The sequence below is a fragment of the Pristis pectinata genome, chromosome 6, assembly GCF_009764475.1.
Source record: "Pristis pectinata isolate sPriPec2 chromosome 6, sPriPec2.1.pri, whole genome shotgun sequence".
Lineage (NCBI taxonomy): Eukaryota > Metazoa > Chordata > Chondrichthyes > Rhinopristiformes > Pristidae > Pristis > Pristis pectinata.
Window position 1 is genome coordinate 102,607,255 of NC_067410.1, and position 121,369 is coordinate 102,728,623.

Here is a 121,369-nt window from a genome sequence, read left to right on the forward strand (position 1 = left end):
GATTTAGTTCAAGTCGAAATCAGGATCTTAAGCAAACAAGGAAGGAATGAGGTGGGAGTTGGCTATGATGGATCTAGGAAATTACATTGTTAGTGCAGGAGACAAGCCATAACTAACATTTAAAGAATTAATATATAGTTAGAATTAATATGCAGTTTACAAAAAAACATACATCTCCTTAAAATATAAAAACCTAATTGGAAAAGGTTCAGCTTTGGATAACAATTCTGATATTTGGCATCAGTTTTCACAGAGGATACAAGCAACATTCCAGAAATAGCTGTAAATTGGGAATTGGGAGGAACTCAGGAAAATTACAATCACCGTGGAACTGGTACTGAGCAAGTTGTTGGAGCTCTGGACATTGACAGATTTCTTCCTGGGGTAATTAGTAGTTGGTTTATTATTGTCACATGCACTGAGGTACAGTGAAAAACTTTGTTTTCCATGCCATCCATACAAATAATTTCACCATATCAGTACATCGAGGTCTTAAAAGAAGTTCCTGGTGAGATAGTTAATGCATTGGTTTTAATTTTCCAAAATTCTCTGGTTTCAGGGAAGGTTCCATTAGATTAGAATCAACCAAATCTAACTCCTTATTAAAAAAAGGAGACAGAAAGCAATTAACTACATACCAGTTAGCTTAACTTCTCTCACTTGGAGACTGACAGAAGCAATTATTTAAGACTTTAGTGCAGGCACTAAGAAAAACTTGATTTTGGGAAAAGGAAATCATGTTTGACTAATTTGATGGAATTAGTGGTAGGGGATTCCATGGTAAAGAGAATAGACAGGAGCATCTGTGGCCTCAAACAAGGCTCCCAGTTGGTGTATTGCCTCCCAGGTGCAAGGGTCAGGGATGTCTCAGAGCGACTGCAGGGCATTCTGGAAGGGGTAGGAGAACAGCCAGTTGTTATGGTGCATGTAGGTACCAACGATAAAGGAAAAAGTGGGATGAGGTCCTACAAACCGAATTTAGGGAGCTAGGAGATAGATTAAAAATTAGGGCCTCAAAGGTAATAATCTCAGGATTGCTACTTGTGCCATGTGCCAGTCAGAGTAGGAATAGCAGCAGAGTTAGAATGAATATATGGCTTGAACAGTGGTGCAGGAGGGAGGGTTCTAGATTCCTGGGACATTGGAACTGGTTCGGGGGGAGGTGGGACCAATACAAACTGGATGGTCCACACCTGGGCCGGACTGGGATCAATGTCCTAGGGGAAGTGTTTGCTAGTGCTGTTGGGGAGGGTTTAAACTAATATGGCAGGGGGATGGGGATCCATGCATAAAGACAGAGGGAAGCAAAACAGAGACCAGAGCAAAAGTTATAAAAGAGAAAATTAAGAGTGGAGTACAGAAACGTCAAATGCAAAGGACACAAAGGTTATTTGATTCTAAAAGGACAATGAGTCTAAGAGCACTTTATCTGAATGCCGGTAGTATTCGAAACAGGGTCAGTGAACTTGTGGCACAATTCACTACAAAGGTGTATGATTTAGTGGCCATTACAGAAAAGTGGTTGCAGGATGGAGGCGAGTGGGAATGAAATATCCAAGGGTGTCAGGTAATACGGAAGGATAGGTAATGGAGGTGGGGTAGCTCTCTTAATCAGAATGAGATCAGAGCGATAGTGAGAGGTGATATAAGATCTAGGCAGCAGAATGTTGAGTCCATCTGGGTAGAGATTAGGAATAGTAAAGGAAAAAAAAAACCCACTGGTGGGAGATGTCTCTAGGCCACTGAATAATAACTTTACAACTGCACAGGCAATAAACTAAGAAATATCTGATGCATGTAAGAATGGAACGGCAGTTGTCATGGGGCACTTTAACTTCCATGTAGATTGGGTGAATCAAGTAAATCGAGCCCGTCTTGAGGAGGACTTCACAGAATGCATCCATGATAGTTTTCTTGAACAGCATGTTAGTGAACCTGTAAGGGAAAATGCTATCTTAGATCTAGTCCTGTGCAATGAGACAGGTAAAATTAACGATCTTGTAGTTAGGGATCCTCTTGGAAAAAGTGATCATAGTATGATCGAATTTTTCATACAAATAGAGGGTGCAATAGTCCAGTCTAAAACCAGTGTATTATGCCTAAACAAGGGAGACTATAATGGAGTGAGGGAGGAGTTAGACTGGGAATATAGAAACATAGAAAAACTACAGCACAATTCAGGCCCTTCAACCCACAAAGCTGTGTCGAACACGTCCCTACCCTAGAAGTTACCAGGCTTACCCATAGCCCTCTATTTTATTCAGCTCCATGTACCTATCTAACAGTCTCTTGAAAGACCCTATCGTATCCGCCTCCACCACCGTTTCCGGCAGCCCATTCCACACACTCACCACTCTCTGAGTAAAAAACTTACCCCTGACATCTCCTCTATATCTACTCCCCAGCATCTTAAACCTATGTCCTCTTGTGGCCACCATTTCAGCCCTGGGGAAAAGCCTCTGACTATCTACCCAATCAATACCTCTCATCATCTTATATACTTCTATCAGGTCCCCCTTCATCCTCCGTCTCTCCAAGGCTATATGGTGGGACAGTTGAGGAACAGTGGAAGACTTTCAAAGAGATTTTTTTACAGTGCTCAGCAAAAGTATTCCAGTTAAAAGCAAGGACAGTAAGGGTGAGGAGATCCAACCTTGGATAACTAAGGAAATAAAAGAAAGAATCAAGCTGAAAGCTCATCCATACAAAGTCACCAAGAGTAGTGGGAAACTGGAAGATTGGGAAGTAACAAAGTAACCACTAAGCAAGCAATAAGGAAAGGGAAGATAGATTATGAAAGTAAACTAGCACAAAATATAAAAACAGATAGTAAATTTTTTTATAATTATATAAAATGAAAAAGGGTGGCTAAAGTGAACATAGGTCCCTTGGAAGATGAGAAGGGGGAATTAATATTGGGTAATGTGGAAATGGCCGAGGCCTTGAACGACTATTTTGTGTCGGTCTTCACGGTGGAGGACGCATCTAACATGTCAAAGAGAGATGTTATGGATACGATGGGAGGTGAGGACCTCAATACAATCATTGTCACTAAAGAGGTAGTGATGAGCAAACTCGTGGGCCTAAAGGTGGACAAGTCCCCTGGTCCTGATGGGATGCATCCCAGGGTACTGAAAGAAATGGAGGAAGTTATAGTAGATGCATTTGTGATAATTGTTGGGCTTCATTATAACAGTGCAAGCCACAGACAGATAGGTCAGAGTGGCAGTGGGATGGAGAATTAAAGCAGCAAATAAATCCCTGGGACCTGATGACCTGCAACCCTGCAGGTATTCACATAATACAACAATGTCTGGTCGTTACTGTCAATCTCTGTTAATTAGTTTGCCACAGACTCAGAACTAGCATGAAGAAAACTCTAGGGGTGGAAAGATTTGCAACCCATCGTCACAAAGTCACCTGTTCCTCCCAGCTCATAATTACCATTTCAAGTCTCACGTCACTCACATTCTGTTCCCCAAATGAGAGATTTAAAAAGAATTCTGTCTGATTTGCATTTCTGAGTGTTAAAACAGCTTTGGGCCCTGAAAATTAATGTCACCTGATACCCACAGGGTTGTGGGTGGCAAGGCTGACACTATATACTGCCAAAAGCAAGATATTTACTTTTAAATAAACTTTTGCAACAAGTTGTTGCCTGGTGACATGAAACCCCACAGCCTCATTGAACTGTCTATAAGGGCCTTTAGGGCTGGTGCCAATTCCATAAATCATGCCACTATCAGACAATATTCACTACCATTCTGAAACACAGTGATGTGAATAGCTCATAATTACATCATAAATCATGTGCCAGTCTACATTGGTGGATGGGTCAGTGGCATTAAATTCCTGGGTGTTAATATATTGGATGATCTCTTCTTGGTCCAGCACATAGATGCAATCACAGGGAAGGAGCACCAGTGTATTTACTTTCTTGGAAGGTGGGGGTGGGGGGAGGACGGTTTGGTATATCACCAAACACTCTAACAGATTTCTACAGATGTACTGTTGAAAGTATTCCACATCATGGTCTGGTATGGCAATTCAAATGCACAGGAATGCAAGAAGCTGCAGAGAGTAGTGGACTCAGCCCAATACATCACGGGCACATCCCTCCCCACCATCAGAAATATTGACATGAGGCGCTGCCTCAAGAAGGCAGCATTTATCATCAAAGATCCCCACCACCCGGGCCATGCCATCTTCTCGCAGCTACCATTGGGCAGGAGGTACAGAAGCCTGAAGTCCCACACCACCAGGTTCAAGAACAGCTACTTCTCTTCAACCATTCGGTTCTTGAACCAACCTGCACAACCCTAATTATGACCTCAGTACAACAACACTATGACCACTTTGCACCACTATGTACTCTGTTTTCTTTTGTTCTAATTGTGTTCTTTCTTGTATAGGTTTGTAAAACTTATACATAATTTACGTTTTTCTTGTGAATATTGTGTCTCTGATGCTATGTGCCTGTGATGCTGCTGCAACTAAGTTTTTCACTGAACGTATGCATATATGTACATGTGCATCTGACAATAAACTCGACTTTGACTTTGAATTTCAGGATTGAACAGGGAGCACTGTAAGAGTGGGCCGTATCATCTTTTATAGGGAGATGCAACAGAGAAGCAGACCCTTTGGCCTACTGAGCCCACACCAACCATCAAGTAACCATTTATACGCTATTCCTTCCCTAACCTATTTTATTCTCTCCACATTCCTATCAGCTCCCTCCAGGTTCTATCACTCACCAACGCGCTGGGGGGAATTTATTGTGGCCAATTGGACTACAAACCTGTACACCTTTGGGACGTGAAAGGAAACTGGAGCACCCAGAACTCATAGGGGAATGTGCAAACTCCACACAGACAGCACCAGAAGTCAGGATTGAACCCTGATTGTTTCGAGGCAGCAGTTTTACAAGCTGTGTCACTGTGCTGCCCATGAAAGACTAACAGCAGGGTGACACAAATTGCTCAATAATTTGTAGAGAATTTTAAGTTAGATTGTAGTGAGGTAAATGTTTATCCATGTTAGTTTTCCCTGAACGCGTTACATGGTGACATATGGGCGTTACCCACCACATCCTGTATACAATTCCCACTGACTTCATTGGAACTGAACTTCAGAAGAGGAATACAGTGCAAGTGTTATATCTCACACTGAGCAGAAGCAACCAAGGTAAAATTTCTACTCTATTCCACAAATTGCTCAACTCCCATAACAAACTAATAATGGTAAGTACGGTTTGTGCACCATTATAATCACGTGACTTCCCAACAATTTCTGGGCCAATGTGTCCATCAGTCAAACCGCACAATGTTGTTTTGTGAGGTAATGAGATACATCTGGAACAAGCTGCCTGTGCAGCAGCATTGAGTGAAGCTCTGCAGTGTCGGTTGTGCATCAGAAAGTATGGAGTAGTTCTCTGGACCGAACACTTCCTCATCAAACTGCTCATCACAGATGGAGATGAAGCAAAGAATGGCTTATAGTCCATAATCCAGTATTTCCAATTCCTTGTGGTGACTCTGATGGTAAGAAAGGTTTTTGATTCTTCATCATCCAAGTTTTATTTACTGGTTCCAATGTAGACCCATACCAGTTCAATCACTGTAGCCAAAATGTGTTGTGTAACGCAAGTGCAGGACAGACTTTAGCGCAATTGCAACTTAGCATTAATAGGTTCATTGACTCAAGAAAGAATTTGTATTTAGCAAATTTTTTAAACCAACTGGATGACTCAAAGTGCTTTAGACAATAAATATTTTTGCAGTTGTTATGTAAGAAAACAAAAGCTATTTATTCAAGTTGAACATTGAGAGACATCATTGCCTTTAATTGTGACTTGAGATTTTTTACAAACCTCTTAACACATAATTGGGATCTCAATTTTAGTCTCACTCAAAAGGCAGAACATCCAGCTGTGAAGTGAAGTGTCTGTGCAGAATAAATGCTCAGATTGAGGATGGAAGGAGTGCAACTACTCATTCCACTCCATGGAGTCTCGAACATGGGGAGTTGTCTGGTAGACAAATGGTGTCCTCCACGCATCAAAAAATAGTGTCAGTATCTTTCTCAGTATCTCTCTCAACCACTTTATAAGATACTGGAAAATAGTAATTAAAAAAATAGTAACTAACAAGCATAGTTCACTTATGAAACAGCTACCCAGTTTCTTTCTCCCAAACAGACTACCTTTGCAACTTTCTACATCAAGCTACCCAGCCAGCAGTTAGTCAGATACAATCCTGAAAGAGGTGAGAGCCTTAAAACAACAATTATTGCTCATAACCGATTTGACACATACCTTTTATGTAGTGGTATGATTTATCAATCGAGAATCATTAGGCATTAGAGATTAGGTGTAGATAACCAAATAAATTCATTGAAGCCATTTGGCAGAAGATGAATGGTGAGATGTTTTTCTTTCCCACACAGATATTTGGCTGTAATTCCCAGGTGTAACCTTTCCAATCTAGGCACGAGGGAATAGCTGTCAGAGAAGGAGAGCCCACTTTTCTTTAACTTACTGTGCCTTAACAATGTGTTATGGATTGTGGGTTATGGAAGCCATTGGCTAACTCAAGAATCCCGGTGCTCTGCTTGTTATGCAGTAAGTTAATGGACAATATGACTGCAAACAAAACATGTTCTTAATAGTAATGGGTGGGGGTGGCTAAAGGTGGGATACTACTTGTGTAAAACAATCAGCAGAGATCTGTAAATCAGGCAGCAACATCTGGTGACATGCAAGTCTCTTAATCCCTTGAGTTTGCTGGTCAATTTACACATATTAAAAGTTAGTGTCATAAACAGGTTGGTATTGGTATTGGTTTATTATTGTCACTTGTACCGAGGTACAGTGAAAAATTTGTCTTGCATACTGATTGTACAGGTCAATTCATTACACAGTGCAGTTACATTGAGTTAGTGCAGAGTGCATTGAGGTAGTACAGAGTAAAAACAATAACAGCACAGAGTAAAGATCACAGCTAGAGGAAGTGCAGTGCAGGTAGACAATAAGGTGAAAGGTCACAACAAGGTAGATTGTGAAGTCAAGAGTCCATTTCATCGTATAAGGGAACCTTTCAATAGTCTTATCACAGTGGGGTAGAAGCTGTCCTTGAGCCTGGTGGTACGTGCCCTCAGGTTCCTGTATCTTCTGCCTGATGGGAGAGGAGGGAAAAGAGAATGACCCGGGTGGGTGGGGTCTTTGATTATGCCGGCTGCTTTGCCAAGGCAACGAGAGGTAATGGCAGAGTCCAAGGAGGGGAGGCTGGTTTCCGTGATGCGTTGGGCTGTGTCCACAAATGTCTGCAGTTTCTTGCGGTCCTGGACAGAGCAGTTGCTGTACCAAGCCATGATGCATCCAGATAGGATGCTTTCTGTGGTGCATCGATAAAAGTTGGTGAGTGTCAAAGGGGACATACCGAATTTCTTTAGCCTCCTGAAGAAGTAGAGGTGCTGGTGAGCTTTCTTGGCTGTGGCATCTATGTGATTTGACCAGGACAGGCTATTAGTGATCTTCACTCCCAGGAAGAAGCTCTCAACCCTTTCGACCTCAGCACCATTGATGTAGATAGGTGCATGTACACCGCCCCCTTTCCTGAAGACAATGACCAGCTCTTTTGTTTTGTTGACATTGAGGGAAAAGTTCTTGTCATGACACCATGTCACTAAGCTTTCTATCTCCTTCTTGTACTCTGACTCATCATTGTTTGAGATACGGCCTACTACGGTGATATTATCTGCAAACTTGTAGATGGAGTTAGAGCAGAATCTAGCCACACAATCATGAGTATATAGGGAGTAGAGTAGAAGATTGAGGATGCAGCCTTGTGGGGCACCAGTGTTGAGAATAATTGTGCTTGAGGTATAGCTGCCTATCCTCACTGATTGTGGTCTGTTGGTCAGAAAGTCAAGGATCCAGTTGCAGAGGGAGGTGTTGAGTCCCAGGTCTCAGAGTTTGGTGACGAGTTTGCTTGGAATTATAGTATTGAAGGCAGAGCTGTAGTCAATAAACAATAGTCTAACGTAGGTGTCTTTACTGTCCAGATGCTTCAGAGCTGAGTGTACGGCCAGGGAGATGGCGTCCGTTGTAGACCTGTTTCGGCTACCCTTCCAGCGATTGTTTCACTTGCAGCCAGCAACACACACAAAATGCTGGAGGAACTCAGCAGGTCAGGCAGCATCTATGGAAGGAAATGAACAGTCAATGTTTCGAGTCAAGACCGTCATCAGGATTAGAAAGAAAGAGGGCAGAAACCAGAAATAAATGGTTGGGGGGGGGGGGGGGAGGGCGAGGAGCATAAGCACCGCAAAACCCTTTTATTCTGGCTTCTGCCCTCTTTCTTTCTAATCCTGATGATGGGTCCCGACCCGAAACATCGACTGCTCATTTCCTTCCATAGATGCTGCCTGACCTGCTGAGTTCCTCCAGCATTTTGCGTGTGTTGCTCTGGATTTCCAGCATCTGCAGTCTCTTTTGTGTCTCACTTGCAGCCAGAAATGGCCCAGAGAACAATTGGGCTCTTTCAAAAGGGGTGTATGGCAAGTTTCTGAAAGGAGTTTATTTACAGTTGCAGGCCCATCCGGGTAATGAATGGGTTCTGTTTTTACAGACGTCCATAAGTCAATTTTGTCCATAAATCGGAAAATACACATATGCACAACATCAATATGGTAACCAAACCTCCACAGTATTGTAATGAATGGCATCAAAAATACATAAGACCATTAAGAAAGGACAATGTCTAAAACTGGAGAGAGAGAGGAAATGAGTTCTGCCATTTGTAGGAACAAATGTATGTATTTTTGAATGTAATAATCTTATGTGAGCTTGTTCATACACAGGGGTGTCCATAAGTTGGGTGTTCTTAACCCAGAGATAGCCTGTACTGGGTAAATTACCCAGCAGTGGCTGGGTTGACTCACAGACAACTATGTTTTTTGCGAATCACGTTTGTCACAGGGAGTCAGACAGGAACCAGACCAGATGTTTTAAAGCTCTGGTTGTTTGTCTGTTTCTTCATTTGTTGGCACTGGGAAGCAGCCACCAAAAGTAGATTTAATGAAAGGTTTGAATTTAAAACAGAGACACTGGCTTATTTGGTCTGACACAATAGCAGTACAGTATAATGGTACATTGATGCAGCATCAGAATTAGTGACATTTTGTGTCATACACATGACATAAATGTTATCAGGAATATCTAACTGCAGTCAAAGGCTACATGCTACTTGCTAAATGTGCCTGTAATCTAATTGTGGGAAATATACTGACATCTTTCAAAACTAAACAACGTCAGGACATTGCAGTGGCACAGCAGATAGAGCTGCTTCCTCACACAGCTCCAGGGTTCAATCCTGATCTCTGGTGCAGTCAGTGTGGTTTGTACTTTCTCCCTGTGACTGTTTGAGTTTCCTCTGATTGCTTCAGTTTCCTCCCACATCCCAAAGACAGACTGGTAGGAAGGCCAATCGGCCACTGTAAGGTTAGGAGAAATCCAGGGGAATGGATGGCTGTGTATGAGAGAATAGGTTATAAGTGAGGGAATGGGATTGCTCTGAGTGTGCAGCAACTTGACAACCCAAATCCCTTCTCTCTGTTGCAAGAAAATATGAGGAATAAAGACCTTACTCTCTGTCTCACCTGTACTATTCCAAAACTTATTCAGGTAACACAGATTTCAAATAGATTTTAACAACTTTGCTAGTTAGATCAATAATAATAGCAGACACATGCCCAACAATGGATAGGCTAATGTTCAATAAATAGCAATAACCAAGTCCCATTCACTCATGGTTAGCTAGACATACAGTCACTCCAGTTGTTCCGAGTTCATTGTAAGTCTGCCGGGTCTGATGAACCAGACTGGTATCCTCCTTCATCTGGCCACAGTACAGAGTTAAGCATGTGTTCCCCTCAATAGTGTCCAGGCAGCAAAACCAGGACCCTTGCAGAGAAGGTAGGGAAAGGGGGAGGGAGATTGGCGAAACAAAGAGAAGCTTAACTACTACACAAGGTTACCTGGTCTCACCCTATCGTAGAAATTCCTTTTGTTCTGCCACCCATCCAAAAGATAAGACTGTAAGTGAAAGGAGCAGAATTAGGCCTTTTGGCCCATCTGTCCCCAATCACCCTGCCCCTACCCCCAGCTCCTGTATTTCCCCTGCTACTTAAAACTAACTTGTTTTCTCACTTTCCCAGTTCTGATCCTGGACCTGAAGTGTTATCTCTTCCTCTTTCCACAGAAGTTGCCTGAGCTGCTGAGTGGTTTAAGCATTTTCTGTTTTTATTTCAGATTTCCAGCATCTGTAGCTTTTTATTACTTTCACTCAATGGCAAAGCTTGTTGGACAGCATTTTGAAAACCCATCGTTTCCACCATCTGGAAAGACAAGTAGGATTATCAGCATGAAGGAGTCCCTCTAACTCACAAGTCCCTCTAACTCATCTGCACAGGGTCAAAATCCTAGAACTCCTCACCTAATGTCATTGGGTAGGAACACTTTCACTGCTCAACTTCCAGTTTACCACCACCATCTCAAGAGCAATTAATGAGGGACAATAAATATTGGCCTTGCTAATGACAATCATGTGCTAAGAATCAACAAGGCAGAAATGCAGCTAAAAATTTGTTGTCCAACTTTTCTTTAAATTCAAAGAGTTTCTGCCTTCCTGCATCATAACGTTGTTGTTAGCTGGTTCTACGCTGTCTGGAAGTTCACACTGACTTAACAATTGATGTCAGTGACACCTCAGCTATAGATAGAGTCAAAGGGTCAGAGTCACACAGCACACAAAAAGGACCTTCAGCCCAACTTGTCAATGTGCTCCTGCACAATAAAATGCTCTCTTATTCTCAAATTGTTTTGAACTCATTACCTACTTAATTCGCCATAACCTCTTGAACAAATAGAGGGAAAAAACAGGACCAATACCTCCTTCAATCTCAAATGTTAAATACATGGAATATAAGGAGAAAGAAAATATATTTGCTTTAATAACACATTAAGTCATTGCTACAAGAACACAGGAGACCAAGTTATACTCTGAATTCTTTTAAAACCAAAACATCTGGACCAAGTCACATCAGCACTCAATCTCATTATATTCCAGAACTATTCACATCTGCTTCGGCTAAACATCTGCCTCACCAGATTGTGTGTAGAGCCTTGCTACTTTGCTCTGCCGTTTCCTGGCAGTTAAAGGGTGAAGTATTCCCCAGCATTGAGGCCCTCATTACTCTCAATCGGCCACAATGAGCTGGCCCTGTCGTTTGCATGCCTGGCCACTGACTGCCAAAACAGCCACTCTTTGCCAAGATCTGTCATAGGGGGAGGTTACCAGGTAGACAGCGGCAAAGATTTAAGCAACAGAGGTGCCAAAAACTAGAGGATATAGGTTTATGGTAAGGCAGAAGAGGTTTAGAGCAGATATGAGGCAGAACTTTTTCATCCAGAGGATGGTTGGAATCTGGAATGCTCTGCATGGGTGTTGGAAGTGAGTACACTCACAATCTTAAGAAATATCTAGATGATCATTTAAATCGCAAAGGCACAGAAGGTTAAGGACCAAGTGCCGGTAAGGGAGATTAGTGTGGATGGTAATCAAAGGCCTGCATGAACATGGTGGGATGAAGAGCCTGTTTCTGTGCTGTATGACTCTAAAACCCTATGACTTCATGTACTCAAAACTTCAGTGCAACATCCTCACTGACTCCTGGGGGTCTCTGACCCTCGACTGCTCAAAGAGGAGAAGGAGAATTTGGGAATCCCTGTGTAAGTGATGGAAGGAGCACACACCACCTCACAAACTACCCATCCCTCCTGCCCCATCTGTGGAGGAGTTTGCAGTTTCCATATTGGCCTCATTGGTCACCTCAGAACCCACAAAACTGGAGTGGAAGAAAAATAAGAATGGAAAACTCTTGAAACACTCAGCAGGTAATAGAACACAGAAACAGGCCCTTCGGCCCACCTAGCCCATGTTGACCTGATCTTCTGCCTAGTCCCATCGACCTGCACCCGGGCCATATCTTTCCAAACCCCTCCCATCCATATACCTATCCAAACTTCTCTTAAGTGTTACAATTGAACCCTCATTTACCACTTCCGCTGGCAGCTCGTTCCACACTGGAACCACCCTCAGAAAGAATGAAGAAGTTCCCCCTCAGATTCCCCTTATATATTTCACCTTTCACCCTCTAGTTCTAGTCTCACCCAACCTGAGGGGGAAAAGCCTGATTGCATTCACCCTATTTATATCCCTCATAATTTATCCCTCTATAAGATCTCGCCTCATTCTCCTGCACTCCAGGGCATAAAGTCCTAACCTATTCAACTTTTCCCTATAACTCAGGTCCTCAAGTCCCGGCGACATCCTTGTAAATTTTCTCTGCACTCTTTTAAGCTTATTGATATCTTTCCTGCAGATAGATGACCAGAATTGCACGCAATACTCCAAATTCAGCCTCACCAATGTCTTGTACAATTTCAATATAACATCCCAACTCCTGTACTCAATGCCCTGATTTGTGAAGGCCAAAGTGCCAAAAGCTCTCTTTGTGAACCTATCTACCTGTGACGCCACTTTCAAGGAACCATGGATCTGTATTCCCAGGTCCCTCTGTTCTACTGCACGCTTCAAAGCCCTACCATTCACAGTGTAAGTCTTACCCTAGTTTGTCCTCCCAAAGTGCATCACCTCACACTTGTCTGCATTAAATTCCATCTGCCATTTTTCAGCCCATGGGCAGGCACAGTAGTGTAGTGGTTAGTGTAACGCTTTACAGCGCCAGCAACCTGGGTTCAATTCCGGCTGCTGTCTGTAAGGAATTTGTACGTTCTCCCCGTGTCTGCATGGGTTTCCTCCGGGTGCTCCAGTTTCCTCCCACATTCCAATGACATATGGGTTAGGAAGCTGTGGGCATGCTATGTTGGCGCCGGAAGCGTGGCCACACTTACGGGCTGCCTGCAGAACACTCTACGCAAAAAGATGTATTTCACTGTGTGTTTCGATGTACATGTGACTAGTAAAGATATCTCATCTCATCTCATCAACTTGCGCAGGCAGAAGATGAGATGTTGTTGTTCTTCAAACTAGCACTGGGCCTCGTTATAAGAGTGGAGGCTGCCACAGACAGAAAGGTCAGGGTGGAAGTGGGATGGAGAGGGACAAACAGGTCGGACAGGGTCACTCGTGCAGACTGAACGTAGGTGCTCTGCAAAGCAATCGCCCAATCTGCCTTTGGCTTCTCTGCAGTCTAGAGGAGAAACATAGATCTGGACTCACTACTGTTTTTATCTCTTTCTCAGTTTTGAGAAGAGTCTTTGACCTGAAGCATTCATTCTGTTTTTCTTTACTCACCCAGCTGAGTGTTTCCAGCATTTGCTGTTTTTATTTTAGATTTCCAGCTTCAGTAATTTTTATGACTTTCATTTACTGGAAAGGAAGCAAGCCATCCTCAATCCCAGAGAACTGCTCAAGAATAAGAAGAAGGACTAGTAAAGGTGAACTGAGTGTATTAAAAATCGAGAGATTCACCTTTTGGAAACTTGGAATACAGGTCCTCCCAAGGTTACGAGCACCCAACTTGTAGACAACCATGCATACGGACAAGCATTTGGGAGACCAGAGGGACGGATTTGTTTACTACTGCGAGGCTGCAGAGTGGCAATGGGGCATTTCCGTTCTCTCTCTCTCTCTTCTCACCACCCCCCTTCGCTGAACCACAATAATCGGGGGCTGTGTTGAGCCGAGCAGAGCTGGGGCACTGAGCAGCCTCACTCGCTGAGTCAGTGAGGCTGGCTGGCAACCTCTTCCCGTGGTTGCTTGCTCTACCATCACAGCTGTTTCTGTGACCCTCCCCCACACACTGTTTTTGTTCATTTCTAAGTTATAAACTGTTTGGATTATGAACATTTCTCAGGAAGAGAACCCTGTCATAACCAGGAGACTGTCTGTAATAAGCATCAAGGCAGCCATATATTGCGGCAAATCAGCAATGGGAAAACTCTACGGAAACCTCTGCTTCATCTTAGTGCAATCTTCCTCAAGAGTCACACATCAGCTAATGGTCCATATGTTCAAACAATAAGATTATAGTCATACAGCAGAAAGAACAATAAAGACTTGCTTGTAGATGGCACAGAGGCTGCTCCATAAAACCATGCTGAACAAGAAATATTGTCACGGAAGTATAATTACGATAACACAGGGGATTAAGTTGGACCGTTTGAATTTATTGTTGCTGAACTTGCTCATAACACAGAGATAAGTCAAAAAGTAACATAGAAAATTTAGAAACGCTCAGCAGGTCAGGCAGAATCTGTGGGAAGAGAAACAGAGTTAATATTTCAGGTCAATGACTCTTAATCAGTGTGGTGACAAGTAGAGATTTGGGCAGGACTGGTCAGAGAAAAAGGTTCTGAGGGAGGATATCAAGGGGTTTAGGAAAGGAATCCGACAGCCTACCCTAAAGGACTGGAGGGATGGCTACCAATCCTGAATGAAGGGAGTGTCGAATGTACAAGAAATCAGGTCGGAGAATGCAGGGGCTTACAGATCCAGAGGAGGTGGCAGAGAAACAGAGCAGAGTCATGGAGGGATCTGAACACAAGGATCAGACAAGAGAGGCAATTCTACATTATAACAGAGGATGATATCTTAACTAAGAAGATGGAAAGGATTCTAAATTCAGCGAGTGGCAGGAGTGGAATTTCTTAGGGAAGCAACCTTATGGGGTTGATAGGGAATTAGTGCTTAAGTAAACAATGGAAGGCCAGGTGCCGTCAGTATTGAGTTGCACTTAAAAAGTTGATCGTATTTGGTACAGGCAGGCACGGTAGTGTAGCAGTTAGTGTAACGCTATTACAGCGCCAGCGACCCGGCTTCAATTCTGGCCACTGTCTGTAAAGAGTTTGGACGTTCTCCCCTGCGTCTGCGTGGGTTTCCTCCGGGTGCTCCGGTTTCCTCCCACATTCCAAAGACATACGGGTTAGGAAATTGTGGACGTGCTATGTTGGTGCCGGAAGCGTGGCGATACTTGCGGGCTGGCCCCCAGAACATTCTGTGCAAAAAGATACATTTCACTGTGTTTCGATGTACATGTGAATAGTAAAGATAGCTTACTGAAGTGATGTTTCTCAATGTTCTAACAATGTGATTGTGATGCTCTTAATTCAATGCACTTTTCCCTGTCATGTGGTTTAAGTGCCTTATGCAGCAGCTGTTTACCCTCATGACTTGTTACTGATAGCAGGTCTGCTCCCATGTAATGTGATAAATCTGGTGAAGGATTTCACCAGGACTAATGTGGAAAGAAATGTTACTTTTTCTTGTCATTTTCTTCCTTCTCTCCTCTAACTGGTGCAAATTTCAGCAGAGTGCACACACTGTGGGGTGGGGTGGTGCAATTACACAAATCTATGAAGGTGACAGGACAGGTTTAATAAGCCTGGCAACAGAGCAGATGGGATCAGGGGTGAGTTCAAAGGCAAGGAAGCAATACTAAACCTTCACTTTCTACAGACACAGCTACCAACATGATAGTCCCGCAACCTAGAACTGCCTGCTTCATCTCCTCCCCAAAATCCACAAGAAGGACTGTCCCGGCAGACCTATTGTCTCCGCATGCTCTTACCCCATGGAGCTCGTATCCTCGTACCTGGACACTATATTGTCCCCCAACCCAATCCCTTCCCACCTACGTCTGTGATACATCACACACACTCCAGCTCTTCCATAACTTTAAGTTCTCTGGCACGCACAACCTCATCTTCACCATGGACATCCAGTCCCTATATATCTCCATTCCCCATCATGATGGCCTCACTGCCGTCTGCTTCTTTCTCGACCAGAGAGCGAACCAGTCCCTTTCCACTGACACTCTCCTCCGCCTGGCTGAACTTGTCCTCACCCTAAACAACTTCTCTTTCGATTTCTCTTTCTTTCTACAGACCAAGGGTGTAGCCATGGGCTATTGCCAGTTCACCATGAGTCTATTGGTGGCACTTCATGGAGTAAGACATACCTTGGCTCTGCTCCATCCAACTGTCATGTACCACCCTTTAATAAGACTTTTATAATACTGTTACAAGATTAATTTTGATTTTTAACTGTCGAAATGAATACCAGATCCACAGCTGGAGTTAGTGGTAAGAATAATGGAGACCTTCAACCTACTTTGGAAGCTATTTCTAAACTGGATAAAAAGCTTGATCGAAGATTTACCAATTTGGAAACACTCTTAAAGGACATTGAAGACAGACAAAATACACTCATTCAGGAAAAGGCTAAACAGCAGCATTTCATTGCTGAGCTGGATCAAGCTGGTAAAAAGAGAGATTCCAGACTGAACTCACTTGAAAAAGATTTAATTACACCAAACAGAAGCTGGAACAGCAAAAACAGAGGATTATTGACTTAGAGAGTCGCAGTTGGAGAAGGAATTCAACCCCATTGAATTCTTTTCTAAACTTCTGGTCGATGTATTTAGCTCTGAAGTGTTTTCTGCTCAGCCTATTCTTGATAGTGCTCATCGACCAACATGACCAAATCCTCCACCAGAGCAAAAACCACAGCCAGTAATATTGAGACTTCATTACGTGAGTATGAAAGAACATTTGATTCGAATTGTTCGTCGTCGTGGAATGATTCAATATAAACAGTGGAAGTTTCGTTTGGTTGAAGATTATACCCCAGAAGTTATGAAAGAGAGACTGAGTTACAAACCAGTTATGTCACATCTTTATCAAAGCAATTACCATCCTGCATTATTACTTCCAGCATGGCTGAGAATTACATTACCCGATAAATCTCGTAAATGGTTTAACTCCATCAAGGATGCCGAAGATTTTCTCATGGACTAGTCTTCAATTTTAGAGGGTTAAGAAATGCATTCTTCCTTGATTTAATACTTATTTGGTTTATTAAGTAATAATTAACTTTCAGATTTGACTCTTTCTAATTCTGGAGATACATTTTTCTCTTTTGTTAACATTCTCCTGCTCGCTTCTGGAACATGGACACCTATCATAATGATTCTTTTTATCCTTTTTCTATTATCTCTTTTATTTTAATATTTTTAGTGCTCTGTTTTAATAATAATCAAGAACTTGACAAAGTGATTGATCGTTTTTTTCTTTTTGAAATAATTATAAAACTGTATTTTTTTTGAATGTTGACTGTTATTATCCTTTGCTTTTGTTTAAATTTTTTAACAAGTTTGCTCATAGTTCACTAGATTTGCTTTGGGTTTTTGAATAGCTTGTTTTGACAATAAATGGTTGTTTACATTCTTTGCAATTTTGGAGACTTGCCACCAATATAGTTGGGGGTATTCAAACTAGTAGATAGCTTTCTGGCTGTCTATCGGCCAGTTTTTGAGCTTTTGTGGGTGGGGGGTTGGGGCTGTTTTTAGGTTAGTTTTTTTCCTCTGGACTGATGAACCACAAACATGTCTGAATTCTCATCATATTCGGGTCCTCTTTGAACTCTTTTTCCTCTTCCTGTTAATGAGCCTCCTGTACAGTAAGGTTAACCCTTTACATACCATACGTTTTTAGTCTATTAAAATGGATAAGATGATTAATTTTGTTTCCTGGAATACGAACGGTTTAAATAATCCAATTAAGCGCAACAAGGTCTTTAAAGTTTTTCATAGACTGAATGCTCAGATTATTTTTGTGCAGGAGATTCATATTAGGAGAGAGGAAAATCAACACTTTTTTAGATTTTGGAGGGGCCTGCCTTTTCATTGGCTACGTTGAAAAGTCTCTGTTCCAAGCCTACTCTGGCCCCATTTCTCAACTCTTTCTCCGCTATATCGACGACTGCATTTGTGCCACCTCTTGCACCCTTGTGGAACTCGACAGTTTCATAAATTTCGCCACTATTTTCGCTCGGCTCTCCAATTCACTTTGTCTGTCTCTGATACCTCTCTCTCCTTTCTCAACCTCTCCATCTCAGGAGATTCTTTATCCACTGACATTTTCTACAATCCTACTAATGCCCACACCTACCTCGATTACGGCTCCCTTCACCCCGTCTCTTGCAAGTACGCTACTCCTTTCCCTCAATTCCTCTGCCGTATCTGCTCCCATGATGAGGCTTTCCACTCTGAAACATCTGAGATGTCCAACCTCTTTAATAACTGTGGCCTCCTCCTACTGCGGTCAAGAGAGTTCGCACCCACATCTCTGCCATTTCCCGCACCTCTCCTCTCACCCCCACCCCTCCCAGACTCAAAAGGGACAGGGTGTCCCTTGTCCTCACATTTCATCCCACCAGCCTACGTATCCAACATATCATTCTTCGCCACTTCCGCCACCTCCAATGGGACCCAACCACCAAGCATATCTTCCCCTCCCTACCCCTTTCTGCCTTTCACAGGGAACGCTATTTCTGTGACTCCCTAGTTCACTCCTCCCTCCCCACCCATCCCACTCCCACCCCAGAGACTTTCCACTACCCCGCCATAGGTGCAACACCTGCCCCTACACCTCCTCCATCACCTCCACCCAGGGACCCAAACAGTCCTTTCAAGTGAGACGGAGATTCACCTGCACCTCCCTTAATATCATCTACTGCATTTGGTGCTCCAAGTATGGCTTCCTCTACATTGGCGAGACCAAACACAGACTAGGTGACGGTTTCGTAGAGCACCCGCGTTCCGTCCATAACCGCGATCTGCATCTCCCCGTTGCCAGTCACTTCAACTCCCCCTCCCACACTATCACTGATATGTCAGTCCCCGGCCTCCTCCATTGCCAGGAGAAGTCCTAATGCAAACTGGAGGAACAGTATCTCATTTTCCATCTTGGGACCATACAGCCTACTTTAAGTGAACCAACCTACCCCCCCTCTCCCCCCCCCCCCATCATGCCTCTTCTCTTCTCTTTCCCAGCATCTCAGTCTTTTTTCTTCTCACCTATTTCTTTTTTTCCTCTTCTCCCCTCTCCCCTCGGGGTTCCCGCTTCCATACCTTTGACCCATCCCCTGGTGGATCTGCTCTCCCCTCCTCCCCCGCATTTGCCCATCACTATCTCTTACCTGCATCTACCTATTGCCACCATGTGTCCACCCTGCCTCCCCTCTTTTGTCCACCTATCACTGCTGTTACGAACCAGCAACAAAAGAAACTCACTGAGTCATGATTCAGTGTTAAAAACTACTTTATTAATAACTACTTATGATAATAAGGAAAATAAAAGTAAAAATGTTAGAATGTTAGAAGTAAAAATGTTAAACCTTGAACATTACCCCAAAAACTAAACTCATCGTGTGTGTGTGGCAAAGTCCCAAACTCCAAGTCCAGGAATCTTAAAGTTCCGTTCAGCAAGCCATAAGGTGAAGCATGAGCAAAGGCTTCTTCAACAACCACCATTGTCTGAAGATAAGACATAGATGTAGAGAACATAGGGAGAGTAATTACAAAATCCAAATGTTCCACGATGGAACCCAAACGACACCTCAGTGCTTACTCGGTAGTGATTTCCTCACCCCGAAAAGCATCCGAATCGTGGTCATCCACACAAATACCTGTTTCCCACTACTGGTCAACAACAAAATGAACTCCACCAGATTACTCCCAATTTTCATACGTGGATTGTAGTAACAGACACAGTTATTGTTTCTCATCCATCGATAGAGAAAACTAGCAGGCTGGTGTCTCTCTCCCTTCTCTCTCTCTGACTGACTTCGACTGACCTCTTCAACAACATCATTACGTCCTTTATCTTCTGTTGACGTAAGCATGCCACACACACACACACTACTACTACTACTACTACTACTACTACTACTACTACTACTACTACTACTACTACTACTACTAGCTCTATCTTAAAGGGACATTCACCTCGTCCGTAACACTGCTTCTCCCTATATATTGGGCTTCCCCTTTTCCTATCTTCAGTCCTGAAGAAGGGTCCTGACCAGAAACGTTTACTGTCTGTTTCTCCCCCACAGATGCTGCCTGGCCTGCTGAGTTCCTCCAGCATCTTGTTGTTTTTTTCAACTAAACCTTCAAATATCACAACTTACATCTCACATGGGATGGGATACCACATAGCTTTGGGACAAATGACCAAAAGTTTGGCCAATGAATTGGGTTTCATCTTAAAGGAGGAGTGAAAGGCAGAGATGTTTTAGGAATTCCAGAGCTTGGGACATAGTTAACAAAAGGCAGTGGGAACGCACAGAGAACAGACATGGAAGAATATCAAGATCCCAGAGGGTTACGCATTCAGAGGAAGTTATGGTGATAGAGAAGGGATGAAAAAATGGGGAGTGGGGGAGATTTAGAAACAAGAATTTTTTAAAGTGAGGCACCACTGGATCAGAAACCACTGTTTGGGTCAGGGGCAAATGTGTAATGAATATTTCAGGATGTAGCAGAGGTTCAGGTGAAGTTAGTTTATGTTAACTTATGTTTGTAATGGACTGTGCTGCTGCTGCAAAAATCAAATTTTCATGGCATTTATGCCCTGTGTATGTGTGCCTATGACAATAAACTTGACAATAGACAATAAACATGAACTTGATCAATGGCACAGTGATTTCTTTCCCAGACTTTTTCTCTATTATTTATCCAACACTGAGACATTAAGCAGGGTGAAAATTGGCATGTGTATCTGATATATAAATTACTCACCCATCATCAACAGGCTTGAGTCCAACCAAGAACATATTATGCAAGGGGCAGTGAGCTCAGCAAGAGAGGAGGGCTATGAGAAAACACACCAGACTTTTGAGAGGATTGACTCACAGGATAAAACTGAGAAGGCTATAGAGTAGCCGATGGTGACTGTTGAAATGTAGTAAAATAGATCTTTAACTCTGAGGAGTTAGGAACATGATCCTTATGTTGACGTGAATCTTTATCAGTCAGTAAACCCTTCTCTGGAGAATATACAAAGAAATTCACCTGGTCATGGAGCCACACAGCACAGATACAGGTCCTATGCTCCACAAAGACTGAGCCAACCATAAACTGCCAATCAAACCAAGCCTGGAAGGCAACATGTTTTGTTTTAAGAGGACAGCGTAAAATGTGAGAAAGCACTTTTTATGTCTTTTTTTTGGGGGGGGGGGTGTGGTTTATAACAGAAATGTAGAAATTACAATAGCGTGCCAAGATGTATGGTTTCAGATTATTTAAACCCAATTTAACAACTAATGAAATCAACGTTAGAAGTCTTTCCATCTTTCAAACAACAAAATTGACCACCTTCCATGCGGAAACTGTACTTTTGGAACTTGTGGAAAAGAACTAACAGTTTTAAACTACTCTGGTATATATGCTTCAGTTCAAACACTTTCTCCAATAAATAAAAGTCTGTACTTAAACTGTGCCTTCCATAATTCCAGGACATCGATGAGATGTGTTTAATATTGCAATGTAAGAAAATTTTAGTTTCTGCACAGCAAGATCCACCTATAGCATTAGAGTACTTGTTTCAGTAACATTTGTTGACAGATAACTATCCAAACTTCTTCAAATTGTATCTTTTAGATCCAGCTGAGAGGGCAGACATCTCAGTCTTGGTTTGACATTGTAATCATGTGTCCTGCGTACCACACAGGGGAGTAAGCTAAGTTGGATCAGTAGCAAGGCATTAATTTGCAAAGATGTTTGATGAAATAACTTCAATGGTTGATCAGAAAGCGTAGCCATTTAAAATAAAGATGTTAATTTATTTTGTATTTATTAATTTGTCAGCATCTGAGCATTGGTGGCAAGGATAGATATTCTAATCGCTTTTTGGAAGCAACATTGAGCCACCAACATGTGAGTGGATAGGTGGGCCAATTTAGAGTTTAATTAAGAGTCAACCACATTGGTCGGTCTGGAGCCACATAAAAGCCAGACCAGGTAAGGAAAACAGATTTCTTTCCCTGAAGGATGTTTGTGAACCATTTATATGACAACCCACCAGTTTTTGTGATCATCATTACTGTGAAAAGTTGGTGTTTTATTTTCTAGAGTATGAACTGAATTTAAATTTCATGATGGGATTTGAACTCAGATCTCTGCATTATTCATCCAGGTTTCTAAATTACTAGAATGGTATTTAACCAATGCTTTACCACCAAACCGTACCCTCATAATGTAACTATAGAACATATAGAACACTACAGCACAGTACAGGCCCTTCGGCCCACAATGTTGTGCCAACATTTTATCCTGCCGTCTAACCCTTCCCTCCCACATAGACACCTGAATGATAGAAACATAGGGAGCTCTCTAAGAGTCTCTTAAATGTCCCTAATGTATCTTCCCCCACAACCTCTGCCGGCAGTGCGTTCCATGCACCCACCACTCTCTGCGTAAATAATTTACCCCTGACATCTCCATTATACCTTCCTCCAATCACCTTAAAATTATGTCCCCTTGTGTTAGGCATTGTTGCCCTGGGAAAAAGTCTCTGACTATCCACTCGATCTATGCCTCTTATCATCTTGTACACCTCTATCAAGTCACCTCTCATCCTCCTTCTCTCCAAAGTGAAAAGCACTAGCTCACTCAACCTATCCTCATAAGACATGCTCTCCAATCCAAGCAACATCCTGGTAAATCTCCTCTGTACCATCTCTAAAACTTCCACATCCTTCCTATAATGAGGTGACCAGAACTGAACACAATACTCCAAGTGTGGTCTGACCAGAGTTCTATAGAGCTGCAACATCACCTCGCGGCTCTTGAAGTCAGTACCACGACTAATGAAGGCCAACACTCCGTATGCCTACTTAACAACCCTATCAATCTGCATGGCAACCTTGAGGGATCTATGGACGTGGACACCAAGATCCCTCTGTTCCTCCACACTGCTAAGAGTCCTGCCATTAACCTTGTATTCTGCCTTCAAATTTGATCTCCCGAAGTGTATCACTTCACACTTATCTGGGATGAACTCCATCTGCCGCTTCTCAGCCCAGCTCTGCATTCTATCAATATCCTGTTGTAATCTACAGCAACCTTCTACACTATCCACAACACCACCAACCTTTGTATCATCAGCAAACTTACTAACCCACCTTCCACATCCTCATCCAAGTCATTTATTAGAGTGAATGCTGATACCAGACATACTGTTAAAACAGAAATCAAGATCCACATTTTTTTATGTTCATCCTGTTTTTTGAAAGCACTCTAAACATAACCGAGAAGCAGCGTAAATAGAAGAGCATCAGAATCCCATGCAAATCAACAGATTATATCCATCAGCATGGTAAAAATTATCATCCACATCTTCCATGCGTAATATCCCATTCCATAGGACTGCTAAAGAGAAGGTCCAATGATAGCAAGTAACAGAGTTGATCTAATTTAAAAAGTCATATTAGCTTCCTGTAAACTCAGTAATACAAAAAGTAAAAAAAATAATCTGCTGGATGAACTCAGCAGGCCAAGTAGTATCTGTGAAGGCAAAGGGATAATTGACAGTTTGGGTCAAGACCCTGCATCAGGACCTCCCTTTGCCTCCATAGATGCTTCTTGACCCACTGAGTTCTACCAGCAGCCTGTTTTTTTGCTAAGATCCCAGCATCTGCAGTCTCTTGTGTCTCCAATACAAAAAGCAAGGCCAGAGTAGGCCAGATGGTAGAGGCAAGATGCAAGACTCTTAAGATTGAACACTACTATCACAGTGCACTGTGCAGGTGTGGTTCGTACCAATGATAGGTTTGCTCACAGCTACAAGTCCAGTCTATGCCCACAAATGAAGGTATTTGTCCAGAAAAGTTGCATGTTTAATGGTGAAAGAAATAGCACAAGTACTCTGGTAATGTGAAGGGATATTGTGGAATCCATGATCAGCAAGGCAGGTCCTTGGTTAAAATAAGTGAACCACAAGTTCTAAGATCAAAATAAAAACTGCAGATGCTGGAACTTTGAAATAAAAATAGAAAATGCTGGAAAAACTCAGCAGGTCAGGAGGACCCAAAACATTTCTCTTTTTCCTGACCTGTCGAATTTTTCCAGGATCTTTTATTATGGAATCCCAACCTCATCCATAGCAAGCTTCCAGGAAAGGTTCACACGCTGTTCATTATTGAGAACGCACTTCTTGATGTCACTCAGTGATTGAAATCTTGGCAACCAGCACCATTTCCTCAATCACATCTGTTCCATGCCAAATCATCTCCCCTCGGATCCACCCCGGATGCTAATAGCAGTGTTTATTAAACTGGAGTACTACAAATTAGCAGCAAAGAGGTATAACCATTTCCCATATCTGCTGAGTAATTGTAAATATCATGGAACAGGAGTATCAGGGGAACGCAAGACTAACAATTACCAGGGCATGGAGGCTTCTAATGCATTTGAATGGGACATCTGGCCTAAAATCAACACAGGAAATGGGAACCAATGCGTGGTCGGCAGAACATATTCAGCGACTGACCAATGGAAAACTAATCATATTACTGTAAGGCTCCAGGGAACAATCTATCTTCTAAGTTTAACTACTTTCTGTAACACAACTACAATATGAGCATCCTCCTCCTCAGTTTCCCAAGAGTTTTAGTTGGTGGAAAACATTCTTTGAATTCAGAAAACGTACCCTCAATGTACCCTTCTGGTTGTTTGGGCATCATTGTTGATAAATACACCTTGTCAAAAGGGTTGGCTAAAAAACACTCAGTTAGTTCACTCAAAGGTACTGCTGTAGGTGTTGGAAGTCTCATGTGAAACAAAGGATTGGAACTGGGATGCTGTGCTATGTACTGGGATTGCCCAGAGTGTTGTGGAAATAGATAAGCTTTAAGTGTTATGGCTGGAATGTTTTCACAGGTTTGTTCCAAGAGGGTAATCATTTCAAGGAATACAATATGTAATGCAACTTATCCTTCCATGACCGCAAGAAACTGCAGAGAGTTGTGGACACATCTCAGCACATCACGGAAACCAGCCTACCTTCCATGGATTCTTGCTGCCTCGGTAAAGCAGCCAGCATAATCAAAGACCCCACCCACCCTGGACATTCACTCTTCTCCCTCCTCCCATCGGACAGAAGATACAAAAGCCTGAAAGCATGTACTATCAGGCACAAGGACAGCTTCTATCCTGCTTTTATAAGGCTATTGAATGGTTCCTTAGTACGATAAGATGGACTCTTGATCTTGCAATCTACCTCATTGTGAGCTAGCACCTTACTGTCTACCTGCACTGCACTTTTTCTGTACTGTAACACTTTATTCTGCACTCTGTTATTGTTTTCACCCTGTACTACCTCAATGCACCATTGTAAGGAATTGATCTGCATAGACAGTATGCAAGTCAAGTTTTTCCACTGTACCTCAGTACACGTGACAATAATAAACCAATTTACTAATATAATTTACCAATTTAATAAGGACCACTTTTTAAAAATCCCGGTTAAAGTGATTTCTATTCAATGTTTTCACACCACAACATTTTATGAGAAGTCAGTGCAAGCACAGGGAATTAGAAAATATTTCCATGGTGGCCATTTTGATCACTTAGGGCTGCTGCCTCTCAGCTCCAGTAATGGGGATTCAATCCTGGCCTCAGGTGCTGTCTGTGTGAAGTTTCCACCATCTCTCCATGACTGCATGGGATTCTCCTGGATGCTTCAATTTCCTTTCCCATCCCAAATATGTGCTGGTAGGTTAACTTCTGACTGTTAATTATCCCTAATGTGGGTAGATGGAAGGAGAATCAGTGGGAAGCTGAGTGAAAAAAATCTAATGAATGTGCAATGTTGGTTCAGTTATGTATTCTGCTCAAGTTCTGTAGCCAACAGTGTGAAAATGGTAATGTTAAGTTAGATCACCAGTGTTGATTTCACAGTGTAACCCCTCAGTTTCTACTAATTGAACTGATACTCTCTACTTTCAGCCGATTTTGTTTTATCTATCTCTGTCCCTTTAATCCTTCAGTTTTACAGTAAGGGGAGGAAAATTCTATCCTATCATTTCAGGATAAATTATAGTCTGAACTCCCGAGATAATAGGAGAACATAATCCACTGCATCAGCCAAGACTTTGCCATCCTTCTTAAAATGGATGTATTTAGTGACAATGCTATAACAGTCAGAGGGAGATAACTGGGTGACTACACTGCTGTAAATGCCTGAGAATGATTTTACACTCACAAATTATATATATATATCCTCCACTCATTGATTTTTTCTTTCATTGGGAGCTGTTGCTGAGGTTTCCATTTCCTTTGCCACTTAAACTTTGTTTTCTGTTTGCTATGAACCAAACTTCCAAATCATTGGTTGAAGTTGTGTTATCATTACCTGGAAATATTTAGCAGGTCAGGCAGCATCAGTGGAGAGGGAAACAGAGTTAACATTTTAGATTAGCCATGGAGAAATACAGCACAGAAACAGGCCTTTTGGCCCACCGAATCAGTGCTATCAACCACCCATTTAGAACATAGAACAGCACAGCACAGGAACAGACTCTTCAGCCCACAATGTTGTGCTAAGCTAATTAAACTAGTAATTAAATGCCTAACTAAACTAATCCCTTCCGCCTACACAATGTCCATATCCCTCCATTCTCTGCACATTCACGTGAGCCTTTTAAACGCCTCTATCGTGTTTGCCTCCACTACCACCACTGGAAGCGCATTCAAATACACATTCCCATCCGCTTCCCCCCACCCCCAGATTCTGCTACTTGCCTACAAATTAGGGGCAATATACAGCGGTCAACTAACCTAACAATCTGCTCATCTTTGAGATGTGGGAGGAAACTGGAGCACCTGGAGGGATCCAACACAGACACGGGGGGATCGTGCAAACTCTGCACCGGCATCACCCAAGATCCAGACTGACTGCGAGGCAGAGATTCTGCTAGCTGCGCCACTGTGATTGATGACCTTTCCTACTGCTCCCAACAACATGGCTTAATCTGTTTTCCAACGATAACAGCCCAACTCTGAGTGAGATGAAAAATTATTCACAGCTCTGCGTTGTGCATTAACTCTTATCAGGAATGGCAACAAAGCTGGGTCAGGCTCTTTAAAATGGACAACAAGAGAGATTTTGATCACATTAATGTTCCCTGAACTCAGACCAGTGAGAGTTCTGGTCAAAGATCATCAATCTGAAAAGTTATGAAAATGGAGAATGCCTGAAGCACTCTCGCTTAGTACAACACAGAAGAAAGCCATCTAGCCCCTCAGAGCTATGCTGACTCCTAAGAGAGCAAACTCATCAGTCCCATTCCTTCTTGCCTTATTTACCTGTAGTCCTGAAACTTACTCTCTCACATGCCCATAAATTCCCCTTTGATTCGGCTGCCATTTACCTACACTGAAGGGTAATTTACCATGGCCAACTACACTACCAGCACATCTTTGCGATGTAGAAGGAAACCAGGGTACCCAGGGGAACCCAAGTGATCACAAAGAGAAGGTGAAAGTTCCACACAGAGAGCACGGAACATCAGTATCAAACCTGGAGCGGTGCGTTTGCAGCGTTAACTGCTGTTGTCAGTCAGCAGGTGAAGCAGAATCCATGTAGAAAGAAACAGAGCTGATGTTTTAGGTCATCAGAACAGCTAAAATGAGAAAACAAGTGTGCTAAATTGCAGAGAGGGAGAAAGGAGGACAGAGTTTCTATGATAGGGTACAGAACAAAGCTGTCAAGGTAATAATTACTTTAAAATCTGGCAGTCAGAGACACAAAAGAAAAGTGGAATAGATTGAGACACAAGAGTCTGCAGATGCTGGAATCAGGAGAAGCACGAGATGCCAGAGGAACTCAACGGATCAGGCAGCATCTGCGGAGGGAAATGGACAGTCGACGTTTCAGGCCAAAACCCTCCATCTGAACTGAAAGATAGAAGGGAGATAGCCAGTATAAAAAGGAGAAGTGAAGAGGTGAAGCAAGAGCTGGCAGTTAATAGGTGGATCAGGTGGGGATCGGCGACAGTGAAAGAGATTGAAACTGAGAGGTAAGATAAGATAAGATATCTTTATTAGTCACATGTACATCGAAACACACTGTGAAATGCATCTTTTGCATAGAGTATTCTAGGGGCAGCCTGCAAGTGTCGCCACACTTCTGGCACCAACATAGCATGCCCACAACATCCTAATCCGTACGTCTTTGGAATGCAGGAGGAAACTGGAGCACCCGGAGGAAACCCACGCAGTCATGGGGAGAATGTACAAACTCCTTACAGACAGCAGCCGGAATTGAACCCCGGTCTCTGGCACTGTAATAACGTTACGCTAACTGCTACATTACCATGCCTGCCCATACATCTGTTGAGAGAGAAAAAAGGGTGGTTACCTGAAACTGTTAAGTTCAATTTTAGTTTCTAGGGGCTACAAGGTGCCCAGATGGAAATGAAGTGGTGTTCCTCAAGCTTACATTGGATATCATTGTAGTAATGCAGACAGAGACAAAGAGGGCAGAGTGGGGTATGACAGGGAATTGAAATGACAAATGACTGGAAGGTCAGAGTCACCCTTCCAGTTCGAACAAAGGTGTTCCACATAGCAGGCACCCCATCAATATATGGTTTTCGCAATGTAGAGGAAGCTACATTGCAAGTACGGAATGTTAAGCACAAAACTGGAAGAAGTGCAAGTGAATTACTGCTTCACCTGAGTACCCTGGATGGTAGGAAGGGAAGAGGTAAAAGGGTCAGTGTTTTATCTCCTGTGGTTGCATGGGAAGCATCTGATGTCCTTGTGAGAAAGGGAGCAGTCAGTGGTGATGGAAAAGTGAACCAGGGGGTCATGGAGGGAATGGTCCATTATGGACACTGAACGGGAAGGAGAGGGGAAGATGCGTCTGGTGGTGGAATCCCGATGGAGGTGGCAGAAGTTATGGAGGATGATCTGTTGAACGTGGAGGCTGGTGGGGTGGAAGGTGAGACGAAGGGAGACCTTATATTCTAGCTGGGAGAAGAGGAAGTGAGAGTAGAAGTGTAGGAAATATGAAACATTTTATCAGAGTAGATATGGCAGAGGTGGAGATATTGGGAGAATGGATAAAGTCCCGATAGGAAGCAGCTTGGAAGAGGTGTAGTCAAGATAGCAGTGGGAATCAATAGGGCTTCACTGGATGCTGGTCACTAACTTATCCCATGAGATGGAGACAGAGATGTCAAGGAAGGGAAGAGAAGAGTTAGATATGGACCATGTGAAAGTTCAGGCAAGGAGGAAATTGGCACAAATGGAATGAAATTTTCAAGTTCTGCACAAGTGCAGGAAACAGCACCAATACCCTTCATCAATGTAACAGAAAAAGTGTTGAGGGAGAAAGCCTGAATAGAACCAAAACAAGGATGGTTCCGCATATCCAGCAGAGAGTCAGGTCTGACATTGCCTGGGTCCACAGTTACACCTTTGACTTGGAGGAAGTTAGTGGATTTGAAGGAGAAACTGTTCAATGTAAGAACAAGTTCAGATTCAGATTAGTTTATTGTCATATACACCAGGGTAAAATGGAATTCCTTGCTCATGCGAATCCCACAGAGTAAACAGTGTGCATGGTTATAATGAATACATCAATAAATACAGTGATATGTGCAAAAACAATGGAATGGTGCAAACTATAATAGTGCAAACTAAGGTAGTGCAAAAAGAAATGCTAAAGTGACAATAACGGAAGAGATAGAATTAAGGGTTTGAGAACATGGCAGCACCACCGGGAAGGGGATGTGAAAGAGGTGATTGGTTCAGAAGTCTGGTAGCAGTGGGGAAGAAGCTGTTCTTGAGTCTGGTTGTCCAGCCTTTCAAGCTCCTGTATCTTCAACCAGGAGAAGGAGACTGGTGGTGGAAGGGCACTGGAAGGGTCTCTATCAAGGAAGAAGTGAAGGATCCCCAGATCACCCTGTTTTGAGAAGGAGGTGCAGAAGAATTGGATGTCCATGGTAAAGATGAGCCAGTTGAGACCAGGGAACTAGAAACTGTCAAAGGTGTCATGGATGTAGGGAAGAGACTGGACAAGGGAGGAAGATCAGAATCGAGGAAGGAAGAAGTAAGTTCTGTGAGGCTGAAACTGTCAGTATGCCAGGACAGTCTCTTGGGGAGGAGGTGGAAGTGGGCCATACATAGTTGGGGGACAAGAAATGAATGTTCTCAAGGAAATAAGGTCAGTGGTTGTCTAGGAGACAATGGCCGGATGTGGGTTGGTGGATTCTTGGTCCAATGGGGAGGCTACAAGGAGGAGTTTGAGAGATGACATTCTACTTCTCTAATGTAGAGGTCAGCTCATGAGACCACAACAGCATTGCCCTTGTCAGTAGGTTTCATGATGACGCCAGGGTTGGCCCTTAGTGATTGCATTGCTGCAAGTTCAGAGGTGAGAGGGTTAGAGTGAATCATTTAGTGGTCAATGTCCCAATGTCACATCAGCAGTTAACAATGAATAGACTGGAGGGGTTAAGGGACCAGAAGGAGGGGTCCAGCTGTTCTGGGAATTCTGGAGATGGAAGGAAGTCTTCACAATCTGGGGTAAGGACTCCTGGCCAAAGAAGTGGACACACAGAAAGTCTGAACATCTTATCAGGTTCAGAATGAAGGAGTATGAGGCAAAGGCTTCTGCCCACAGCTGATTGTTTGGGATCAGGAGAGATAGTGAAAACATGGCAAGGGGTGGGACTTGATGGAGAAATGGAGTCAGAGGAAAGAGAAGGGGTGAATGATCCAGAGGAATATTTTTCAAGGATAAAGTAGAAGTCTGGACCAGGACAGCTTTGAGATACAGAGGTAGAGAATGATTGCTATTATATAGAGGTATTCATGTATACAATGCATAGCACTAAGCCTGGATCTCAGGATGTGATGAGACACTCTAGATAGATCTGAAACATCAAATCCATTTCCCTCTTCACAGATGCTGCCTGTCCTCCTGACTATTTCCAGCCTTTACTGCTTTTACTTCAGGCTTCCTGAGATATGTGAAAAACACAATGATGCTGGAGGAACTCAGCAGGCCAGGCAGCATCCATGGAGAAAAGCAGGCGGTCAACGTTTCGGGTCAGGACCCTTCTTCAGGACTGAAGATAGGAAAAAGGAAAGCCCAATATATAGGAGGGCAAAGCAGAGCAGTGATAGGTGGACAAAAGAGGGTAGGCGGGGTGGGCACAAGGTGGTGATAGGTAGATGCAGGTAAGAGATAGTGATAGGCAGGTGTGGGGGAGGAGGGGAGAGCAGATCCACCGGGGGATGGGTCAAAGGTAAGCAGAGAGAGGGGGAAAAATAAGGCTAGGAAAGGGAAGAAGAAAAGAAGCATGGTGGGAGGGGGGTGGGGTGGAGGTGGTGGGGATTACCTAAAGTGGGAGAATTTAATATTCATGCCATTAGGCTCAAGGTTCCAAGACGGGAAATGAGGTGCTGTTCCTCCAGTTTGCGCTTGGAATTTTCTTGGCAGTGGAGGAGGCCGAGGACTGACATGTCAGTGATAGTGTGGGACGGGGAGTTGAAGTGGCTGGCAACGGGGAGATGCAGGTCACGGTTCCTGACATATGTGTTAAAACACAATGACACCCATTTCTCTGGACTGCTGTTTTGAAGTGATAGCTTTACTTTATAATATTATTTCTGCAAAGAAAAAGATAAATCGCTCTATTGATCCTTTAGGATGTACTTTCAGCATTGCAAATCATTAAAGTATAAAGCTCAGATGCTCCAAAGCTCTGGACTCCAATCTAAGCATTTCTTACTGTACTTTTGCTTGTACAAAGCTATTTCTTGTCTGATGAAAGTTAGCAAAAATAATTTATCAGCTAATATCCTGATGGCATCCTGTCATCAGCCCTTGAAATGCTTTAAAAATTAATACACCAAAATGTATCTGCAGGTAGTTAGAACTCAGAGTGGACATGTTCCAGGATTACTCATCGCATTACCAGCAAAATCCCTTCCCCAGCATGACTCAACCAACCAGGAGCCCTTCCAATATTTATTGTATCTTTCAGTAAATGAATTCAAAGAAATTGAAAGCCAATTTAAATGTTCTCCAAGTTGTATGGAATAGTATTCAGATAGGAACATGCATGGGGATTTAAATTTGCTGGCATTTTGAAGGGCACGGATGTGGCATGAATGTAATGGGGTGAGCTGTATGTGCAGGGCTGTAATCGCACATTATACATACTTTTTAGATGATCATTGGAGGAGAGGCAGAAGGGTATCAGATGCTGGCTTTGGTGGGACAGCCTATAGAAGGAGGGCGTGCGTGCACAATGAAACACTGAGCAGACTTGTCTGAGAGCCTACGTGCAATGTCAAAGCATTGAAAGGAATCCAACACCAGCCTCATTCAAAGCTTTGCACATCCATTCCGACATGAAACCTTTACATTCACCTCAACTACTGTTCTCCAGCAAATAGAATGAACTGTAAACTCTTTGAACAGTTAATGTCAGTGACCTGGCTTCTGTGTGGCTAATTAGCTCTTATTCCAGGATGAAATGAGCACAACATTTAAGAGCTCAACTGCAATATAATGTCGCACCTCTTGCGCCCTGACTGCTGAAGGCCAGCATGCCAAACACCTTCTTCACCACCCTGTCTACCTGTGATTCCACTTTCAATGAAATCATGATGTCAATTCGTCTACAACACCAACTCAATTACAGCACTGATGAATTGCAGGTTAACACCCATGCTAGATTGGTCTAGTTTTTTTTGACTTTTCAATCAACATCCAATCTGAAAATAGGTGACCTCTTCAAATCGTATCAGGGAGAGGTTCTTCTTGCTGCAGAAGCTATGTTCAGCTGTGCCAGATTAAGAGTGGGTGTTAGCTGAGATGTTAACCTGCCCTTCAGCAGTGCTGTTAAAAAGTGAAACTAATTTAGTGACCGTAGTGTGCAAATATCAGGTGATATAGAGCAGAATATTGTGGCCTTAATCTGCTCTCAGAGGGGACCCAGGAACTGAGAAGCTGCTGATTATTTAAGAGCACTCCTAATTTGTAAAGCCTTTCAAATCCAAGTTAGTAAAAAAAAATAAACCAATTCAACCACAGGGAGGTTTTAAATTGAAAATAACACTGAGTGTAAAATTTGATTTTAATTCCTAATCATGACGATGAATACAGCTCTCTTTCCATCACTCTGTTCTACAAGCTTTTCACTGTGCAACATATCCTGCATTCACAGAACAGCTAATGAAATAATGGAAGCCTACGGAGAATGTTGTATCGAGTGGTAAACCAAATCCAATAGGTCAGGCTACGTTTCTTTATTATTACCAAAGGTGTGGGTCCAAGTGCCTGTCTAAAGATAGGAACATCAAAATCTAGGTTGGCACTTCCACTCATTACTGAGTTAGTCCTATACGGCAGCAGTAGTCGCTCTGTTGAGACCTTTAACCAAGCCTCCATCTCCCTTCTAAAGTGGGTACATTATTTTGAAGGAGTTTTGTCTCAGTGAGTTTTGTTTCAGTGTTTTGGTCAGAAATTGATAAATTTTTAGATATTAAGGGAAGCAAGGATATGGAATTAGTGCAGGAAAGTGACACTGAAAGATTAGACCTGAAGTTATTGAAGCAGTCTTGATGGACAGAATGGCCTGCTCCTGGTTCTGTTCCTTCTGTCCTTAGGTGTCCATTTGTAAGCCTTTAAGGATGCTTAAAATTAAGTTGTATTTCCCAACTGTTTACTTCCCTCCATGGATGCTGCCTGACCTGCTGAGTTCCTCCAGCACTTTTTGTGTATTGCTCCAGATTCCAGCATCTGCAGAATTTCTTGCGTCTAAGTTGTATATGGCATGTTTTAAAAGCTTGGCTATAATTTTGTTTTAGAAATCAAAATGAAATTTAATTCTGTACACCAATATAAATATCGAGGGTTCAATGTAAAAGTGGGGCTTACTAGTAGCTGCTGGAATATCACTCTGATTAAAAATCCTTATTTTTGCGATACATTCATTTTCACAAGAACCAAAAATAAAGCCAGGAAAGTAACCCACTGAACTTATTGTATCTGGTTCACTCTCTCAAATATAACACAAATAATTTTTGGGGCAGAATATTTGTGAATTATTTTCTAAAGCACTCCAGGGTTATACTGATTGACAGCCAAATTGTTGATATCTAAATGATCTTTAGCAGAAACCTAAATAATTCTTAGCACTTGTGCAATGTCCTGTCTATCTGACATGTGGAAGTCGACCCAAGCTGTAATAAAGCTTTAATTATATGCTCCTTGGTTCTGCTGTTGTTTGCTTTATTACAGCACGGGTCGACTTTCACATTGGCGTAGTCGGCAGGATCTCGCTGGGACACCTGGATACCTTTGGACTGAGTAAGTGGCAGGCGGCATTCGGAAGGTCGAAGGGAGAAATAGAGGCACCTTCAGACCCCTTGTGTCTGACTCCTACATTGACCCTCGGGAGAAATGTGGTCCCTGGTCCAATGTACACCTGGTTCCCTGCCAAGATCCAAAAAGGAGCAGGAAAATGAGCAAAGAAATTCACAGGTAGGAGTGTGTTATTTTTAAGAAATAGTCATATGGTAAAACAAAACAGTGGTTGGAAGTTACAGTGGCAGTCAACATTGGGTCATTGCGTACTGAAAGCAGAATTTAAAGAGGGTAAGAAAGAACTTCGGGTGTTGCTTTTCCAAATTCTAATACTACATATGTTTAATGAAGGGGAAGAGTTCAGTTTGGAAGAAATTAAAACTGCTACCGGAATAGAGGATGAAGAATTAAGAAGAACCTTACAATCATTGGCATGAGGCAAAGCACATGTATTGACCAGGACTCCGAAAAGCAAAGACATAGAAGACTATGATAAGTTCACCTGTAATGATGATTTCAAACATAAGTTGTTCAGGATCAAGATTAACCAGATCCAGATGAAAGAAACGGTTGAAGAGCAGGCCAGTACTACTGAGAGATGGTTCCAAAATAGGCAGTATCAGATAGATGCTACTATTGTTCGAATCATGAAAATGAGAAAGACTTTGAGCCATAGTCTTCTTGTATCTGAAGTATATAACCAGCTGAAATTTCCGATCATTAACCTCTACATTTCCAGTTACCTTTTACAGACACATGGTTTGCCTGTCATATGGCAATAAGGCTTTAGGAATCATTCAAAGTCCTTTTGCTTCACTGATGTCATTTACAGACAGGACTCATCTGTCTCCAGACATACACGATGTGATTAACTCTTAACTGTTCTCTGAAGTGTCCTGACAAACTATGCAGCTGTTTTCCAACAGCACTATGGGAGTACCTTCACCACATAGACAGTTCAAAAAGGTGGCTCAGCACAACCCTCTGAAGGGAAGTTAGATGATGGGCTTTAAATACTGTCCTTGTTCAAGTTCATGTCATGAACATACATACACAGAGTATAAATTCCATGAAAATCAGCTTTTTGCAGCAGCTGCACAGTAGATTCAGAGTCTATATTATTCTGCTATAATCCAATCATTAGGTCTTTAACATCAAGCCAAACACCATCTGAGAAATAATTGAAAAATATTTTGCAGCTGGACTTTTGCATAAGAAATCTGACTGATAGTATAAAAATTGTTTTAATTCAGTAAGGAGGAAGAGAATTTTACTAAAAACAGTAAATACTAGAAACATTCAGCAAGTTAGTCAGCTTCAGTGGAAAGAGAAAATGTGTTAATATTATAGGCCATAAACCATTCAACAAACCTGTGAAAGAGAGAAAACAAGTTGGTTTTATGTTGCAGAGCGGGTAGGAGAGGAATGTGCAGGATAAAGGGAATAACTCTGATAGTGGGGCCATGGCTGCCATGGTGATGGAGGTGGTACAGGAGCCTGAAGACCCACACTCAATGATTCAGGAGCAGCTTCTTCCCCTCTTGCCATCAGATTTCTGAACAGTCCGTGAACCCATGAACACTACCTCGTTATTGCTCTTTTGCACTATTTATTTATTTTGTAATTTATAGCTTTTTTAATGTCTTTGCTCTGTACTGCTGCCACAAAACAACAAATTTCATGTCATATAGGACAATCATAATAAATCTGATTCTGATTCTGAGAGACACAGACAGAGACAGAGAGAGATCCTCCCCTACCTTAAATGCATCTGCAAGTGTTCAGAGTGAAATACTGAGCCAGAATTTGCTGGGAATGGCAAACAGTTCACTATCAAATTGTTAATTTCTCTCGATGTACGTGCCACTGGATTCCCACAATAACTTGTGAATCCTGAACTTCTGGCTGTTCTTTGCCAGAGCTTCATCACTGCACTTGTGGGATCCATCAGGAAATGTGAACTTGTGGCAACTTTCCAGAAATGCCTCAAGGCTATTAGTTAATTTATATATTGTAATTAATTGGTTGTTTTAAGTGTTTTGTTATTAAAAATTAATAACAATTTAACAAATATATATCATTAATTTTTATTAGTTTTTAAATACTCCTGATTGGCATGATTATTCAGAAACATTCTGCATTTTTAGTAAATTTGACAGCCAGCTAAGTTGGGAATCATAGCTTAGTGCCTCGAAGTATTTTTCAGCTGCTTTGAAGCCTGAACATATATGGTGGTATTTTGTTGCACTTGGTCTTACTGTCACGATCTGGTTTGTCATTTAGGATCAGGAAGACTTTGAAGAATCTTGTTGGCTAGCCTCTCTCTTATTGGAGATGGTCAGTACTTGGCGTTTGTGAGTGAATGTTACTTGGTACCTACCAGACCTTGTCTGAATGTTGTCCATGCAAGCATGTCTGTTTTATTGCCTGAAGAATTGTAAATAGAGTTGAATATTTCATGCTCTAAAAATGATCCTTCGAAGTATCTTCCTGCTCCTTTCCCCCAAATGTAAATAAAACAAATTCCAAAAGCTTAGAATCAAATCCCATTTTGTACGTCCTTGACTGGTTAACATGGTTGGAATCCTAGTCTCATTAACCACCAAGTATGCAGCCATATCTTTTATAGATATGCATGCATATTTGGTAGTTATTGGAACTTGGATACCAACCACATTGAGACAGCTTTGAATTTACGATAATTGAATGTTTGTTTTGTGACCTTTTTCTTGGTAGTTTTCCTGCTGCCTTTTGAACTTGTCTCAACAGAAAAGAGTGAAGTCTGTTCTCTTGCCACATTAAATACTCTGGCATTTGATTTGAGATCCTCTCCATCCTTCTACTTTACCATTCCTATATTCCTACTGACCTCTTCGTTTCTGACCAGGTAGCTGCTCTTCATATACAAGCCCTCTCTGTCATGCAACAACAGGATCAGGACCAGGGGTGGTTATGCAGGATTGATAGGTGAATGCATATGTTAAAGGGAGGTTTTAAAAGGCAGCACCTCGAACAAGTCAGTTGCAAGAAAAATAAGATTGTAATAGTAGGTGATTTTAATTTTCCACATATTTACTGGGACTCGCATACTGTAAAGGGATTGAATGGGATGGTGTTTGTCAAATGTGTTCAGGAAAGTTTAATCAATATGTGAAGGTCCCAACTAGAGAGAGAGTGATATTGGATCTGGATCTCCTCTTTGGGAACGAGACAGGGCAGGTGAGAGAAGTGTGTGTAGAGAAAGACTTTGGACCTAGTGATCATAATTCCATTAGTTTCAAGGTAGTTATGGAGAAGGATAGGACTGGTCCTTGGGTTGAGGTTCTAAATTGGAGTAAGGCCAATTTTGATGGCATCAGAAAGGGTTTGGCAGGCGTGGATTGAGATGGGTTGTTTCCTGGCAAAGAGATGCTTGGTAAGCAGGAGGCTTTCAAAAATGAAACATTGAGAGTACAGAATCTGTATGTTCCTGTTAGAATAAAAGGCAAGGCTAACAGATTTAGGGAACCTTAGTTATTGAGGGACATTGAGGCCCTGATAAAGAAAAAGAAGGTGGCACATATCAAGTATAGGCAGTTAGGATAAAATGAGGCGCTTGAGGAGTATAAGAAATGCAAGAGAACATTTAAGAGAGAAATCAGGAGGGCAAAAACAGGTCATGAGGTTGCTCTAGCAGACAGGGTGAAAGAGAATCCCAAGGGTTTCTATAACTATATTAAGAGCTAAAGAGTAGCCAGGGACAAAATTCGTCCTCTTGAAGATCAATGTGGTCATCTATGCATCGAGACAAAAGAGATGAGGGAGATCTTAAATGAATTTTTTGCATCCGTATTTACCCTGGAGACAGACACAGAGACTATCGAACTGAGGCAAAAGAGTAGAGAGGACATAGGCCATATTCAGATTACTGAAGATAAGGTGCTGTCTGTCTTGAGGCAAATGAAGGTGGATAGATCCCCAGTACTTGACAAGATGTCCCCTCAGACATTGTGGGTGGCTAGTGCAGAAATTGCAGGGGCCCTAGCAGAGATATTTAAAATGTCCTTAGCCACGGGTGAGGTGCCAGAGGACTGGAAGATAGCTAATGTTTTTCCGTTGTTCAAGAAAGGCTGTAAGAATAAGCCGGGAAATTATAGGCGGGTGAGCCTAACATGGGTAAATTATTGGAAGGTATTCTAAGGGACAGGATATATAAGTATTTGGATAAACAGGACCTGATTAGGGATAGTCAACATGGCCTCGTGCATGGTAAGTCATGTCTAACCAATCTTATGGAGATTTTCGGAGGTTACCAAGAAGGTCAATGGGGGAAAGGCAGTGGATGTTGTCTGCATGGACTTTAGCAAGGCCTTTGAAAAAGTCCCACACGGGAGGCTGGTCCAGAAGGTTAATTCGCTTGGCATTCAGTATGAAGTAGCCAATCAGATTCAATGTTGGCTTAGCGGGAGAGGCCAGAGAGTGGTAGAAGATGGTTGTCTTTCTAACTGGAGGCCTGTGACTAGTGGTGTGCCACAGGGATCGATGCTGGGCCTGTTGTTGTTTATCATCTATATTAATGATTAAATGATAACATGGTAAACTGGATCAGCAAATTTGTGGATGACACCAAGACTGGAGGCATAGTGAACAGTGAGGAAGGCTATCAAAGCTTGTAGCATAGTCTTGACCAGCTAGCAAAATAGCAGATAAAATTTAATGCAGACAAGTGTGAGGTGTTGCTCTTTGGGAGGACAAACCAGTATAAGACTGACATAGTGAATGGTAGGGCACTGACGTGTGCTGTAGAACAGAGGGACCTGGGAGTACAGATCCATAGTTCCTTGAAAGTAGCGTCACAGGTAGATAGGGTCATAAAGAGAGCTTTTGGCTCTTTGGCCTTCATGAATCAGGGCATTGAGTACAGGAGTTGGGATGTTATGCTGAAGTTGTACAAGATGTGGGTGAGGCCGAATTGTGTGCAGTTCTGGTCACCTACCTGCGAGGAAGTTATCAACAAGCTTGAAAGAGTGCCAATAAAATTTACTGTAAAGCGCCATGTAAAATTTACATGGATGTTGATGGGACTTGAGGACCTGAGTTATAGGGAAAGGTTGAATAGGTTAGAACTTTATTCCCTGGAGTGCGGTACAATGAGGGGAGATCTTACAGAGGTATACAAAATTGAGGGGTATAGATAGGGTGAATGCATGCAGGCTTTTCCCCCTCAGGTTGGGTGAGACTAGAACTAGAGGAGATAGGGTTAGGGTGAAAAATGAAATATTTAAGAAAATCTGAGGGAAGCTTCTTCATTCAGAGGGTGGTGTGAGTGTGGAACAAGCTGCTAACAGAAGTGGTAGATGATGCTGGTTCAATTGTAACACTTAAGAGAAATTTGGATAGGTACATGCATGGAATGGGTTTGGAGGGATATGGTCCGGGTGCAAGTACATGGGACTAGGCAGAAGATCAGGTCGGCATGGACTAGATGGGCCAAAGGGCCTGTTTCTATGCTGTAGTACTCTATGACTCTCTGACTCCGAGTCCACTAAAGTGTCAACTTGGAGGGTGTGCCGATGTGATGCATGAACCTATTGACCAAGCTATGTTAATATTACAAAATCAAAGTACTTTGGATACTGAAAATCTGGAATAAAAGCAGAAAATATAGGAAATACTCAGCAGATCAAGCAGTATCTGTGGAGAGATGGACAGAGTTAAGGTTTCAGGTCAATGACCTATAATTGTGGTGCATAATCCTCTTAGTAACCTTTTCCCATTGAGTAGATATTTTCAAGGGATGGGTAATAAAAAGAAGGGTTACTCTGGATGTTTATTCCTTATAAAATATTTGTTGTAGTGTTACATCTAACATTTTTACTGCCAATTAAAACATTATTATGTAACTGTATTCTTCAAAAGAATTAAACTCCCCAAAGCTCTAAAGGCACAAAGTTGACTCTTCACCTATAACACAAGAAACAAGAGAAATCTTGCTGAAATTAGATTATTGTCCTTGGTTAGCCATACTGATCATTTTGATTAGATAGGGCGAAACATTCATCAGGTGGCTGTTGCTTTGGTTCCTTGACTTTAATGAAGAGAATTGTAATTGTTAAATTCAACATTTAAAAGATTTTTATTACATTCTGGTCAATCAACTCGTGAAGATAAAGAAAAGAAAGACACCAAGGCCTATTACATTAGAAGAAAGAACAAAGTTTGTTCTAAATCTTTGTAAAAGAATAAATCAGATTAGTAGCATGCCTTGTGCCTGTTCATTCTCACTGAAGAACTTTAACCCAAATGGAAACCCAGAAAATTGAGTGTATAGACACAAGCACTCACATGTTGCACATGCACAGACACACCACTCTAACCCAGCCATCGAAACTGGTCAAGCTTCGTGGTGGTTACTTAGGGTCGACAAGTTGACCAAGCACCACCCACCTTAGCCAAAATGGTCCAGAAGAATTTGAGGAGCTAAATGAAGAAAGGTTTTGATAGGTTGATTGAAGATCATGGGGAAGATCTCACAATGACTCTTCACTACACACGAGCAGTGAAGTTTTGTCAAATGACTGATATAAGAAAGACGCTTATTAGGATGAAGCATCACCCTACAACCATTGTTGTAAAGCAGGAATAACCACAGTCAAGTTCCAAACAGCAATGTCCTCCAAACAACACTGTGACAATAACCAGATAATCTATTTTTGAGCTAGGGGTAAAATACTGGTGAGAACGCTAGAAAACTTCTCAGTTTTATAAAACTTCCCAGTTCTTCAAAACAATACAACAGTATTTCTTGCATCCAACTCAGGGTCTCAGCTGAAAGCCCCACCTTCAGCAGTGCGGTGATCTCTTGGTACTGCATTGAGGTGACAGCATCAAATTTTGTGCTTTGGTTCTTTGTAATTGGGATATAACCCCATGACCTTTTAACTCTGAGACAACACCACCAACTGAGCCTTGACTTTGTTGATAAAGGTAAAGCATCCACAGCACCACCTCCCACTACACCCGCACCACTCGCCTCTCCAGCACTCCGTCACAGCACTAGAGACACAGGTTCGATCCTGATCTCAAGTGCTGCCTGTGCATAGTTTGCATATTCTCGCTGTGACCTCATGGGTTTCACCGCGTGCTCTGGTATCCTCCCAAAGATGTGTTGATTGGTAGAAAGGTCAATTAATAAGGGGGAAGAGGAGTTGATGGAGATGAAAGAAAAATGGGAATAATGTAGGTGAGTTCTTGATGGTGGTTGTGGATGTCAAGTCAAAGCTTCTGTTTCTGTACCCAAGGGTGGATATGAAAGTGTAACCAAGTGTGAGATGGAATTGGAATTGATTTATTATTGTCACTTGTACTGGGGTACATTGAAAAACTTGTCTTGCATACCGTTGTACAGATCAATTCATTGCACAGTGCATTGAGGTGGTACAGGGTAAAACAATACAAAATGGAGAGTAAAATGCCACAGCTACAGAGAAAGTGCATTGCAGGTAGACAATAAGGTGCAATGCCATAACGAGGTAGATTGTGAGGTCAAGAGTCCATTTTATCGTACTAGGGAACTGTTGAATAGTCTTATAACAGCAGGATTGAAGCTGTCCTTGAGCCTGGTGGTACGTGCTTTCAGGCTTTTGAATCTTCTGCCTGATGGGAGGGGGGAGAAGAGAGAATGTCCCAGGTGGGTGGGGTCTTTGATTATGCTGGCTGCTTTACCAAGGCAGCGAGAAGTATAGGCAGAGTCAGTGGAGGGGTGTCCACAACTCTGCAGTTTCTTGCAGTCCCAGATAGAGCAGTTACCATACCAAGCCATGATGCATCCTGATAGATGGCAGTATGCCCTGGAAACCCGTAAACAAACAGTATACAATCAGCAAATCAAACATCAATGAATAAAATCAGAGGAAGTGAGGTCTTTAGAGGAAGACCATAAATACAACTTAGAAAGGGCTCAGTGCCCTACCTGATCAATCTCACACTGGGGAAATAAAAGAACATATTGAACCCATGTTTGTAATTAAATGTATTAGTCAGGAAAACAATTAGAACCTAAATATGAACGTTATTCAAATTATTACCCAACAATAAATTCTTTACTCAACCACAGTGCAGTTTGCTATATTAGAACATTGGCCTTGTCCTCTCTGTATTGCTATGAGTTCTATCACTTATAAACATGATGCATTCGGGAGAAAACAACACAAAAATATGATAGAAACTTTGCAGAAAATACATATTTGTTGGTATACTTTGTCAATTAATAAGTTCCAAAGACTGTAAAATTCTAACTAAGTAAATTGTCACATTTAGTTGTCTTTTTTAGCTCTGGATTATTAGAGTTATCTGCTAATGATCTCAGAAGCATGACCTGGATTGCATAGGCTGCCTGGATTAACATCAACTATGTTTGGGTAGAGAGGGGAATTTAATAAGAACTGCAATTTGTGACATTTGTTTAATGAGATGAATATGATTGAATGCAAGCTTGATCAAGCCAAGTTGGAATGCTTATAAATTGGAGATGTAAATGACCAAGAATATGTGATTAATGAGGCATGTTGCAGAGTGTCGACGTGTGGGTAGATTTTCAATCAAAGGAGCATGACAATTTTAATTATGGGATGAGTGCAATGCAGGAAAGGTCATCATCCATTGCCCACGTTAAAATGAAAATAAGCCTCTTTCTGGAAACGCCGCACTGCTGCTGGGTAGGGACTTCCAGAATATGGACTCAACATTGATGAGGGACTCACAAAATACTCCCATAACAGCACCTTGCATAAGTTGTAGGGGAATCTGCAAGTGGTGATGTTCACAGCCTGTTGCCCTTTTCTTTCTTGGTGACAGAGAATTCAGCTTTGTTCTAATAACAGTAACTTCAGTGCACATTGCAAATGATACACACAGTGAATGCATTGATGAAGGCATGCCAATGAAGCAAGCTGGTTTGTCCCAGATGATGAATGCAGTTCCCCAGCTGCTGTCAAACTTTGAGTGTTTTGGGAACTTCACTCATGCAGGCAAGTGGAGAGAGTATTCCATCATTCTCTTGCCACAAGCTAGCCATCCAATCTGTCCTTGTAACCACAATATTTCAATGACTGGTTCAGTTAAGCTTCCAGCCAGTTGTGACCCATGGGATATGGAATGGCAAGACTCCCTCTTGTTGGGAATGGGTATTGCTTAACATTAGTCTGACGTGAATGTTATTTATCACTGATTAGTCCATGGATGAACTTTGTTCTGGTCTTGTTGCATTTAAAGATCTAGAATTAGTAGTTCCTGTGCTTAGCATCTTGGAAATAATCATTCCCTGAGCAACAGTCACAGGAAAATTAAGCACTATGATTCTGCTCTGGGAAATACTTGGGAGTGTAATCTCTTCTGTACTAATTTTAATGAGTTGATTAAAACATGCAGATGAAATTCCTATTTGCTGTTGTGAATCCACTTATTTACACATTTACTTCACACAGCATAAAAACTGCAACAAACCAGGAAAGACTGAATTGTTTCAATAACTGCACCAAAAATAGTGCAAGAGGTAGATCAGCTCCTTGAAGTGTATAAACCATTGTTGGATCATTCATGAGATGACCTAGAGGAATATCATACCTGCAGGTTGTCACAAAGGTTACGCAAAGGAAGGAGGTCATTTGGATCCTTGCATTATAGCCAGTTACATCCCCCTCCCTTCCTCCCCTAGCCTTTTCTTTCCTTTATGGTACTTACCAAACTCCTTTTGCAACTCCACAGTTAAAGCTGCCTTTATGACTCCACATGGCAGTAGATTACAGACCCTAACCATCCATTGACAAGAGTTTTCCCTAATGTTGCTTTTGGTCTTTTTGTCAATCACCTTCATTCTGTGCCTAATACAGCACCTTCCAAACCCATGATCTTTACTGGCTAGCAGGACAAGGGCAGCAAACACATGGGAAACCACCACCTGGAAGTTGCCCTCTAAACCGCACACCATCCTGACTTGGAAATAGATCACTGTTCCTTCAGCTGGATCAAAATCCTGGAACTCCCTCCCTAACAGTATTGAGGGTATAACCACACCTCAAGGACTGCAGTGGTTCAAGAAGGCTGCTCACCACCACCTTCTCAAGGGCAAGTAAGACTACACTTCTTCACCCAAATCTTTCATTCCATCTGAATGTCTGAAGTAACAGCATTCTGGTGAAATAGTTTGTGGTCTTGTCAGACAATGCCTGTGTTACAGTTAAGCTGCATAATGTTCATGTGGTATAAGAAAAAGGCCTATGCAGGATTTGGAAGCCTGGCCACTTACTGTGTATAGTGTATAGTTTGTGCTGAGCAGGATAGATTGTAAAGTAGTATATTGTTGGTTAGCCTGAAACTGTTAATCGGGTTTAGCTATTTTGTTATCCCAATAAGTGTCTATAGATTTGTTTTACTTTAACTACATAGCGCCAGTGACCCGGGTTCAATTCTGGCTGCTGTCTATAAGGAGCTTGTACGTTCTCCCCGTGTTTCTGCGTGAGTTTCCTCTGGGTGCTCCGGTTTCCTCCCACATTCAAAAGTGGTCCGGGTTAGTAGTAGTTGTGGACATGTTATGTTGGTGACACTTGCAGGCTGCCCCCAGAACACTCCATGCAAAAAATGCATTTCACTGTGTTTCGATGTACACGTGACTAATAAAGATATCCTATCAATAAAATGCTGGCTCAGCCTATGAAGCCCTCAATCTTGAGTTAAAAAAAGCACACCACCCACATCTTTACCCTTCCAATCTGCTCCTGGTCTCTCCATGATTTTGAACACCTCTAGCAGATCCCCTCACAACTTCCTGTTCCAAGAACAACCCCAACTTCTCCTATCCATCCACACAGTTAAAGCCCCTAACCTCTGAAACCTGTCCTCTTACAACATTTTTACTGTTTGAACATCCGCTGAAATTTTTAGATTCCTTTTTATCTTTGCTGTCAGGCTTTCCTTATGTTCTGCCTTTGCATTTCTAATTTCCATGTTTACTTCCCTGCTGAATTCTCTAAAATCAACTTGAGTCTCACATGTTAACAATCCAACCTCTGTCAAATGCTCTTTTCCTGCTGTATTTTACGTCACCACCAAACTCTGGCCTTAATTTCTCTACCTTTTTCCCTCATTGGAATGTCCCTGGGCTGTTGCTGAATCATCACTGCCTGAAAGACTTCCCTTTACTCAATTAAAGTTTCATCTGCTAGTCTTTAATTCCATTTTACACACACCAGATCTGTTCCCATCCCAATGAAATTGGCCCTTTTTCCAATTGACTATCAGAGTAGACCATATCCTTTTCCTGAAGTATGCCAAGCCTTATGATTCTTTGACTGGTGGTCCTTAAACAATCCCCAAAGATACTTGTTTCACCTGGTCCCCTTAATTCTCCAGAAACAAGTCCAGCAATGCCTCCTTCCTCATTGTGCCAGAAATATCTTGCTTGAGAAAACACAGTACAGTCCTGCAGACAGATTTTAAGGGGGTAGGAAAGAGATAAAGCAGGACATTGAATACAATAACTGGATTACTGTGTCACATGCTTCCAGTGAACATACTTCAAAAATTCCTCCTCCCATTTTAGGACTTATACTTTAACTATCCCAGTCAAAAGTTCCCCATTATCTCTTCTTATATCCTAATGTATAAACTCCCACGCCAGAATCGGAATCTACACATTGCTGTAATTTGCCCTTTAAACTTGCTTCTCAATATCTTTTCCACTAGTTAGAATCATGCCAGTAGTGTAATGGCACCTCTTAACCCTTAACCAAATAGATTCCAACCATTCCAGGACACCTTCTCTCTCCAGAACTGCAATATTCTCCTTAATCAACACTGTCAGCTGTCCACATTTGATCCTTTCCCCATTCTTCCTGAGCAGTTTGCATCCAGAAAATTTCAAACAGTCCTGCCTCTTTTTTAACCCAGGTTTTATTACTGCCAGTCATAATCCCACGTGGCTAATTCTTTCAATGTTCTACGTGTTTCCCTACACTCATCAAGGTCCTATTTTGTACTAACTTTGTCTTCACTAAAAACTTTCTTTCTTCCTCTAGAATAATATCAGTTTAATATCTAATTTTGGGGTGGCATAGTGTAGCGGTTAGCATAATGCTGTTACAGTGCCAGCGACCTGGATTCAATTCCCGCCACTGTCTGTAAGAAGTTTCTACGTTCTCCGAGTGAGTGGGTTTCCTCTGGGTGCTCTGGTTTCCTCCCACGTTCCAAAGACATACAAGTTAGGAAGTTGTGGGCATGCTATGTTGGCACCAGAAGTGTGGCGACACTTGCAGGTTACCCCCAGAACATTCTCAGTAATGCAAAAAGACATATTTCACTGTGTGTTTTGATGTACATGTGGCTAATAAACAAATATCTTATCTCCCCTAATGCTTTGTGCATCATTTTCCTCCTTTTCAAATGTTACTTTCCATTCCTTTGCCAAATTAGCTTAAACCAATCCCAGAAAAGACATTGTCCCCAGTTCCATTGTGGAACAATAACTCCAGTCCGTACAGGCCCAACCATCCCCAGAGCTGGCCCCAGTGCCAAAGGAATCTAAAGCTCCTTTTATTATCTTTCCATTTATTCCCATTATCCTCCTATTTCTTTACTCACTGGCATGTGGCACTGGGATTAATACAGAGATCACTACATTGAAAGTCCTGTTTTTTTGTTAAACTCGTTCCTCACTCTTTATAGTCTGCCTGCAGGACCTCAATCCATTTTCTACCCAGGCCACTGACACCGTCGTGGAGACATCCTCCGGGTGTTTACCCTCCCCCTTCACAATGTCCTTTTACCTGGCATCACTGAGGCAACATACATAATGCCTGTCACCATGGAAACTCTGGTCTGTCCCACCAATTATAGAATCCTCCACAACCATTGCTGCCTTGACCCTTCTTGTAAAGTTCAGCCTTGGTGCCTCACTCTTTAGGGAGACTCCCTGCCCAATTAGTGTTCAGAACCAAACTGATTAGGAAGCAAAATGCCCTCAGGAGTCTCTCGAACTACCCACCTGTTTTTTTTTCTTGTCTAGCACTCACCCACTCTCTTCACCTGCCCTCTCGTGCTGCAGTGTAACTATGTCCTGTAACATGCTGACTACAAAACACTTAGCCTCAGCACCACACACAAGATGCTGGAGGAACTCAGCGGGTCAGGCAGCATCTCTGGAGGGAAATGGATAGTCGATGTTTCAGCTCAAGACTCTTCATCTGGACTTCCTACACAGATGCTGCCTGACCCACTGAGTTCCTCTAGCATCTCATCTGCTCCAGATTCCAGCATCTCCTGTGTCTCCACTTAGCCTCAGTTGTTGTTCCAAAACTCAGAGCCCGAGTTCCTCCTGATTACAGCATATTTTACACCTGTGGTTTTCCAGGACATGGGAAATGTCTTAAATTTCCCACATGAGATATACCAAGACGTTTCCTATGGCATTTAAGCAGCATTTAGACAGACACATGAAGGGAAAGGAGGGATATGGATCATGTGCAGGCAGATGGGACTAGTTTCATTTGGCATCATGGCCAGTACAGACGTCATGGGCTGAAGGGCCTGTTCCTGTACTGTTCTATGGTCAGTGTACACTCCATGGGTGTGGAATCCCAATGCCACACACCTGCATAATACCATAACTCACTAAGTAGAAATAACCAGAGTCCACAAACTCTCACTGACCTCCAACTCTTTATAATCGCCTCTTCTTTTTCATTCTGACTTGAACTATGTCGCAGTTCCTTCAACATCACTGGGTTTCAATCCTGGAACCCTCGACCTAACAGCACCATGGGAGTAACTTCTCTGGAAGAAATGCAGTGGTTCGAGAAGGTGGCTCACCATTGTCTCCACATGAGTAGTTAGGAGTGGGTAATAAAAATCAACAATGCCCATATTTTGTTAATTCCAGTGACCCGGGGTCAATTCTGGCCCGTCTGTAAGGAGTTTGTACGTTCTCCCAGTGTCTGCGTGTGTTTCCTCCAGGTGCTCTGGTTTCCTCCCACATTCCAAAGACGTATGATTAGGAAGTTGTGGGCATGCTATGTTGGCACCAGAAGCATGGCGACGGCGACACTTGTGGGCTGCCCCAGAACACTATGCAAAAGATGCACTTCACCGTGTTTCGATGTACATGTGACTAATGAAGATATTTTAATTGTAAAAAGAACCACTCACCTTTCACCTTTCCCCTATACTGCAGACATAACCCTACCTAAAACAATACCTCCCTGACTATAAGGCACTATGGTCCACTGATTCTTTTTGACATTGGCTTCAGTCTGACAGTGCTCTCAATTCTGAGGTGCTTAGGAGGCACCAATGCCAGTACTTGTCTCTGCAAATTCCTTAAATCGTACAATGCTTCCCAAACCCAGCCTCCTGTACAATCCTCACCTAAACAAGCTCCCACCTTTTGTCCTCTTATTAGTGCAGTCAACTTTCTTCTCTACAAGACTATTTAAAACCTTCTGAACAGGGCTTTCTCATTCATCCTAATTCAGCTTGCATCTATTTTTGGTTCTGTGTAGCAGGCTGGGATCACACAAGAATACATTCAGGACTCAGCCTTGGAGTTTAAGAGGGTGTGCTAAAGTGGAATGTGAAATTTTGTTTGAGAGCTATATTTCATAACAAGCAAAGATGACTTTATATAAATGTGTGCTCCACTTTGACTAATTTAATGTGCTTTGTTACCAAATCTGACCCATTCTGGTATTCCCACAGTGCTATTGAGTTTGGAAACCCACTATGATGAAGGAATAGTGATATATTTCAAAGACAGGACAAAACACGCATTGGAAGTTCAGAGGGCAAATGGGACTAGCTTCTTGGTGGGCATGGACCAGTTGGACCAAAGGGCCTGTTTGTGTGCTGTATGACTCGATGACTCTATGAGAAGGTTTACTGGACTACTAATAGGTATGGACAAGTTGTCTTAGGAGGGGACATTTGACATGCCAGACTTGTATCTGCTGGGGTTTAAAAGTATGAGAAGGGGCTTGATTGACATAGACTGGACGTGCAGTGGATGTTTCCTGTCATGAGAGAATCTAAGACATATGAAGTGATTTTTTTTCTCTCAATCGTAAGTCCTTGGAACTCTCTTCCTCAAAGGGCAGGGAAAGCAGAATCATGGAGTTATACAACACGGAAACAGGATCTTCATCCCAACTTGTCCATGCCGACCATTTGAATATTTTTAAGGCCAATATAGGCAGATACTTAATGAGAGGGAGTGGAAGGTTTCTGAGGACTGCAGAGTTGATGTTACAATCAAAGCAGCCACGATCTTCTAAAATGAACAAGTAGGCTTGAAGGACTGTAGCGTGTGGCCACTGCTCTGCCTGACGATGCCAGGGTCAGAAGTGAGAAAGTGCTACTTTTCACCTTTGTCAACACTCAGCTGAGAAAACATTCACCTTAAAATGTAACTGTTACAGAAAGGCATGTCATCACACTGATTTCATTCACTTCTTTGTCCACCAGCTCTCCTTAATCTCACCTATACATTTGGATAACAGTCAAGGATTAAGGACATCATTCATTGGATGAAGTCTTCTGATGGTTGTTGCTTCAACATAAACAGGACACAGACTGAAATACTTAGATTAGATAAAACAGTAGATAAAACAGCAGAAAGATAGATGCAAAGTTTCAATGACCTTGATCCCCAAGAGATTGAGAAATGATGTGTCAAGAGCCAAAGCAGCGCCAGGAATGAATAAAATTGTTCAGATAAAATAAACATGAAATGCAGTAAATCATGACATTGTAAATCATGTGCGTCAATCTCTCACTGTCTCTCACTCTTTTTCTCTTACTCTAATCCAAAATCTGACACATTGAGGCAAGACATTCAAAATTAAAGGGTCAATGAAACAGTGAAAATAAGGTGAATGAAAATTTAATAAAAAATAATTCAAAACTTAAATTACACTTTGTCACATACAATCATTGGGGCACAACATCCCTGACCCTGTGTGTTTTCTACCTTCATTCAAGGGATGTGGGCTTTGTTGGCTGAGCCAGCATTTAGTTGCCCATCCTTAATTACTCTTGAGGTGGTGGTGAGCTGTCTTCTTGCACTACTGCAGTCCTTTTGGTGCGGGTATGTCTTAGTCAGTGGCCCAGACACTGCAGTCTTCTGGACCCCAGTGCTATCCTTCTCCTAACGGAAGTGGCCAGCTGCAGTAATAGGAACAGTGTTGGCCATTGTCCAACACCCCAAACGCTCCTAACTTATTGGCTGGTAAATCCACTGTTTAAGCTGAATGCCTGTAATTGCCTTTGACATTCATAATCACTCAAGTTCTGCCCAAAAATAATTTTTTTTAATTTTAAAATTATTGAAAAACATTTAGATAAACAGGCACATTTAAGGTATTGAAACGCAATCAATTTAATCAAATTAAGCCCTTTCTCCTTGTGCTGACGGGTTGGAGTGGGCTCTACTTACTCTGACATGAGCTCAGCCGGTGGATACCCGGCTTGGAAGCTGGAAGATCTGCCAAATTTTAAGCCAACCCATTGGAACTCCATGGATTCCAAGCGGACACAGCACACAGGTCCTAGAGTCAACACTCTGCTGAGTGTAAGTTTCTGCTGCAGCCTGCACTCAGGAGTTGCCCAGTTACTGGCAGATCTCAGAGGGAGATCTAAATTCAATTAATTTAAAAAAATGGCAAGTAACCTCTTACCTTTGTGACTCATAACTGCTCCTCCCCATTGGATTGAGGAGCCTTGTTTATCCTGGGATATGTTCAGTAGGCAGATTCCCTGGTGTCAATGTGGGGCAATTGCAACAGGCTCACTCTCCTCTGTTGGACGATGAATCCAATGCTGGAGTACAATCAGGACAAAGCAGGAAGGTGGCAGTAACTCAAGCTTGGTTGCACTTCTTGGAGAAACATCAGCAGCTCAGTGTAGACTGACAAGTATTCTTCCACACCCACCCACCCCCAGGTTCCAGCCTAGTATATATTTGGATAGTATCATTCCCAACCAGCTCTTGGGATACAGGGACAAAACCTGTTATAATCCCAATTTGGCTCTGATTCACCAACAGAAGATCATCATTCAGCCATTTAACCTTTCTGCAATTCTCAGTCTCCACCAGTTTGCTTTGTTTTCAAAAGCAGAAATTATGTTTAATCTTTTTCTCACCAATTATGTTAAATATGTAAAAGCATAAGAAATAAGAGCAGGTGTAGGCCATTTGGACCTTCGGGCCTACTTCACTATTCATCAAGGTCATGGCTGATCTTCTCCCTCAACATCGTGCAATAGAGATTGGATAGGCTGGGACTGTTTTCCCTGGGCAGGGATTGGATAGGCTGGGACTGTTTTCCCTGGGCAGGGATTGGATAGGCTGGGACTGTTTTCCCTGGGCAGGGATTGGATAGGCTGGGACTGATTTCCCTGGGCAGGGATTGGAATAGGCTGGGACTGATTTCCCTGAAGCAAAGGAGGTTGAGGGGTGACCTTATGGAGATTTATAAAATCATGAGGGGCATAGATAAGGTGAGAGGGGAAAGACTTAAAGGGGAACTGAGCGGCAAGTTTTTCCACAGAGGGTGGTGGGTATATGAAATGAGCTGCCAGAGGAGGTGGTTGAGGCAGGTACAATTACAATGTTCAAAAAGCATTTAGACAAGTACATGGATAGGAAAAGTTTAGAGGGATATGGGCCAAACACAGGCAAACAGGATTAGTGTAGATAGGCATCTTGGTTGGCATGGATGAGTTGGGCCTGTTTCTGTGCTGTTTAAATCTATGAATCTGCAAATCATTTTCCAGCACTAGCCACAGATCCCTTGACTTCCTTAATATGCAGAAATCTATCAACCTGTTTTGAATGAACTCAATGACCAAGTCTCCACCATCCTCCAGATTAAAGGATTTTAAATGTTCACCTCCTTCTAAGTGAGGAAATTTCTCCTCACTTCAGTCCTAACAGAAGTACCCATATTCTGAGACTGAACTTCAGCTAGAATATCCTCCCCAGCATGTTAAACCTTGCTAGATTTTCATCAGTTTTAATGAGATCCCTTATCAGAGCCATGGAGTCAGAGTCATACAGCATGGAAACAGGCCCTTCGGCCCAACTTATCCATGCTGACCAAGGTGCCCATCTAAGTTAGTCCTATTTGCTCACATTTGACTCATCTCTCTAAACCTTTCCTATCCATACACTTATCAAATGTCTTTTAAACGCTGTTATTCTTCTTAAGTCTAAAGGTTACCCAATATCACCTCATTCACCAAGTCAACTCTCTCTGGAACCAGTCTGGTGAATTCTTTGTGCAGTCTTTCTATGTCACTCAGTGAGCTACATTGGCCTGATACTAGACTCCAGGATCTCTATTCTGAACTTGAAGAAATGCAACACGCTCATTGACTCATAATCATAGGGTCATACAACATGGAAAAAGGCCCTTCAGCCCACTGAGTCCATGTCATCCATCAAGCACCCATCTACGTTAATCTCCATATTCCCATCAACTCTCCTCCAACCCCTGGGAATCTAACTGCTCAAGATTGAGAATGAGCATTTGAGCTGCTGTTGAGAACCTCAAAGCTATGAGGTTCTCAATAGCAGCCCGAATGCACAGAAGTCCTGTGTAAGCAGAGGAAGGAGCAGACAACATCACAAGTTCACTGGAGACACAAGAGATTGAAGATGCTGGAACCTGGAGTAACACACAACGCTGGAGGAATGAAGTGATACACTTCAGGAGATCAAATTTGAAGGCAGAATACAAGGTTAATAGCAGGACTCAGCAGTGTGGAGGAACAGAGGGATCTTGGGGTCCACGTCCATAGATCCCTCAAGGTTGCCACGCAGGTCAATAGGGTTGTTAAGGCAGGGTATGGAGCATTGGCCTTCATTAGTCAAGGTATTGAATTCAAGAGCTGCAAGGTTATGTTGCAGTTCTATAGAACTCTGGTCAGACCACACTTGGAGTATTGTGTTCGGTTCTAGTCACCTCATTATAGAAAGGATGTAGAAGCTTTAGAGATGGTGCAGAGTAGGTTTACCAGGATGTTGCCTGGATTGGAGAGCATGTCTTATGAGGATAGGTTGAGTGAGCTAGGGCTTTTATCTTTAGAGAGGAGGATGAGAGGTGACGATAGAGGTGTGCAAGATGATAAGAGGCATAGACAGTCAGAGACTTTTACCCAGTGCGACAGTGGCAAAAACAAGGGGACATAATTTTAAGGTGACTGGAGGAAGGTATAAGAGGGATGTCAGGGGTAAGTTTTATCTCCCCCCCACCCCTCCGAACAGAGAGTGGTAGGTGGATGGAATGCACTGCCTGCAGAGGTTGTGGGGGCAGATACATTAGGGACATTTAAGAGATAGAAACATGAATGATAGAAAAATAGGTTATGTGGGAGGGAAAGGTTAAGTAGATCTTAGAGCAGGATAAAACGTCGACACAACATTGTGGGCCAAAGGGCCTGTGCTGTGCTGTAGTGTTCTGTGTTTAACTCAGTGGGTTAGGGAATATCTATGGAGGGAAATGGACCGTCAAAGTTTCAGGTTGAGACCCTTCATTTGGACTGAAAGATGGTGGGGGGGGGGGAATAGAGGGAAAGCCTGCCAGCTCCTGCGCTAACCCTTCCCTCTGCCTTTTTATAACGGCTATCTCCCCCTCTACCTTTCAGTCCAGATGAAGGGTCTCCACCCAAAATGTTGACTGTCCATTTTACTCCATAGATACTGCCTGACCTGCCGAGTTCCTCTGGCATTTTGTGTTGATCACAAATTCCCTACCTGTTTGCCCCACTGGTCACCTTCTGCCCCATCTGTGGGTTTCCCCACATTGGAGTTATTAGTCACTACGGAACCCCAGAGCTGAAATAAGTCATTCTTGATCACAAGGACCTACCTAAGAAAATATAAATCCAATTAGATATTTTTATTGGAGACACAAGAGACTACATATGCTGGAATTTGGAGCAACAAACAAAATTCTGGAGGAACTCAGTAGGTCAGGCAGCATCTGTGGAGGGAAATGGACATTTTGGGCCAAGACCTTTCATCTGGATTGAAAGAGTGTGGGGGGGGGGGGTGGAAATAGCTTGTGTAGAGGAGAGGGGAAGGGGTGGAGCAAGACCTGACAAGTGACAGATGGATGAAGGTGAGGAGGGGTGATAGGCAGATGGAGGAGGGAAGGGTGGCGATAACGACAGAGGCTGGGAGGCGATAGGTGGAGGCAACAAGGGGCTGCAGGTGATGGCATCTGATTAGAAGGGAAGGTGGAGCACGGAACCAAATAAGGGAGGTGGGTGGGAAGATGAGAACAGTGAGGGGAGGGTATCCAGTGGAAAGCGTGTGTGGGTGATGGGAGATGGAGTGGGTGAAGGAGGGGAAAGAAACAGGGGATAGGAGACTGGGATTGTCAGGGGGGGGGGGGAAGAGAAAAAAGTTATTGGAGGAACTGGGTAGATCAGAAGGAGAGAGAAAAGGGACAAAGGGGGAGCAGTTTATCTGAAACTGAATTCAATGTTCATCTTTACTCCTGTACTGCATCCTTTTGTGATTAGGATCAACATATTATTTGCCTTCCTAATCCTTGCACCCACTTGATTCTCTCACAATTCCCTCTTTAGTAAAACTTAGGCAATAATAATTAGAATTTTCAGGCACAGACATCCTGCCCATAATAATGGTGCTTTTAAATTTTAAACTGTTATCTCTTCCACCTATTTGCAACCATGACAAACCTCTTAGTGATAGGTTGGAAGGTACGGAACAAATAACTTAATTATACAGGTCCTTTAATCTTTCCTGTTCCTATGTTCAACTGTTTAACAAACCAGCTGTAAAACATCATCAAATGATTATATCTCTGCTGATTTCTCAATGCACTTTGCATTGTGCACACCATTGCAAGTTACAACAGTCCTAACCCTGGAGTGTGCCTTGTAAATCAATGCAATAAAGTGTTGCATCTTACAACTGATTGATAAAATTACATTTGGAATATTCTCGTCACCAGCCTCATCTTCACAGGAACTTGGTGGGAATTGAGTATGTGTCAGGATAATGTGTGTAAGGTTGAGCTCAGTCATTGCTTTCAGTGGGCATATGCATTATATCTTTGCTTAAGACAAGTGACAGGGGTATCCTAAAGTATAGAAATAGATCTGTATTCTTTTCTGGAAGATTTAATGGACAGAACATGGTAAGAAAGTACTAATTACAAATGTTGCTAATGAAATTCTTCAAGTTTCTGTGTCCCCTTAAAGTTACCTTTGCCCTTATATATGATCTTTTCTCATCACTCCACCTTTGATAAGCAAGTATGAGCTAGCTCAAAGGCAGCAGACTCTTGGAGGACCTCACATTTATGAAGAGTAGAGTGAAGGAGTCCAACCAGGAGTAAATTGTTCTGGGAGGGTCGAGAGATAAGGGCATGGAGGGGCTTCTCCCAGCAAAGGAGCTGCAGGTGAGACAGTTTAACCACATCATGATGAGTTTTTAGACCAACTGTCCCAATATCTTAACAAAGGACATTTGAAATTAAAGCAGAAACAGAAGGAAAGAGGATTAGATAGTCTTAATGGAAAGAAAAGACACTGCCCATGTACGAATCTGGAGCAAAAACAAACTGCCTGAAGAACTCAGCAGGTCAGGGGGCAGCTGTAGAGGGAAATGGACAGTTGACATTTTGACTTGAAACATAACGGTCCATTTCCCTTCTACAAATGCTGCCTCACCCACTGAATTCCTCCAGCAGTTTGGTTTTTAAAGTCTTAAAACAGGCTTAAACAAATATAAACAGAATTAAGAGTAAAAAGAAACAAAACAAAAATATTTATTTCTTTGAAATCTTAGAAAACCGAGTTTGCTGCCCTCAGGGATAAACTCCATGGTTTAAATGATTTAACCTTAACCCATGGTTTAGCCCTAATCTTAATCCTTTCTGAGCTGGAGAGGTTGATTAGTGTAACCTTAGTTATTGCAACATTAAATGGATATTAAAGCTGTTCAGTATCAGCCCTGTAATTCATCGAAGATAATTCAAGCTTAATCTTCAAATTTGGCATGTCCTCCAAAAGAAAAGGGAGAATGAGGATGAGTTACTGATGGCAGTTCATGGCAATTTATACAACAAATCTTCCTCAATGCATGTCACTGGGAGATTTATACTTTCATGATGACAAACCCCATTAAAGTTAACATTATTTTGGCATGAAACTCTGGACCAACAGTACTTGGCAAACAGCATAATTAAATTCTGACTGGTTGAAACAGTTTTCCTCTGGCCTTGGAGTGTGTACTCCTTTACGAAATAAAGCAGATTGGTGCATGAGTTGTGATTTGAACTTGTTCTGAATGAAAATTAAAATCAAATTTATTACCACTGACTTGACATGAAATTTGTTGTTTTGCAGCAACAGTACAGTGCAAAGACAAAATTATGATAATTACAAAAATAAATAAGTGGAAAAAAAAGGATAATGAGGTAGTGTTCATGGACCATTCAGAAATCTGATGGCAGAGAGGAAGAAGCTGTTCCTGAATTGTTGACTGAGAGGCTTCAGGCTCCTGTACCTCCTCCACAATGGTAGTAATGAGAAGAGGGCATGTTCCAGATGGTGAGGGTCCTTAGTGATGGATGACACCTTCTTGGGTCTCTGCTACTTGAATGGTGGGAAGGGTTGTGCCAGAGATGGTGATGGCTGAGTCTGGAACTTTTTGCAAGTTGCTGAAATCCAGCTTGGCCCTGCTTCAAAATGGCCTTGATGTGACTTAAACCAGAAGGCGGGGGGCATGGGGATGGAGGGCGAAGGAGGTCAACGGATTCATACAAAACAGAAACAGGTGCTTTGTCCCACCACACCTTCCCATCAGCAAGCACTCATCTACACTAATCTTATTTTTCATCTTGTATCCCCCATCCATTCCCCCACACCCCCACCACCTACTTGAGGCAATTTGCAGCAGCCAATTGATCTACAACCAGCACATGCTTAGGATGTGAGAGGAAACAGAAGCACCCAGGAAAACCCACACAGTAACCAGGAAAGGTGAAAACTCCATACAGATCACATCAGAGATCAGGATTGAACCAGAGCTGCTGGAGCAGGGAGGCTGCAGCACTACCTATTGGCACAGACAGTTGGCAGCTGAAACGTATTGCAGGACTTTGCAGTAACTTTAGCAACTCAGACATTCTGAGTGGGGCTGGATGCAGTGTGGCTGGCAGATTCAGTAGATGTGGGACAGCAGGACTAGGAAAAACAAGGGGACACTTCAATGCCACATCCCACACCAACATGTCTACCCATGCCCTCCTCTACTGCCACATTGAGGCCAGATACAGGTTGGAGGAACACCACCTCATATTCCACCTTGGGAGTCTCCAACCTGATGGCCTTAACATCGATTTCTCTAACTTCCGGTAACCCCAACCCCTCGTTTTCTCCCTCCCCCATTCCTTCCCTTATTCCTATGGCTCCCTTTCCCCACCTTGATGACCTGCCCATCTCCTTTTTCTCTCCCACCCCCCCCCACCGCTCCCTTTATTTCATGGTCCACTGACCTCTCCTACCAGATTCCTTCTTCAGCCTTTGGCCTCCTCTACTTATCACCTCTCAGCTTATTACATCTTCTCCCCCTCCCCAACCCACCTACCTTCCCCCTCTCACCTGGACTCAACCCATCCCTTGCCTGCTTGTACTCCTCCCATTCCTCCCACCTTATTTCTGGCTTCTGCCCTCTTCCTTTCCAGTCCTGATGAAGGGTCTCAGCCCAAAATGTTTATTTCCCTCCATGGATGCTGCCTGACCTGTTGGGTTCCTCCAGCACTTTGTGTATTGCTCCAGATTCTAGCATCTGCAGAATCTCTTGTGCATTCCCCCAATCTTGAGGCACAACTGAAAGCAAAAGCAGAAGTCTTCAGGGGAGCAAAAAACAAGCTGCTGGAGGAAATCAGCAAGTCAGACAGCACCTGAGGTAAATGGACAGTTGATATCTTAGGTCAAGACCCTTCACCTGGACTGCTAGTCCTCTGAGGAAGGCTGGAAGGGTGCAGATTGTCATCACATCCTTCAGTGCAACACTGGGTTTGGGGAATTGTCTGTTCACCACAGAAACTGCTTGCTGGCTTTGTTTGACTGACTATTTTTCTCTGAATACTCTGGTGTGAAGCATATATTTTAAGCCAAAGAGTGGGGGAAAAAATAGATGCTTCTCACATTGGCAGGATGTGATTAGCAGGGAGTGATTAGCAGGGATTGGTACCTTGGCTCCAGCTAGTCACAATTTAATGATTTGGCTGATGGGACCAATTGTCACGTTTCCAGGTTTGATGACAATCTCACACAGAGTATAAAACCATGAGGGGCATAGATAGGGTGAATGCACTCAGTCTCTTTCACAGGGATGGTGAATCAAGAACTAGAGGGCATAGGTTTAAGGTGAAGGGAATAATTTAATAGGAACTTGAGGGGTAATTTTTTTTAAAAAACACAAAGGGTGGTATGTATGTGGAATGAGCTGCCAGAGGAAGTGGTTGAGACAGGTACAATAACAACTTCTAAAAGACAGTTGGATAGGTACATGGATAGGAAAGATTTAGAAGATTATAGGCCAAATGCTGACAAATGGAACTAGCTTGGGTAGGACATTTTGGTTGGCATGGACCAGTTGGGCTGTTTCCATGATCTATGGATCTATGACTCAATGACTAATGGGATTGTAAGATAAGATAATTTATTAGTCACATGTACATCAAAACACACAACGAAATGCATCTTTTTGTATTACTGAGAATGTTCTGGGAGCAGCAGGAACTGAACCCAGGTCACTGGTGCTGTAATAGCATTACACTAACTGCTACAAGGAGGTCGTAAAGGGTAGCTTCAAGGAGATAAAAAGAGCCAGAGTGACTAAGTGAGAACCTGGCAGATTAAATATTGTGTAGAAAAAACAGATCATCCATTTCAGTGCACATAACAGAAATGCAGAATAATTGTAACATGGAGAGAGAGATTGGGTCACATTGATGTTGAAAGGGACCTGGGTGTGCTGGTACAATGTCACTGAAGGTCAACATACAGGAGAAATAAGCAAGTAGAAGGGCAAATGGTATCTCAGCCTTTAGTAAAAGAACATTTGATTTGAGGACTAAGGAAGGTTTATTAAAATTGTAGAGGGCTTTGTTGAGACCACACTGGGAGCAGTGTAGATAGTTTTAGTTTCCTTACCTGAGAAAGGATATACTTGCCATAGAGTGAGTGCGGCCAAGGTTCATTTGACTGATAAGGGATGAGAGATTTGCCTCATGAGGAGAGATAGGGATTATATTCTTGAGTTCACAAGAATGGGAGGACATCTCAGAAGAATACAAAGCTCTTAAAGAACTGAGGGGCTAGAATCAGGGAGAATGTTTCCCTGGATGGGGAGTCCAGGATCAGAGGGCACTGTCTGAGAATAAGGCATGGGTTGTTTTGTCATGAAATGAGAAATTTCTTCTCTCACCTTGGGAACTCTCTACCTTGGAGTGTTGTGGAGGCTCAGTCCTTGTGTCCACTTAATCAGAAATTGACGATTCCTGGGCATGAAGGGAATCCAGGAATGTGGGGGATAGTGTTGGAAAGTGCCTTTGAGGTAGAAGATCAGCCAAGATGATAACTGGTGGAGCGGGCTTTGAGGGCCAGATAGCCTACTCCTGCTCTTAGTTCTAATGTTCTTGTACTATCATTGAGTCCCCCACCATTAACATCCCAGGGGTTATGTTGACCAGATACTCAACTGTACCAGCCACATACTGCAGGTGCACTCACTGCTGGGTCCATAGCCTGTCTGTACAGGTCAGAGGCTGGCTATCTTATAGCATGTGACTCATGTCCTGATAATCAAGGCCTTTCAATCTATATGGCATAGAGTAGGAATATGAAATTATATTCTCCACATGCCTGGATAGTGCAACACCAACAACACCATCCAGGACAAAGCAACCCATTTGATTGACACCACATCAACCACCCTAAACATTCATTGCCACACTACAGGAACAGTGGCTGAAATGTGTACCAGCTGCAAAATACCATGCAGTTACTTGCTCAGGCTATTCTGACAACACTATCCAAACCTTTGTCCTCTACCAAGGACAGTAGACACATGGGAACACCACCACTTGCAGGGTCCCCTCCAAGTCACACCACCCTGACTTGGGCATACTTCATCGTCACTGGGTCTAAATACCTTACAACATTGTGGAAGTATCACCACGAAAAGCTCTGCAGAACGTTTAAGTTGGCTCAACACCACCTTCAAGGGAAATTAGGGATGGGCTACAAGTGTTGACCTTGCCAATGACGCACAGATCCCAAAAGTGAACTAGAAAATAACAGCCATAACTTTAAAGCATAGAACACTACAGCACAGTACAGGCCCTTCAGCCCACAATGTTGTGCTGACATTTCATCCTGCTCTAAGATCTATCTAACCCTTCCCTCCCACATAGCCACCTATTTTCCTATCATTCATGTGTCTAAGAGTCTCTTAAATGTCCCTAATGTATGCCCCCACAAACTCTGCCAGCAGTGCATTCCATGCACCCACCACTAAAAAACTTACCCCTGACATCCCCCTTATACCTTCCTCCAATCACCTTAAAATTATCTCCCCTCATGTTAGCCATTGTCACCCTGGGAAAGAGTCTCTGACTGTCCACTTGATCTATGCCTCTTATCAACTTGTACACCTCTCAAGTCACCTCTCATCCTCCTCCTCTCCAAAGTGAAAAGCCCTAGCTCACTTAACCTATCCTCATAAGACATACTTTCCAACCCAGGCAACATCCTGGTAATCTGCTCTGCACTCTACCTAAAGCTTCCACATCCTTTCTACAAGGAGGTGACCAGAACAGAACACAATACTCCAAGTGTGGTCTCACCAGAGTTCTATAGAGCTGCAACATCACCTCACAGCTCTTGAACTCAATACCCCAACTAATAAAGGCCAACACTCCATATGCCTTCTTAACAACCCTATCAACCTGTGCGGCAACCTTGAGGGATATATGGATGTGGACCCAAGATCCGTGTTCCTCCACACTGCTAAGAGTCCTGCCATTAACCTTGTATTCTGCCTTCAAATTCAATCTCCTGAAATGTATCACTTTCACACTTATCCAGGTTGAACTCCATCTGCCACTTCTCAGCCCAGCTCTGCATTCTATCAATATCCTGTTGTAATCTACAGAAACCTATCCACAACACCACCAACCTTTGTATCATTAGCAAACTTACTAACCCACCCTTCCACATTCTCATCCAAGTCATTTATAAAAGTCACAAAGAGCAGTGGTCCCAGAACAGATCCCTGCAGAACACCACTGGTCACCAACCTCCAGGCAGCATATGTTCCATCTACCACCACCCTCTATGGGCAAACCAATTCTGAACCCACACAGCCAAATTTCCTTGGATCCCATGCCTCCTGACCTTCTGAATAAGATCATCATGGGGAACCTTATCAAGTGCCTTACTAAAATTCATGTACACCACATCCACTGCTCTACTTTCATCAATGTGCTTTGGCACATCCTCAAAGAATTCAATCAGACTTGAGGCACAACCTCCCCCTCAAAGCCATGCTGACTGACCCTCATCAGCCTATGCTTCTCTCAATGCCCATAAATCCTGTCTAAGAACCTTCTCCAGTAATTTGCCCACCACTGAAGTAAGATTCACTGGTCTGTGATCCCCAGGGTTGTCCCTACTCCCTTTCTTAAAAGAAGGAACAACATTTGCCACCCTCCAATCATCTGGCACTACTCCTGTGGCCAGTGAGGACACAAAGATCATTGCCAAAGGCGCAACAATCTCTTCCCTCACTTCCTGTACAAACCTTGGATATATCCCATCTGGCCCTGGTGACTTATCTATCTTAAGATTTTTCAATAGTTCCAGTACATCCTCTTTCCTCACATCAAGGTGCCCCAGCATATCAATGTGTTGTATGTCATTCTCAAATGTCAAGGTCTCTCTGGTGAATACTGAAGCAAAGTATTCATTAAGGACCTCCCCTACCTCTTTCAACTCCAGGCACATGTTTCCTCTTATCCCTGATCAGTCCTACCCTCACTCTAGCCATCTAGTATTCTTCACATACGTGTAGACTGCCTTGGGGTTTTCCTTAATCCTACTTGCCAAGGCCTTCTCATGCCCCCTTCTAGCTCTCCTAAATCCATTCTTAAGCTCTCTCCTGCCTGTCTTGTAACTCTCCAGAGCCCTGTCTGATCATTACTTTCTAACCTTATGTAAGCTTCTTTCATCCTCTTGACAAGATATTCTACATCTCTTGTCAAACACAGTTCCTTCACTCTACCATCCTTACCCTGCCTCAATGGGACAAACATATTCAGAGCATCATGCAAGTACTCCTTAACCTCCACATTTCCACTGTGCACTTCCAAGAACATCCATTGCCAATTTACACTCCCAAGTTCCTGCCTAATAGCATCATAATTCCCCCTCCCCCAGTTAGATACTTTCCCATATCATCTGCTCCTATCCCTCTTCAAGGCTATGGTAAAGGTCAAGGAGTTGTGGTCACTATCTCCAAAATGCTCTCCCACTGAGAGATCTGAAACCTGATCAGGCTCATTGCCCAGTACCAGGTCCAGTACAGCCTTTCCTCTAGGTGGCCTGTCCACATACTGTCAGGAATCCTTCCGGTACACACCAAACATACTCTGTCCTATCTATCCCCTTAACACCAAGGAGGTGCCAATCAATATTAAGGAAGTTGAAGTCACCCATGACAACAACCCTGTTAATTTTGCACCTCTCCAAAATCTGCCTCCCAATCTGCTCCTCAATGTCTCTGCTGCTATTGAGGGGTTTGTAGAACACTCCCAATAGAGTGATCACTCCCTTTCTGTTTGACTTCCACCCACACTGATTCAGTGGACGATTCCGCCAAGACGTCCTCCCTTTCTACAGCTGTGACACTGTCCCTGATCAGCAAAGCCACTCCCCCACTTCTTACCTCTGCCCCTGTCCTTTTTGAAACATCTAAACCCCAGAATATCCAGCAGCTATTCCTGCCCTTGCGACAGCCAAGTCTCTGTAATAGCCACATTATAGTTCCACATACTTACCCATGCTCTAAGTTCATCAGCCTTGTTCCTGATACTTCTCACATTAAAATAGACACTTCAGCCAATCCAACTGACTGCAATTTTGCCCTTTCAACTACATATCCCTCATCACAGTCTTTTTACACTCTGCATCTACTTGTACAGTAGATGAACCAAGCTCTGACCTATCACTCTGGTTCCCATCCCCCACCAAACTAGTTTAAACCCTTCCCAACAGTTCTAGCAAACCTGCCCGCAAGAATATTGGTACCCCTCCCATTCAGGGGTAACCCATCCCTTTGTACAGGTCATACTTTCCCCAGAAGAGATCCCAATGATCAACAAATCTGAAACCCTGCCCCCAGCACCAATTTCTCAGCCACACATTCATCTGCCAAATCTTCCTATTCTTACCCTCACTGGCACATGGTACAGGCAGCAATCCAGAGATTACTACCATTGAGGTCCTGTTTTTCAGCTTCCTACCTAACTCCTTATATTCCCTCTTCAGGATCTCATCTCTTTTCCTACTTATGTCATTGGTACCAATATGTACTACGACCTCTGGCTATTCACCCTCCCCCTTCAGAATGCTGTGGGCCCGATCAGAGGCATCCCTGACTTTGGCAGCAGGGAGGCAATATGCCATCCTGGAGTGTCTCTCACATCCACAGAATCTCCTGTCTGACCCCCTTACTATGGAATCCCCTATCACTACCACTCTCCTCTTCTCCCCCCTTCCCTTCTGCCTCACACAACCAGGCTCAGTGCCTGAGACCTGGTCACTGTGGCTTTCCTCTAGTAGGCTGTTCCTTCCCCCCTCCAACTGTATCCAAAGCAGTATAACTGTTATTGAGGGGAACAGCCACAGGGGTACTCTGCACTATCTGCCTATTCTCAGTCCTTCCCCTGACAGGAACCCAGCTACCTGCAGCTTCAGAGTGACTGCCTCCCTGTAGCTCTTGTCTACATACACCTCAGTATCCTGTAGGATAGGAAGGTCATCCAGCTGCAGCTCCAGTTCCCCAGTTCCCTAACACAGTCTGTAAGGAGCTGCAGCTGGATGCACCTCGTGCATATGTAGTTATCAGGAAGACTGAATATCTCCCAGAATTCCCACATCTCACAAGCTGAACATACCACTGACCCTGGAGCCATTCTCACGACTCTGCACTGCAGGGAACACCAAATAAAAGAAAGAAACCTACTAGAGACTTATGTCATTCACCTCTTCTCACCAAAGCCTCAGCTTCCCCACTCCAACACTGACATAATGGCCACTCCCAAAATGACTACTCCACTTATACTTGCCTTACCTTTATTTGCTGCTGTTAATAAGCCAATCAGCAGGTAATAATTCGCAAATGTGCCTCATTTAGACTCTTGCAAGGTAAAACTCACCAGCTCAGGCACAGAGACTCACCTTTCTTCAAGCGTTCTGCTCCAAATCCTGACTCTGCAATTGAAATTCACCTTTGAAGACACTTATTGGGTCAACTCTTCATCAGCAGTGCACATGGTTAAAAGGCATAATCTAAGTGGAAGTGGCCTTATTACAAGAAAGTCAAAAGCAAATAATATGAGATAAAAAAACATTCAAGGTTTATCAAACTAATGAGATTATTTTAGTATGTAATAACCATTGCATTACTGTGTAAAATAAATGTGGAAATTGGGTATAGCCAAAGACAGTTGGTGACTAAATGGTTAAGGCAGATTATTTCTGGAGTGCATGAGACCCTATTTTGTACTCATTTCCGTTACTGAACCAGAACTTAATTAATGACGCAGAGGATTATTATAAACAAACGAGGAACAAGAGTCACAGTGCAGATCACTTGAGCCCAATGTTTCACAGCAAATGGAACAAAGCAGCCAGCAATAAACCTCCTTCAGGAAATTGGGTTGTAAATCTCTCACTGCTTCCGAGAAGCAGATTTAAACACTGTTCGCAGTTCAAAGAGGAGAAGCTCATCCTGACCCGCATCTGAGAGCACCCACACCTCCCCTGGTGGGCGTCAGGCTGAGTATAAAACCTGCCATTCTTCAAGGCATCTACCCACAGAAATGCCCACATCTTGCTCAGGCAAAAGGCTTGGCACCCAATCAGACTGAGAACCCCAAGCACTGGTCAATCAACAGGTAAGCAAGACATCGTTCTTCATTTAAAGGGGCCTTTGTTTTATTTACCCGATAACCTTATAGAAATGTAGCCAGGGCGAATTCCAGCAATTTTATTCTTCTTCCTGGTGCCTATACATAGAACTATTCATTTCTATGCCACATTTGATTATGATGGAAAGCTGTGTTCTCTCTGATCAATATTACTATGTTGACCTTATAAGGGTGTGTAAAATCACGAGGGGCATAGATAGGGTGAATGCTCACAGTCTCTTTCCCGGGGAAAAGCAATCAAAAACTAGAGGGCATGGGTTTAAGATGAGAGGTGAAAGATTTAAAAAGGAACCTGGGGACCAACTTCTTCACCCAGAGGGTAGTACATATATGGAAAAAGCTGCTTGAGGAAGTGGTTGAGGCAGGTACAATAACAACATAAAGCACGTTTACTCTCCTAAGTCCACTTGAGTTAGCATTGGTTTAACACCTCATTCAAAAGATGGCATCTTTAGCCATGCAAGACCCCATCCCCTGGAGAGTCAGTCTAGATTTTAACAGGCAGGCCACTGGAGAATGAATTCAACAGAATTGCAGCTTTCAGTTCCAGACCCAGGACTGCATCCTAGCTAAGTCACAACTGATGATTCAATGGTGTGTATAACTCACTGGTGTACTGTAACTATAATCACAAGCATGGAAAAGGTGTAAAAAGTGAGTTTTCACTTTTTGTCAATATGCATAATTAGATAGTCACATTCACATCCTGGAATAAGAATCACAGGGTGTGACTTAGACACCAGTAAAAATGACATTTCAGAATTTGTAGAAATTCTTTAGAACATTGAATATGATTAAAAGCAGACTTTCCTCCACCAGAGATGAATGTAAAACATTGACTGCATGGATCTCCCAAACTGGGCACAATCCCACTCATTGTCGAAGGACAGGACTACACAGCAGTGTACATGAATGATAGAAAAATAGGGGGCTATGTGGGAGGGAAGGGTTAGATAGATCTTAGAACAGGATAAAATGTTGGCACTACATTGTGGGCTGAAGGGCCTGTACTGTGCTGTAGTGTCCTATATTTGTAAAGAAAGTGTACCCAGGATTTTCCACATACTTACACCAATGGGTAGAGAGTCAGTGTGTTTTAATACAGGCAAGTCATACTCCACTGGGTGATTTTCTTCCACGCTTTCTACCAGGACAAGTGCTAACTTCCCCTTAAGCTTTAAAAGGGCAGAGCCTTTGTGAATATTTTCATTGTTTTTAATTATTTATAACAAAAATCATTTCCTTGTGAGAAAAAAAATTCCCACAAGATTTCTTCTCCAGCAAGAATGAGTCTGTCAAAGAACCTTCTGTAAAAATAGTGCCCCTTTTAAAACATTAATATGACAGGTAAACATTGTCTAGCCTAGTAATAACTTGCAAACAACAACAAAAATACTTCTAATTTAAGAAAGATGTATTTAGATTGCAACATTGATGGCCTCCATTGTGTAAGTATTTTTAAATTGTTATCACTTAAAGTGCTAATCTGAAACTCACCGTCACAAATAGCAAGAGATATTGATCAAATAAACTCTTTTTTATGGTTGATGAATGTCGGTGAGGATGCTTGAGAGAAATCTTTCACTCTATGTTAAATATCCCTATGAGATCTTTGGGATTCAGCTGAGAAAAGACAGCCTTGGTTCAATGTGTCACCCAGAGCAGTGCAGCAATCCCTCACTACTGCGGTAACATGACAGCCAGAAGCTTGTGCCCAGGTCACAGAATCACTGAATCACAGGAAGGGTCAAACTTTGAAAGAGGCCATTCAGCCATCATCTCAATTCTAGCTCAATGAAAGAGCTAATTCCATTCCCCTTACATCTTCCCATGGCCCTAAAAATTTCCTTGAAGGTGCTTATCCAGCTCCCATTTGAACACCATGATTGAATCTGCCTTCACTTTACATCCTGTACATTCCTCATGTCACTTTGGTTTTGTTAGACAGTCTCTTTCATTCTTCGTCTGCTTCCACCAATGGGAACAGTCTCTCTCCTTTCATTCTCTCTAGACCCTTCATAATCAGTTTCCTTCTCAACCTCATCTGTTCCAAGAAGAGTAAACCCAGATTCTCCAGTCTATCCACTGCTGTAAGCGGTGTAATTGCTGTAATTGTAGTGGTTAGCACGACGCTATTACAGCGCCAGCGATCGGGGTTCAATTCCCGTCGCCATCTGTAAGGAATTTGTATGTTCTCCCGTGTCTGAGTGGGTTTCCTCCGGGTGCTCTGGTTTCCTCCCACATTGCAAAGACGTACGGGTAGTTTAATTTGGGTTTAAAATGGGCGGCGCGGACTCGTTGGGCCGAAAGGGCCTGTTACCACACTGTAAATAAAATTTTAAAAAAATTTATAACTACAGCCAGTCATCCATGGAATCATTTTGCTACATCACTTTTGTACCCTGTCTGAAGCCTTTACATTTTTACTATATTTTCCAGCATTGTCTGAAACTGTGTAATCTTAGTACTGGTAGGAACAGTAAAACACTTATGCACAATACTGGTGGAGATAGTTTGTCACTGTATAACAATGAGCTCCAGTACTTTTGGGAACAGGCCTGCTTATCTATTGGTATTGGTATTGTTTTATTATTGTCACTTGTACCAAGGTACAGTGAAAAACTTGTCTTGCATACTGATCGTACAGGTCAATTCATTACACAGTGCAGTTACAATGAGTCAGTAGAGTGTGTACACTCGGTATCTATAAGACTGGGGTATAATACTTGTGAAGACAGATCCATCGTTATAAAACACTGGGGTGCAGAAACGATGGCAGTGAATCATGTAGTACAGGAAAAGAGAGGACAGGTCTGTCACTGTGCTTCACTGAGGCACAGGTCGGGTAAATTGGCAAATTTACCTCAGCACCATTGAAGTGAACAGGAGCATGTTCACCACCTCACTTCCTGAAGTCAGCGAACAGCTCTTTTGTTTTGGTAAGATGGGCATGGAGCTGACGGCCACATGAGAGAGAATAGGCTACAGAAAAGGAATTGCTCCAAGGGTCAGCATAGGCTTGATGGTCTGAATGGCCTCCTTCTATGTCATAAGATAATATCAAGATGAAGATGGAGAGAAGTACCGAAGCTGGGGCAAGTAGACAGGTGTGGGGGCAGCGATTGGGCATCAGCGGCAGGGAGTGGGGAACTGAGAGGAGTGGTGAGGAAATGGAGAGGGGGCGGTGAAAATGATCACTTTAAACATGACCAGAAACGTCAATATCGGGTTATGTGGTCAAAGTGAAATGTGTTTCCCGTGGGTGGCCCTGGTTCGAGTTCAAAATACTGTGCACCACTCTCCAAACTTTATTGCAATTCCAGCTTCCCTAACAGTTCACCCTTCTCTGACCCCACTTCCCTAGTTCTGCTTTAATTGTTTAATTCCCTCTTAATGTTGTTCAATATGTCTGTGATAATGATTTCATAATCTAATAACTGTTTGCATGTGCTTCTAACCTTCTCCACCATGCTTGTTAAGCTGAGTGTATCTTCCCTCTTCACTAATTCTTTAATTATTAGAAATACTATATGGGCCACTACGTAAATTCAGACACATTGTGGCTCTCTATTAATTTTCTTTGCATTTTTAAGACTGTCGAACCAAACTCTTTCACAGTAATGAATGGGACCAATCACACCATTGTGTGCACAAGTTTTAGCATTTGATTTTTGAAGGGATGTTGATGACGTTGACTTGGTGAGTGTCAAAAAGCAATGAAACTGGCTTTGAACCAGAGTTAAGAAGAGCAATACTCACGTCCTGGATTGGAGAGTTAGTTGCGTTGTAACCCGTGCTTCCGTAATGCGAATTGGTTATAACACAATTAATAGATTTTGGAACACCATTTGCATTGCGCAGGCTGCATTGGTTATTACGCGAGTGTGGTCAGGAAAATCTGTGCTTTGAAGGCAACTATAGCCTTCTGTCCTGAAGAAGGGTCCTGACCCGAAACATTGACAGCCTCCTTTTCTCCACGGATGCTGCCTGGCCTGCTGAGATCCTTCAGCATCATAGTGTTTTTCATCTGGATTCCAGCATCTGCAGTCCTTTGTTTCTCAACTATAGCTTGTTCCGCTATAATGTAACTTTCTATAAAACAAGGTTTCTTAGGAACTTAACTACCACTTTACAGCAGAACTACCTGTATTAGATATAAAGAGAGGTTGAACAACTTGGATTGTTTTCTCTGGAGCATCAGAGGCTGAGGGGCAAGCTGATCCAAGTATCTAAAATTATGATAGGATAAGTTAAGATGAGATCAGATTTCTTTATTAGTCACACGTACATCGAAACACACGGTGAAATGCATCTTTTGTGTAGTGTGTTCTGGGGCAGCCCACAAGTGTTGCCACGCTTCCAGTGCCAACATAGCATGCCCACAACTTCCTAACTTGTACGCCTTTTGGAATGTGGGAGGAAACCAGGGCACCCGGAGGAAACCCATGCAGTCACGGGTAGGACGTACAAACTCCTTACAGACTGTGGCCATAATTGAACCCGGGTCGCTGGCGCTGTAATAGTGTTCCGCTAACCGCTACACTATCCTGCCTGCCATAGATAAGGTGAATAGTCAAAGTCTTATTCCCATGATGGAAATGTCAAATATTACGGGGTGTAGCTGTAAGGTGAAAGGAGGAAAGTTTAAAGGAGATTTACGAGGCAAGTTTTTTACACAGAGAGTGGTGGGTGCCTGGAATGCACTGCCAGGGGAGGTGACGGAAAAGGTATGACAGCAACATTCAAGAGGCATTTAGCCAGACACATGAACAGGTAGGGAATGGAGGAAAATAGACCAGACATCATGACACCAGACCATGATGCAGGCAAACTGCAGGCAGATGTGCAGGTTAAATTGACATCATGGTCAGCACAGACATCATGGGCAGAAGGGCCTGTTCCTGGGCTCTACTATGTTCTGTGCCAGAAACAAATAAAGAAGGTGATTGGTCAGCTAATTCTCCACTGTAAGTTGCCCCTGGTAGGATCTGCGGAGAGTCAGTGAGAATGTGGGGAGAATAAAGAAACGGGAATTATGTTGGGTCAGTGTAAATGGTTGGTTGATGGTCACCACAGACTCAGTGGGTCAAAGGGCCTGTTTTTGTGCTGTACCTCGCTCTGAGTCTAAGATTGCCTTCTTAGGGATGGAAAGCTCCCAGTTATCTGAAAATGGGTGACAGGGAATTCGCCTCAATAATAAATCCATTCAAAAGCTAGAACAGCCCAGGAGAGAGAAAGAAACTCTGGGATAGACCACATTGGCCAAGTGGCTTTGTTCTGTGCTGTAGATAATTGTTGGCACTTTTTACTGACCATATATCCTCCTGTGCCGACTCTTGGGGTTTCAGTATCAATGAGAGTCCCATTTATACTTATCAGTGTTCACAGTGTGGTGGGACTGTCCCCTGTGCTGACTCTTTCCTGTGGGCTAGTATGTGTCCCGGGCAAGAACCTTCATACATGAGGAGAGATCTCAATGAAACTTGCAAAATTCTTACAACACTCAAGAGACTGGATGTAAGGAGAATATTTCTCCTGGATGAGGATTGTAGAACCAAGGTCCACAGTCTCAAAATAAAAAGGCCATTTAGGTCTGAGATGAGAAGAAATTGCTTCATTTAGAGGGTGGTGAATCTTCGGAGTTCTCTACCTTGGAGCACTGTGGATGCTCGGTCTCTGAGTTCATTCAAAACAGTTGGGTAGATTTCTGGATATTAAGGGAATCAAGGGATATGGGAATACAGCTGGAAAATGGCATTGAGGTCAAAGATCAGCCATGATCTCGATGAATGGCAGAGCAGGCCTGAAGAGCTCGACGGTCGACTCCTGCTACTAATTTATATATTTTTTCAGAGTTCCTTTGTTGCCATGTATGAGGCTGGTTACCTTGGAAACACCAATTGGCCAGGAGACTGTAGTTGGTATGAAGGCCAAACGCAGGTTGTGTGAACTTGAATGGATTAGCATCAAAAGCAGCAGTGTGTCCAAAAACAATACAACTCATTAATATAATGAGTGCTATAAGCAAAAAAAAAACCCAAGAGCATTAAAATTAAAGCATGCCTGTGTTTTTAAAAATGCCAATCATTTTGTGTTTGTTTATTCACAAGAGGGGAAACTATAATCTGGAAAATGTTATTTTCATTCTATTAAATTCTGTAAAATGTAGCTGTTTTTCTCCTAATCACCAGGCATCTGGTGCCTGTGGCAACTTATCAGAAACATGACTGTGCTGTGAGATGACACAGAGAATCATAGAGCAATTCAGCATCATCAGACACCCATTTACTCCAATCCCAGTTTCTTCTCCCCACATTCCCATCAATTCCCCCTCAAGTTCTACCACTCACCTATGCTCCTGGGGCAACTTACAGCAGCCAATTAAACTACCAACCTGCACGTCATTGAGGTGTGGGAGGAAACCGGAACACCCGGAGGAAACCCATGCAGTCACAGGGAGAATGTTAAAACTCCACACGGAGAACACTGGAGCTGAGGATTGAACCCCAGTGGCTGGAGCTGTGAGGCAGCAGATCTATCAGCTGTGCTGCTTCCTTTGGAGGGGACAAAAGACAAATCCTGAAGAGCTGGAAATAAAAAAAATATTTTAAAAAAGCAGGAAATACTCAGCAGGTCAGGCAGCATCTGTGGTGAGAGAACCAGAGTTGACAATGCAGATTGAAGACCTTCCATAAAACTTTGATAGTTAAAGAGACCATAGACCATAAGACATAGGAACAGAATTAGGCCATCCAGCCCATCAAGTCTGCTCTGCCATTCGATCATGGCTGATTTATTTTCCCCTTTCAACCCCATTCTCCTGCCTTCTCCCCATAACCTTTGTGGCCCTTACTAACCAAGAACCTATCAACCTCCGCTTTAAATGTATCCAATGACCTGGCCTCACAGCCGTCTGTGGCAATGAATTCCACAGATTCACCATCCTCTGGCTAAAGAAATTCCTCCTCATCTCTCTTCTAAAGGGATGTCCTTTTATTCTGAGGCTGTGCCCTCTGGTCCTAGACTCTCCCACTACTGGAAACATCGTCTCCACGTCCACTCTATCCAGGCCTTTCAATATCTGGTAGGTTTCAATGAGATTCTCCTTCATCCTTCTAAACTCCAGCAAGTACAGGGCCAGAGCCATCAAACACTCCTCATACATTAACTCTTTCATCATCAGGATCTTCCTCGTAAACCTCCTCTGGACCCTCTCCAGCGCCAGTACACCCTTGCTTAGATACAGGGCCCAAAACTGCTCACAATACTCCAAATGTGGTCTGACCAATGCTTTATAAAGCCTCAGCATTTCATCCTTGCTTTTATATTCTAGTCCTCCCAAAATGAATGCTAACATTGCATTTGACTTCCTTACTACCGACTCAACCTGCAAGTTAATCTTTAGGGAATCCTGCACTAGGACTCCCAAGTCCCTTTGCACCTCCGATTTCTGAATTCACTCCCCGTTTAGAAAATAATCTACACTTTTATTCCTTCTACCAAAGTGCATGACCATACACTTCCCTACGCTTTATTCCACCTGCAACTTCTTTGCCCGTTCTCCCAACCTGTCCAAGTCCTTCTGCAGACTCCCTGCTTCCTCAACGCTACTTGTCCCTCCACCTATCTTTGTATCATCTGCAAACTTGGCCACAAAGCCATCAGTTCCGTCATCCAGATCATTAACATATAATGTGAAAAATAACGGACCCAACACTGACCCCTGTGGAACACCACTAGTCACTAGGAAGGGAGAGGTCGTAGGAATTAGAAATAAAGAGGAAGAGTGTTTGAAAGGGTGAAAGGCAGGACAGAGTAAGTAACAAAAGGAGTGGAGTAAGAGTGACAACTAAAATATACTCCGAGTGGGTGTAAATTGGAACATCAAAGTCAGGATCAGATCTTACTGAAAGGATATATTACGTCTGATTGGAAGATGGCGTGTTGTCCCTGAAGCGTACACTGATCATTGCAGAAGAACATAAGAAACTGAAGCAGGAGGAGGCCAATACATCTCATTGTTACAAGTCTGTTTGCTATTTGGTGATGGGAGGGAGGGAGGGAGAGAGAGAGAGAGAGGGAGGGAGGGAGAGAGAAAGAGAGAGAGAGAGAGAGAAAGAGACACAGACAGACAGACAGACAGCCTGTCTTCGGGATGGCAGATACTTTGGAACAAAGCAATGGAGATCTTTGGAGATTGAAGTGTCGTATGGGTTCCATTGTGGAACATGTGGATTTTGTAATTTCCCTCTACATCTTCTCTTCAGTCAACGGTGGTTTTGCAAAAGCCTTTTGCTCACGTTTCACCTTATGACTTGCTGAACTGAACTTTGAGAACTATTCCTAGACTTGGGGTTTGGGAATTTGCCACACACACACTTTGAGTTTAGTTTTGGGGATTATGTTTGATATCTAACGTTTTTATTTTTCTTATTATTACAAGTAGTTATTAATAAAATAGTTTTTAACACTTGTACATGACTAGGTATGTTTCTATTGTTGCTGGTACGTAACATTATCCTCATAGCAACCCTGGCCTCACCTTGTCAGAGAGATTCCCTTTGTCCTATCCATCCCTCCCTCAGCCTCATTGCAATTTAAAACTAATTTATGTTCTCGTTTTCCAAGAAGGGAAAGAAACAGTCTTTGACCTGAAATGCTAATTCTGTTTTCCTTTCCATAGATGCTACCAGACTTGCTGAGTGCTTCCACCTTGTTCACTTGTTATTATTTAAAAGGTCAGGTTACCTGATTGTTCTTGAACTATTGTTTACACCATGGTCAAGAAGCTCAGGGTGATATAGGCTGCATTCAGTGGCCCAGATCAATTAGTCCTCAGTTTATCTCACCTGCCTTCAATCATTTTTCAAGGTACAATGAAGTCAAATATTTCACGATTTCCCCATAACTGAATGTTATGGGGAAATCAGTCGAGCTGCTGCCTCACACTGCCGGATATTCGAGTTCAACCCTGACCTCCGGTGCTGTCTTTGTGGAGTTTGCATGTTCTCCCTGTGACCCTGTGTGTGTCCTTCAAGTGCTCTGGTTTCTTCCCACATGCCGAAGATAAATATAAATTGCAGAGTGGCAGAATCTGGGGGAAGTTGATACGAATGTGAGGAGAATAAAATGAGATTAGTGTAGGATGAGCACAGACGTGGACTAGATGGCAGCATGTCTCAGTGGGCTGAGAGGATTGTTTTTCTGCTACATAACTCTATGACCAAATGATACTGGCTCTCGGTCAGTCCTTTGTCTCAGTCAGAGCACTGTGGTGATTGCCTTGGTGTCAGTCACTCACTAAACCTCTCCTCTCCCCGACCTCTCCACTGCCCTGACCTCTCCACTCCCCGAACTCTCCACTCCCCGACCTCTCCACTCCCCGACCTCTCCACTCCCCGACCTCTCCACTCCCCGACCTCTCCACTGCCCCGACCTCTCCACTCCCCGAACTCTCCACTCCCCGACCTCTCCACTCCCCGACCTCTCCACTCCCCGACCTCTCCACTCCCCGACCTCTCCACTCCCCGACCTCTCCACTCCCCGACCTCTCCACTCCCCGACCTCTCCACTGCCCCGACCTCTCCACTCCCCGAACTCTCCACTCCCCGACCTCTCCACTCCCCGACCTCTCCACTCCCCGACCTCTCCACTCCCCGACCTCTCCACTGCCCTGACCTCTCCACTCCCCGACCTCTCCACTCCCCGACCTCTCCACTGCCCCGACCTCTCCACTCCCCGACCTCTCCACTCCCCGACCTCTCCACTGCCCCGACCTCTCCACTCCCCGACCTCTCCACTGCCCCGACCTCTCCACTCCCCGACCTCTCCACTCCCCGACCTCTCCACTGCCCTGACCTCTCCACTCCCCGAACTCTCCACTCCCCGAACTCTCCACTCCCCGACCTCTCCACTCCCCGACCTCTCCACTCCCCGACCTCTCCACTGCCCCGACCTCTCCACTCCCCGACCTCTCCACTCCCCGACCTCTCCTCTCCCCGACCTCTCCACTCCCCCGACCTCTCCACTCCCCGACCTCTCCACTCACAAAACCATTCCAGCCCTTCAAACCTCCTTTGGAACCCTCCAGAACTGTGAAGAAGAAACACGTTATGTTTGTTCTTCATCAAGAAACAAACTTCACATGGGTTTAATATTTGAACATTTTTATTAACCAACACCAAACTGGCTTGCTTTCCCTCTTATTTACAGCCACTTCCAGTTCCCCCATGTGACCCCTTGCATTGCCCACTGGGAACTGTAGTTCTTTATTATAACTACATAATAACTCATAATAACACAAAACATACAGGAATTTTTTTGCTCTTCGGTTACCTTACCCTTGGATGAAATAGTCCTGAGGCTGCACCATTGCAGTCCGTTCCCTGCTTTTTCACTGCTGGTCTCAAATTTCTGCTGGCCAATTGTTGTTGTACTGGAACTGCTCGAAAAACCCAGCAGGTCAGGCAGCATCTACAGAAAGAGAAACTGTTAACGTTTCAGGTCGAAGACCCTTCATCAGGCCAATTCTGATTTTCCAGCCTTTTCTGTTTTTATTTCAGATTTCCAGCAGCTGCTTCCTTTTTGATTTTCAGTCGCTGTGCTGGAAATGGTCTGACACCTGGTGACTGATACTGCATACTGCAGGACCGGCACAGGAACATGAAGTTCAGTGCAGTCTACAAGAGTGGAAGCTTATAACCATTGTACAATCAGCAGCTTCTGCATGACAGAGTACAGGCAGTGTGTATACCACAAGGTTCTGGTGGAAGGACTAGTCAGAAGGACACTCAGCCATGTGCAAAGCTTGCATTTTAATAGAATTTACAATTGATCTCAGTGTTATTAACAATGACCCTGCATCCTACAATATCAAATATCAAGTGTTCTGCTAATGATAAAAGGTTGTTAAGTAAAGCAATATTTGAAGGACTTGTTCCAACCCGGTGTAAGTTTCCCTCCATTAGATCCTAACAACTAAAAAAATGTATCTAAATATGTGGTTAAGTCTTTTACCTGAACAAAGCACGATCTACTAAGTGGGCATCCTTGAAATATGAGTGAGCACACGGCCGAGGAGGCAGAGAGCAGAGATCGCAGAGGGAGAGCAGTGAGAGAGGTCGAGGGGGAGGAGAAACGAGGAGATCGCAGAGGGAGAGTAGTGAGAGAGGTTGAGGAGGCGGAGAGCAGAGATCGCAGAGGGGAAGCAGTGAGAGAAGTCACGGAGACTAAGAGCAGAGATCGCAGAGGGGAAGCAGTGAGAGAGAGCAGAGAGCGCAGAGGGGAAGCAGTGAGAGAGAGCAGAGATCACAAAGGAGATCACGATCTACCACCAGTTCTTCCCCCTTCCTTTAATATAAATGGACTCTGCAGGCAAATAACACTGGACAAATTGGGAAAAGTTGCATTCCTTTAGCACCTTTCGCAACCCGGCAAAATCCCCTTTGAAGTGCACTCACTGTGGTGATGTGAATGATGTGGTGGACAATGCAGACATAACAAGATCCACAAACAGCAACGAGCAACAGATAATCAGTTTTCTGGTGACATTAGGTCAGAACACCAGACCTGATCTTCCATATGATGCCATAGGGTCTATTATCCCCTTTTGTACCACCAGACTTAAGGACGGCTTCTACCCCACTGTGATAAGACTATTGAACGGTTCCCTCATACAATGAGATGGACTCTGACCTCACGATCTACCTTGTTGTGACCTTGCACCTTATTGCACTGCACTTTCTCTGTAGCTGTGACACTTTACTCTGTACTGTTATTGTTTTTACCTGTACTACCTCAACGCACTCTGTACTAACTCAATGTAACCGCACTGTGTAATGAATTGACCTGTACGATCGGTATGCAAGACAAGTTTTTCACTGTACCTCGGTACAAGTGAACCAATAGCAATACCAATGGCAGATCAGACTTCAATTTGAGAGGTCCTAAGAGATTGCAGCTGCAACGTTTTCATTAATGAATGTCACTCTAGGTTTCTATGTTCATATTTCTGGGGGGAGTCTTACTTTTCAGAGACAAGTGTGCAAGCACCTGGTCCTTTCATTCATCTCTGCCTTGTTGTAAACTCAACAGCCTACAAATTGAACACATTTGCACGCAATTTTCTTGCACACATCATGCATAAGAGCAAATTTTACCTGGGCTAGGTCACGCTCATGATCATTTCCAGACACTGTGTAATTGATGTGGGCACTTCCATCTAAAATTTACCTTAATGTGCCTGATGGTTTTTGCAGCATCAGTCTCCCAATTAATTTCATTACAGGTATAATTTCGTTGGAAGCACTCAGCAGTTCATGCCATATCCGTAGAAAGAGAAACAGTTAACATTTCAGGTCTGGGACCCCTCATTAGAACTGCGAAAGAGAGAAAAAGCCAAGTTGGTTTTAGTACTTTTCCCTCTTTCCCAAGTCTGAAGAAGGTCTTTAATCTGAAACATGATTGTTTGTCTCTCCACAGGCGCTGCCCGACCTGCAGAGTGTTTCCAGCGTTTTCAGTTTTTATTTCGGATTTCCAGCAGCTGCGTTTTTTTTTGATTTTCGGGTTTAATTCCACTGTGGGTCATGCACCACACCTGTCCTCGCTCACCAGCATAACTTGAAGCTTATAGGTGCAACCTACTACCTTTGTCAATGACTCACAAAAAAAATAAACAGAACCCCAGCCTGCAGGGGTCAGAAATGAAATATCGATTACAAGTTCAGTGCTGTGATATTGATGTCTGGCAACTTTGTTTTTTTTAATGGTCAGAGATACGGAAACAACCACTGCCTATCACTGGCTGTACATTCACTGTCCACAGCCTTACATAATCACTTCTGAACTGTGTGCTGTGACCAATGGCTGCTTGATGACATTGAAATGTACAAAATTCACGTGGGGTTTGACTGGTAAATGCAGAGATAATGTTTCTCTTGGCTAGGATGGCAGGGTCATGGTCTCAAAATGAGGGTTTGGCCATTCAGGATTGAAATGAGGAGATATCTCTTCAGCCGGAGGATATTGAGTCATCTCTGCCCTCAGAGACTGTGGAGGCTCAGTTGCTGAGTGTTTTTGAGACAGGGATCAACATATTTTTAAGGATTGAGGGAATCAAGGGACATGTGGTTAGCCTGGAAAAGTGGTGCTGGTAATTGTCATCAGTAATTTGTCATCAGACATCAGTATTGTCACATATATGATGAGACGGACTCTGATCTCACAGTCTACCTTGTGACCTTGCACCTTATTGTCCACCTGCACTGCACTTTCTCTGTAGCTGTGACACTTGACTCTGTACTGTTATTGTTTTTCCCTGTGCTACCTCAATGCACTCTGTACTGACTCAATGTAACTGCACAGTGCAATGAATTGACCTGTACGATCAGTATGCAAGACAAGTTTTTCACTGTACCTCGGTACAAGTGACAATAATAAATCAATACCAATGCCAATACAGTGAAAAGCTTTTGTCTGTATGCCATCCAGACAGATCTTTCCATACATAAGTACATTGAGGTAGTACAAAAGGAAAACAAAACAGGATGCAGAATGTAGTGTTACAGTTATAGAGAAAGTGTAGTGCATGTAGACAAATAAAGTGCAAGGCCTACGACAAGGTAGACTGAGAGATCGAGAGTCCACCTTTAATGTATAAGAGGTCCATTCAAGAGTCTTTCAAGAGTCTAAGAGTCTCAAGTGTCTTATAATAGTGGTTTAAGTTGAACCACAGTCTCATGGAACAGCAGGGCAAGAATGAAAGGCCAAATACATACAAACTAGTAACAGGAGTGGACCACTCAGTCCCTCAGGTCTGCTCCAGCATTTAGTAAGATTGTGGCTCATCTGATTATAATCCACCTCTGCATTCCTGATTCTCGGCAGTAAGTTTTCATTCCCATACGTTTATCTTAAAAATATTGAAAGACTTTCCTTCCACCAAGAGTCCCAGAGACTCGCAACTAACCAAGGGAGAAAATTACCTGGTCCCTGTCTTTATTTTTAAACAGTGATTCCTAGTTCTAGATTCTCCCCCAAAAGGAATCATCCTCTCCACCAGGTGAAGATTCTTCAAGATCTTATATGTTTCCATCAAGACCCTTCTCCCAAACTCCGGCAGATACAAGTCTAAGTGGCCAACACCTGCTTCTATTGCTTGTGTTCTTATGTTCTTCAGCCTGCATCACACGGTGGAATGGGACATACAACAGCCACATGGGCCCATCAAGAAGCAGCCCACTGTATTATCTGTAAATTGGTGGTTGACCTACTGGTGATTAAGGCAATAGAAAGCCCATGGGAAAAGTTACTTAGAACAATGCACTAATAGAGAAAACAGGAGTCCTCAAGATGAAATGAATGCTTGCCCTGACCTGATTTGACTTAATACCTTGACTACCAAAGGGAAGGTCCTCTACTCTCAGCCCTGCTACTATTACCAGAACTGAACCAAGCAACCATATGGGCCAACATTATGATTCTTTCTTTCTTTTCCAATCTTTTTATTAATTTCCAAATTAATAAACATAACAGTGGTAATTATACACATGATACAAACAGGTCAGGATTGCAATAATAACAATTAACGTATACAGACACAAAGAGTAAAATGTGTAATCTGAACCTCCCAATCTCTTGATAATTAAACATGAAAAAGATTTTAAAAGAAATTTAATTATATGAAAAAAAACAAACCAAAAAAAACAATAACAAAATAACAAACCAAGTAGTAATAATAAACAAAAACTTACATAAAACTTAACAAAAGCTGGGCTGTCATATTTCATCGGTTAAAAGCATTATTATGTCATTAACTCTGCTCCTCTATACTCAAATAGAAAGTTATTGAAAAGGATTCGGAGAAGGTCAGCTTACATCATATGAAAATGCTGAATAAATAGGCTCCAAGTTTCTTCAAATTTAACCAAAGGCTCAACAGTACCACTCGCAATTTTTTCTAAGTTTAAACATGTTATTTTGGGAAAACCACTGGAATGTAGTAGGAGGTTTAGGATCTTTCCATTTAAATAGAATGGATCTCCTGGCTATTAATGAAACAAGTGCAATCATACGACAAGCTGAGGCAGATAAATGGCCAGAACATTATGATTCTTGTGTTCATTTTATCTGTCTTGTATGATTACTTCTTGTATTAACTGTGGTAACTGCTGTTCCGTTAGGAACCATTTTGCAGTTGGGTCGGCTGTTTTGAGACAGTCAAGATCTTACAATTCCATTGAAATCAATGGGGAGGGAAGGCAAGGGGTTTCTGAATCCTGTATCATGGGTCAAACATCGGCAAACATCCTCATATCTGACCCTATGATGAAAGGAATGTCATGGATGAAACAGTGGAAGATGGTTGGGCTGGGACACTGCCCTGTAGGACTCCTGCACTGATATCCTGGGAGTGGCATGATTGACCTCCAACAACCACAATCTTCTTCCCTTGTGCGAGATATGACTCCAACCACTGGAGTGATTTCCCTTTGATGCCTACTCCCATTTTGAAAGGGGTTCTTAATGTTAGACTCAGTCAAATGCTGCTTTGATGTCAAGGTAAGTCACTCTTAGCTCACCTCAGAAATTCGGCTCTTTGGGATCCAGAGCTGAGTGTTCCTGGTGAAACCCAAACTGGCATCGATGTGTGAGTATATGCAACTTGAAAGCAGTGTCGATGACAGCTGACATCACTGTGCTGTTGAATGAGAGTCACCGAACTGAATGATAATTAGTCAGATTAGGTGTTGATCTATAGTCACTGAAGTTCAGGAGAATAAGAGAGGATATCATTCAGATAAACAAGGCTCTGAGGATCAACAATATAGGTACTGCTTCCTCTGGTTGGAGACTCTTACAACTGGTGAGTATCATCTCAGGAAACAGGGTCAAGCGCTTGGGACTGAGATGAGCAGAAACTTCTTTATACGGAGCATTGTGAATCTTTGGCATTCTCTACGTGAGAGAGCTGTGGATACGCAATCACAGGGAATGTTCAAGGCTGAGAATAATAGATCTTTGGACACTAAAGGAATGAAGGGAAGTGGGGAACAGATGGGGACAGGGACACGAGTGGTGAATGATGGAGCAGGCAGAAAGAGATTATGGCCTATTCCTACTTCTGCTCTCAATATCACAGCTCAAGAGAGTTAATCACACATTTGTTGCCATGGTTCCCAGAATAAGGCCTGTACTTTGAAAGGACTCAGCAGCTCCAAAATAATTTCTCAGTGACACTGTGAAAGGCAGTAAAGAAATGCAATGCCTTTACTCATCTCAGTACCTAACCTGTAGCACACACAACAGGCAAATCCCACTCTGCAAGATATATTCCACTGCACCAGTACAGTACCTACTCACTAGGCTGAGTAGCATTGGTGACAATCAAGTCAAAATTCATTTGCTGATTTTTCATATTGACACTACAACTAACACTAAATAAACACTGAAAGATCCAGCTCCATAGCTTTCAGTTTTTGCTTCATGTGAGGGAAAAGGCCAGAAATATCCTGGCTGAATAAATAGCAGGAAGCTGACAAATATGTTGCTTTCTCCTGTTAAAACTGATACAGTCAGTAAACTCATTACTTGTTAAAAATACTGCGACATCAAAGGTGGCTTCAGTGAATGTGCAGAATTGTCTGAAGCAAAAGGAACAAGAGTATACATCATATCAAACTTTTCCTTTAATAATATCTGGACTTTTTCAGAGAATTTACGATTAATCGTTAGAAAATTCATGTGATTAGTTTATCAGGTTGTGTTGAAATATTAGCAGCCATTTATAAGTGAAGTATTAAGTTAAGCCATTACTTTTTCCACTCTATACTTTGCATTTTCATCCTAAATAACGACAAATTGCTTTGAGCATGAGATTTGCTCAGCTGTTTTCCATCATAGTTTTTCACACTTCCACTTGAATAATTGCACCAGGAACCCTTGAGAAAGCTTCACCTTTGAACATTGGCCAAGGAGCCGTCCCTCATCCATCCCCAGTGAAGTGGCACATTTGTGGAAAGCCTTCACATTCCTGTCACGTTAAACTTCCCAGATAAGGTAAATGGCAGAAAGACCTCCGAGCAGAATGCCTCAAACAGACCGAAAACACATTAAAGGCTGCAGAGTACTTCCAAGAGGCACCATCCATTACATTCACAAGGGGGTCAAAGGACACCTGGAGAATGATGCCCCATGTTCTCTGGTTACATAAAATCTACAGCCTAGAAATAATTAAAGGTTCAATAACAGTGGATAACATATTTATACAAAACTTATTTTCAGCCAGATATTAGGGCTGAGATAGTTCTTTTATGAAAGTATGAAATATATCACCAAACATCTATCAGGTCTCCACTCAGCCTCCAGCGCTCCAGAGAAAACAACCCCAGTTTATCCAACCCCTCTATTGCTCATACCCTCTAATCCAGGCAGCACCCTGGTGAACCTCTTCTGCACCTTCGCCAAAGCCTGCACATCCTTGTAATGGGGCGACCAGAATTGAATGCAATGCTCCAGATGCAGCCTAACCAGAGTTTTATAAAGCTGCAATGTAATTGCCTGACTGTTGAACTCAGTGCCTCATCCCAATAAAGCAAGCACGCCATACTCCCAATATACACCCAGTCCCAGAGTATGAAAGGTCAGTGTCCCAGCGTATGGGAGGTACAGTCAGTCACACGCTGTCCCTACACACTGGGACCTGGTCGTACAGTAAGTCACACACTGTCCCTACACACCCTGGGACTGGGTGGTACAGTAAATCACACACTGTCCCTGCACACTGGGACCTGGTCGTGCAGTAAGTCACACACTGTCCCTACACACTGTGCATGAATATTCTCTGCATATTGATTGGCACATGAATATGCAGAAAATGGAGGGATATGGACCATATGCAGGCAGAAGGGATTAGTTTTATTTGGTGTCATTAGTTTAATTCATTTGACATCCAGACCCAGCATGTGTAAGAACAGTGTGTGATCCATTGTACTACCCAATCCCAAAGTGTGCAAGGACAGGGTGTGACCAACTGTATCACCCAGTATCAGAGCAGACAGGCTAAAAAAGCATCATCATCTTCCAGTTGGATGTAACCTTTAAGGTGAAAGGTACTCCACAGAGTCAATAAGCAGTTGAATCCTGTTACTTTAGTGACCCATTATTGGGGACTGTAACAGCACCATCACCTGTGGACCCATTCAAGGACTCCTGACACCACTATTTCTCATGATGACTGGGAGACAATCAAGCCTTGTTCAGGAAACTTTGGCTGTTGTTTGCTGATGACTTCTACCTTTCAAATTCATGATGTTACAATCAGCACTATTGTATTCACCTAATCCCAGTAGATATGCACTCAGTGGAGAGAAATCAAGCCAGAAGAATGGAGACATCAGGAAAATGGATTACATTCTGATGATCAGTTGCCAGGCACTTGCGCAGGCCTGGTTTGTGATGTTCCTTTACTTAAAAGTTTTTTTTGGGGGAAAAAAAACAATGAATGGTGAATTTGACTGTGCTGCAGATTAGATATCCCTTGTGGGTAAAAGGAAAATATCATTTATTTTTCACATCAGCTCTATGTTTTGTTTTGAGTTATGGGCATACTACATTCCGCAATTTGTTTTAATGGGTCATTTGCAGGAAGAAATTTATGCTCTGCATCTGCCACAAGGGTGCTCAATAAATTATCTGGGCCTTTTGACACCAGGCTAGAACAAAAATTCCCAAGGTAGCCAAAGCACTACCCTGCCATTAATTGTACCGCCTCGGCCCAATTCATTAATCCTGAGGTCAGACATGCCTGCCGCATTTGTTCCAACAATTCAAACTTGCTTTCTGTCTAAGCAGCCCTGTAACATAGCATGGAGCAGAGTAGCATTGGTTTCTCAGCCGGACAGCTGTAGGTTTGAGCTGTTTGTCACTTGTTAATGTCACATATTAATTTCAACAAACATGTGTCCAAGGCGTTCCCCGTTCACAACTTGCTACAAGTATCTGCTCTGGATGAAGATTCACCCCCCAGACATATCAAGAACCAATGCAGACTGCATCAGCATTAGGTGATTCAGAATGAAAACTTTAACAGAACATAGAACAGTGCAGCACAGAACAGGCCCTTCAGCCCACAATGTTGTGCCAACATAGCTATTCCCTCCTACCTACAGAATGCCCATATCCCTCTATTTTCCTCTCATTCATGTGCCCATCCAAGCCCCTTTTAAAAAAACCCAATGAATTTGCCTCCACCCCCCTATCAGGCATCCACCACTCTCTCAGTAAAAAACCTACCCCTCAAGTCTGTTCTGAACCTACCCCCCTCACCTTAAATGCATGCCCTCTGGTATTGGATCGGTCAATAATAGGAAAAAGATATTGCTTGTCCACCCTATCTATGCCCCTCATAATTTTATACACTTCCAACAGATCACCCCTCAGCCTCCGCTGCTCCAGAGAAAAGTGACATGAAGAATGAAACATCCCAATGTCAAAGCAGAGAATTAATTTGATTCTGTTCAGAAGTGGGCCACAAGGCTGCAGCTGCATAGTGGTAAATCACTGAACTTGTAGCCAGCATCCTGAACCATTGATCCTTAGACATGAGTTCAAACCCCACAGTAGCAGTTTGGGAATTAAAGTTCAAAAAATGACATAAAATCGGTAAGTTTTTTGTTCAATAGTGAGTCTCATAAATGTTAACCATGAAACTACTGGATTATTGTAAAAAGTCATCTGGTTCACCTCAATCCTTTTTACCCAGTCTGGCCAAGGTATGGTTGTTAAGTTCAGGGGCAATTAAAGATTGTCAGGGACATTCACATCTTCTGAACGAAGGGAAGTTGGTCCAGGTCAGTTTTTTGAAAGAACAGTCTGGTTAGATTCATACCTTTCTTATATTGTAATGGCCAGAGCTGCATACAGTCCTCTCACTGTGGTCAAGGTACTATTGTGTACCAACTCCAAACATGAGCTTCTGCTCTGGTCCAAAAGAGGACAAGTAACCCATGTGCCTTCTCAACCACTTATCCATATGCTCAAAGTTCACCCTGTGCCTTTAGGTTTCCAAGTATCCCATCATTAATTTTATTCTGCAGCTTCTACAGTGAGATTTCACTCCTGTTCCTCCAGGTTAAGCCTTTTCTAGAGGAGTAGCATAACTGCCCCAATAGTGAGCCCACGTCTTAATTGAGATGAGGAGGTTTGCTTTACACTTGAGGGGAAACAGAGAGGATCAGTTTGGACACTGGTTTCACACCCTGCCCAGCCCGACTGCGGACAGTCAGAACCCCAGACCTGAGGGTGCCGCCCGGGCGGACGCGAGAGGGTGAAGGTCCGGCGGACCCCGTCAGGTGAAGCAGGAGCGGGGATGGACAAGAGCCGATGGGGAAACTAACCAGGGAGTGAGCAACAGGAATCGGGGGCAGGAAGCGGGGTGGCGACCGGAAGCGGTCCAGCGCACCGGGGCTGGGCGAAGCATGAAAAGGCTGAGAAAAGCAGAGCGAAGGGAGGACGAAGCGGGTGGGGCAGCGGGCGGCGGGGAGAGGGGGGGCAGAGGAGGCGGCGGGATGACCCGGAGCGGATGGGACGGACTGGGTGCGGACCTAGCAGGGTGGAGCTGAAGCGGACCTGGAAGGAACATGAGAGGATGGGGTTGAAGCGGACCTGAAAGGGAGATGGTAGGGCGGAGTTCCAAGCGGACCGGGTAGGGTGAATGGCCAGGCGGACCGGGTAGGGTGAATGGCCAGGCAGACCGGGTAGGGTGAATGGCCAGGCGGACCGGGTAGGGTGAATGGCCAGGCGGACCGGGTAGGGTGAATGTCCAGGCGGACCGGGTAGGGTGAATGGCCAGGCGGACCGGGTAGGGTGAATGGCCAGGCGGACCGAGTAGGGTGAATGGCCAGGCGGACCGGGTAGGGTGAATGTCCAGGCAGACCTGGTAGGGTGAAGCAGGAGCAGGGCTGGACAATTAACCAGTAATGGGCCGCAGGCTGAAGCAGGGTGTGTGGAAGTGGACGGCGAAATGTGAAGAGGCTGTGAAGCAGAAACGATGCTTGTAGATGGGATCAGTGCAGATAGGTACAGGGGCAGCATAGACATGGGGGCCGAAGGGCCTTTTGTTGCGCTGATTTTAAAAAAGGGGAAAATGAAGCAGGTGAAGGCCACCTGAACCTCTCCCATATTCCCTTACTACACAGGAAGAAGCCATGTGGCCCATCGAGCCTATGCTAGCTCACAGAACAATCTCATTCTCATAGAACATTACAGCACAGTACAGGCCCTTTGGCCCACAATGTTGTGCCGACATTTTATCCTGCTCTAATATCTATCTAACCCTTCCCTCCCACATAGCCCTCCATTTTTCCATGGAAAATTTTCTAAGGGTCTCTTTAATGTCCCTAATCTATCTGCCCCACAACCTCTGCAGGCAGTGCACCCACCACTCTCTGTGTAAAAAAAACTTCCCCCTGACATCCCCCTTACACCTTCCTCCAATCACCTTAAAATTATGCCCCCTTGTGTTACCCATTTTTGCCCTGGGAAAAAGTCTCTGACTTTCTACTCGAACGATGCCTCATCGTCTTGTAGAATTCTATCAAGTCACCTTTCATCCTCCTTGTCTCCAAAGAGAAAAGCCCTAGATCCCTCAACCTATCCTCATAATACATGCTCTCCAATCCAGGCATCATCCCGGTAAATCTCCGCTGCACCCCCTCTAAAGCTTCCACATCCTTCCTATAATGAGGTGACCAGAACAGAACACAATACTCCAAGTTCTATTACCTCATTACCTCACTGGTCTTGAACTCAATCCCCCGACTAATGAAGGCCAACACACCATACGCCTTCTTAACAACCCTGTCGACCTGCGCGCAACCTTGAGGGATCTGTGGATGTGGACCCCAAGATCCCTCTGTTCCTCCACACTGCTAAGAGTCCTGCCATTAACCTTGTATTCTGCCTTCAAATTCAATCATCCAAAGTGTATCACTTCACACTTTACGGGGTTGAACTCCATCTGCCACTTCTTAGCCCAGGTCTGCATCCTACTAATTTTCTCTGGAACTCAATCTCCCTACATTCCCAGCAACTTGGCCCGGATTCTCCTGCTCACCGGCACACTAGGGTAATCTACAGTGGCCGATTAACCCAACAACCCGCACGTCCTGAGATGAAAGCAGAGCACCCGGACAAACACCATGTAATCACAGGGAAAACATGCAAATTCCACACAGGATTGAACCCAGGTCGCTGGAGCTGTGAGGCAGCAATTCTACTAACTGCATGTCCTGCCTGATCCTGGTCTGTATTTAATAATATCATGTCCTGTCTTCTTCTGAAGCAGCCTTTAGGGAAGCAGTCAGTATAGTTTACCTGGTCCTTAAGGATTTATTGACACAAAACCTTTCCTCTCCGCAGGCCCTGGGTTGAGTGCAGATGACGGAAAACACCAGCGTCCTTCACAACTTGATCTCTGACTGGGACATGGGAGAAACCACGTCCAATACTTCACTGGGGAATACCTCAATAGAGGCCAATGCCACCAGTTGCACGACAGGGGGAAGGCACAGTTATATTTTCCTTATGATCCCCATCATATACACCATCATCTTTGTGGTGGGGGTCTTGGGAAATAGCATGGTGGTGATCGTTATTTATTGCTACCTGAAATTGACAACAGTTGCCAACGTCTTCCTGTTGAACCTCGCCCTGGCTGATCTGATCTTCGTGATAACCTTGCCCTTCTGGGCGGCCTACACGGCCATGAAGTACCGTTGGACCTTCGGAAACTTCCTGTGCAAGACCAGCGCCACCGTTGTGCTGCTGAACATGAACGCCAGCGTCTTCCTGATCACCTGCCTCAGCGTGGACCGCTACCTCGCCATCGTGCACCCCGTAAAGTCGAGGACCAGGCGCACCGTGGTCCACGCCCGGATAGCTTGCATCGGGGTCTGGCTCCTGGCAGGATTTGCCAGCCTGCCTGCCACCTTCTTCCGCAATGCATCTCACTACGACCACTGGAATCGAACCATCTGTGCGTTCGATTACCCTCAGAAGTACCAGAAGCAGTGGATATTTGGCATGGCATTGCTGAAAACCCTGCTGGGATTTCTAATCCCACTTCTCATCATTTTGGTCTGCTATTCCCTCATCATCAAGAGCTTAGTGCAGACCTACCAGGTTCGAAGAAACAGGCCAACAAGCAACGAAGCATTTAAACTCATCGTGGCGGTTGTTGTGTCTTTCATTTTGTGCTGGCTTCCGTTCCAAGTCTTCACGTTCCTGGATGTGCTCTCCCGCTTAGAGATCATTCAAAACTGCCGCATCCCTGAAATTGTCGACACTTCGATTCCCTTCACCATCTGCATGGCTTACTTCAACAGTTGCCTGAACCCCATCCTCTATGGCTTTGTTGGCCACAACTTCAGAGAAAAACTCTTCCTCTTCCTGAGGTGCATGCCCCCTGAGATCAAGAATCACTCCAGTCTGTCGACCAAACTGAGCTCTTTATCGTACCGGACCATAGAATCACTGACAAAGCAGATGGACATCTCGAGTGCAGTGTAGGCTACCTTCCCAGTCCACCAGGATTTCCACATGTGCTCCAATTCCATTACTGATCAATGGTGAGTTTGGACTGATTGCAAAGCAGTACAGTGACCTAGATTACGATGGCTCTGTCCCTAGATTCATTTCTGTACATAAAACTGAAAAAAACCCTCTATAGCAATCCCTTCAATTGGAAATTCAGCCACTCGGGGAAGGAGAAGCAGAAACCAGAGTAGGTGGCCAACAAGGCAAGAAGATGTGAAATTCCTCAGCTTATTGCAACTGGAGGTTCAAGTCCAATAGTGTGGGTTAGCCCTATTTGAAATGATGAGTTACGATAGGAAAAGGAATGTTTGCTCCTCTTTGCCACAGCAGCTCTCAAATCCTGACCTCTATCACAGCAAAGGAGAAAACATCAGGCAGATGGGAACACTGAACTCCTGCCAGTTTCCCTCGAAGTCACACATCACTTTGGACTTGAAAATATGTCCCTGTTCCTTTACCGTCACTGGATCTAAATCCCCGAACTCCCTTCACCAAGAGCACTGTGGAAGAACATTCATCAGTAGGACAACGGCAGTTCAAGCAGGGGATTTGTCACCATCTTCTCAAGGGCAATTGGGTTGTAAATGCTGGTCTTGCCAATAATGCCCTCAACCGTTATGTAAACTGTCCCATGTATCAAGATGAATGTGCATTCTTTCAGACATCTACCTGTTCCACCTTTACTCAGACTCAAGGTAAAAGTTCATGGAATGAAGCAGGGTTTGCCTAACCAATATGCTGGTAGGGCCCCTAATACTGCTTCCTCAGTGCTAATCAACAGAACCCTCACAACCTACAATCTGCTGCAACATTTCGTTAAGTATATTCTTCACCCAACACAGTCCTGACAGAGAGGAGAGTTTCTGCTCCAGAGTCCTAGGTGTGGAAAGATGTGATGATCATTCAGGAACCACCAACCTGCTCTGCTCTTCATTCTAATGGCCGTTCCCAGGACTTGAGACTACATCACTGAGCTGATGGTGAAATGGGGCTGCAAGCGTCCTGTCCTCTGATTTCTCCAAAATACGTCGCTATCACCAACCAGAATTTGGCCAAGGAAAGTGCAGAGTTTCTTCACCATTTTCCATATGCAGGAGCATTCAGAGGAAAAGCTGGGCATGGGAAAACGATCTGGGTTTTGGCGTTTCTTTTGTGGCATTGGAAACTCATTACAAGCCACAATAGACTTGTTCTTGCACTACACACTTAACAATATATTACCATTGCAAGATGATTCCCATTGGCAAACAATGTTCGACAGTACACTGCACAGGGTGATATTTTCTCGCATTTTCTTACCACATGGATGGAGGCCAGTCAGCCCATTGAGTTATGCTAGCCCTCAGAGCATTCCTATTTCCCCACAACTTATTCTCTCCCATATACCCATTAACTCTCCCTGACTCTCCCGCCACTCATTCACACTCGGGGCAACTAGCCTAGCAACCTGCACACCTTTGGGATGTGGGAGGAAAGGGGAGCACCCGGGGCAAACCCACGTGGTTGCGGAGAGGACGGGCAAACTCCTCACAAATAGCACTGGAGGTCAGGATTGACCCAGGTTGCTGGATCCACGAGGCAGCACCACTAACTGCTATGGCATTCCAGGAGAAACATTTGGTTTTATGGGAGAAAGAGAGTTTAGAGAGAGAAGTGCAGAGTGTATGGCCTTGACCATTAAGGCACAGACTCCGATGGTGGAATGATTAAATTTGCTGATCTAAAGGCTGTAGTTGGAGGGCTGCTAAAACCACAGAGAAACAAATTATTCACCAGGAGGAAAAGATTTGCTGAGATATAACAAACTCCATAACCGCTCACCATCCCCGACTTTTGTACATTGGATGTGAACATTGAGAGGCCAACAAGCAGAGAGCGCCCCTCCTGGTGGGAGGTCCACCTTCTTTCCACTGGTGGAAGGGAAAGAATCCTCCCAGGAGCAGCCCAGCAGTGTGGGAGTGTCCCAACTTCCAGCTGCCTGAGCAGGCCGCTGATCTCCAGGAGAAGCCAGAGTGGGGTGGTCTTATTGCTGACTGACTGGTGGTGGGGGGTTTATTTGGTGGTGTAGCCAGAGCAGCAAAAGTCCAGGATGATCTTGGAGTCATACAGCACGGAAACAGGCCTTTCGGCCCAACCGGTCCATGCCGACCAAGATACCCATCTAAGCTAGTCCCATTTGGCCCATATCGCTCAGAAACTTTCCTATCCACGGACCTGTCCAAGTGCCTTTTAGATGTTGTCAATGTACCTGCCTCCACCACTACCTCTGGAAGCTCGTCCCATATACCAACCACCCTCTGGGTGAAAAAGTTGCCCCTTGGTCTTGAAGAACCCAGCGGGTCATCCTAACCCTGAAACCAACCCATTGTTTCATTTCTGACTGGACCACGGAAAATCCCAAATGAACTCCTGCTTATCTTATGAGGGTTTTTGTGTTAAATACCCAATCACTGCCTCAGACATGCCTAGTCTGCCCTGTTCCCCCTTAGCTCTAGGGAAAGACTAGGTGCCTAACATGGGAACAGCACAAGAAGCCAACCGCTATCACTGTCGGATCACCTTTGGTTCCAGTCAGGAGATCTGGAAATCCCTTCCCATCTTGGAGTCCGGTTTCAGCTTTATTGGTATTGGTATTGGTTTATTATTGTCACTTGTACTGAGGTACAGTGAAAAACTTGTCTTGCATACTGATTGTACAGGTCAATTCATTACACAGTGCAGTTGCACTGAGTTAGTACCGAGTGCATTGAGGTAGTACAAGTAAAACCAATAACAGTACAGAGTAAAGTGTCACAGCTGCAGAGAAAATGCAGTGCAGCAAGATGCAGGGTCACAACGAGGTAGATTGTGAGGTCAGAGAGTCCAGGTCATCGTACAAGGGAACCATTCAATAGTCTTATCACAGTGGGGTAGAAGCCATCCTTAAGCCTGGTGGTACGTGCCCTCAGGCTCCTGTATCTTCTGCCTGATGGAAGAGGAGAAAAGAGAGAATGACCCGGGTGGGTGGGGTCTTTGATTATGCTGGCTGCTTCGCCAAGGCAGTGAGAGGTAAAGGCAGAGTCCAAGGAGGGGAGGCTGGTTTCCGTGAAGCGCTGGGCTGTGTCCACAACACCCTGCAGTTTCTTGCGGCCGAGGGCAGAGCAGTTGCTGTACCAAGCTGTGATGCATCCAGATAGGGTGCTTTCTATGGTGCATCGATAAAAGTTGATGAGTGTCAAAGGGGACATACTGAATTTCTTTAGCCTCCTGAGGAAGTAGAGGCACTGGTGAGCTAAAATTCCTGGGAAGCGCAATCAGAGGAGAGTCTGCCAACCACAAATCCAGCAATGGATTAATCCCTCTCTGCCTGTTGTGTTCAAGGTATTTTCACATAAACACATACTAATCAAATAGATGTTACACAAATACTGGATGTATAACATTGCTGCAATTTGACAAAGTTATCCTGTGTTGCCGATAACTGAGCTTGGCTAGCATGTATTATAGAAATTTACAGCCTTGGAGACAATTCAGCCCATTGCCTCCATGCCTGCATGCTCAAAGGATATGTGTTTACATTGTGCAATTCAAACCTGCTATCTTAATTACGGGAGTTAAGGTTGTGAGGCACTCAAAGGATTCTCAGAATGGAGAGGAAATGAGATGCAAATTAGGTTGCCAAAGACATCAGGTTTCCACTTTTCTCTCCCCAAAAGAAATGAAGACCTCAGGCTGATTTGTCGGCTGGTCACATCCAGCAGATCACCAAGGTGTGGAGAGATTTCATGTGCAGGTCAACTCTCTGAGTCACAGTCCCTGAGAGTCACTCCCAGCCAAAGGAATGAGGAACTAATAGAACAGTACAGCACAGCAACAGGCCCTTCAGCCCACAATGTCTGTGCCAACCATGAGGCCAAATTAAATTAATCCCATCTGCCCACACATGATCCTTCTCCTTCCATTCCCTGCTTGTTCACATGCCTCTCGAACATTGCTGTCTTACCTGCTTCCACTACTTCCCCTGGCAGTGTGTTCCAGGCATCTTCCATTTTCCTTGTAAAACCCTCGCCTCCTTTAAATTTTCCCCCTCTCACTTTAGAGCTATGCCCCTGGTGTTTGACATTTTCACCCTGGGAAGAAGACTCTATCTCCATATAATAAATACTAGCATGACCAGTGACTGTGAATGAGTAGTAAAGAAAACAAGGTTTGCATGCCATTGTGTCAATCACTAGACGAGATAAGATTTCTTTATTAGTCACATGTACATCGAAACACACAGTGAAATGCATCTTTTTGCATAGAGTGTTCTGGGGGCAGCCTGTAAGTGTCACCAAGCTTCCGGCGCCAACATAGCATGACCACAGCTTCCTAATCTGTACGTCTTTGGAATGTGGGAGGAAACCAGAGCACCTGGAGGAAACCCACGCAGTCACATGGGGAGAACGTAGAAACTCCTTACAGACAGTGGCCAGAATTGAACCCGGGTTGCTGGCGCTGTTATGGTATTACGCTAACCGCTACGCTATCTATAGAAACATAAAAAACCGGAACAAGACAAGTCTATTCCGCACTTCAATCCTGCGCCACCACTTGCGACTAATCATCCACCTCAATACTGTACTCCCTTTCTCTCCACATGCCCCTTGATGCCTTTTGCACTGAAAGGAACACATCAATGTGTTCGCTGCAATGACTCTCTGTGTGGCAACTCACCCTATGAAACTTCATTCAATGCAGCACTGCCTACCATTTTGTAAACTTTCAGCTGTTGGGCGTTGCGTACAACTTGTGTACAGTGTATTTGATAATTTATCGTGTCTGATTCTCTTTGGTATTGCCTTTTTGTAAGCACTTGGTTCTCAAATAAAGTATTCCCTCTATTATCGCTAGTTATCTTGAATAAAAATATTTCAATGTGCTATAACAGTGGGCTGCCTCCATTATTTGAGGTTTGTGCTACATATCGACAGAAAGATCTTACGTTTATCCACCAAGTTTCATGACCATGCAATGACCCAAAGCACTTCAGACAATGAGATTCTCTCTGAAGGGAACTGTAGAAATTGCAGCGGCTGACAGGTGCACAGCAAGCTCCCACAACCAGAAATGAGATAAATAACCAAGTCATCTGATACTGCCAAAGCTCAGAGAAAGGGGCATCTGTGTGTGTTGGCTATGAATCCATTAGTAGACCATGGATTCAATTCCCATTCAAGCACAAAAGGTTGGCTGAGACTCCTCTGCATGGATAGGCTGGGATATTTTCCCCTGGAGTGATGGAGGCTGAGGGGTGACCTTATTGAGGTTGATAAAATAATGAAAGGCATAGATAAGGTGAATGGTCACAATCTTTGGTTCCAGGGTAGGGGAGTCTAACGCTAAAGGCATAGGTTTGTGAGAGGGGAAAGATTTAAAAGGGATCTGAGGGGTAACTTCTTCACACCCAGGGTGGTGGGTATATGGAACGAGCTGCCAGAGGAGATGGTGAAATACAGTTGCAACATTTAGACAGGTACGTGGATAGGAAACGTTTAGAGAGATATGGGTCAAATGTGGGGAAATGGGACTAGCCCAAGTAGACAACTTGGTCGGCATGGATGAGTTGGGCCAAAGGGCCTGTTTCCATGCGTGTAACTCTATGACTCTATGCATTACCAAGGGAATACAGCACTTTTGAAGGTGCCATGTTTCAGATGAAGCATTCAGTCCCTACAGGTGGACACATAGAATCCCATCACATTATTTTGAAAAGGATCAGGTGACTTAAACATGGTGTTCCACTCCATAGTTTTCCCTCAACCTATAACCAGATGATCTGCACCTGAGAGACACAAGGGACTGCAGATGCTGGAAGCTGGAGCAACACACAGTCTGCTGGAGGAACTCAGCAGGTCGAGCAGCATCTGTTGGGGGGAAAGGAATTGTTGACATAGTCCTAATGCAGGGTTTCCACCCAATTCCTTCCACAGATGCTGCACGACCTGCTGATTTCCTTGTTGATCTGCACGTTACCTCATTCCTGTTTGTGGAAATTTGCTCTGTGTGAGTTTGTGTGTGTGCATGTGTGCATGCATGTGTGTGACTGTGTGTGTGTGTGCATGCATGCTTTGTGTGACTGTGTGTGTGCATGTGTGCATGCATGTGTGTGACTGTGTGTGTGCATGCATGCACGTGTGTGACTGTGTGTGTGCATGTGTGCACGCATGCATGTGTGTGACTGTGTGTGTGTGCATGCATGCACATGTGTGTGTTTGCGTGCGCATTTTTGTGTGTGTGTGTATGTGTGTGCGTTCATGTGTGTGCATGCGTGTGTATGTGTTGGAAATGGAATTGGTTTATTATTGTCACTTGTACCAATACAGTGAAAAACTTGTCTTGCATACCGTTCCTACAGATCAATTCATTACACAGTGCAGTGAGGTAGTACAGGGTAAAACAATTACTGAATGCAGATTAAAGTGTCACAACTACAGAGAAAGTGCAGTGCAGGTAGACAATAAAGTACAAGGTCATAACGAGGTAGATTATGAGGTCAAGAGTCCACTTCAATAGTCAACCATTCGATAGTCTTATCACAGTGGGATAGAAGCTGTCCTTGAGCCTGGTGGTACATGCTTTCAGGCTTTTGTATCTTCTGCCTGACGGGAGAAGGACAAAGAGAGAATGTCTGGGGTGGGTGGGGTCTTTGATTATTTGGGCTGCTTTACTGAGGCAGCAAGAAGTGTAGACAGAGTCCATGGAGAGGAGGCTAGTTTTCATGATGTGCTGGGCTGTGTCCACAACTCTCTACAGTTTCTTGCAGTCCCGGGCAGAGCAGTTGCCATACCAAGCCATGATGCATCCAGATAGGATGCTTTCTATCATGCATCGATAGAAGTTGGTGAGTTTCAAAGGGGACATGCCAAATTTCTTTAGCCTCCTGAGGAAGTAGAGGCGCTGGTGAGTTTTCTTGGGCATGGCATCTACATGGTTGGACCAGGCTGTTGGTGATGTTCACTCCTGGGAACTTGAAGCTGTCAACTCTCTCGACCTCAGCACCACTGATATAGACAGGTGTATGTATAGCCCCCCTCTTTCTGAAGTCAATGACCAGCTCTTTTATTTTGCTGACATTGAAGGAAAGGTTGTTGTCATGATACCATGTCACTAAGCTCTCTATCTCCTTCCTGTACTCCGACTCATCGTCCCTTAAGATATGGCCTACTACGATGGTTTCATCTGCAAACTTGTAGATGGAGTTAGAGCAGAATCTGGGCACATAGTCATGAGTGTATAGGGAGTAGAGTGAAGGGCTGAGGACACAGCCTTTGTGTGTGTGTGTGTGTGTGTGTGTGTGTGTGTGTGTGTGTGTGTGTGTGTGTGTGTGTGTGTGTGTGTGTGTGTGTGTGTGTGTGTGTGTGTGTGTGTGTGTGTGGAGAAGCGTCTTGCAATAAGAACCTTTCAAATTACCACCTTGAGCCAAAACAACATGCTTGATTTCCACTTGTTTGTGTGAAACGACTGGCCGGTCAGAAGCTGATAAAATATTATTTGCAGAAGTGCCAGTTTTATGAAGATTAATTCTTACAACGAAGGAAACCTCAAGGTCATGAAAATCATAAATTCCATCAGATTAGCAAATAACAAAGTAATAGAACAGGTAGCAGCTGACAGTACCTGTGTCACCCCAGCGTATAAAAAGGCCGCGTTAAGTGAGTTGGCTTGTCAGAAGGATGAAGCTTCTATGTCTCCTTGGGCTGGTCACAGCCGTCCTGGCTGGTCCTGGTACACAAAGGTTTGATGGGTAAGATGTGTCTCTTGTACAATGCAACATTATAAAAGGGCTAATTCATCTGAAGGGTCCGACTCTTCGGTCCTGACCATTCCCATTGATAGCCTCTACTCACAGGGTTCAGGTGCAAGAAGTTTTGGCTGTCATTACACAGGGCTTTGTTGAGACCACACCTGTGTGCAACCTTGTGCAGCAAGTCCAGGGAAGGAGCCAGAGCACTGGATCTCTTGGTATGTGGAGGTTGTCCTATGGGGAGAGATTGAGCCCGATTGGCTCATAATCTCTGGACTAGAAGGATCAGAAGTGACCACTTTGAGACATTTAAGATTCTGAGTGGGATTAACAGGGTAGGCATTGAGAGGCTTTTTCCTCAGGCTGGAGATCTCCCAGAATCTTTCAGCAAATCAAGGCAGAGATTCTGAGAAATTTCCTTTATTAAGAGGGATGTGAATCTCTGCTGCAGAAGCCAGTAGATGCTAAGAACATTCATGGCCCAAGACCAATAGACTTTGGGACCAAGTGATTAGATAGGACATTGGATTAACCATATGTTACTGAATAGCTGAGCAGGCTTGAGAGAACACTTGGCCGACTCCTGCTCCTGTTTCGTTGGGACTTGCTCATCACCTGTCCTCTGCCTTTCTTTATCTTGCACAGGGAGAAGGTGTTTCGTCTGAAGCCATTGAGTGAAAGGGGTGTGGGTATTGTGAGAAGTCTGGCTGATCTTGCTACGGTATGATTTCAAGTTCTAAACCTCTCCGAAAGTGTTTCTCAGAGGAAAAGTGATTGAAGGACCTCAGTCTCTCCATTTCTCTCACTTTGTGCAGGTTGACTTATGGAAACCAGATTCATTCGACCAAGTGTCCGTGGATGCCACTGTGGATTTCCGAGTGAGCGCTGAGGATTTACCAATGGTTGAAGAGCTTCTGGGGGAGAGTGGGCTAGAATATGAGTATGTTTTCTTGTTCAACCAATGTCTCAGTTCACAGGGGGCTGTCAAAGTCCTGCTGCTGAAGCCAGTCGCAATTATAACAACTTAATTTTCTCTCTTTTCCCTGACCCACCTCACCCTCCTTCCCCACCACTCACCTCCAGAGTTTTAATTGAAGACCTTCAAGCAATGATTGAGCAACAACTTGACAATAAGGAGCGTTCGACTACAAGACACAGTTACACAAAGTACAATGACATGGAAACGGTGCGTCCTGATTCACTGGAAAATATTGGGGTGCTGGATAAATGGTGTATAAAATGTCGCCAAAACCAAACTCAGCAGGTCAGGCAGCAGCTATAGGAGGGAATGAATTGTCGACGTTTTGGGTCGAGAGCCTTCACCAGTCCGACAATGCTGACTGTTCTTTATCCTCCACAGATGCTGCCTGACCGGCTGAGTTCCTCTGGCAGTTTGTTTTGTGCTCTAGATTCCAGCATGTGCAGTCTTATGTGTCTCAGGTGCAATACATATATTTGAGAAAGTGTACACAATACATCCATGGAACCATAGACCAGTCAGCTTAACATCAGTAAACAGACTCCCCACTAAGGTAGAAAGAGGAACACATCCAGGAACCAAACATATAATGATGATTAACGTTGTCTCCAACAGGGATGTGCAATTTTGGTAGGCAAGGTAAGGTGATCACGTATTATTTGAGAAATCATATTTTAAAAAAGAGTACAGAAACAAACGGCTCTTGGATTACAACTAGATAAATCACCAACAACAACACCTCAAGGGAATAACCCATAAAAGAAAGCAAACCAAGCACCAGGGTTTATGGCTATAGGGATGGAAGCACAAAGGAAAGGAAAGGGAAGGTGTGCCATCTTGTGTAAAGGGAGAAGGCTTGTGGGTTACTTCAACAGAGGCAGATGAGGAAGAGGCTTCACCACTGGTGCACAATGATCAGGCAGAACGTCACTGTATTGTATGTACTTCTGTGGAATATTATCACCGCCTGCTCCACAGCCTTGTTTGTGTTTGGCTGGGTTGAGTATAACTGTTGCTGTACCATGTACCCAAGTTATATCTTTGACAGCCAAAATGTTGGGATAAGGGATATTTGGCTGATTAAAACAACTTGCATGAGAGTGAGAGTATTTGAATCCTTTGTTTGGGAAAGAGCAAGGCAAAAGTGTGTGCAGACGAAGGAAACAGTCCCACAAACCTACTAATCATTAACTACATTAAGGATGGATGGATGTGTATCTGTTTAAAGCCTCTCTTTAACTCAGTCATGCAATTTGAGGATTTTTCAGAGGCTAATTTGTGAAAGAGCTTTTGACTTCCAAAATGTGTGGGACTGAGGCACCTGAAAAAAATAAATGGAATGACCCTTCATGCATCTAGAAGGAAAAAAGCTAAGCAGTATGTAGATGAAGCAGAGAAAGAGGAGAAGATCTCAAGTTTAAGTTCCAATGCACCCCAGACCAATCTAATTTTACTGGAGATTACAGCCTAGCAGAACACCATAGTGTAAACAATTTTTGCCTACATAGAAATCACTGTACTTTCAACTAACTGGTTGCAAGTGATTTGTGCCGACACTTGCTGGAAGTATCTGCTTTATAAATGTGAAGCCCTGATTTAAACTAATGACATTAAACCTGGAGATTAATTAGTGATTGACAGAGATGTCATGCAGGGGAACCAGGAAGAATTCATTCCTATTGTCTCCTGTCTACACTGTGGGGAGAGTTAACGTTTATGTTCAAATCTCTAGCACAGAACTTGACTGCACAACCTCCAGCGAGCAGAAAGTTACCACTGAGTGGCAGTTAACACTTTGGAAACAATTTTGAAGGGCATTTGGGATGCTGGACCTTGTGTTTTGAGGTTAGTGATCAAATCTTGATTTCACACTTTAAAAAGTTCTAATTTAATCTGAAACAGATCAACACCTGGATTACAAACACTGTTGCCAGAAATGCAAACTTGATGTCTCTTACAGAAATTGGAACCAGCTATGAAGGACGACCGATACACGTCATCAAGGTAGCTGGAATTTTTTCAATGAATGCTTTCAGGGAGGATGGTCTATATAGAAGTTACAGAAATCAAATCTAGTCCCATTGGTGGGAAGAAACACCCATTGCTTGGCTTTCTAATCCTTCCTTGTTCCCTTTGGTTGTCCTGAGCCTCCTTTATCCCCATTGGTTAACCTGCTTTATCTCCATTGGTTGTCTTTCTGATCCTTCTTTGTTCCCATTGGTTAACTTTGGCACCTCCTTTATCCCCATTGGTTAGCCACCTTTATCCCAATTGGTTGGTCTGATGAGACTCCTTTATTCCCATTGGCTGGGAAATATAGAAATATATGTCAGAAATATATAGAAAAAAAATCAGTGAACTCATACTTGACCTGGAGAAAGCAACCAGGGTATTTGATCCAATCCAATAATACCTGAAATACCATCATTTTCATTTGCAGAAAATGTTGCTATTTCCAGAATGAGTGGAACTGAGACACTTGACGGAATGATTCCTCAAGCATTACGGAGAAGAGCCAAGGGGCAGGTGGAGAAGGCCCTGGGGTGATCTCAGTGGGTCTGCTCCACCAACCAAAAGGGCAGAAGGAGCTGGATGAGGAAAGGGCCATTCTTTGCGGGTAGCTCCCCGGGTGATATGTTTCTGCCGTGTGAAAAAAAATAATTTGTTTATTTCATTCCTTGTAAAAGATCAGCAAGGAAGCAAGTCAACCGAAACCGGCAATCTTTATGGACTGTGGAATACATGCCCGAGAGTGGATATCTCCAGCATTTTGCCAGTGGTTTGTGAAGGAGGTTAATATCAACATTTAAATATATAAATTTTAACACAGCTTGTTAAAAATAATGTGATTTAGATTTATACTATAACTATTAGTCTGCTAGTTTATATAAATCTAATATTAACATGGTAGTGGCTCAGAGAAACCAGACTACCAGATCTGTCACCAGATAATGATCAAGAGGGTTGACTTTGAAGCGTTTGTTGAAGGAGTTTTTCTTTCAGTGCAATGTTCTTTATTCCGGAGCTCTTTATTCTGAATTAGTTTTCAGATTATAAGCAACGTTTCACAGAAAAACCAAATGGATCTTACCATGTGATATCTGAGAGACGCACAAACCCTGCGCTGTGGGGTGGGTGAGTCTGTACTCAGACCCTGCACCGTGGGGTCAGTCAGTCTGTACTCAGACCCACCAACACCACCGTGCAGAGACTGGACACAGTTCCATTCCATCCACTGGCCCTCATCAACTGAAGCAGTCCATGCCTGCCTGCAGAAGACCGAGACAACATTCAGGCATGGGCTGATAAATGCCAGTCTCTTTTGTGCCACAGAAGTGCCAGGCAATGATCGTCAGCAACAAGACAGGATCTAACCACCTGCTTTTGACATTCAATGATATTCCTGTTACCGAGACCCACGCCATCAAAATCCTGGCGTTCACCAGAAACTCAACTGAACAATCCATGGAAACACAATGCCTACAAGGGCAGGTCAGAGGCTGGGTACCCTGCAGTGGATGACTCATATCCTAATGCCCAAGACCTTCCACCATCTACAAGTGTTTGAATACTCTCCACTTGTTTGGATAAGTGCAGCTCCAACGTCATGCAGGGCAAAGCAGTTTGACTGGCACCCCATCCCACCCTAAAAATTCACTCCCTCCACCACTAGCGCAGAGTGACTGCAGTGTGAAGGATCCACAAAGTGTACTGCAGTTCTTCAAATGGCTACTCCAACAGCACTTCCCAAACATGTGACCTCTACCACCATGAAGGTCAAGGGCAGCAGGTACATGGGACAACTTTCAAGACTCCCCGCAGGTCACACACCATCCTAACTTGGAAATATGTTGTCGGTTCTTCATTGTCAGTGGGTCTAAATCCTGGAAGCACTGTGGGTGTAATGTCACCAGGAGGTCTTCAGCAGTACAAGAAGCTAGCTCACCACCATCTTCTCAAGGCCAATTGGGGTTGGGCAATAAGTGCTGGCCATGCCAATCATGTCCAGGTCCTGGAAGTTAATATAAAATTAAAGTCTTTGCTCAGATCTTACACAGAACTGTTGGCAAGTTAGTGTCCATATTTTGCATGGGGTATAAGCACAAAATGTGGAACAGCATTTTATACTATATATGTTCATTAATTAGAATAATTGCTTTGTATCATTTTAAAATCCACACCTTTTTAAACTGCAAATTTGCTCTCATTCTCAGAGCCAATTATTTCTTGCAAAAGAAAATTAGCTTCTAGAATGAAATCATTATTTATCAATATAAGGGCAAATGGGCATTGTAATGTTAATATTCTAATCAGTGTAAGCGCTGTACTTGATTGATGATGGACATGTCCATCTTCTCTAGGTGGTCAATACTTATGGATCAGATCCCACCCTTACCCACATTCTGGACACCATGGACATCTTTATCGTCCCAGTTATTAATGTTGACGGTTATTCTTACACCTGGTCAAATGTAAGTACAAGTATAATAACAATATTAAAAGATGCAAGACGTCTTATACAGTTGGCCTCACTTACTGTGCAAGTCCTGATATGTTGGAATATAGATGTTATGGTTCTGTGGACAATGATACTTCTTTCTTGGCAGTTACTCGGGATTCTGAGGCGATTGGTGAGGATTACAGACTCTCCCACAGATGGAGAGTGGGTGGGTAGCATGCAGGATGGTGGACCTCATGTGTCCTTGACACTGGGTTTCTCTGTGCTCTGGGCTTGAGGATCTCAGTATCATCCCAACTGCTCCTTCTCCACATTGAGCAATCATGGGTCGGAGATTCCCCGGCGTCTGGTCCATGATGTATTTGGCTATTGTGTACTTTATACAGTAGCCCAATACTGTATACACACGCACGCACGCACACACACACACACACACACACACACACACACACGTGCGCGCGCGCACACACGCGCACACACACTTTGGTCAGTATTTCCTCTGTACTTCTTTTGCCATGACAGAGCTCAGAACAAAGCATCTGTTTCAGGAGTCTGGTCTTATGCGTGCGACTGACATGGTCTCCTGATAGAGCTGTGTGAGTGTATGAGAGGCCTCAAAGTTGGTAGTGGGGCTTTCACTCCTCACCTAGACACCTACAGACCTGTACATACACGCGCACACACACATGCACACTCACACACACACACATCCACACACACAAACATACACACACACACTCACATGCACATGCACACTCATGCACATACACACACATATGCACACTCACACACTCACACTTGCATGCACACACATGCATACTCACACACACACACACACACACACACACTCAACTAAAGACAGTTGCAGACAGAAGTTTATATAATTATGAGAGGCATGAATAAGGAAGACAGAGTCCTTTTTCCAAGGTAAAAATGTCAAATACTAGAGAGCACAGCTTTAAGGTGAGGGGGGAAAGTTTGTGGTGCAATTTTTTACACAGAGAGTGGTGGGTGCCTGGAACACGCTGCCAGGGGAGGTGGTGGAGGCAGATACGAGAGCAATGCCTCAGAGGCATTTGGTCAGGCACATGAACAGACAGGGAATAGAGGGATATGGATCACGTGCAGGCAGATGAGATTACTTTAATTTGGTATCATGATCGGCACAGATACTGTGGGCCAAAGAGTCTGTTCCTGTGCTGTACTGTTCTGTGTTCTATGTACAGACACACACATACACACAACAAACATACATGCACACACTAATCCAGAAATAGACACATTTACATATTCATCTAGAGGCAGGTAAACACATGCACACACACAGAATTATCTAGAGACAGAGGCACGGTAGTGTAGCGGTTAGCGTAACGCTATTACAGCGCCAGCGACCCGGGTTCAATTCCTGCTGCTGTCTGTAAGGAGTTTGTACATTCTCCCCGTGTCTGTGTGGGTTTCCTCCAGGTGCTCCGGTTTCCTCCCACATTAGAGAACATAGAACATAGAACAGTACAGCACAATACAGGCCCTTCGGCCCACAATGTTGTGCCAACCTTTAAACCTTGCCTAATTCTATCTAACCCCTTCCTCCCACATATCCCTCTATTTTAAATTCCTCCATATGCTTATCTAGTAATCTCTTGAATTTGACCAATGTACCTGCCTCCACCACCACCCCAGGCAGCGCATTCCATGCCCCAACCACTCTCTGGGTAAAAAAACCTTTCTCTGATATCTCCCTTGAACTTCCCACCCATTACTTTAAAGCCATGCCCTCTTGTATTGAGCACCGGTGCCCCGGGAAAGAAGCGCTGGCTGTCCACTCTATTCCTGTCAATATTTTGTACATCTCTATCATGTCTCCTCTCATCCTCCTCCTCTCCAAAGAGTAAAGCCCTAGCTCCCGTAGTCTCTCCTCATAATGCATACTCTCTAAACCAGGCAGCATCCTGGTAAATCTCCTCTGCACCCTTTCCAATGCTTCCACATCCTTCCTATAATGAGGTGACCAGAACTGGATACAGTACTCTAAGTGTGGTCTAACCAGAGTTTTATAGAGCTGCATCATTACCTCGCGGCTCTTAAACTCAATCCCTCAACTTATGAAAGCTAACATCCCATAAGCTTCCTTAACTGCCCTATCCACCTGTGAGGCAACTTTCAGGGATCTGTGGATATGGACCCCCAGATCCCTCTGCTCCTCCACACTACCCAGAATCCTGCCATTAACTTTGTATTCTGCCTTGGAGTTTGTCCTTCCAAAGTGTACCATCTCACACTTCTCCGGATTGAACTCCATCCGCCACTTCTCAGCCCAGCTCTGCATCCTATCAATGTCCCTCTGCAATCTTCAACAATCCTCCACACTATCCACAACAGCAACAACCTTTGTGTCATCTGCAAACTTGCTAACCCACCCTTCTACCCCCTCATCCAAGTCATTAATAAAAATCACGAAAAGCAGAGGTCCCAGACCTGATCCTTGTGTGACATCACAGCCCTCCAATCTGAATGCACTCCCTCCACCACAACCCTCTGCTTTCTACAGGCAAGCCAGTTCTGAATCCACATTGCCAAGCATCCCTGGATCCCATGCCCCCTGACCTTCTGAAGAAGCCTTCCATATGGAATCTTGTCAAAGACGTACAGGTTAGGAAGTTGTGGTCATGCTATGTTGGTGCCGGAAGCGTGGTGACACTTGCAGACTGTCCCCAGAACACTCTATGCAAAAAATGTATTTCACTGTGTGTTTCGATGTACATGTGACTAATAAAGATATCTCATCTTATCTGATATATACAGGTGCACAAACAAACACACAGACACACCATACAGGTGCATGCACACACACACACACACTATACAGGTACACACACACACACGCAGATCTATGTACGTACACACGCACATATATACACACTCATCTATACATTATACAAACACACACAAACACACACACAAAATATACCCACTTAGCTGGATACAAACACACACAGACAAAAACGATGTGCTTTGCAAGATTCTCCAGGAAGATTATGTGGGAACTGTCTTTATGTCAGACCTACCAACCATGTCCTTCCTTGTCTGATGAAAACTATCGGACAAAGTTTGTTTCAGTTACTTGTATTGCAATTGTATCCATTATCGCATCAACTGTTCATTGTTTGTCAGAACAAATCCAGGGAAACTCCCACTGGAATCAGAAAGCACGGGCAGAGGCCATTCAGCCTTCATGTCCATGCCAGCTCAGGGATAGAGCTACCCAGTGAGGGCCACTCACCTGCAAATCCTTCAAGTGTTGTCGTGGACTGTGCAATGCCCGCCGTCCCTAACCTCCAGCTATCTATCATTCATTTATCTGAAGAATCGCATGTGGAGAAAAACCCGGTCAAGGATCCCCGGTAGCAACTGCCGAGGAGTTGACCCCAACCGAAACTGGAATGCTGGATGGTGCAGTAAGTAATTTGCAAGCAGTTGTCCTGTAGTGTGAGTAGAAGGGTTGGGTGTGAAGGAATGAGGATTAAGAGGCTTCCTCAGACACACACACACATCCAACTGATATATTTCCTTCTCCTTCCTTTGTAAGAAATTTTAAATCAGAACTATGGGTGTTTAATTTCATCCTGGGTGAATACAAGCCCTATTGTTCACATTTATGTTCCCCAACAATGCGAAGAATTTGTTTAACACCTTTAAGGCAGTAAAATATTTCAAAAGTGTCATCAAATGCAGAACCACACAAGGAGATATTATGAAACAACCAAAGACTTTGTCAGAGGCTAAGTCTTAAAGAGGTCTTTAAAGGAGGAGAGATGGTAAGATGGGTAGGTTTACCGAGGCTTTCCAGACTTCAGGGCATTGTCAGCTGTAGAGCCAGCTGACCGTGTTGGAGCAATTATAATCAGGGACGATAGAAAGGCTGGAGCTGCAGGAGGGGAGGGCTGGAGTAGATCACTGGGATAAAGAGGGCCAGGCTCATTTTCAGAACATATATAACTGGAATAATTCTGCTTATTTTGGTACTTCAGCAGTGAATGACAATGGTTTGGTGAAAAGGTTTACCCATACCCTCTAGAATGGTTTTGCTAGAAGCCTCAGCCAAACATTCTTCTTGTCACAGATGCACACACACACATCCACAGATGCAAACAGTCTCACACACACACACACACACGCAGTCACACACACACACCCACAGACGCAAACAGTCTCTCACACACACACACACACACACGCAGTCACACACACACACACACACAGACGCAAACAGTCTCTCACACACACACGCAGTCACACACACACACATACACACACACCCACAGATGCAAACAGTCACACACACACACACATGCACGCGTGTACATGCATACACACAAATACACACATGCACATACATACACACACGGATGCACACGCACACACATCCACAGACGCAAACAGTCACACACACACGCGCACACACACACACACAGAAACACACCCACAGATGCACACACAGAAACACACACACATACAGAAACACACCCACAGATGCACACACAGAAATATACAGAAACGCACACACATACAGAAACACACCCACAGATGCACAAACAGAAACATACAGAAACACACACACATACAGAAACACACCCACAGATGCACACACAGAAACATACAGAAACACACACACATACAGAAACACACCCACAGGTGCACACACAGAAACATACAGAAACACACAACATACAGAAACACACCCACAGATGCACACACAGAAACATAAAACACACACACATACAGAAACACACCCACAGATGCACACACAGAAACATACAGAAACACACACACACATACAGAAACACACCCACAGATGCACACACAGAAACACACACACACACCAACAGATACACATATACTCACAGACACACACAAACATACACACACAGATGCGCACACACACACACACGTACATGCATACACACAAATACACACATGCACATACACACATGGATGCACACACACACACACACATACCCCCATACACTCACAGATACGCAGACACACTCACAGATACGCAGACACACACACAGATGCACACATACACACAGACACACATACATTCACTCACAGACACACTGATGTACACATACATACTTACACACGCTCACGGACAAATACACACATAGATACATGTACACACACACATACAGACATGCACACAAACGTAGACACACAGATGCATGCATACATACATACACACATAGACATACACAGACACACACACAAGCATACACACATAAAAGGCTTACTGTTGTCCCCTTGTGTCTGGCAGCCATAGGTGCCTCAAAGGACCCCTGTGCACAGACCTACTGTGGTCCTCGGGCAGAATCTGAGAAGTCAGTCAAGGCTGTTGCAGACTTCATCCGCCTCCACAAGCAGAACATCAAGGCTTATCTGACCATCCACTCTTACTCTCAGATGTGTCTCTTCCCGTACTCCTACACCTATGACTTAGCTGCAAATCACGATGAACTGGTAAGTGCCTCGGCACATTGACACATCACCGACAGTGCCGTGTGTGACAACGTTTGCCACAATTCTAAACTCTCAGTATGATATTTAGTGAATGGGGGAGCAACAAGTTCTCAGTTTGGTAGGTGTCTCCTTGTTCACAGTGCATTCCCCTCCCTCCACCTGCCCTTGTCCAGTTACCAAGAGGCAAAGTTGCTTCCTCACTGCAGGGAAACCGGATGCCTACACATCTCACGCTACCTTCACACACCATTTAAGAAGTGGTGACGGTCAGATAGTGAGTTATACATAGCAAGGGCACAGGAATGGGGAAGGAAAAGTTCCACGATTCTCACGGAAAATAATTCACCTGATGGCTCAGTGAGAAAATATATGGTTATTGAAGCAGTCAGACCAGAAACATTCAGATGAGTACTTGATCTCCACTGCACCTGTTTCCCTAGGCTTTATAGTTGAAAATTGTGGGGCCACATGTTGTCAGGGTAAAGGTTCATCCAAGAAGGACTGATACAGGAGACATTTCTCTCAGGGGTTGTGAAACTTTGACATTCTCCATCCCATTCGTTGAGCACGTTCAACAATGATTGAATACTGATGGAAACAAGCAACATAGCGATGGGGCGGGAAAGTGCAGTGATTGTAAAAGATTAGCTGTGGTCTTATTGAACAGCAGAGGGGTATACGACCCACTTTTGCTTCTTATGCAATGATTAGTGAACCTTTCTTGTTTGGGACATCGATTGGATACTACAGTTGGCCTCAGTGTCTCTGGACTTGGACGATGGAGGTAGATCCCATTCAATGTTTCTCTTGTTGTATTAATGCAATGCTGCAGGCAGTCAAGTTTGTTTGTGTCACTGATGTAGTTGTCTGCAACCATGCAATCTATTGACTTTGATACAGGGACAGCCACTTGATGTGTATAACATAGTGGCAGCTGGTGTGATATCCTTCAGAATGGGAGGAGGCAATGGAGGAGAAAGTTATAAACAGAAAGAATGAACAGTGGGTGAGATTGCAGGGGTTGATGGGGATCTGCAATAGCTCACTGAACCGCAAAAATTTCATTACCAAATGGTGATAATTAGTAATTAGTTTACTATTGTCACTTGTACCGAGGTACAGTGAAAATCTTTGTTTTGTATGCCATCCATACAGATCATTTCACCACCTCAATGCACTCTGTACTAACACAATGTAACTGCACTGTGTAATGAATTGATCTGTACAAACGGTATGCAAGACAAGTTTTTCACTGTACCTCGATACAAGTGACAATAATAATAAACCAACCATCCAATCAGTGCATTGAGGTAGTACAAGGGAAAACAATAACAGAATGCAGAATATGGTGTTACAGTTACAGAGAAAGTGCAGTGCAGGCAGACAAAAAGGTGCAAGGTCATGACGAGGTAGATTGTGAGATCAAGAGTCCATCTTATCGTACGATGAGACCACTTAATAGTCTGCTTAATAGTCTTATAACAGTGGGATAGAAGCTGTCCTTGAGCCTGGTGGTACGTGCTTTCAGGCTTTTGTATCTTCTGCCCGATGGAAGGGGGAGAAGAGAGAATGTCCGGGGTGGGTGGGGTCTTTGATTATGTTGGCTGCTTTACTGAGGCAACAAGTAGTATAAACAAACTCCATGGAGGGGAGGCTGGTTTCCGTAATGTGCTGAGCTGTGTCTAAAACTCTCTGCAGTTTCTTTAGTTGCATGTAAAGGTAGCATTTTGTAAATTTGTCTATAACTTGCCTGACAGCAAGATTCACCGGTCACAGTCTTGCCCTGGCAGGTTTTAGTCCCCATTCCCAGATCTGAACATCTATCTACACTGATCCTTCCATGAAGTGCCACACTCTTGGGAATACCGTCATTCAGCTGAGATGTGAACTGAAGGGTCCTTCTTACTGGTACAGCCATTGTAAAAAATTTGCACAAGCAATGTTTTCCTATGAGTTGAGGCAATGCCAGGAATGTCCTTCACTGGGGGAACATTTCGTTATTACTGTCTGTGATGGACAAATGAGGGCCTTTAGTGTCTGAGTCTGATTATTTTGTAAGTGACAAGAAGGAGTAAGATCTTCCTGTTGCTGTTCTGTGTTCCAGAATCAGATTGCCAAAGAAGCAACCAGGCGTCTGCAGACCCTCTACGGGACAAAGTACATCTACGGCCCCGGAGCAACCACCATCTGTAAGCTTCTTGTTTCTTCCAATGTTTGATAAAACATTCAAAGTTTATGGAAATGTATAAAGTTATGAGAGAACTGGACTGCCAGAATCTTTTACCCAGCATAGAAATGTCGAATACTAGAGGGCATAGCTTTAAGGTGAGAGAGGGAAAGTTTAAAGGGGACACGTGGTGCAAGTTTTTTTACACACAGAGTGGTGGGTGCCTGGAACGGGCTGCCAGGGGGGGTGGGGGTGGAAGCAGATACGATAGTGGCGTTCAAGAGGCTTTTCCATAGGCACATGAATGGAGGGATATGGATCATGTGCAGGCAGATGGGATTAGTTTAATTTGGCATTGTGTTCAGCACAGACATTGTGGGCTGAAGGGCCTGTTCCCATGTTGTACTGTTCTATGTTCTGTGTTTATTAACCATAGTCGTTTAAAATGAATAGCTGGAACCTCAATGTTTTGTTTACAATTTGTGGATGAAGGCACTTTGAAAATATGCACGTTAACTTTGATGATGACACAAAGGTAAATAGGAAAGCAAGTTGTGGAGAGGACCTGAGGAGGATGCAAGTGGATGTAGAGTGGTTAAATGAGTGGGCAGATATCGGGTAAACGGAGTATAATGTGGGAAAATGTGATATTGTCCACTTCGGCAGGAAAAGGCATGTTATCTAAGTGGTGAGAGATAACAGAGTTCTGAGATGCAGAGGGAACTAAGTATTCCTGTGCAAAATTTGCAGATGGCTAGGATGTGGGTGGAGAAAGTAATAAGGAAAGCCAACAGAATGTTAGTGTTCTTTGTTAGGGGAATGGAGTACAGGGAGGTTATGCTTTTGTTTTATAGGACATTCATAAGACCCCATTGGAACTACTGAGCACAGTATTAGAGTCATAGAGTCATACAACATGGAAGTTAATCCTTTAGCGCATCAACCATCAAGCATTCATTTCTGCTAATCCCATTTTATTCTCCCTCATTCCTGTCAACTTCCTCCAGACTCTATCACTCACCTGCACACAAGGAGCAATTTACAGTGGCCAATTAACCTTCCAATCTACACGTCTTTGGCATGCGAGAGGAAACCCATGCAGTCACAGGGAGCTCATGCAAAGTCCACACAGACAGCACCCATGGTCAGGATCGAAACCGGGTCGCTGTCACCTGTTAGGGGGTCACCCATTTAACACAGATGAGGAATTTTCTTTCTCAGCTGGCCTTGAGTCTTTGGAACTCCCCTCCGTAAAGGGAGATTTTCTGAATATAGTTTCAAGGCAGGTAAATGGATTTTTGTTAAACCAGGGTGTGAAAGCTTACCAGAAGGCAGAGCTGAAGGTATAATCAGATGAGTCAGGATCTTATTAAATGGCAAAACAGAGACCGAGTGACCCACTCCTGATCCTTATACACACATGCCTTCAATCGAAGGGGCCACTCAGTCTGCAATCCTCACCTCAAAACTTCATCTCCGCCCTTGAAACAATCCTTTCAATCAGCTTCATTTGGTCAGTTCTCTGGGCAGCTGCTTCTTTGGTTCAGCAACCCCGTGAGGCTTCTTCTGGCTTATTTATATTAAAGGCACCACAGTGAATTGAGCTGTGACTGTTGGTAAAGCACAGTGTGCCTCACCAACTGCGTTGGGTGAACTCAATGAGGGGGATCTTTCACCAGAACTCAGATTTAGTGTTCAGCAAGAAGTGATGGCAGATCAGAAAGTCCCACACACTGGCAGCCCACACTTTTGCTGATGTTCATTGGCTCCCCTCTCCAGCTTCAAATCCTTCTACAGCCCGATTGAACACAGAAGCTTCAGTAGCCTACATTTATGTAGCCTCTTTCATTCAATCCACTATTGATGACAGAGCCTCCAGCTGCTGACCACACTCTCTAAGATAAGATATCTTTATTAGTCATATGTACATCGAAACACATGGTGAAATGCATCTTTTTTGCGTAGTGTTCTGGAGGCAGCCCGCAAGTGTTGCCACGCTTCCAGCGCCAACATAGCATGCCCACAACTTCCTAACCTGTATGTCTTTGGAATGTGGGAGGAAACCGGAGCACCCGGAGGAAACCCACACAGTCACAGGGAGAACGTACAAGCTCCTTACAGATGGCGGCTGGAATTGAACCCAGGTCACTGGTGCTGTAATAACGTTACACTAACCATTACACTATCGTGCCTGCCCTCCTCTGCCTAAGTATGACCTCTTGCCTCTTTGCCTCTCCATCAATAAAAAGCTCATCTTTATGTCCTGTTCTAATCTCTATCTCCATTCCTTTCCTTCCATTCCCACATCCTTCTGACAGTGAAACACTTTGGGATTAATGTTCATTATATAAGTGAAACTCACTTCTGAGGCTGCTGTGGAGAAACACTAAACCAATGGAAACCCATCCCTCTTCCTGGCATCAGCCTGAAAGTGAGTTTGAAATACTTGAAAAGCAAAAAAAAACTTCAGATGCTGGAAATCTGGAATAAAAGCAGGATCTGCTGGTGAAACAAAGGACTGCAGATGCTGAAATCTCAATGAAAAACACTACGATGCTGGAGGAACTCAGCAGACCGGGCAGCATCCGTGGAGAAAAGCAAGATGAAAAACACTATGAAGAAGGGTCCTGAAGAAGGGTCCTGACCCGAAACGTTGACCACCTGCTTTTCTCCACAGATGCTACCTGGCCTGTTGAGATCCTTCAGCATCATAGTGTTTTTCATCTAGGATCTGCTGGTGATGCTCAGTGGGTCAGACAGCATTGGTGGAGAGACGAACTGTACAAGTGTCTCAGGTCAATGACCTTCCATTAGTCTGTATATCTGATGTGAAATCGACTGAGCTGAAACATTAACTCCTATTTCTCTCTTCACTGACATTCTTGACCCTGAGGTTAACCTTGAACCTTATTTGCATCCCTCCACCATGGAGATTATTGTCACATCCACCATATTGTCCAATGCAATGCCTGCCTTAGGCTCTCCATTACTGTACCCTTCAGTCATGTCATTGGTAATTGGTTTGTTATTGTCACATGTACCGAGATACAGTGAAAAACTTTGTTTTGCATGCCATCCATACAGATCATTCCAAAATATAAATACATCGAGGTAGTACAAAAGGAAAAGCAATAATAGAATGCAGAATATAGTGTTGTAATTACAGAGAAAGTGCAGTGCAGGTAGACAATAAGGTGCAAGGGCCACGACGAGGTAGATTGTGAGGTCAAGTGTTCATCTTTATCATATAAAAGGTCCTTTCAAAATGCCTTTGTAACCTCTAGATTTGACCACTTCACTGCTGAGCTCCCTCACCCATACTTCCTCCTGGGCTTGTGGACATAGATCTGCTTAAGCAATGCCTCAGTTTTAAGCTTCTCACCCTTGTTTTCTAATCCTAAAGTGACCTTTCTCTCTCCTATCTCCCACAGCCCTATAATCTATCTCTACTCCTACTCTCGCCTCTCCCCAAATTTAATTGTTCTGTTATTGGTGGTCATTGCTTCAGTTACCAAGGCCCTAAGCTCTGGAATTCCCTCTCTCAGCTTCCCAAACCCTCCATCTCTCTCTCCGTCTACAAGATGTTCCTTCTACCCTACTCCTCAGACCAAGTATTTGGTCATCTGCTGTGAAAACCCTCAGCATCAATCGTTTGCTAATGTCACTAAGTGAGATTTGTGAGAGGCATAGATAGCGTAGACAGTCAGAGTCTTTTTCGCAGGGTAGAAATGTCAAGTACTAGAGGACATGCATTTAAGGTGAATGGGGAAGCACGGTAGTGTAGCGGTTAGCATAACGTTATTACAGTGCCAGCGATCCGGGTTCAATTCTGGCCGCTGTCTGTAAGGAATTTGTACGTTCTCCCTGTGACTGCGTGGGTTTCCTCCGGGTGCTCCGGTTTCCTCCCACATTTCAAAGACGTACGGGTTAGGAAGTTGTGGGCATGCTATGTTGGCGCCGGAAACGTGGCGACACTTGCGGGCTGCTCCCAGAACACCCTACACAAAAGATGCATTTCACCGTGTGTTTCGATGTACACGTGACTAATAAAGATATCTTATCTGATCTTATCTTTTTACACAGAGAGTGGTGGGTGCCTGGAGTGGGCTGCCGGGGTAGTGGTGGTGGAAGCAGATACAATAGGGACGTTTAAGAGTCTGTTAGACCGATACATGAATATGCAGGGGATGGAGGGAGATGGATCATGTGCAGGCAGAAGAGATTTAGTTTAATTTAGCATCATGTCCGGCACGGACATCATGGGCCAAAGGCCTGTTCCTGTGCTGTACTATGTTCTTGGTACTTTTTACAATAAAAATGCTCCTTAAATATCACTTTTTAGAAATCTGCTTTGGATCCTGAGGACCAAGAGTGTCCATGACCTCTCATTAAGGCAAACCAATGTAAAAGAGGAGGCCTACAAAACACTTCAGGTGCTAAGAGCTCAGCTGCTTCGTGCTTTTGCAGAAACCCTGAGCACAAAGCCATGATCCACGGTGAGGGTGGAGGATTATAGACTCAATTTTAACTCAGGCTTAGAAGTGGGGTTTCTGGTGGAATAAACAGGTCACCTTCATCCTGTGGGACCACGAGGTTCCCACAACATTTCAACTCCCAGGCCTTCCTTAAGGCCCTCATACCTCCAGTAACCATGGTTGCATCCTGACCTCTGGTGTTGTCTGTGTGGAATTTGCACATTCTCCCTGTGACCACATCGGTTTCCCCTGGATGCTCCAGTTTTGTCCCATGTCTCAATGATCTGCTAGTTGGTAGGTTAATTGGCCGCTGTAAATTCCCCCTGGTATTGGATGGTGGCAGAAGAATTGGCGTGGGAGCTACATCGACAACCTTAACAGGAACCCGGACAAATGGTCCCTACCAGCATGAGTGTGGAAAAGTTATGATTGAGTCAAAAGCAGGGATGGCCCATTGTGAGTCCAGAATCCAGGAGGAGTACTTCTCCTATCCAGTCTACGAGGAATTTGTCCTCTGGGACTGTGCCTGATCTCAGGTAGGTTAGTATGAGGGAGGGAAGAAAGCTGAGGAAATTATATCAGTTTGCAGCATCTCTCACCCCTCTTGCCTAATGTCCCAGACATACCATTCCCACCAGACAATGGAGTGGACAGTCCATGCCTACCCAACTGACAGAGCTAACTTTACTCTGACCAGGTTGCCAATGACCCATGGAAACACGAGAGACTGTAGATGCTGGAATCTGGAGCAACACACAACCTGCTGGAGGAACGCAGTGGGTTGAGCAGTGTCGTTGGGGGCAATGGAATTGTCGACGTTTCAAGTCGACGTTGCAGGGCTTCGACCCAAAGCATGGACAATTCCTGTTGTCCCACAGATGCTGCTGACCCACTGAGTTCCCCCAACAGATTGACCCATTGTGCTCTCTGTTTGAGGATTTGACTCGTCCACTCAGAGGGGAGTGTGAAATAACCCAATGGAAGACACCTCAGTGATGATGCTTCAATGTGATCTTTGTTTACAGATCCTGCAGCTGGTGGTTCAGATGACTGGGCCTATGATCTGGGCATAAAGTACTCCTTCACCTTTGAACTCCGTGACACTGGCAGATATGGCTTCCTCTTACCTGAATCTCAAATCAAGCCTACCTGTGAAGAAACAATGTTGGCCATTAAATACATAGCTAACTATGTCACCAACAACTTGTATTGAAATAATTAATGAAAGGCTAATTAAAATAAATGAATTTCACAATCCTTCATCTATTGTTATTGCCACAAGCAAGGCTGATGTCATTGTGTACATTCTGGTCACCACATTACAGGAGAAACGAGATTACACTGGATAGGGTACAGAGGAAATTGGTGTTGGCAGGATTGAAAAACCATGGCTCTGAACAAAAATTGGATCATAGAGTTATAGATTCTTAAAATCACACAGCAGAGAAATGGCCCTTCAAGCCATATCAACCTCTTTCCCCATCTACACTGATTCCATTTCCCTGCATCGTGTCCATACCCTTTCATGCCTTGCCTATTTAAGTGTCTGTCTAAATGCCTCTTTAATGAGGTCATTGTATCTGACTCTACCATCTGCTTTGGCAGATATCAACCATTCTCTGTGCAGAAAATTTACCCCTAGATCCTCATTCAGACTCTGTCCTCTCAACTTAAACCTTGTTTTTGATACCACTACCCTGAGAAAAAAATCTAACTATCTACCCTATCTATGCCCCTCATAATTTTATAAACTTCTATCAGGACACAACTCAGCCTCCTTCATTCCAGGAAAAACAAACCCAGAATACCTAATCTCTCCCCATAACTAAAGTGCCCCAATCCAGGAAACTTCTTGGTGAATCTCCTCTGCACTCCCTCCAGTGCAATCACATCCTTCCTACGATACGGCAGAACTGTACACAGTACTCCAAATGTGGCCTAACTATTGATTTGTAATGTTACAACATAATATTCCAACTTTTAAACTATAAACTTTAAATACAAGGTAAATTGGTTTATTATTGTCACATGTGTGAAAGTTGATTCGTGCTGTAATAAAGCAGACTACAACAGAACCAAGGAGCATACAATAAGTTCTTTATTATTTAATACTAGCTGGAGTGGGGGGTACACGGAGGAGCAAACAGTCAGTGCTGCTCTTCCCTGCACATAGCCAGACTCAAGAAATACAGGGTGCTAACTTAGCTTAAGTACATTGTTCTCCGGTGGGTGTCCGCCCCGAAACTCCACCCCCCTCCTAGGCTACGCACCTACTGCACAGGCATACCCATATTTGGGTATGCTTGTTCAGCTCGTGCTGCCATTGGTCAAAGCGAGGCTGCTGTGTGCAGCCTTACATGTTAACATGTCCTTCACAGTTGGCACCTTCCGTTGCACCCTGTTTCCTTGAGGCCTTGAGGTTTCATAGCTCAGTAACTTCTTATCATGCCACATTTCACAACTAGCAGATGGCTTCATCTTTCACAATGGCTATATAACCAGTAACCCTTTGTTCACCAGAGTTCCCTTCACATTGTCCTCTACGCATGTACCGAGGTACAGTGAAAAACTTTGTTTTGCTTGCCATCCATACAGATCATTTCATTATAACAGTGCACTGAAGTAGTACAAGGGAAAAACAATAACTGAATGCAAAATACAATTACAGAAAAAGTGCGGTGCAGGCAGGCCATAAGGTGCAAGTCCATGACAAGGTAGATTGTGAGGTCAAGAGTCCACCTTATCGTACTATGAGACCATTCAATAGCCTTATAACGGTGGGATAGAAGCTGTCCTAGAGCCTGGTGGTACATCCTTTCAGGCTTTTGTTCAGGCTTTTTTGCAGGTTTGTCTGTTCATCAACATTCCTCGGTGCCCTGTTATTTACTATATATGTCCTACCCCTATTTGACTTGAATCTGGGATTGTTTTCTTTGGAACAGAGAACTGAGGGGAACTTGAGATTAATAGGAAGGACCCACTTCCCTTGAGAGGCGTCAGATACCTGGGGCTTAGATTTAAAGTAATGGAAGGATTAGAGGGGTGAGGAGATAACATCTTTTACACCAGGAGGATGGTAAGGTCTGGAACTCACTACCTGAAAAAGTGGTGGAGGCAGAAACCTCCATGGCATTTAAAAAGTACCTGGAAGTGAAGCTGAAGAGCTGTGAACTGTGGTGGCACAGACCAAGAGCTGGGACCCTGCCAGATACTGAAAGGCCTGAAAAGAGTGGATGTGGAGAGGATGTTTCTATTAGTAGGAGAGTCTGGGATCCGAGGCACAGCCCCAGAATAAAGGGATGTCCCTTTAAAACTGAGATGAGGAAGAATTTCTTCAGCAAGATGGTGATGAACCTGTGGAATTTGTTGCCACAGAGGGCTGTGGAGGCCAAGTCATTGGGTGCATTTAAGGCAGAAACTGATAGGTTCTTGATTGGTAAGGGGGTTAAGGGTAATGGGGAGAAGGAGGGAGAATGGAGTTGAAAAAAAAATCGGCCATGACTGAATGGCGGAGCAGACTCGATGGGCCGAATGGCCTAATTCTACCCCTATATGTTATCGTCTTATGGAATATAAGAGTATGGCGTCCTTCTGTGTTATAAAGTTTCTATCGTTCTATAACCCCTTAGTACCATGGCATATTGTGGCAGAACAGAGCAACAACATTGCATTTTTTTTATTCATTCAAGGGATATGGGCTTCATATACTGAGCCAGCATTTACTTGTCCATCCCTAGTTGCCTTTGAGAAGGTGGTGGTGAGATGCCTTCTTGAAGAGTTTTATAACGTTACTTGAGACCTCCTGAGCTTCTCAAAGGTGATATATGAATGTAAGTCTTTTTAAAAGAAGTCTCCTGGAGTTTGGATCGAATGTCAGCATGGCACTCCCTTCAGTTTTTCTTGAATTGACCTTGGGTTGATATTTCTTCCACAGGGTTTCCTCCTTTCTCAAGATATGGGATTACTCTGGAATGCAAGGCTCACATGAGATTACACAGTCTGCTCTATGGACCAAGTGCAAAAGGGTTGAATTGTTCTATTTGCCAATATGAGGAGAAGTTGAGTAGTCTAAATCTGTATTGTCTAGAGTTTCAAGGAATGAGAAGTGGTCTCATTGAAACTTATAAAATTCTTACTGGACTGGGCAGTTTGGATACAGGGAGGATGGTTCCCTGGCTGAGGTTTCTAGAACCAATTATCACAGTCTCAGATTTAGGGATGGGTCATTTAGGACTGTGATGAGGGAAAATTTCTTCACTAAGAGTGTGGTGAATATTTGGGCTGTTGAGTTCATTCAAATCTGAGATCAATGGATTTCTGGATTTTAAGGGAATCAAGGAATATAGGGAGAGTGCAGGAAAGTTGCCCAGAAATGGAAGATCAGGATTGAAGGGACAGATGGCCTATTCCTACTCCTAATTCTTACATCCTTATGCCATGTTTATTGCTTTATTATTGTCACGTATGAAAAGCTTTTGTTTTGCGCTCCATCCAGGTAGATCATGCTATTCATAATTACATCAAGGTAATAAAAAGAAAACAAAATGCAGAATATAGTGTTGCAGTTACAGAGAAAGTGCAGTGCAGGTAGACAATAAGGTGCAAGGGCATGACGAGGTAGATTGTGAGGTCAAGAGTTCACCTTATCATATAAGGGGACCGTTCAATAGTTTTATAACGGTGGGATAGAAGCTGCCCTTGAGCCTGGTGGTACGTGATTTCAGGCTTTTGTATTTTCCGCCCGATGGGAGGGGGAAGTAAAGGGCAAGGGCCATGACGAGGTAGATTGGGACCTCAAGAGTTCATCTATTAGCAATTTTATAATTCTTAACAATTTTAAAGAACTCAATGCAGTATCACACTAACACAGTGTGACATTAACCCTTCAGATAAGGCCCTGGTTCCCTCATTTTTAACTGAGAACTGTCTAATTGGGAGCATTTTGCTTCTGTCAAAACATTAAACTGAGTTATCATCTACTCTTCAGGATAGATATAAAAGAATTTCATGGGACAATTTCAACAACAGAACAGCAGGAATCCTGGACAATAATTTGACTTTTAATCAACAAATTATTATCAGCAATTATCAAATCTTTCATCTTCACTTTTCTGAAGATAAAAAGAAATATAAGCATCTGACTTGACCCATAGAACAATTTAAATTCGACATTTTAATAGAATTCATAATAATAGTGTCAAAGTTATCTTTCTGCAGCATACGCTTTCACATGGAAGTTTGCCAAAGACCATTTTCTTCATCACTAAACGCCAACCCTTATATCGCAAATAGCCTCTTCCTCCTGACACTGCTGGCTTAACAATTTGGTTTTGTGCCAGTTCTGATTGCCACATTTATAGTCATAGAGTTACAGAGTCATACAGCACAAAAATAGGCCCTTTGACCCACCATGTCAATGCTAACCAATGAAGTACCTATCTATGCTAATCCCATTTACCATGACTTAGTCCGTAATCTAATATGCATTGGGGCTTCAAGTGCTTGTCCAGCTACTTCTTCAATCTTGTGGGAGTACCTGCCACCACAACCTTAGAATCATTGCCGTAGAGTCATACAGCAAGGAAACAGGAACTTTGGCCCAACCCATCCATGCTGACCAGTGTGTCTTCCTCAGCTAATCCCATTTGCTTGCATTAGGCCCATATCCCTCTGAACCCTTCCTATCCACGAACCTGTCCCAGTTTCTTTTAAATGTTGTAATTGTACCTGCCTTTACCACCTCCTCTGGCAGCTCATTCCGCACACCCGCACGGACTCTGTCTTTACCTCTCGCTGCCTTGATGAAGCAGCCAGCGTAGTCAAAGACCCCACCCACCTGGGTCATTCTCTCTTCTCCCCTCTTCCATCAGGTAGAAGATACAGGAGCCTGAGGGCACATACCACCAGACTTAAGGACAGCTTCTACCCCACTGTGATAAGACTATTGAATGGTTCCCTGATACGATGAGATGGACTCTGACCTCACGATCTACCTTGTTGTGAACTTGCACCTTATTGCACTGCACTTTCTCTGTAGCTGTGACACTTTGCTCTGTACTGTTACTGTTTTTACCTGTACAACGTCAATGCACTCTGTACTAACTCAATGTAACTGCACTGTGTAATGAATTGACCTGTACAATCCGTATGCAAGACAAGCTTTTCACTGTACTTCAGTACAAGTGACAATAATAAACCAATACCAACACCCACCAACATCTGTGCAAAAAATTTGACTCCCAGGTCCCCTTTAATTCTTTCCCCTCTCAGTTGAAACCTATGCCATCTAGTTTTAGACTCCCCTACCCGAGGAATAAGACTGTGACCTTCCACCTTATCTATGTCCCTCATGATTTTATGAACCTCTACAAGGTCACCCCTCAGCCTCCTTCATTCAAGGGAAAACAGTCCCAGCCTGTCCAGTCTCTCCTTATAAACTCAGGCCCTCCAGTCCCAGCAACATCCTTGTGAATCTTTCCTGCACCCTCCCCAGTTTAATCACATCCTTCCTCTAGTATGGCAACCAGAACTGCACACAATACTCCAAGTGAGGTCTCCCCACTGTTCTACACCTTCTCGAACATACAGCATGCTGCTTGAACTTACTATCCATTCTGAAATGAAACAGGCAGTGACCAGTTTATTAGGCCACGTCAATGCATGAATAATAGTCAATAGCACACCACATACTTATTGATAATGGTTTGCTACTCATGAGATTCATTACTTTCTTGCCATGTTTTCCAGGTTTAGGAAGGAAAGATTTTCCTGAATGGTCACTGACCAGGATACAAGGCTTATGCATTCTGTGTTAGGGATGATCATCAGTCTGGGAAATAGTCAATGGCCTGTCAGTGGTGAATGCCAGAAGCTC

At 43.6% G+C, this 121,369-nt stretch overlaps 2 protein-coding genes across 3 annotated transcripts; both read left to right on the top strand.

The window, feature by feature from the left end:
- Nucleotides 1–5,432: 5,432 nt before the first annotated feature.
- Nucleotides 5,433–116,444, top strand: LOC127571659 (carboxypeptidase B-like). The gene is made up of 11 exons (XM_052018241.1): nt 5,433–5,543; nt 97,544–97,619; nt 97,714–97,838; nt 97,982–98,084; nt 99,780–99,881; nt 100,565–100,669; nt 102,239–102,349; nt 105,701–105,791; nt 107,651–107,853; nt 109,958–110,042; nt 115,521–116,444. Exons 3-11 carry the CDS (start codon nt 97,798–97,800, stop codon nt 115,706–115,708), a joined length of 1,029 nt encoding a protein of 342 aa, XP_051874201.1. The 5' UTR covers nt 5,433–5,543; nt 97,544–97,619; nt 97,714–97,797; the 3' UTR covers nt 115,709–116,444.
- On the top strand, nt 65,229–94,023 carry LOC127571658 (type-1 angiotensin II receptor-like). Of its 2 annotated transcripts, none has more exons than XM_052018239.1 (2): nt 65,229–65,508; nt 87,958–94,023. In XM_052018239.1, exon 2 carries the CDS (start codon nt 87,976–87,978, stop codon nt 89,104–89,106), a length of 1,131 nt encoding a protein of 376 aa, XP_051874199.1. In that variant the 5' UTR covers nt 65,229–65,508; nt 87,958–87,975; the 3' UTR covers nt 89,107–94,023. The 2 variants fall into 2 exon arrangements, with proteins under 2 accessions (XP_051874199.1, XP_051874200.1); XM_052018240.1 differs by lacking the exon at nt 65,229–65,508 and adding an exon at nt 85,182–85,200.
- Nucleotides 116,445–121,369: the final 4,925 nt, after the last annotated feature.

What these genes read in the sequence shown, in the direction of transcription:
- LOC127571658 (XM_052018239.1), top strand. Translation starts at nt 87,976, where the DNA reads ATGACGGAAAACACCAGCGTCCTTCACAACTTGATCTCTGACTGGGAC.
- LOC127571659 (XM_052018241.1), top strand. Translation starts at nt 97,798, where the DNA reads ATGGTTGAAGAGCTTCTGGGGGAGAGTGGGCTAGAATATGA. An exon ending in GAGAGTGGGCTAGAATATGA is followed by an intron (nt 97,839 to 97,981) that starts GTATGTTTTCTT and finishes ACTCACCTCCAG; the next exon opens with AGTTTTAATTGAAGACCTTC. An exon ending in CCCCGGAGCAACCACCATCT is followed by an intron (nt 110,043 to 115,520) that starts GTAAGCTTCTTG and finishes CTTTGTTTACAG; the next exon opens with ATCCTGCAGCTGGTGGTTCA.